At 44.3% G+C, this 144,179-nt stretch overlaps 3 protein-coding genes across 12 annotated transcripts; 1 reads left to right on the forward strand and 2 right to left on the reverse strand.

The window, feature by feature from the left end:
- Window positions 1–260: 260 nt before the first annotated feature.
- On the reverse strand, window positions 261–19,253 carry CPNE9 (copine family member 9). 2 transcript variants are annotated; one of them, XM_036878378.2, is made up of 20 exons: window positions 19,024–19,253; window positions 18,445–18,485; window positions 18,283–18,329; window positions 18,086–18,189; window positions 17,592–17,628; window positions 17,081–17,157; window positions 13,686–13,749; window positions 13,472–13,575; window positions 13,139–13,243; window positions 11,736–11,777; window positions 11,327–11,402; window positions 11,165–11,218; window positions 10,703–10,764; window positions 9,945–9,991; window positions 9,009–9,190; window positions 8,615–8,742; window positions 3,324–3,426; window positions 2,697–2,754; window positions 2,253–2,326; window positions 261–669 (listed from the first exon to the last, which is right to left on the reverse strand). In XM_036878378.2, the coding sequence occupies exons 1-20, from the start codon at window positions 19,089–19,091 to the stop codon at window positions 484–486; spliced, it is 1,659 nt and encodes a 552-aa protein (XP_036734273.2). In that variant the 5' UTR covers window positions 19,092–19,253; the 3' UTR covers window positions 261–483. The 2 variants fall into 2 exon arrangements, with proteins under 2 accessions (XP_036734273.2, XP_057362935.1); XM_057506952.1 differs by lacking the exons at window positions 18,283–18,329; window positions 18,445–18,485 and having other exon boundaries at window positions 18,086–18,220.
- Window positions 19,254–20,391: 1,138 nt separating this feature from the next.
- Window positions 20,392–63,117, reverse strand: MTMR14 (myotubularin related protein 14). Of its 9 annotated transcripts, none has more exons than XM_036877521.2 (21): window positions 62,850–63,117; window positions 60,964–61,112; window positions 55,889–55,997; window positions 50,357–50,432; window positions 49,986–50,046; window positions 48,365–48,487; window positions 47,258–47,331; window positions 43,002–43,072; window positions 42,361–42,435; window positions 37,453–37,519; window positions 36,138–36,223; window positions 35,823–35,899; window positions 35,525–35,561; window positions 33,232–33,302; window positions 32,412–32,470; window positions 32,100–32,238; window positions 31,163–31,342; window positions 24,899–24,973; window positions 24,118–24,273; window positions 21,649–21,664; window positions 20,819–21,005 (listed from the first exon to the last, which is right to left on the reverse strand). In XM_036877521.2, exons 1-21 carry the CDS (start codon window positions 63,003–63,005, stop codon window positions 20,988–20,990), a joined length of 1,875 nt encoding a protein of 624 aa, XP_036733416.2. In that variant the 5' UTR covers window positions 63,006–63,117; the 3' UTR covers window positions 20,819–20,987. The 9 variants fall into 9 exon arrangements, with proteins under 9 accessions (XP_036733414.2, XP_036733415.2, XP_036733417.2 ...); XM_036877524.2 differs by having other exon boundaries at window positions 20,899–21,005; window positions 24,118–24,232; XM_036877519.2 differs by lacking the exon at window positions 21,649–21,664 and having other exon boundaries at window positions 20,392–21,005; window positions 62,850–63,116.
- A 42,231-nt stretch (window positions 63,118–105,348) lies between these two features.
- On the forward strand, window positions 105,349–132,977 carry LHFPL4 (LHFPL tetraspan subfamily member 4). Its single transcript, XM_036877530.2, has 3 exons — window positions 105,349–105,833; window positions 128,177–128,413; window positions 130,917–132,977. The coding sequence occupies exons 1-3, from the start codon at window positions 105,428–105,430 to the stop codon at window positions 131,015–131,017; spliced, it is 744 nt and encodes a 247-aa protein (XP_036733425.1). The 5' UTR covers window positions 105,349–105,427; the 3' UTR covers window positions 131,018–132,977.
- Window positions 132,978–144,179: the final 11,202 nt, after the last annotated feature.

Consider the following 144,179-nt stretch of genomic DNA (forward strand, 5'->3'; position numbering starts at 1 on the left):
CAGCCCCTTTTGAGGTCAGGAACCCCTTTGAAAGTCTGATGAAAGCTATAGGCCTTTCTTCTCAGAAAAACTGTACACGCACACAGTTTTACTTACCGTTTCTTTAAAGTGTTTGAAGAATGTCTGAAGAAGTGATTGGATGCATGTGTATTAGCATGGGAGGGAACCATAGCTGAAGCTGTCCATTTTAGTCCTTCTCTTAGTGTGGTCCCAGGCCCTGGGTCTCTCAGTCTCCCTCTCCATGACCCATGAGACAGAGGTGGAGTACAGATCAGGTTTATTACAGTCATGAAGGCAGGGAGGTGGTGACAATGCCAGGCCCTTCTGTGGGTGAGGGGGTGGAAGATCTGACCAGCCAGCACCAATCCTCCAAGCTGGCCTCCCAGTGAGGTCCAGGGCTCCAGATACCTCTGGCTTTCAGCAGAAGCAGTGGATGTGCAGGTGGGCACACGGCTAGGCATTGGATAGGTGTAGGTGGGCTCTTCAGGGCTGCTCTGGAACTGGGGATGGGCTGGGATTGGCAGCAGGTGGGGGGCGAGGCTGGATGTCCCTAGTGCGCATATAGGACAGCAGCTGCTCTGGAATCTCAGCCAGCACGTCCTTGGCTAGTCGGGCCATACTCAGCACTTGGTTCCCCGACCGGTCGACATAGTCTCGGAATGGGACGAACTGAGACAGGTACAGACAACTGGTGTGGGTGGTGGCCAGGAGAGGGGAGAGGAGGCAGTAGGGAGCCTTCCTATTTGACCCCTAATGTCTGTTTCCAAATATCATATTATCTCTCTTCCCCTGGACAGATTTCTACATTTGCTTTCTCCCCACTCTTTTTTTCACCTTCTGTTCACCTTCAGCCCTTTCCAGTTTGGCTTCACACAGTCTACTGAACTTGCACTTGCTAATGTAGCAGCCCCATGTTCCCGTATCTGTCCAGTGGCAATAACTGTTAGTCCTGGTTTTGTTTGGTTTCTCTAGCTTTCCATTACATTTGGCCATAATGTTCTCTGACATTTCCCACTCCCAACACACCAATCTCTTCTGGGTTTTTACCTTTCTTTCTGGATGCTCCTGTCCCCCAGCCTCTGCTATTACTCTGTCTACCTGATCTCTATATCTGGTCCTTTCTCTTCTTAGTTCTCTTACTGGGTGATTTAATACACTTCCATGACTTTGAAAGCTGTTCACTGATGACTCCCAAATTTATATATCCATTACTGGTCTCTTTTTTAAGGTCCAGAGCCACATATTTAATTGCTCATATCACATCTCCATTCAGTTGTCTTAGATACCTGAAGCCCAATGTGTTCACAACTAAATTCTAGCCCTTTCTGCCAAATCTGTTCCTCCTCCAGCTTTTCCCTTCCTAGTAAATCAGACTATTCGCTCAAGCTAGATGACTGAGTCATCCTTGAAGCCACCCTCCTTCCCCATAACCATTTAATAAAAGCATCAACTCCTTTAAATTTTTCTTAACTTTTTTAACCTGCTTTTTCTCTTCATCCTCACTGCTTCTATTCTTATCCAGATCCCTATTGTCTCCCCTCTACTACTTCAAAGGATTCTTCACTAATGGGTTTACCTCTCTCCTCTCCCATCCTGCTACAAACAGTCCACCCTCCATGCAGCAGCCATCCTCTTAAAATGCAAATCTGACCATCTCACTCCTCTGTGTAAAATGCTTACAAGAACTTTCCATCTTTTAGAACAAAACCCCCAAATCTTCACCAAGGCCTTGGCTCCCTCTTTTTCTCACTCACTGTGATCCTGCCACCCTGGCCTCTTTTCCATATTTGGACTAATTCTTCTGAGGCTCAGGGCCTTCTCAGGTGCTGCTCCTCTGCTTGTAATGTTTATATCCTCCTTTAGGTTTCAGCTGAAATGTCATTTCCTCATAGAAGCCTTCATTGACTACCCTACCTAAGTCAGGTCCCTTCTGTAGGTTCTCGCAGTGGTATTTGCTGTTCCCCAGGAGCACTTATCACATCTAATGAGATATTTTAGCTGTGATTATAATTGGTTGCCTCCATTAGAGGGTGGAGTACTTGGGGGTCTCCTACACTGTGGATCCACAATAGCTGCAGCAACCTGCCTGTTTCCCAAAAGTAATTTGTCCAATGAATGCAAGAAGGCTAAAAGAGTGACAAGGAGAAAGGTAGATAATTAAGAAGGCAGTGAGGAAGAGTGACTATCCATCAAGCCTGTCCTTCCCACTAGGCCTTTAGACTCCATGACTTCCTCTCCCCTGTTCAGGTTACCTGAACGATGTCCCGCTCTGCGTAGCGTCCCCTAGAGGACACGCGCACGTCATCACCATCCAACTCTTCCATTGCTGCAGAAAAGACACCCTTCAGCTAATTGGCCTCTCCCACACCAACCCATGCTGCCCACCTCCCCTACTTCTTAGCTCCACTTCAGTCACCATGAGAATGCTTAATGGTTGTATCAAAGTCCAACAAATATTAGGCGGAGTTGTTATTTCTAGTGGAGTTATTATTATGCCTTCCCATGCATCCTCATCCTCCCAGGAACCCCAGTGGCCTCAGTTATGATGAGGAAACAGGTTCAGAGAGGGTCTGTGACTTGGCCAAGGTCCAACACAGGCATCCATCTTATATTTTCTGTGAGGCAGGCCTGGGTGCCCAGATCCTTCCCTGTTTCTCCAGTTACTGGTTCCACTCAGACACCCCTATCCTACTCACCCTCAAACATGGCTGGTCCCACACCGACAATAATGATAGACATGGGCAGTGAGGAGGCCTATGGAGGAGAAAGGGTAAATGGTTAGGGTGAGTGGCCCTAACAAGGAAAGTGACTACTGGGAGATAATTCTGTGTGTGTGTCACATTTTGGCACATTTTGTAAGCAGAGGCACTGACTCCTTGTGTTCCAGCTATCTTTTCAAGGAGGTCCACGAGTCAAACAGCCTTGAAAGATATAGAGTCTTCCTTTAGAGCAAAGGGCAGGTTTGTTTACTGTCTAGTGTAATAAAATGTCTCACACTGGAACCTTTAAAGGGAAGTATTTGGGTCCCCTATGCTCAGGGTTTCTGTCCTGTAATGCAACCCACTTTGGGTACAGATGTGATCTGGTTATATAATCCTGTAGAAATTGGGACTTAGAGAACCAGAGCAAATGCTGATACTCGTTATTGCTATTGCTAAGAATAACAAGAGTCCTTTTTCTCTGATCCAGGAGTCTTGTGTCTTCTGCCAGCATCCATGAAACTGTTAGATTAACTTGTTAGTTTGCAAGTATGGTAAAATCTCAACCCCTTCATAGTCATTAATGGTGCCCTCTCCCTGCCAACCCCTTCTCCTCAGACTCACACTGACAATGGCCTCCTTGGTTTGTGTCATGTCAGAGATGACCCCATCAGTGATGATGAGCAGGACATAGTACTGGGAACCATCAGAGATCTTGGCTGCAGCCCTGGATAAGAGGCCAAGATTAGAATCTAGCTGAAAGCCCAGAGACACCAAGGGAACATCCTACCCCTAAAGCTTCCACAGCCAGCATGTAAGCAGCAGGCAGGGACTGGGGTTTCTGAAGCTCATATACTTCTTCCCCAGACCTGGCTCCCTGCTCCTGCCTGCTCCTACCTGCCATCCCTCCAGGAACATTTATGGAGCACTTACTATGGTAGATACTGTGATAGGCATTGCAGGTACACAGTGAGAAAAAACAAATCCATCCCAGCCCTCTCAGGGGGTGACACTGATCCAAGAATCACAGAAATAGGTATAAAATTATACTTGTGACAGTGTTCTAAGAGTGTCTAATAGGAGATCCTAACATGGTCCAGGAGGTCAGTGAAGGGTTCTTTAAGATAACAATGTTTGAGGATGAAGGAGAGGCTAAGTGAAGGGAGGTCATTCCAGGAAGAGGGAACAGCATAGGCAAAGGCCCTGTGATGGGATGGAAGGATGCTCACCCTGTCTAGAGCCCAGAAAATGGGGGAAGCATTATGGACCACATAGCTGAGATGGGGCAGGGGCCAGACCATACAGGGCTTTGTTAGCCCTGGGAAAAATGTTGGTGTTTATTCAAGAGCAAGACAAAATACTGAAGACCTCATTTTCCACCTCTCACCCTTTTTCTTTTCTCTCTTTTCCTCTCTGCTGACCACATCCCATTGCCTAGACTGGTGGGTCCTCAGCCAGTCTAACAGCTGCTCCCAGAACTCCTTTTCCTTCTCTTACCATCAGTCTTTGAATCCAAGATTTTTCCATTTGAAAAGGACTTCCTGAAGTCATTAGGTCCAGTCCCCTTATTTTCCATATAAGAAAAACAAAACCTTGAGAGAGCCATTTAAGAAAAAAGAGACCTGGTCTCTTGACTTCTAGTCTCAGGCCCTGTGTGGGTTGGACAGGATGGAGCTACACTATCCAATAAGATAGCCCCTGGACACATGTGACTATTGAAATTTAAATTAAGTAAGTTAAGCTGAATTAAACATTCAATTCCTTGTTCATCCTAGCTATATTTCAAGTACTCAAAATTCCCATGTGGCTGGTGGCTACCACATTGGACAGCAGATACGGAACATATCCATCACTGCAAAATGTTCTATTAGATGGTGCTGGTATTTAAGCTTGATAACAAAAAAATCAGAGGAAAGCATGGTGAGAGTGGAGAATTCAAATAGTTATGGCTCAGTTTGCCCAGGGTCCAGGGTAGGAGCAAGCAGGTCACGATCTTACTTAGCAGCTCCTGCTCTTTTCCTGAATTCTGACCTCAGCCTCCTCACAGGCCTGTACTAGTACTTTTTCCTGTCACTCATTTTACTAAGAGTCATTGCACACCTTCTGTGTGTTAGGCACCAAGCTTGGTGCTAAGCTGTAGCACAGAATAAGATATCATGGGCATGGGGGAGATGGATGCTTACAGGCTAAGATGTACTGAGGTTAGGGGCTTGAGGACATGACATCTAACCTAAGACTTAAAAAATGAGGAGGAGTTAGCTGTGTGAAGGTGGTGGTCATGGCAGAGGGAAGGGTGGGAATGTAAAGTAAAAAATATTCCAGAGAGAGGGACTAATGAGTGTAAATTGAGAGTGTGTTCTAGGAGGTGTGTGTAAGACTAAAGAGAAGTGAGGCTGGAGCAGTGAGCTAGGCCCCATTCATGAAGGGATTTGTGAGCTGGGGCAGTAGGGGGCATGGAAGGGTTTGGGGGCATGGGAGGTACATCTTTGGCATCTTTGGTTTTAGGTACTTGGCATTCCCAAGGCTGTTTAGACCTGGAGGTATGTGACTGGCTGGGGGAGGCTAATCTGTACCCCACTTAGCAGTTAAATGGGAAACAATGAAGAGTCATCTGTGGTCATCAAAATCACAGCTGCACACTTGACATACATGATCTAATTTAATCCTCACCACCATTCTATGAGGTAGGCACATTTTTCATTCCTTTTTTAAAAATGAGAACACTGAAGTTTGGAGACATTAAGTAGCATCATCAAAGGGTGCTGAAGCTTGGATCTAAACCCATGCTTGACCAACTGAGCCTAAAGCCTGAGCTTTTGATTCCTTCACTCTCTATTCTGGGCCTGTTCTTTATATCATATATACCTCCATACAGAGCACACATTCTGATCATAGTATACTGTGTATTGTTTCCTGAGCTTGTCCCTGCACACCTCTGGGCTTTTCACATGCGATTCATTCTGCCAAGCCTACTCTGCACCTCTGATAAAGTACAGTGTGCCCTCTACACCCAGCCAAACAGTCCCCTGCCTTGGGTCTAGGTTATATCCTGCCATTCCTCTCCCTCTGCCTTCTAGGATACTGCCTGACAAATGTGTTCTCCCACCCCTGAGGTACCAGCATGTATGTCCAGAAGAACCCAAGGCCATAGGATACCTGGAACATCTATTCTACTGTATGATCTGTGGATAAGGCTAAAGGACTCTAAGTACACTTAAAACACCTCCTCCCCCCACCCAAATTAAAGCAAACAAGGACACAATGTGAGAAGAATAAAAAATTTGCATGAATTTTTAAAGTGAAATATGGGAACTTCAAAGACATTTTCAGCCTGGATGCTTTCTGCTGTGCCCCTAGATTCCCCTGAGGGAAACAGTCACTTGCCTTTGCTATCAGGCAACTTGCTGGAAAAGTCGAGGAAGCTCTGGCCTACAGAATGTAATGATTTATTTATATTTCTGTCTCCTGCACCAAGGCAGGAGCTCCCAAGGGCAGAGACTAGATCTGATTCATCTGTGAGTCTCCAGTGCCCCAGCAGAGAACTGAGTACATAGCAGATGCCCTTTGAATAATAATAATGATAATAATAGTAACAGTAATAGCTAACACCCATAGTACTTATGATATGGCAGACACTGTTCTAAGTCATCTAATTTAGTTAGTCCTCATAACAACCCTATGATGTGCATATTACTATCCCCATTTTACAATTGAAGAAACAGGCACAGAGAAGTTAAGAGTCTTGATCAAATTCACACAGCTAGTGTGGATGTACTAACTTCGCTAGTCTGGCTCCACAGCCACATTCTTGCTACATTGCCCCTTTACTGAATGTTTATTGAATGAATGAATCAATGATCTTGCCCAAGATAATATTTAAGTCCATTTAGTAATAACAAAAAAATATGCTCAGACTCCAGTATTAAGTGAAAAAACCATTAGTGAAATATTACATGTAATTTGACTGTGACTATGGATGCATAAGGAAAAGACTGTCAAGAACAATGTATGTATCCACATTCCCATGGGCTGTATTCTGGGCAGTTTCTTATTTCATTTCTCCATCCTTGAAATTTCCTATAGCAATGTTATGTTACTTTTATAATTAAACTATTACCCTCATTATGAATTAGAGAATATACACATTTTTATTAGAGAAAAAGGAAATCTATGGATATACAAATCTCCCTGAAATCCTTCCACTTTTATTCTTTTTGTTTCATCTTTTCACTTTCAACCTTTCTGAGGTGCTTTGTTTTAGCTGGGTCTTTTCTCTTCAGCAGATAGTAGGGTCCACCTTTTAAAATTCATTCAGAAAACCTTTCAATAGGTGAGCTCATCCAATTTATGTTTATCGATGTGTTTGGTTTTAGTTCTGTCATTTTATTTTACCTGTACTTTAAAAAAATTTTTGATATGTGGTCTGGGTTTTCTTTGTATATTTTTATTCTGAAAATTGGAGCTACTTTTCTATTTTCAGAAGTTACTCTTCTCTCTCTTTTTTTTTTTGAGAGGGCATCTCATATTTATTGATCAAATGATTGTTAACAACAATAAAATTCTGTATAGGGGACTCAATGCACAATCATTAATCAACCCCAAGCTTAATTCTCAACAGTCTCCAATCTTCTGAAGCATAACGAACAAGTTGTTACATGGTGAACAAGTTCTTACATAGTGAATAAGTTCTTACATGGTGAACAGTGCAAGGGCAGTCATATCACATAATCTTTTGGTTTTGATCACGCATCATGAACTATAAACAATCAAGTCAGATATGATTATTCGTTTGATTTTTATACCTAATTTATATGTGAATCCCACATTTTCCCCTTATTATTATTATTATTTTTTTTTTTAAAATAAAATGCAGAAGTGGTAGGTAGATGCAAGATAAAGGTAGAAAACATAATTTAGTGCTGTAAGAGGGCAAATGTAGATGATCAGGTCTGTGCCTATAGACTAAGTATTAATCCAAGCTAGACAAGGGCAACAAAAGATCCACAGATGCAGAAGATTTCTCTCAAAACAGGGAGGGTGAGGTTCTAAGCCTCACCTCTGTTGATCCCCGATTTCTCACCTGATGGCCCCCCTGCGACTGTGCCTGTCTTAGGTTTTTCCTCCCTTGAGGAATCTTACCCGTCTCTGGCTAACCAGTCATCTTCCGGGGCCATACAGGGAAATGTAAAGTTGGTAAGTGAGAGAGAAGCAATATTCCTTGAAAAGGTTAGCTTTTTACTTCTTTGCAGATTTATGCCCTGTGGCTTCTATGCCCAGCATTTGTCTTGAGGTATCTTTACCACTTGGAAGAATTATGATACTCGGTAATTTTCAATATGAGGCATGAATTCTACTAAAGGGTTGTAATTAGGAAGGAAGATACTCTTCTCTTTTTTAATCCGCCATCCACTGAGCACTTACTGTGCGCCACACATTGTACTAGTAAGTCTTACATTGTCATCTAATTTTAACTTCCCAGTAACACCATAAAGAAGGTGCTATTGGTATCCATTATTTACAGGGATTATTATTATCCACCCATTTACAGGGATTAAATGTAGGCTTAGAGAGGCTAAATTGCTTAAGGTCACGTGGTCAGTGAGTGGTGGAGCCAGGATCACTTCCAGGTCCCAAGCTAAAGTTTGTGCCTTAGCCATTGTGCTGTAGGCCCCTCTCTCTTTTCCCCAAACTTGAGGCCTGGGTTGTTGTTCCCAGAGAGTGGGGTTGGGGTAGTTTGTTGACACCCTCTCTATCCCAGAATAAGGCAATATATAACCTCTTTGTACTGGCCAACACTGAAATTTTCATCTTCTCCCCAGAGGCCAAGTTCACCCAACAGTGGTTGACTATCCTTGGGAAGTTGGTCCCCTGTCTGGGTCCCTTTATTCCTCCCAGCACACACCCAGTTCCCTTACCTGGCTACTTGGTTGATGACAGGAGCAAAGTAGGTGGGCCCATAGAGCTGCACTGTGCGCAGGCTCTGGAAGTAGCTCTCCAAAACCCCTTCAATTCCCGCACAGTTGGGGTCCTCATCATTGTTGTTCTGTTAGGAAAGAGGCCCTGCTAGGCTGAGCCCACACAGACTATACCCAGGAGTGCTCTGATCCCAGAGATCCTTCCTTTTTCCATCACTCTTTCATGCTCCTCTCCAAACTCCAGTCCTGCTCCCTTCCCTGCTCTTCCACCCTCCCATAACTTCCTGCTCCTAGACAGGTCTTTGACACTTAGAAGAAATGTAAATAGGAGAAATTCACCATTTGGTGGGCCAGATGCCAGGACATGGAGTATAGGTTCTGGCTCATACTATACCAGGGGAAACTGGTGGGATATCCGTCCCTCTGGTGGCAGCTTGGCTCCAAAGCCGTAGGCTGGGAAGAGCTTGTCACTGTCATAGTCCTGGATGATTTCTCCCACTGCCTTCAGGGCCATGGCATAGGCGCTGAGCTGGTAGGGACTCATGTAGTGCAGGGAAGTGGGCTGCAGGGGATTCCCTGTAGGGACACAGGAGTCCCAGCCTTATGGTCACCTTGGTCATTAATCTCATATATTCCCTCATTATTTTACCCAATCATCCATGTATTCACTTACTCATCTATCTTCCTACCTACCCACACATTCACGGACCTATCCACTGGCCATGAATCCGTCTTCAGTCTATCCATCTCTATCCATCTCTATTCTCTTATTCAGCCATCCACCCACCCAGCCATCCATCCCTATCCATTCCATTTATTCGTCTGTCTTTCCTCATATGGATCCATTCACCTGTTCACTCACCCATTCCTCCATCTACTTACCTGTTATTTCCCCAATTTAAACATCTGTCTATTTGTCCGCCCACACACCCATCTATGCATCCACTGGTTCAAACCATTGTATTCACTAACCAACCCATCTACCCGGTGTTTGTTCATCTGTCTACCCACCCAGTAATCAGTCACCACCCATTCACCTACCCATCTCTCCTGACACACATTTTCTCCCATTTAAGCATTTATTCATCTACTTCTTGAACTATTCTTTGAATTTTGATCCATTTACCCACCTGTTTTCCTGAACTCTCCGCCCACTCTTATGCCCAATAATCTCCCTCCAACACTCCTGCCCCAGTACTAGACTGGCTGGGCTTTGCCTCAAGCCTGGACTTCCTGAGTAGGTGAACTCATCCCCAAGTCAGAATCCAGGCCAATCCCTAACGACTTTCTTAGAATTCCTCCACAACCTATTCCCCCACTCATGCCTCACCATTGGAAGCTGTGAAGTCAATGGCTACTGTGAAGTTCAGCTGTGTCCTGTTGGGGAAGTAGATGGATTAAGAAGTGAGGGACTAATACTTATTATAGCAGGATTTCTTTAACGCCTGTATGCATACAAATCACCTGAGGATTGTGTTAAAATGCAGTTTCTGATTTGGATGGTCTGGGTGGAGCCTGAGATTCTACATTTCTAGTAAGCTTCCAAGTGATGCTGCTGGTCCACGGAGCACACCTTGGGTAGCAGAATTAAATGCCTACTGTGTGACAAGTGTATTTTATGTAATTTAACTTAGCCCTTACTACCCTGAAGTAGTAATTAACATCTCCATTTTACACAGGAGAAAAATGAGGTCCAGAGAAGGAAAATACCTTTCCCAAGTCTACCTTCCATCACTGAACCAAGTGAATGTCCCCTATAATCTGCCTGACTTTTCTGTCTCTCTTGGCCTTTGCCTCTTGCCTGACCATAACTTTTGTTTGGGCCCTAGTCAAGGTACTGGCACCACCTTTGAAGACTGCTGGTCTGGCATCTTCCCAGGGGGAACTGCAAGCTAGGGATGAATGAAAAGTCCATAAAGAGAACTAAGATGGGCAACACTGTGCATTTTACAGGTCACTTTATAGTTTGCCAAGTGTTTATCTCTGTGATCTCATTAGACCCTCGGCATTCATAAGTAACAACACTAAGGTTCAGAACTGGGAAGTTGCTCGTTGGGCTTTCAGCCCAGAGCTTGGTCTCTGACTCACCCTCCCTTGATGTAATCAACAAAAGTGAATTCAGAGTCCACAGAGAAGGAGAGCAGCGTCACCTGTGGGACAGAAGAGACAGCCTTGCTACTTTGGGAAGCACAGTTGGGATGGCAGACGTGAGACAGGCGCAGGATTCCACCCCATCCCACCCTGTCCAGCTTCTGAAAGGGCAAAAAAGGGAAACTGTCAGAAACATTTGGATTTCCAAAAGTATATTAAACTGGAAAATACAACTAAAGTTGTTTTAAAAAATTCTGCAGAAGAGTGAAGATAAAAAATTTCCTCAGGTGAAAACAAAACAAAAGAAAACCTTAAATGGTGCCACCTTGTACCCAATGTTACCATATTTGAGTAATCTGTGCTCACAGCCTTCTCATACCCTCAACATTTGTCATGCTATGTCAGTGAGGTTAGAGACAGAAGGATCAACGGAGGGCCAGAGCGCCAGGGAGCACTTACAGTTCCTGAGTTGACATACTTCTTCTTCTTACATTTCTTCCGAGGATTAAGTACCTAAGTAAGGAGGATAGCAGTGATGGTGGGAAACAGAGGAAGGGAGCTATGAACTGAGCACGCTGGGATGGAGAGCCTGGGAAACCTGGACAGGGCTGGAGTGCTCACCTCATAGACTGTGAACTGGTTCTGTGCCTTGCTCAGTTCTCGGTAGCTGGTGGTGAATTCACCAATGAAGTCGTGGCTGCAAGGAGGCCAGGGGTGGATGAACACCAGCTGCTGCTGGCATGAACCAGGCCTGAAACCAGTCTTTTATTCCCACAATCCCTTTCCTCTACCTGGGCTGCAGGCCACTGGATTGGGGCCAGAAGAGGGGCAAAGCTAAGGGGAAGAGAAGGGAAGAGACAGTGTGCCAGAGAGACAACTGAGGGTATCAGTTGGACCCAAGGTTCTGGCATCTGGCATCACCCTTCCGGGCTCCCAAGGTGACTGGGGTTCCTACTGGATGTTCTATACATTACAGAGAACCGTTTGGGTTAGATACAGGAGGAGGTGGTACTACGTGGGGCAGTTCTACCTTCCATCCCGGTCCCAGTCATACACATCAATCTTCACAGTTCTGAAATGCAGGAGATAAAACACAGGCTTGGTGTGTATGATAAATCCTAGAGATGTTGCCACCCACTTAACCATTCACAAATCATCCTCTTGGCCTCCCATACCTGCTGCCTTCAACCTTCCTCCCATCCATCCATCCATCCTAGCCATTCACTGGTCTGTGCATGTACATAAGCGTCTACTCCCTCTACCACTAGTGCCACTACTACTGCCACTTACTGAGTCTTATTATATTCCGGGCATGGGTCTCATTACTTTTACAGATTGTCTCATTTTATTTAATAACCATCCTATGACGCAAGTACTATTATTCTAATTTTTGGATAAGTAAACTGATACATAAAAACAGTAACTTGACTAAGGATAATAACAGTAAATGACCGAGCTGAGATTTTAATTCAGACATCCTGGTTCCAAAAACCCTGTACTTAACTACTATGCCTAAATCATCCCATATGTCTGTCCATCTACCTATGTGGCAGTCCCATCAGCCATCTGTCTATTCATCTAGCCACCCATTTACCGATACTTTCAACAATCCATTGCCTATTAATTCTTATTTTTATCCACCCATCTAACTATACATCCTGCCATTCACTTATTCACTGATGCATGCAAACATCTGTCCATTCATCTATCCAACCAAACACCCAACCATCTGATGTCTGTCCATCTGATCATTCATTCAAACCATCATCCATTTATGTGCCCACCCACCTATCTTCATACTGCCCATTTATTAGTTCATATGGTCAGACTATCCATCAACTTTGTACAAGTCTGTCAACTAATTTTATCCACTAATCCATCCACCCATCTACCATTCATTCATCTGTCCATCCATCAGTCCACCTATCACCCCACCTTTTTATCCTCCTGTTCTTCCAGTCATCCCTCTGCCTCTCCAGCCATTTGCCAATCACTCATATACCCATCCATCCACTCATTCACTTATCCATCCATTAACCCATTCATCATGTTCATCCACTAATCTCACCAGTCTACTTAACCATTCATCTGCTATCCATTCAGCAATCTCCCCTTCTACCAACTCACCAGTCCTCTTATATAGCCATACACACACCCATCAATCCATTCACCATTTTCTCTGTCCACTTGACCAGCCATCTTTGTATCTACTCATTCATTTGTTCATTTGCTCTTTCTTCTACCCATTCATCCACCTATCTGTCCATTTGGCTATTCATCTGCTTCCCCATCCACCCATGTCCAGTCCCAAAACTCTGTCTCACTGATCATGATCCTCCAACACTGTTATGACACTTCTGCCATCATTCTGGGCCCAGAAACTGCATTCTCATATGCTTGTCCCCTTACTCCTTAGCTTATGCTGAAGCAGACCTGTCATAGTCTCCATTGCATAGGGCACGCACGGGGATGCTGAAGGGCTGCCACACAGGGTTCAGTGTGTTTTTCACAACCTCTGTTTTGTGGCAGATGGTGAACCTGCAGAGAAGCAAGAGGATTGGATTCTGCCTTTTAGGTAGGACTGAGCCCAGAGATAGGACCTGATATCCTTGGAGATTCTTGGCGCCCTCCCACTTAGTAGGCGCATATTGTGTGCTGCCTTGAGTGAATTCTGAGCCCAGGTTCTGGTGGAGTCTGATATACCCCACACCCAACCTAAAAGCGACAGAGGGAGGGGAGGCATCACTGGAGAGGGCAGTGACTCACGTGCCATCCTCATTGCTCCTGTAGAACACAAGGAAGGGGTCTGATTTCCCAAAGAAGTCCTTCTTGTCCAGCTTGTTTGCACACAGCTGCATGGTGGCAATGTCCTAGGGATGAAGTTGAGCTGTTCAAATTACCCATAGGCTCAGTCAGCCCATTAAAGGGAGTTTGGGGAGAGAAGGGATCCTTGTGGGTCTAGCATGTGGCCCTTACTGACCCGACAATTGCTAAGCTCTTCTGCAGTCAGCAGTATGGTCCCACACTTCTTGCCTGGTACACCCCTGGAAACAGAAAAATCCTCTTTGTGAGGAGGGAGAGGAGGCAGCAAGGATTGGGGTTCAACCTGGGTTTCAGTGGGCCAATTTTCCATTTACTAACAGTTCCCCAAATGTGTCCCCTTCTGTCCTGGGTAGCTCCAGGTGGGGAAGTTCCTGACTCTGACTGGGGAGAGTTCTGTAGTCTGGAAAGAAGGGGGTTACCCTAGTCCTGGTAGATATCTCATAGTGGTAGCATGGGAAAGACAAGATTTAGAGTCTTGGGCAAGGTATTTCCCCTTTCCTTCGGCCCTAGTTTTCTCTATGAAATGGGAATCATGCCTACATCTCAGGGATGTGAAGAGATGTGAATGAATGCATGGAAGGAAAAGCAATTGGGAAACTTTACTGATGCGGAGGTGGCTATATTTCTCAAGGCAGACCCTGATATCTGCTTGGTGCCAGTCTTGGGGCTAGGTATGGGTTGGTCAATTGGCACTCTCTAGCTCTGCTAGACCCTGCCCTCAGGGAGCTTCCAGGGAGAGGTGGAATGTCAAAGCCAGTAGGCAAGTTGAGTGTGATGTAGCAGTCCTGAATGAGAGGAACTTTTATCCAGATCCTGAGCCAAAAACCTGTTTTATTAGATCAAAGATGCTGTGCTTCCTGAAAACTGTGAAATGAAATGGACAAAGGAAGCTTTATCCTATCCTGACCCAAGAAGGGACACTTCTGTATGCTTGAAGAGTGCATACCAGGATGTAGCAGGATACCCATTCTTAACCTGGATGTGGTAGCCCTGGGTCTCCAAGCAGTCAGGGTCTTGATGAAAGGGACTTGTAAACCCTCATCCCCAAAGGGATCCAAAGTGTAGCAGAGACAAAGCTAGATCAGGAGTGTCCTGGGTTCCAGTCCTGCCTCCAACTTGCTATGTGATTTTCCTCATCTTTAAAATGAAGATGTAAAACCATTTCTTTGGCTCCTTCGATCTCTGACTCTTTGTGCTTTGAAAAGATGGAGTGTGATGAGCACAGGGACTCTGCAGCTGCACATCCAGAACCTGTCACTGATTCTACTGCCTTCTTGCTGTTCTTTGCCTCTTTGATATTCTCCCTTATCTCCTCACCCAGTGTGAATTCCAGTCAATGATTATAATAATCACTCCCTTGCATCCTACCTCTTTTCTCTTGCCCTTCTCTCACTTCAGCATACTTACTGGCAGAAACACAGACCTAGTTAAATCCAATGCTCTGCCTAACCCATACTGCACCTGTGCAGTATTGTCACAGGAGAACATACAGTCATAATAACTGGTCTCATTTTAAATGCATGGCCACAAACCTCAAGAGGGTCCTCAATCACAGCATACATTCTGGTCCTTACATTCTTTTGTTCTGCTAGATGGCAGTTTCACTCCTCTCACATCAAACCTGAAAAGCCTCCTCCCCCATCCTTGCTCTCAGTCAATGACTTTGTTTCCTACTGCACTGACAAAATGGAAGCAACCAGAAGAGAATGTCCACAGACCAACAGCTGTACCTCCCTGGCGTCCAGGATCTTCACCTGCACTATGGTGCCTTCCTACCATTGCTATAAATGAGTATCCAGTGCCTGTTTACCCCTCCACTGTGTGCTACATTCCACACCCTCTTGCCTGCACAAGGACATCACTCAGCAATTCTCCCCTTGTTTTGTCAGTTTTCATTTTCTACTGTGTCATTTCCATTAACATATAAATGTGGTTTAGTTTTTCTCATGTTAAAAGATTGCAAGCCCATCTTGCTAAATTCAATGGCTGATAACCAATCTTCACCTTACTTGACCTGCAGCTGCATTTGACATGGCTGGTCATTCTCTCATTTGATACATGTCCTTCCCTTTGCTTCCAGGACACCTCCACCTTCTCTTGGTTCTCCTACTTCATTGATGCTTTCTCAGTGTCCTTTTCTAGTTCCAACTCATGGAGTCTTGGTCTTTGGTCTTCTCTCTCTCCTCACTTCCTTGGTGATCTCATCTAGTCTTAGGCCTTAAAGAACTTTGACATATCCTCTCAGAAGGGTAATAAAAATCATGAAATTCAATAACTTAGACTGAACCTGATTGAACAACCCTGCCTCCAACTTACTCCTCTCTCATTTATTTATTTATCTAACAATTTCAGTATGGCAAGTCTGTCTTTCCAGTTGCTCAGGCCAAAGGCCTTGGTGCATTTTCAGCTCCTCTTTTCCTCTCACATCCACATTCACTCTGTCAGGAATCTGTTGGCCTCCACTTTCAAGAGATATCCAGAATCTGACTACTTCTCTCCTTCACTGCTACCACACTGGATTACTACAATAGCTCCCTGCTTCTATCTTTGTCCATCCAAGGGTTAATCTCAATTCAGCAGCCAGCATCATCCTTTGAAAGCATCATCACATCAGGTCAGCCCTCTGCTCAGCACCCTCAAGTGGCTGCCAACTCAGAGTAAAAGCTAAAGTCCTCACAGTGTTTCCAAGGCCCTAACTGTTAATTCTCCAACTTCACCTCTTTGCTTCCCTCTTGCTTACTTGGCTACAGCCAACTAGCCTCCTTGCTTACTCTTTCAGCCTATCAGGCTTTTGCACTGGCTGTTTCCTCTGCCTGGAACATTCCTTCTTCAGATATCTGCACAGCTTACTCCCTTACTTCCCTCAGGTTGCTGCTCCCCAAGTACCTCTCCATGGAGCCTATTCAACCGCTTTATTGAATATTGCAACTTCCACCCACCCAGCATTTCCAATCCCCCTGATTTTGCTCGGCTTTTGTCTTTTTTCATAGCACTTAATGTCTCCTATTAGGTATTATGTCTCTATATTATATAATTCACTTATTTATCATGTCTTTTGTTCTCTCTCCCCTTCCTTCTATATTATAAGCTCCCTGAGGGCAGGAACCTTTGTTTTGTTCACACTAATATATCCCCTAATAATGGCTGACATAGAGTATATGCCTAGAGTATTTGTGGAATGGATAAATCCCTGGCACCAAACACAGGGTATGGCATACAAAACGTGTTAATAAATATTTAGTGAGTGAATGTAATGGGAATTCCAAACGACTTGATTTAGTGAGGGAAGCTTCCTGTAGAAGAAGAGCTTGCAAGTACACCATAAGCGTTGAATCAGACTTAGTAAAAGAGGAAAGAGATATGTTGGGCCTGAGATTGACTTGAGCAAAGCAAAGCCCTGGAAATTGGACTTCCCAACAAGGGTAATGGGAGCCATTTGAAGGCTCCGAACCAGGGTGGATCCCAGCCTCCCTGCTATTGGGTTAGCAGCATCTTTGGAAGAAGAAATTGGAGGTGCCACCCTTCCCCAGCACCCCTTCTGGTTAAGCTCACGCGAGGGGTCGCTCCACGCGGCTGCCCTGGCCTCCGATCACCTCTCCCAGGGCCAGGAACGCTTGTCCCAGGAAATCCTGCACCGGGGGGCACAGAGTCAGTGAGGACAGGAGGGGTAGGGGGTGCAGAGACCCAGTCCAACCCTGATGCTGCTGCCCCACGGACCGGGGTGTTTCCGGGCGGTGGGACATTGCAAGAACCACTGCCTGGCCTTGGTTTTAATGGAGAGGGGCGGGGTCTCCAGGCAAGCTCCGTTTTTTGGTCCTGCCATTCCCCCAAGTCCCATTCAACCTCACCTTCTGTGGGTCCCAGAGGCAGCCAAGAAGGAAGAGGAGCAGTAAATAATAGTCATAGGCTGTTAAACGAACAGGAGAGGGGGGCTGGGAGGGTGGGTTTGGGCAGGAGAAGGTAGAGTCACGGCTGAAGGGTAGGAGGATTGCGGGGGAGGGTCGTTTAACACACTGAGCACCGCTGGTGTGCCTGGCCAGCCCACGAGGGGACGCTTGCTCACCGGTTTGGAAATGTTCGTTTTGGAGTCGACATTGTACCTGGGAAGATAGTGGAATCAGTGTGGGATAGGGCAGGTGGGAGAAAGCCTGGAAAGGGGGGGTCGGGTTTCAAGTTCTGGTTAAAAACTGTGGGTGAAGGGTAGGGTCGGCCTTAGACCCGAATTCAACCTGGGTTTCCTTTGGAGCAGGAGTCAAGGTCAGAGGGAGTCAGGCCTGGGTAGAGGCCTAGTCAGCTGCCTGGTGTCGCGTGTGGGGTAATCATGTCACCGCGGGACCTAGACCGAGGTGGGGCTAAATTAGGGAGCAGTTGTGGGCAGGCCCAGGCCTGGGGAATGAACTGGATTGGATCTGAGCTAAGGGCAGGGCCAAACCAGGCTTGGGGGCGGAGCTAAGACTATCTCGGAGCCCTACGGCGTGAGACCATAGTGGTCCCGGGAGGAGGCAGGCGGGGAGGCCAGGTGGGGCGGTCCAAGCCAGAGTTCTGGGCGGGGCTCACACATCGAAGCGTAGGTTTTGCTTTTCCTCGAAGAAATAGTCGAGGACAAATTTGCGCACGAAGTCTGGGTTCAGCGTGTTGTCGATCACCTCGGTCCGTCCAAACTGGGTGGGGGGCGGAGAGTCAGCGCCGGGCCTGCAAGGGGTCAGGTGATTCCCGGGAGCGGCTTTGAGTTGGGAGAGGGCTGTCGGACTCACCTCCCGCCACTCTTGGCTGGCCCGGCTCTGCGTGTAGAGCACCACCACTGCAGGCGGGAGCGGGGGCGGGGAGGGAAGGACGTCAGGTCTGCCCCACCCTTTCCCCGCCCCTCAGTCGCACCCGGACCCCAAGTCGCCCCTCCCGGTCCTAGTGCCGCCTACTGGGGTCGGACTTGGAGAAGGTGTCGAGGTCCAGCAGGTTCCTAGAGAAAGCGACAGACAGGCGGACAGAGGGTGGGTCGTCCTGGATCCCACAGCCTTTACTCTGCTCTGAGTTGGGCACCGGGGGAGGCAAGGGGCTAAAACCGCACCTCCCCCTTTAAAACTACCAGCTTGGGGTTGGGGGTGGGGGGAGCCTGTAGATAGGCGTTGTCAGCACCCTGGACAGCACCGGAAATAGCCCAAGAACCTTGTCTCTAAAGACTGGATGCGTACGTGTCCACACTGTCTCTAAGGATTCAGGAAGGAGGGATTAGCCCCCAGAGCTTGTCCCCCGGGGGCCCAGATCCTACTAGAACTCCGAGACCCATCCCTTGCACCCGCAGGCAGAACACTCTTTTGCGGGTTGGGCTGTTCAAGTAAATCCCTTTTCCGAACCGGCCCACGACTACCGAGTCTGCATTCGCGATTTTCCGGTCCCGGATGCTTCTCCCCGCGGGGTATAGCCCCTGTGCGCGCCGAGCCCCGGAACCGCCTGGTGCTGGAGCAGTGCTTAAGCCCTCCCCAGGGTGGCCCGCTCACCGGCAGGACACGGTAATTTCAATCTTGGTAGCCGGGACGCTGCGCTCAGAGGCTCCGCTGAGAGACATGGCTGGTCGAGTGGCCGGAGCCGCGCGGGAGGCTGAGACCGGGGCTTCCGGGACTAGGGGCGGCGGCAGCCGCGGGGCCAGCCCATGTGCAGCGGCGGCGGCTGCACTCCTTCCAGCCTTCCGTGCGCTCCCGCCGCTCGCGCCCTGACTGTGGCCGCCGGCGGCTGCGGTTTCAGAAGGCAACACAGCCCCGCCCGGCCCTGCGGGTGGCCCCCGCCCCATTGGAGCAGCCTCGAGCCGGCCGGGAACCTTATCCAGACTCAACAGCAACCCACACCTTGGGAGAGCCCTCGCAGTGCACTTCTCCTGGGAGAAACCCTAGTCTCCTGAGAGGCGCAGTGTTTAAGGTTTTGGGGCGTCTGTTCTTCCTGAGGGGCCTCCCTCAACTATCTGCTTCTCCCCTTCCCATTCCTGCCATGCCCAGCTAGGTCTCTGAATAGGAAAAATTACACATTTTTCTTACTAGCTGTGTGACCTTGGGCAAGTCACTCAACATCTCTGTGGTTCAGTCTCCTCATTGGTAGAAAGGCGGTAATAGCACCTACTTGGGGTGTTGTAAAATTGTATTGAGACAATCCATGGGGAGAATTTAGCACAGGCAACTGTACACAGTAAGTACTCAAGAAATGTTCCCTAGTATTCTTTCTTTTCTCTGGGCATTCACACAGATGACCTCTTCTGTATTAAGCGTTAGAGCTCAGCGAATGGTAGCAGTTTCAGCACTGCAAAGCTCTTTGCCCAGGTCTTTGAACCTGCATGCCTTTATGGTGTTAGAGATGCAGACACATTCTGTGAGGCTGCAACCCTACTGTAGGTCACACTGTAGATGAGGATGGTGGTGAGCCAACTGTCCCAACACCAATTACTGCCTCAAAAGCCCTGGAAGGCAGTCCCTCCACCACAGAGGACTCCATAGGCAGAGGCTGCAGGTCACCTGTACCAGGACTGTGCTGCCTGCAGACTTGTTAAAAATTAAGTATCCCCACTAAATGAAGACCTCAGCAAACCCACATCTAAATTTCAGGCAGCTCTGGGAATCTGTAAGGATAAACAAGCTCCCCAGGTGACGAGGGTCCACTTAAACCTGAGGACCACTGTTCCCACCTTAACAGCCTGTAACATATCCCCATTTCACTGAGAAGACTATCACAGCTCAGGAATTAAGAGACATACCCAAGTCTCCAGTTCTCTTCCTGTTTCATCTGCCTCCCACCCTAACCCCCTTCTTCCAGCAGAAGGGCAGTGAGAACCTTTCAAATAATTCCACAAAGACAGCAACCAAATGAGAATGCAAGAGAGCAGCTGTTCAAAAAGACGGAATTTATTTTGTGGATCTGTGTCAAACTGCCTCATTCTCAGTGCAGGCGACCCCTTCCTCCCCAGGGAACAAGAATGGGAAGGGGAGGGAGGTGTCTTTCGTGAAGTCCAGGCCTCCACAAAGCCACAAGGAAAACCCCCCACCCAGTCCTTAAAGTTGATGGAAATCCCAGCAAAGACTAGGGTGGGTGGGAGGCAATGACAAGAGGGGTAGCAGTCACTTGTCAGGAAGCTGGGGTTTGGAGAGCCCTGTCCTGGGCCCTGCTTGACTCTGGGGCTGCCAGGTGCATGACGGAGAACGGGGAGTAAGGAGATTTCCCCTGGCCTTCAAGTACCCCTTGGCCAGGCATGGCTTTGATTCCACTCAGGGCTCAGGTGAGAGAGGAACAGGAAACTGTCACATCCTGGCTGCCTCATAACGTGTTGCTGCTTGTGCCCCGAAGTCCGACCCCACGGACAAACTGTTCCAGCAGGCCCCCGATGGCACCAGAGGGACTGGGGGCTGCTGCCCGAAGCCCCACTGTGCTGCTGTATGCAGCCAAGAAGACTGAGCGGACTTCCTGCAGCCGAGTCTCCCGCTCACTCAGGGCTGCAAGCCTATGGGGCGGGAGGGAGGAAGGGAGAATTATCCTGGGAAAGGATCCAACATCCTTACGCCATACTGCCTGTCCTTCTGCCTTTACCAGCACAAGGCCAGCATATGTCCTGTGGCCATACCACCCTTGTAGTTCAGGCATAAATATTTGGCCCCATTCTCTTAAATCATTCCTCTCAGCTCTCAGGCTACTGTTCCTACTTAGAAGCAGCACCTTTTATTGGGCAAAGGCCTGGCTTTTTGTTGAGAAACTGACCATTGGTGTGATGACTAGGGAGGGGACAGTTTGCCCCAACCACTGCTGGCTTCCATTCCTGAGAACAAGCTGAGGCACAAGTCTTACACCTAAGACCAAGGAGAGACCCTAAGATCAGGCATCAGGCCTTGGCCAACCAAAAGCTTCAGCCTTCTTGGCTGAAGGACCTGGAACATCCTGGGAAGAATCACTTGGCCATGCCCTGGAGAGGCCAGGGTTCTCACTAGAAACCTCTGAGGCTCTAGCTACATTTTCAGTCACCATGGTTCCCATGCAAACAGCTAGGAGGGTGCTGGCTTTTCCAGCAGGGCTGCTCTTCTCACTCTATCTGCTTTTTCTTCCCTGGCGTCTACAGGCACTGATCACAGATGGAAGAAGACAGGAAGTACCTCTTCTCTCCTTGATCTGTAATTACAAATCAAGAAGGAGAACAAGTGCATGAAAACTCAGTTTTATGAAAGAATGAATTCCACATGAGACTGACACCTTGAAGGGTCTTTAATAGAAAAGGCCTGATGTACCAGCTACACCCAACCTCTGGACTAAAAGGTATGCTTATGGACTATAAGTCTAGGGGTGGGAGGGATGTGGAATCAGAGGAAAGGTCAGGAACTCACAGTGTTCCCTCTGTTTCCTGGAGAGCCTTCTCCAGGAATCACAGTCTTACATGAGATGAGTTCTCAGATTCCCTCACTAAGAGTAGCCCTGACCACCAACCTTGCTCCAAAATTTCCCCCAGGAGACCAATCTCTGAGTAATCCCTTCTGGGAATTTGTCAGAAGCAGCAGTAATGTCCCCAACTCCCAAGCCCAAATGACTTTCACTCCAGGGCTTGGGGGAGCAGATGGAGATATGAGGATAAACGACAGTCCTGGGGTAAGTATGGGGAGAACAGACCTAGGGAAAGTAGAGTGGGGAGAGTGATGTGTGTGTGTATGAGACAGAGAGACAGAATATGAGAGGGAGAAAGTGAAGCAGCAGGTTCTAGGGCAAAAGAAAGTCAAATAGCTCTCGCAGCAGCATTAAGAAAATGAAGCTGATACTGGATTCCTGCAAGTGCCTAAATAACTCCAAAGTGTCTGTTGGCATTCAGGGAAGACCTGTGGCCTTATATCTTTACTAAGCAGGTTTCATATAGGCTGTAGGCCATGTGTACTTCTTCAGCTTTTCCTTACAGCATATAACCAGGAGGAATTCAGATTAGTGTTTTGTATTTACAGGGAACATCCATAGGTCCATGCACATGCATTCTCACTGCCCTCTATTTCTGGGAGGCAGAAGTGGGGACAGATCACAACCTATTTAAAGACAAGGAAACTGGAGCACAGAGAGGATATATGATCCACTTGAGGACACACAGCAGGCAATGGGCAAGCAGGACTAGAGCTACACTAGTACCATTCACTCCCAAGAGATGATCTAGTAGGCTTACAGAAGTCAAGGCTGACACCCAAAGACATAGCTGATGAGCAGAGCTGCTAGGGTTTGGACTACATTTCTCTGATAACAAAGCCCAAGCACTGTATCCACATACTGTGTGCCTCACCAGAAACCAACCCTGACTCCACCCCTTCCCGGCAATTTTCGAAGCCAAGAGATCACACAAAACCTAGCTGTCCTCTGGGAACTTCCCAGAACCTGAAGGTTGGGTTGGAGCTCAGACAACTGCCTAAGGTATCAACTGCAGGATCTGGGGCTTGAGTTGTCTGCTTCAGTGGCTAATGCCAGGTAAGGGAGGAGTGTTACCAAGTGGGAGCAAAGATGTCTGCTCATTCCAGAGATGGCTCTTAGGCCAGTTTGGCTTAAGTATCAAGTCCCTACAGAATGGTGCAGACAACTATTTTTTTAATCCTTCAAAAATCTAAAATTTTTTTTCCAGGCTTAAGGGCTTGGCTACTGAGACAGCTGTGCCAGGCAGTAGTGGCCTCTGGAGTCCTTAGGCCTCTCCCTAGTTGCAGGGTCAGTGACTGTTATCCTGGAATCCCAAAGTCTAGCCCCTACCTGAACTCTGCAAGGATCCTGCTCAATACCCTAGGGCAACCTGCCTCCAACCTGTCAGCACTGGTGGGTGTATGAGCTAGATTCTGGTGGTGGGGATGGATCCCCAGCACCTGAGGTTAGTTCAGCCCACAGTAGGGAGACAAAGGCTCTCAGGTAGCCACAGTTGAGAAAGAGGCCCTGCTCCCAGACCATCAGAGGGTCTCCCCTGCCTTACATACATGAAGCAACAAAGCAGGTGGGGACAGGGAGCTACCATGGAGGCAGCCACTCAAGTAGATGCACTGTAAGACTTGGAAGACCAGTATCAGAGCCTTGAAGAGAGAGAATTTTATATGCTTGGGATTTAGTATTCCCATCCAATTTTATTTCCTGACCAGAAGTAAAACAGAAGAGGGGATGGCAAGGAACCCTTGGTTCGGCTCTGGAAAAGCATAGCCCTCAGCTTAACCCAGCTCTATTCTGGCTCTGGTCTCCACTGTACACCTACCTTCACTACCCCACTGTTCTGCTTTCAAAGGATTCTCATGTCAGGCAAAGCCTTGGACAGAAATAGAATCTTCTATAGCTACAGTTCGGCCAGCTTTCCCTGAGGGCATGCCCCGAAATACCCATGGATGGGTTTTGGGAGACTGGGGAGAGTGAACACACACTCCAACGTACTTCTGGAGCAGCCCATAAGGCCTCCTTCATACCTTGGGGGTCCAGGAGCAGTGAGGTATACTTAAGTGAGACACTGGGGGTTCTCAGGCCATTTCCCTGGGGCTAGCTGCTGCCTCATTCCTAACAGCACTCTGGACTGCTCACTAGCTTTTGATACGGGCAGGGGAGCATCCTGCCTTCTCAAGCAAGACACTTACAGACAACTGTTAGGGAGCTCATCCGGGAAGCTGAAAGGGAGAGAGGAGTCTGGGTGCAGGACAGCCCGTTCCTGAATACTGCCACAGCCTGTGACCATCTGCCAGCTGCCAAAGTCTGTGGAGAGAGAGGATCCGGGCAGGGGATGGTCCACTGATCTGGGGCAGAGAAGAGAGAGAGGGCAAATGATGCACAGTCAGTCAGACGCCTGAGGAGGGGCGGAGGGACTATGGTGGCCCTGTGCCACGACCGCAGGGTTCTGTTGGTTAAGCATCTGTAAAGTCAGTCACTTTCTTCAAAAGTGCAAAAACAGCTGGACAGGTTGTGACCGAGAAAAAAGAGTGACCAGAAGGCAGGCTCAGCTGTGAGGACAATGCTTTGTGCAGAGACTTACAGGAGCAAAAGAACAAGAGCAAAGCACAGTAACAAGAGGTGAGCCAGCAACCAAAGCCTGGGGTCAGGGCATGCCTGCCCTGGTGGAGGCACACCAAGTACAATCTCAACAGCACCAAAAGGAGGGGAGCAAGGCTAGATGCCCCAGGAACCAGGGAGAAAGGACCACCTCACACTGCCCAGCATGCAGATTGGCAGGGTGGGCAACACAGAACCCAGGGGTCACTGAGGTTTAATTAGAGCAGTGGGAGAACAAGCCTCTTGGGGTTGGTGATGGGTGGGGTCCTAGATTGAAGAGTGAGGTGGTGGGAGCCCTACCACCTCCCTTCCTCTGCAGTGCCTTCCTGGAGCCATAGTTTGTATTCACAAGCATCAACTCAGCAAACTCACTGGCTATGCCCAGAGGGAAGGGATGAATCAGGTAGGCAACTTGACAGCTTCATCAGGCCTTTTTCAGATGGAGATCTGGGGAGTGCAGGGAGAAGAAAGTTGTATGGGGAATCTACTGCTGCCCAGTCCTCCCCACTCACAGTCAACCCCTATTCCTTGTTTTTGGGCAGTAGCCCAGCTGGAGGAGGGGAGGAGACAGTTAAACATCAGGCAAGATCCAGCCATCAGCTACCCCAAATCCAGTCCCCAGAGATGCATCATCTTTGATGTTGACCCTTTATTCTTTAATTCAAGAATAGCAGAAGATGCTCCTGTAGGGCCTCAGAAATGGCAGAAACATAAACAGTGGTACAGTAAGTGGGAACAGAGAAAAACATTCCATTGACCTTGGCCCACCCAGTTGGCTGGTGTTAAAGGCTCCTACTTAAGTGATAGCCTCAATGGATTGCCAGGCTAGCCATATCCTTAGGCAGCTGCCCCGAGGGCAGCTCTGGTGCTCCTTAGCCATCCCCATCTTAGAGACAGAGAAATGGCAGCCCAGACAGATGAAGAGATTTGCCCAAGGTCCCACAGCTGATGAGGGAAAGAGATTTTTAAAGCCAAATTTGATTACAGAATTTGTCTACAACAGAACCATCTTGAGACCAGGGAAAACAGATGGCTTTTTACGTTAAAGCCGCCATGAATCAGAACCCCCTGCAACACAGAGACTTGCCACATTCATCATTTCTGCTAAACTCTGGAAGGTGTGTGACAGTAGCAATAGGGATGAGAACAGGATGTAGTCAGATACTAGAGGTGGAAGCCCCTCATGCCCTGAACAAAGCAGACTTCCTTCTTTCTAGATAGAAAACTTGGTAGGACTCAGGTAGTCTGTAAATCAAGAGACAGCTGCCCAGGAGACAGCGAGCCAAAGGCCAGTCTTGTGCCTGCCCTGTGCTTCCTCCAGGTCATGTTGGAGCCTTCAGCACAATCCTTCTGAGGTTATTTAGTCTGCTCCACAAGTCTCCTCTATTGTTCAAACTTTAGGGTAGGATTTCTTTGAGCAGTTTGTGGGAAAACAACTGCTAAACTCCAGAGTGTTGAGGGAATGAATGGAGGGGATGTTCAGTAGAGGAGGCTGGGCAGGATAAGGCACTCCTGGGCTCAGGAAATTGGAGGTTTCTTATGCCTCAGCCCCACTCCCCCAGGTCTACAGACTCATATTGCCAATGGGAAAATGACAGACAGATGGAATGTGGTTATAGAGAGGTTTCCCGTGAGGATTCCTGTCGCCTAAGCTAGTCACTTCCCTTTACTTCTCCAGTGTCCACTAGGTAGCACCGCCAGGTGAAACCATGCTTGGAGCAGCCAGAAAGGGGACAGCTGTGGGTTCGAGAGGCAGCAAGACAGCGGCAGGGTGTGTGACCTCAGGGAAAAAAGCCATCTCAGTGAGCAACCATCTTTCATGTCTTTTTCAAGAGTGAGCACACAGGCTCCGGATGAATCTGCTTACTTGAGGCTTTTGTCAAAGGGCTGCAAAACAACCATTCAGCTCCAGGGTTTGACAGCAAGGGGCTGTGCTAAGCAGAGATGTTCTCGTAAGTGCCAGCCTAGATTAACTGGCTGGAGGGGATAAAAAAAGTTGAAAGGGAACAGTTACCAGAAAGCCCCTGACCTGCCTAATTAAAGAAGTAAGGAAAAGTTTCAAGTCAGTCTCAATGCATAGGTAATCCAACCAAATTTAGTAAGACCCCATACTTTTTGCCCTGTATCCTTACTCAAGCGCAAAAAGAAGAGAGAAAAAAAAAGTCTGAGCTCCACTTCCTGTAATCTCCTATCTATAAGACTGGAGAGAACATGGGGCCAAGCTACCCTAAAACTAGAGAACTATGGAGACAATGATGCTTCCAAGATCATGTGCCTATATCCCTGGGGCTCAGACCTCTGCCCAGGACGTTGGCTTCTTGGCAACACTTCACTCCCTTAGATGTATATGGCGTAGGCCCTGCTTCACAGCACCAGAAGAGCTGCAACTCCCATATTCCCCCTATCTCCTTCTAGACACCCACTGTGAGCCGACTCAGGCAGGTGTTTTTGGCTGGTCCTTTCTGGAAGGAAGTATAAGAATCCCCATATAGGCAGAGCAAGCCCAACTCACACAGCCAAGGCAAGAAGAAGCAGATCTGGCCTGAGGTGCCCAGCCTTTAACTTACCTGCCCTGAATCACAGCTAGTTTACTAAGCATTTGTGGAAAGGATGAGTATTAACTATGTGCCAAGTACTTCATTATTTCATTTAAATCCAAACTTACAGAAGTCAGAATCATTACTGCCACTTCAAATAGAATTAAAATACTGAGCTCAGAAGGGAAGTGACTTTCCCAAGTCACACAGCTAGGAGTGGCAAAGCTGAGATTGAAACCCACATCTGACCACAGCTCATGCAGCCTCACAATACACTGATCTTCCTGATAAGAGGAAGTGGAGTATAACAATGAAGCAAAACTGAAGGAACAAAATGGCAGCAGGCTCAGAGACTCCAAGGATGAACTAGTGATTACCAAAGGGGAGGGGTGTGGGAGGGCGGGTGGGGAGGGAGGGAGAAGGGGACTGAGGGGTATTATGTTTAGTATACATGGTGGGGGGGATCATGGGGAGAACAGTGTAGCACAGAGAAGGCACACAGTGGATCTGTGGCATCTTGCTGCACTGATGGACAGTGACTGCATTGGGGTATGGGTGGGGATTTGATAATATGGGTAAATGTAGTAACCACATTGTTTTTTCATGTGAAACCTTCATAAGAGTGTATATCAATCATACCTTAATAAAAAATTTAAAAAAAAAAGAGGAAGTGGAGGCCTCACAGATTGGTTCAGGGATGGGCATGCAACTTTCAAAAGGAAAAAAGCTCAGAGCTTCTAACCTATGGTTGGGAAAGAGGTCCTCATGTGATCCCTGGATGTGAGAAAGGAAGCAGGGTGTCCTAGGGGAGACCCTCAACCACTAGGTTGAGGGACACCCAGCAGCCTGGTTGAATTGTGAAGTAGCAACATAGGAACCAACCTCTGCTGCCCAGACAACTGCTTGTCCCCTATCCTTTACCTACTACTAACTGCTCATTATAAGCAAGCAGTTCTGTCCCAGGCTGTATTTAATGAGGCAGAGAAACCAGATTGCTTCTGTGACACATAAGAGTTCCTTTCCCATGTTATTGTTCCCATATATATGTCCCATGCTAGGACAGTATTTCTTACATTTGAAAAAAGACCACTGCTTTCCCCCAGTCTAGCCTTTAAGTACTAGCATGTGCATGTGAGTTAGTGACTCACGCAGGGACCTCTGCATTCCTGCAGCAGCCCAAGAAGAAATCTTTGGGGCTCCCAAGTTTTATCTTCTGGGTCTCAAGCTGGTAATGCCTTTAGGCTTCTTACCACTCATCCCTTGGTCTGGAGCTGTGGCCCCATGCAACAACACATCAAACATGGGAAAGGAACTCTTATGTGTCACAGAAAGCAATCTGGTTTCTCTGCCTCATTAAATACAGCCTGGGACAGAACTGATTGCTTATAATGAGCAGTTAGTAGTAGGTAAAGGATGGGGGACAAGCAGCTGTCTGGGCAGCAGAGGTTGGTTCCTATGTTGCTACTTCACAATTCAACCAGGCTGCTGGGTGTCCCTCAACCAAGTTCATCTGCTCTTCAGGTAGCCTGGCTTCAAGCTGGGCTCAGTGGTGGCACCATCCCTTCTCAGGCATGAACAGTGCTGTGCCAGCAAACCCCTGCCCCAACAGAGCATTGGTCCTGCCTCTTCCCAGCCCCCAGCCATGTAGCTGATGAGAGATTTAACAGTGGTCCAGAAATCTATCTCGGCCAGAAGATGCTGCAGTGGTAGCTAATGCAAAAAAGCCACCAGCCTTCCTGGTGAGGGGTATGGGGTTAGGGCTGGATAAGAATCAGCACCCCACAAAACTTTCTTCCCTACTCAACACCTTCTTCTTAACTTTGAACAAAGCTTCACCATTTCCTTGCACAGAGAAGTCCTGTTTAAAGAGATATGCTTGTGGAATCTGGGAACGTGGAGCATATGAATTCCAGAGAACTCACATTATGAGGGGAATTTCAGCTGCCATGGATAGCTTTACTTAAGGGTTTCTTTCCATACAGGTCCCCCTACTGCACTAAAAAGCTGATTGGTTATTGTCACCTAAGTGAGGCAAGGAAGCTAATGACAGGATCCCTCAGGCACTTTAAGATAAAAGAGACTAAATTAATTTTAATGTTAATGGAAATACATAATTAGAATGCTCCAAATCTGAATAATCTAGTCTTTCAAAACCTCTGGCAAACAGGCATCCAATTCAGAATCTTGTCATCTCACCAGCACAGCCAGTCTCCAAGTAGGCATTCCCAGAACAGACTGGCAGAGACATCAAATACCTCACAGTGGCCCACCCTGTGCCTCTCCAAGACCCTGTGCTCCACTTTGGTTCAGCTTCAAACCGGCCCCAACACACAGGGCTGCCAGGCCAGAGGACGGCCAACCCTCAGTCTCCTGAGGGAGGGGCTTTGGTGGCTATCCTGGACTGACCTTAATAGTCTGAGCTACCCAGTGCAGAGAGCGCCACCAGTGAGATGGAGGGAAACTATCACAAGATTGAAAAGTAGGACCTTTTGGCAGGAAGAAAGGAATAATCAAAAGCTGGGGTGTGAGAAGAGGTAATACGAGTACTGTCTCAGCGAGAGAGCCCCTAGCAGTTGGGCAGTTAAAACCGGGGCAGGACCCCAGAGGACAAGAGGAATCTTCTGGTTTCCTTCTCAGTTGTCCAACAACGCTGTACAGGCAGAAAAGGAGGCAAGGATGATGAGCAAGAGCTTCAGCCCAGAAGAGTGAGGGTCATGCAGTGCTACAGCAGCCTCAGAGCAGCCCTGAGGAAAGGTGATATTGATATACAGACAAGGGTGGCATGGCAGTGGGCACACACCAAGGCTGTGAAGGAGCGCAGGCATGTGGGCTTGTCTGCCCAGCACCATCTCTGCTCAGGCGCCTTCACCAAATCTGTGGCATCAGAGGGCTTGTGTGGTTTTTGTGTTTTTTTTTTTTTAAGAGACTCAGGTATGGCACTGGCAGATACGTCAGTGGTCCAAGTTGAAGGGCTCACCTTCAGAGATGAGCACACGGGACTCCTCTGGACAGTGCAGTCTGGAACACCTACTTGCCTAGAGCTCATCTGCTCTGCCTACATGGGGAGGGTGCTCTTCCCCATCTCCCCGCATTGCCTGCTTTTGCCCACAGAGGAAAACCAGAGGATGACAATGGGAGGAGAGTTCCAGAAGTTTTGGGTCTTTCTCTGTAATATGCTTGGGGCTCTGGAGCTCAGTTTTCTCCTTGGTAACAGGCCTAGCCCTGAGACTTCTGGAGCAGTATATGATATAGCTGGGCTCAAATCCGGGGTAGATTCCAACGCTTTCTGATAAATGCCCCTTTCTCCCTGGAATTTATTAAAAACCTCTTAAGACCCATATTGCTTTGTTTTCTCCAGAAGGGCTAGGCATTCTCAAGACTTTAGAAAACAAAGCAACTCATAGGATTCTTTCTTTCTCTGGGTATACGACATGAAAAAAGTGGTATGGGATCAGCTAGAAAATGCATTCCCCAAGTGCCACTCCATACCTCAATCCTAAACCCCTAAGAAACATCATTCCTACAGCACACTCCATCCAGCCACGCCTGTCCATCCTGGCTGAGCAGCTCCCTTTCCAGGTGTGCAGAGGTTTCTGGTTTTCCCCAGCCTCATACATCTAGGCTAACCTCCCTACTGTCTGTTCTCCTCATTGCCTCACCAATTCAGACATGGAATGTAAGAACCAGAAGGGACTCAAAGGACCTAGATCCATCTCTTTAATCAGAATGTGAGGCACACAGGGAGCAGTGACCTGACAAAGGCAACAGGTATAGGCAGCCCCACTCCCCTGCCCATTACATCAAGACCACTACACCTTCTGAGTTTCCCATCTGCCAGGGGTCTGGGAAGAAGGGTGTCTCAAACCACTCCACAAACCAGCTCTTGCTCTGTAACCAAACATTAACCCATCCTCCAAATAGTGGGTGAGCCTGAAAACCTGTCGATACCCCTGGCCTCCTGGGTACATGCCACATGCCAAGGAACCCTGTCCTAAAACATCACCTGAGTAAACAGCTCATGTGCTGGAACCCCACTATCCAGCCTTATTAAGAAGGGAGGGCTAGCTACCTCCACCAGTAGGGGTTTGGAGCTCCTCACCTGGGTTTGGGGACCTCCAGGGGACTGCTACCCATCCTGAAAAAGTTGTCAGAATGGTTTGAGGATGAGGAGCTGGAAGATTTGGCTTCCACCAGCCCCTGGTGGGAAGGCAGGCAGTCCTCCAGGGGCTGTGGCCAGTTCCAGAGCACACTCTGTGGAGAGGATGAGTGGCTCTTCCTCCTGCAGTGGAAAGAGTAGGGCTGTTGGCTAAGGGGCCACCAGAGTAAAAGCCCTCTGCCCACTTTTACTGAATCTCAGGGCCCAGTCTTTACTTCCACTGGGAAAATGCCACATGGGAGTGGGGATACGTTAGCATTCCCTTAGGTTCGGCCACCAGCAACAAGAGCTGGGTTTTCATGGAGGGACTGTAGCATCCAAATAACACTGGCCTCTTGGCCTCAGAGCATATGCTAGAAAATGTATTCACAACTAACAATTAAGTAACTGCCCCTCTCTCAAAATGTAATACAGAAGTTTGAGCCATTTTTCTACGGAAAAAGTCATCATGTTCTCAGATTTCATCAGATTCTCAAAGATAATTATCCTCAAACAAGTTCCCAATTCCCCATCATCATTTTGTACTTACCTTGGGTTTTTTTTTCTAAACTGGTCCTCCACTTCCCAGGCAAACATGCAAGGCAGCTCCCCCAGTAAGTCCCTTTAACATCAGCCTCCCCTCACCCCGCCCTGCCTGCCCAGCCTTGCAGCTTCTTCCTTAATCCCACAGGGAGCACTGGCCCTTTATGCTGGGCCACCACCAGCAGTGTCTCTCACCAACCAGATGGCTCGCCTCTGAGGCCCACTAGAGACAACAGCAGGGCATGGAGCAATGCTCTCAGCCCTACTGTTGGAGGCTCTCTTTGTTCCTGGGGCTCCCTGGAGCTGGTGGCCCTGGGCCACAGCTGTGAGTGAGCTTAGTTCCATCCTGACTCCTCACCAAGCTGCCTGAGTCTGTGCTCCTGCAGGGACCAGCTCCACGGCCTCATAGGGGAAGCTCCCAGCAGCTCCTGGGGAGCTCTCCATGACCAAAGAGAAGTCACTGCCAAGGCTGGTGGTACTGCCACGGTCCTTTCGTCCTGAAAGAAGCCAGTGCCATCAGTCAGTACGTTATCTTCTCCTATTATCAGTCCCCCGCATCTTCCACACCATACAGCCGAAAAGAGAAGTTTCTAGAATAAACAGTTTCTGTGTGGTCTATACTTAGAAAGATGCACAGAGTACAGGAAATCTGCTGGGGCCCTTAACTCACTCAGCATGCAGAGATCTTCCAGGGTGAAGCCTACATCCTGGGCTGGTAAACTCTTCCTCCTGTAAACAGAAACCCGAACAGTGAATTCCAGATTGGGCTGAGTCTCTTATGTCCCCCAAATGCTGCCTGCCATGGAAAGAGGTTCCAATGTAGTGGCAACTCATGGAAACAGGTCCTACCTAGGGTTGCAAAATGCCAAACCCACTTCTGGGAGGCCTACAAAACCTACCTCCTTCCTCAGAATTCAAGTCTGGCCCAACACACTAGGAGCTTGGATTTGGAAGGCAAATGAGCTCAGAAAAGACACCAACTCTCACAGGGGTCCTAAGCAACTGACAGGCAACATTCTTGTGTTTCCCAGGCTAGAAGCTGACTCAGCTCATGGTGGTAAGCTGCACAGTGCTGCAAACATACCTTTTTAGTAGCCCTGAGATGGCAGCAATAGGCTCAGACAGGAGAACCAGCTACCTCAGGGCGGGGGGAATTGGGAATCCACCTGTCCTTGGGCTGGCTTTTCCTGCAGCATTATGCCCTGCTCTCCTAGTCACCAAAGACCATTAATCTGTCCAAAGCCTTTCTGATAGCATGACTGCAGGCTAACCCCAGCCCTGCTTCCCTTTCAGAAAAGCTGCTTCACCTGTTGGCCTTCACCAGGAACCCCTTCCCTGGCCCCAGGGGACAGGCAGGAACAGGAAACCAGCCTTCCAGGCATTCAGGGAAGCAGGGCATGGATAAGATGGCAAGTGAGACCCTGCCTTCCCAAGAGTGGTCCTTCCCGGAGCACCTTGGCCTCAGTGGGAGAGAGCAGGCCTCTCTTTACCTCGGTGTCTTCAGAGCAGAGTACTCCTCAGAGATGATATGCTTCAAAAAATTGAAGCAGAAGAAGAAAATCTGAAGAAGAGACCAAAGAGCAGCACACATGAGAAGACAGTCTTCTCCAGGGAAAACAATCTAGGTGGCAGAACTCCCAGGAATGGGCAGCCACCTTGGTCAACCCCCTGCTAGACAGCAGCCCTGCTTTGGGGACCATGCTGGCTATTCTGGTCTATAAATGGTATGGGTGGTAGAGAGGGCTAAGTAGGCTGGGTAGATGCACTAGGGCTGGGGCAAGGAAGGAAGGGATGGGTTTCCTTCCTGGGAATGCAAGTGGGTAAGCCAGTGATTTTTCAGTCTTCAAATTCAACATGCATGTTCTCAGGCTATTGAAAAGGATGAAGAGAAGTAGCTTCTCTTCTCAGGCTCTCCAAAGAAAGCCAGGGAGAGGTTAACTAAGGACAGCTGGGAGAGAGATGATGTGGGGACAAAGAGATTAACGGACACAGGAGGAACATAAAGGAAGGGAAAGGGGCCAGGTTTTGTAGCGGTGGGGACACCCAGAAATTGTGGTTCGGGAGAACTGGGGATGAGGGGCAGCCACTGTCTGGCCCAGAGCCTGCACTGCTCAGGAGCTGTGAGGGGCCAGTCTAGATCTGAGGTGGACATAGGCAGAAGGAGACCCCTGACTTTTGGCTGCATCCCCACTGCCTTGAGCCAATTCTCTCTTCTCCATGCCAGTCAGTGCCCTAGGGGCCTCCATGAAGTGCACACAAGGCATAGTTGCTGCAGTTATTAAACTCCCCAGTGATTCTGAAAGGTGTGGTCCATCAACCCTTCACTCAGAGAAATACCCACAGTATCTTAGAGACCCATGATTTCCTTAAACAAACAAACAGAGGGTACTCAGGTCATGAAAACATTGTTTTACATAAATGGAAATAGGTGTCTTCACCGGACTTTTTTTAGTCTTTAATATGCTAATGTACCTGTGAACTTCAAAGGCAGGGGAAGGGACAGAGTGCTATTTAACAGGCCTTGGCTTTTCCTTTTTATTTTTTTAAGGAACAGTGTCTTGAGAGTCTGGTGGGGGTAAGAGAAAAGCCCACACCCTGGCGACCAGCCCTCCAAGCTGAGAAGGCACTATTGTTTATGCTGAGAGATGGCTGGGGTTTGAATCTAGACCCCACAGGGCTCAGCCTCATCTTCTGTTGAGTCTTTGAAAGCAGAATGTGGCTTGCTTTGCGGGTAGGGGGGATGCATGGAGGGCAGAATGTCCTACAGCACCAGTAAGTCTCAAGTGAGAGGCTGCAAAAGGGCTTTACGGGCAGTTTCAATACCAAAGCCACTGCCTCTGACAGAGTTCATGGAGGCCTCTGAGGAGCAGGCTTATGAGCTCTGCAGCCCTGACAGATGCGATAAGCACTCAGAAGAGATTTGGAAGGGGAGAGGAGTAGCTGAGGGGAAAGAACAAAAGAAGGAGGCATCCTAGGAGGGTGAGGAAGCTTAGGAGGGTGAAGTATCAGGAAAGGGGCAGGGGGCAGAAGAGCAGAGCTAATGCCATGTGCCAGCTGCATGCTGCGCATCTGTACTCATTCTTTTTGTGAGGCAAATCAATACCAGGAGACTCAAGGTTAATCACATTACCCAAGGTCACTAAGTAATAAGCAGGACAACTTGGGCCTGACTCTGGATCTGTGTGCAGGGTTGGGGAAAACAGGCTGGAAAACAAGCAAACCGAATGGGCAAAAGCTGTGAAAAGCAGCAAAAAGGATGGGGCATGGAGAGGCCAGAGAAGAGGAGGAAGGTACAGTGCCCAGACAGGAAGGGTACCCTGGAGCCCAGCTGGCTGTGCCTTGTCAGGGGCTGGGCTGGTGGTGAGGGACGGGACAGGACCCTGCTTGCATGGGTTGCCCTAGGGCTTAAAAGTTGCTGAGTGGGTGTGATAAGGGAAGAGCTTCTGGTTGTTAGCTGTGAGGATGAGGGCACAGAAAAGAACTTGTAAATTAATTCCAGAACTGAGTACAGGACACAAGGTCTCCCATAAGAAGGATGGCAGAAAAGAAGGGGAAGAGGTCATAGACAGCTGTGTGGTCAAGTGTTACCTCCACAAAGGGCCTGAGGCTCAGAACAGGGGCTACTATGCTGGGGCTTTTCCTGCCATGCTTTCCTTCCAGCTCGCAGTGGCAAGGAGCTGTCCCCAAGTGTGGACACCAAACAAGACTGTCACCCCGTCCCTCCTGTAGAAGAGCCCAGCCCCCGGAACCCTGGTATATGCTCACAGACTGCACAGTACCCACCTCCTCTCCTTTGCTGAGCCGATCTGCCAACATGTGTCTGAAACCAGAAGGCAAGGAGGTCAAAGTGAGCAGTATGGAGATAGGAGGGTGAAGGGGGGCTGGAGTCACAGGGACAGACCATGGCTTTGGCACCACAGCCTCAGGTGGGGCCTGACAAGCACTTTTGGTCTTCCCCAAAGGGGTGGAATTATTCTCACCTCCAACCCTGTCACAGGAGCCACCACATTCATGGATACACAGAAAACAGTTCCCAAGGTACTGTGTCCACTCCATAATCTGACGTTCCCCAAAGGCTTACCCAAAGAGGAACCAGTCATAGGCCACAGTTAGGTAGAGCATCTCAGCAGGCTTCAGGGATGTGTGGATCAGCCCATCCTGGTAGAGATGGGGGATATGTGCCAAGATCAGAAACATGCCTCCCCATGACTAAGTCCCTCCTCATCCCAGGATGTCACAGACCCAGTGACAGCCAGGCTGCCCAACAGCCCCCAGGACAGGTCCCTCACTCCAAATCTTTATTTTCTGGACAGTCTTTTAATACTCGCAAAGGGCAGTTCTTGGTAAGATCCTTTGATGGTTCCCCGACCCCATGGCCCAGCCTGTCCATACTCACAGCCCACAAGGAAAGGCGCAGGAGAGAGATGAAGAGGGGGGTCCGATCCCAGCCTGAGATACAGTGTACCAGCAGCCCGCTGTCGTCTGCTCGGGACCCACAGGACAGGCAGCCCAGAAGGGAAGCAGACATGGGCTGGTGAGGCCGCGGCATGCCTGCTCCCAGCCTGTGAGAGTGATAGGCCTGGCCACGCCTTGTCTTTCTTCCCAGCGCGCATCGCCCAGACTCTTCTCCAACCTTGTCCCAGAAAGGGGTGGTGGTGGGCACTTGTCTGTCTTCCGGCTATAGTGCTTGGCACACTTTTGGGGAAGCAGTCCCACTGGGACAGTCCACTGTGCCCATGGGGCTGACCTGCATGTCCCTATCCAACAATTCTCAGGGGAGCATTACAGGTACTTTTGGAAAAGATAGTTCTGCACTGTGCATCGCTGACCCCAGAATTGCAGGACATTTAGGAACCTTGGTTAACACCCACCAAATCCTAATGGCTATTCCCAAGTTCCTACAGCTCCCAACTCTCCAGAAGTCCCCTTGATAGGTGTTTACTGCCCAAGGTAGAGAACTGCCTAGCTCCAGAGACAAACATGTGGCATTTTTACAACCTGGCTACAGTGACTGGATCAAGGATGGGCTACTTGACCCAAACTGACCCAATAAGTGTGAGCTCTGGAACAGAGGTGGTCTCTCTCCTCTGCAGAAGTTAAGATGGCAGGAAGTAAGTCTGGAATGGTTGCCTGCCACTAAGCTAACTAGATAGAGGGTATGAGAAACAAGGAGAGATTCTTTGTGGTATTTTTTTTGGTCACCCATTCTCTGTTCTTGGGCCTGTTGGTTACATAAGCTAATGCATCTTCCCTTGTTCAAGTAAGTACAACCTCACAGAAGTCCTGATTGATATTAAGAAGTTGGTCAGCTTGCCCACCAAGCATGACAGGCCCATCCAATCTAACAGCCAAATTGGCTGGAGTACCACCCAGAGAACAGGTCCTCTACAGGCTTTTGTGTATGACAATAAAAAGCCAGGACTGACTTTTTCTCATCTTTCTGAATTAGAAGGGCCATCTGGTGTTACATAATGCTGACGCTCAAAGCTCCCAGGCGCAGAGCACCCTGTGTGTGATTCAAATGTAACAAGTTCATAATTTTGTTTTCTAGGGTTTTGAGGACATGGAATAAAGCTGCCAATGGACAAGGGAATCCTCAAATCCTTCTCACATTAAGCGAAAGGTAGGTGTGTGGCCCCAATAAACAGTCTTGGTGTGGTCTGGGAGCACCCAGATCACTGGGTTGAAGGCTCAGGCAGAGGCAGACTCACCGTCGCTGTTAATTATGGAAAGCAGCAGTTTCAGGTAGTTTTGTGTTTGTTGCACCAGGTCCCAACTCTGTTGGAGGAGGATAAAGGGTCTAAGGAATAGATACTTAACTCAGACTGGAATGTCAAGGTATTTAAAAACCAAAATGTTAAGAACTGTTCTGAGGGAACAAGTACCCAAGGCTCTGGGTCACAGGCCACAGGTCCCAAATTCCAGCTAATCTGAGATGTCACACCCCACTCCCAGAGCTCCTTCCACCTCTCCCTGCACTCTCACCCTCCAGACACCCCTGTTCATTGGGCTCTACCCTGAGGAAGGTGAGAAAGAGGGAGCCATGCAGAGGCCTGGACACCCCACAGCTCAACACCCACCACGAGCAGAGTACATCAGCCTCCTCTAAGCCCTGGGCTCCTGGCACAGCTGTCCAGGGAGTTGAAAGAGGCAAAGAGCCTTGAGCCTGTGGCCACTGTTGACAAACGGAAAGAGCCATTCCTCATCTGGTATCACTACACAGAAACCAAGGAAAACATCAACCTTCTCATTGACCATATTTCATTTGCTTTTTACTGCAATTCGCTGCATACTCTGTCTTTTGATGAATAATAAGTACAATCTGTTTGGCAGACAAAATCTTTTAAAACAGGAGGCCCATGAGGTAGGAGATGAAAAATAAGCAAAAGCTGTAAAAGAGATCTGAACTTTTGTGCTAGTCCAAGCAAAAGGCCTAAACCAGACGCTCAGAGAAATAGTCTACTCGGAATCTGGAATTCCATGGAGGGGCTTGACCCAGTTCTGTGGCCCCTTTCTCCCTAGCTGGGGGCAGCCTCAACACAACCGCTTGTCAGTGTTCTGGGGCTGTACAGGGAGAGGTGATTGTCAGCCAGAGAGCACTTCCTGTGGGGGAAGGGGGAAGACGGCACCTGTAATTGGAATGGTTTTCTCAGGAATTTAAAACAGGCTCATTTACCTGACCCTCCCATGGCCCCTGGAGAGTTCTGGCCCACTTTTAGTGGCTCCAGAGACGCCCGCTGCAACACTGTGCTAATCAAGTCATTACCTGGCACAAGCACAGGGGTCTCTCTACTCATCTGGCTCAATGTGCCAGATACACCATTGCCGTGAGATTTCCTCTGAGCTGTGATTCTCGCTGGGTGAGAAAAAGCAGGAGTGGGAGGCAGGAGCTATGCAGCATAGAGCTCAGGGCAGTCAGGCAGACTGGAGGAAAACTGCAGTAGCCAGGAGGGCAGGAACCAGCCAAGGACTGAGCCTGTGGACCTCCAACCATGGTGGTTACTCAAAGGGGTAACCAGTGACCAGACAGAGGCACCAAATTCACACTGTGCCCAGGGCTGGGGTAGGAACCACAGGTTGGGGAGCACTAGGCTAGTAGAGGCTCAAGGTCACACAGCTAAGCAGAGCTGGGGCATGAACCCAGCCCTTCCAGACTGCAAAGTTCATGTTCTTAGTCACATGCTACAAAGGGACTTTTCCTACAATACCAGAATAAGAAAGCAAAGTTTGAGACTGCAGAATATGAAGAGGACCTGGGAAATGTACTAGTAAAATCAAGGTTCATCTATGTACTCCACAAAAAAATTTCTGAGTGCAGAGCCAAGCAGCATGCTTCTGCTTATGTTTCTATGCCTGGAGTACTTTTCCCCCTGGCTGGCAAACTCCTACTTATCTTTCAAAGGCCCAGCCTCACTATCTTCTCCACAGAGTGTTCTGTGGCCCCTGGTCAACACCTCTGCTACACAGGTGATGGTTGATGTTGCTGTCACTTTTCCTACTCTGCACCCAGTGAGGACAGAGCACATTTTGGCATCTCTGCATCTATAAGGCCTAGTACTTAGAAACTAGGTGTGCTTAGGCACCTGTAGAATGCCCCTTTACTGCTTGTTCATGGCCAGGGCCCAGCCGGAGGAGCAGCAGCCAGGAAGCGGTATTAGGGCACAGAAAGAGCAAGCAGACCTCTAAGGAATTCAGTCTGGTTTCATGGAGGGCAGCATCTCCCACATGAACTGCCAGAAGGGCTCCTCCACTTGTAAACATCACTGTGCACATCACTGAGGGCTTGGCCCTAGGACACAGCAGTGAACATCATGATGACCCCAGCCTGCATGGGGCTGCAGGAGGTGGAGGGCCAAGTGAACTGTGGCAGATGTGCTGATTGAAAGGAGATCCCCAGGATGCTGTGGGACCATGTAATTGGTGAGGTGAGCCTAGCCCATCCCTGTGGACCATTAGGGAAGGCTTCTTGGAGGTGGTGACATGCATGTAGGAAAAGGGAGGGAAAGGAGACAAGTGTTTCTGGAAGAATAGCATGTGCAAACCTGGAGAGCACTCTTTCCCAAGGGGCTGAAAGAAGGCCAGTACAGCTGGAGAGAGGGGGAGGATGGCGAGTCAGTCACAAGAAGGCAGGACCGAGTGGAGCTGGGTGGGCCACATAAGGATTGCTGGGCTCTATTCTGAGGAAAATGGGAAAGTCAGGTTTTAACGAAGGGGTGACCATAATGACCTTGCTTCATCATATGGGTGTTGCTGTCAGCCAGACCTATTCAAGTCCTTTATATTCACTATTTCCAGTTACTGCTCAATGTGGCCTCACACTCAGACTTGAGATGCACTGAGATGACAGCGGTCTGGACTAGACTACTGGCATGAGAGATGGAAGCAAGATGGACTGCAGAGTTTCAGGGGCAGAGATTTAGGGAAGTGAAGGGACCTGGCAATGGATGTTGGGGAGAAAAGCACACAAGTTTCAAGTGTGAGCATCTGGGTAAATGGTGGAAAGCTCGGGGGTGCTATAGGTTGTGGCTAATTCCATTCTGGACAGCTTGAGTTTGAGATGGCAACACAAAAGGACACTTGCAAAAAGGGATGTAGACATGGACCACCAACAGAGGCCTGGCCAGAGCCCCAGGTCTGGGCAATCTGGCAGTGGGCTAGTGGAGTGAGATCACCTGGGGAGATGAGGAGGAATAAAAGGGAGTCCTAGACCCCCATGCTGAATGGGCTGGAAGAGCAGAGCTCACACCTGATTGAGGAAGAGAATGGAAGGAGGCCCAGTGCAAGCAACTGGAGAGGCAGGGATCATAGGAAGAAACCCTGTCCTCCTACTCTTGTGCCTGGAATCTTGTGTATCCACCCTTATTAGTGTACATTTAGCAGTGTAACTTGAGTTAGCAAGCTAGAAGCCTACTTCTTAATTATCATCATTAAAATTGGTCTGGCATTTTAGTTAAGAGGACACTTTCCTGCAGTGCTCATATCTGACTTGCCACAACTCTGAAACAGGTGTTAACTTCACTTTCAGAGAGAAGTGAGGTCACTTGCTCAGTGCCACAGAACATTGCAAGAGGGGCCAAGCAACCTGGGGCTAAGATCCAGAGCCTATATCTACTAGGCAGAACTCCTTACATCACAGTGCTAGAGACAACATCCTTGGCTCTGTCAACACAACTAATCCCTATAGTTGCACCTTATTTGGTGAGTAAGTAGTTCATTAGATTCAGTTTGTATCTGCATAAGGAGAAAGAATGGTGCCAGAAGGGAGAATAAGGATGGCTTGGTGTAGGGCCTACTTGAGACCTCTGCATACAATACATTAAGAAGGAAGCCTGAAGGTTCCTTTGGCCACTCAGTCTGTCTAGCTACAGCCTGGGATTTTAGTTCAAGGGACAGGGTCCTCGACCTGTTCCTTGTCCAGGTTTCTGGGGCACAACAAACTGGCCTGCTTTCCTTCCTGACACTCCCTCTCCTGTAGAAAAACCCATGTAGAGAAGACATGACACCACTCTCACTCATTCACTTAAACAGTTATGGAGCATCCACTTCGGGAGCTGGATGTACAAGATAGAACAAGATAAGGATGGCCTCTACCTTCACAGACCACGTGCTATCAGGACAAGTTTCAAGGTGTTATGGGAGCACACAGTTGCTTAACAAGCAGGCCAGACCTCCCTGAGAGAAGCAGACCTCAAGACTGGATGGGAATTATCCAGACCTTGGGATAGAAGAGAAGGAAACAGGATATTTTCTAAGTATACACTGGCTTGGTCTTTCCAGCTCTAGACTCCATGCCAGTTTCTGTTCTGGGGATGCATAAGCCATAGTTTCCCATCCTTCTGGAGCCCACTCTACCAGAGTTGGGAAGCAAGTCTCTAAATCAAGTGAGTACAGCTCAGTGGAAAATCCCACGATGGATACGCCTAGGGGTTAATAGATGCAGGCATGTGAGCTTCCAGGGACAAGGAAAAGAAGACACATCAGGGAAGTGTTCCTGGAGTGGACAGCCACATCAAATCCTGAAGGCAGGGTGTCAGCCAGACAAGAAGGGGCCGGGAGGTGGCAACCAGGCAGCAGGAACAGATAATGTGGCAGGAGGCAAGAAGAAAAAGGCTACTTGTTCTGGCTAGAGCAAGTGACAGGGAGATTGCTAAAAGCCTTTGGCTTGTGTAGTGGGCTAATCCATCCAGTAAGACTGGGGCCCCTTCCATGGCAGACTGACAGAGGAGAGGAGCACAATGGAAATAATTTTAAAGTTTCTATAATTAAATGAAGTCAGGAAGCTCATGCTTTCTCTGGCAGAACACGAATTTGAAAGGAAAAGTGAAAAACGACACTGAAGCCCAGAGCTGGAAAAGCAGACTCCATAAGGTCCTCTGGAAATACAACCCCCTGGTGGACACAAATCTTTGAGTGAGTCATGTTCCAAAGACTTCGATTTTTCTGGGCCAAGAGAAAATCAGGAGAGAATTAAAAAGATAAGCAGTTCCTTCTTTTCTAGACTGAGAAGTCAGAGGGCTTGAGCCAGGTCTTTAAGCATCTGCATGAAGGACTTGTGGGGTAAGCACGGGGTCCGCTTGGCCCCTCCCTTACCCCTGCCCCGCTGGGAGCAGGTGCCTTACCTGATACTGGCTCCAGTCAATGTTCAGAGAGCATGTCAGGAAGTTGGGGATGCTCAGGGGGGCATCAACGTAGTCCTGGCAACAGAAAGACACTTGTGAGATGCAGGCTGGCCATGGGCAGGTTGCAGCCCTGAAGCTGTGACTACCACAGGCAGGCAGGTCGTCCTCTTCCCTGGGCCAGATGCCTGTGCTACATTGGGAGTGACAGCTTAAAAATCAAAGGGACCCAATACTGCTGCCAAGTGGAGTTTTTCAGTCAGCCATCCTAGTGTTTGCTTCTGAGACAGATGTGAACAACCTGTATTCACGCTCCTGTGGTCTGTTTCCACTGACTGGAGAAGGGACAGAAAGCTGGTCCCACTCTTTACACAGATGGTAGAGCAAAGAGAAAGAACTTTTCCTATCTTATTCCCAAAAACTCCTTTAAAGAAGGAAAAAATTAGAGGAGGAGAGGAAAGTATATATGATGAGAATTTGAACATGTATATAAAAAGAGAAGAGGGAGAGAAAATAATGAGACTCAGTCTGAGAGAAAAAGGAAAAGGGTAGTTGTTTTTCCCAAAAAGTTTGCCAGTTGTTCTCCACAGTCTTTGTTTGCAAAGAAGTATTAGACCCAGGCTGATGAATGTTATTGATCATACCTGCTTCCAGTTAAAAATGAGCCCCTCAGCCATGTAATCCCGATCCTTATATTCCTTGAAAAATTCACAGCCTGAAAAAGAAGGGCAGAGTTAATGGTACCACCCTTTCCAGCCCAGTCTCCTGAGACCCCTGAGTACTGAAGGACAGAGGTGGCCCCAGGTCACTCAATTCTCTGCGTGGGTGGGCCCCTGATGAGGCCACAGTAGATATGGTTGAGGACTAGAATGGACAGGCAAGAGCCAGGGAGCATGCCTCCAGAGCTCCTCTGGCGCCCAGTTACATGCCTTTCCAGTGAGGTACTGCCTGCCTGCACACCTTTTTGTATCTCCTTCCACCTGTGCTCACTGGTTATCGGTCACTTGTCATTTCTGGTCCCTTTCACGAACCTCAAGTGCCAACAGCCAATGAACAGAAGCACAGCTAACAACTTGAGCCCTGGCAGCACTTTCTCAGCAGTTTCCCTAGTTTCAGAGGATCACTCACCCTCCTCTCTATACGTTGCAGGCTTTCAGTGAACACTGAACATCACAGCATCCTGGAGAGGGATAGACAGTGCCTGACATGTGAGAGGTGATCAAGAGACACATCCATTTCCAACAAAGCTGGCCAAAAGGTATTTTTCTCTATCATTCACTAGAAAAATTCTAAGAAACTCCACCAGGGTAAGCCCTCAGAAATACAGAGAACAGTGGAGAGAAAAGGGCTCTGGCAACATTCCCAGCTTCAAATCTCAGCTTTTCACTTAGTTCTGTAACTGTTAAGTTTAACTTCTCAGAGCCTTGGTTTTCTCATTTGCAAAGTGGTTGTTTAAAGATGAGATGAAATAATATACACAGAAATGCAGCACAGCACTGGTACCACCGGCACTTGTATGACAGCACTCTAATATTATCACCATACTGTTGAGGCACCAATAGCCACAGTACCAGCCGGGCAGCTTACAATCAGCTGCCTGGCTCAAAGTGTGAGGCTTGCCCTCAAACCACAGAATGGTGTGCATCCAGGGTTACTGGGGCTTCAAGCCACAACACCGGCAGAAGGCACTTTGAGGGCAGCTTCTTACAGTTACTCTCAGTTCCTCATCCAGGGCCAACACAAACTTTGGAGGGGACATGGCTTGGGCCACAGGTCCAGATCTGGTTAGGTCCTCAAAGGCAAAAGAACAGTTGCCCAAATTCTGTGGAAGTGGCCAAGGCCAAGATAATTCACTTGGCAATGTGGGCCAAGTTCCTGTCTGAGGCTACCACAAAGAAGACAGGAAAGGTTCCTTTGCAGAGGAAGGTCTAGAGACACAGCCTGAATGTTTTGTAGACGTGGCTCTCATCTCATACACACTTTTGCACTGTAATCCCCTGGCCCTCACTGACTGAGAAGTCAGGGAATGGTCCTCAGCTATAATACTTCAGTCTATTCTGAGGTACCTCACTGGGAGAAAGAAGAAATATAAATATCAGACAGAGGCCCTGAGCTTATGAGCCCAGGTTTAGCAGAGATAACCAATTATTTCTCAGAGCTCCTGAGAAGTGCTATTTCCCAAACTCGAGCTGCTCAAATCAACACTTGCAGGCTCTAGGCTAAGCTGTGACCAACCTATGATACAGAAGCAATTTTTGTTGAGAAACAGAATTAAAATAGACTCGGTACCCAGGGCAATGCCTGACATCCATTACTTGAACAGGATTCTGAACCCACTGAAACAGAGAGTCAAGAGAGATGGGAGTTGGGTAGAAAGAGGAAACAACTTAGACTTGTGCTGTTCAGTTTTTGGCCCACTCTATTTTGGTGCCTGAAAGTGCTCCCAGAACACTTCTCATTCTCATCCATCAGTCTGAGCTCAAGTTAGTTTCACAGCTAGAACTGATAGCACCAGAGTTCCTGTCTGGGCTTCAGAATCACTAGAGGGTCAACTCAGACCCCCGAAATGGCAGCAAAGGGCATTTCATGACTTAGTTTGGTAACAGTAATTGTTTTTTCCTTGTTATGAATACAGCCATGTAAAGAATTTCAGTAACATAAGTACAGCAAGTAAAAAGTGCTTCTCCTGTCCTTTTATCTGGGTGTGCAAAGGCATCTCCCTGAACCCCAGTTTTTTAATTTTATTGATACCACTTACCTTCCCATTAACACATACACACAACTCTCAGATGTAGTACATAAATATGTTGGGAAGAAAAGAGAAAAAAATTCATGGATCACATCACCTTCCCATTTTGGTGTATTTCCTTCTCATATTTTTATGTAAGCACTTTTTGTAATGTTACATAGTTGAGATTGTACTATATAATTTTGTATCCTGCTTAGCATCTTAAGCATTTTTCCATATCAAAAGTTTAGCCATCCTTTCTGACTTTCTACTATCATTTATATTTTCATTCTACTATCAAGGGCTATACTATAATTTTCATATTCATTATTCTGACTACTGTAAACATTTCCCATGTTTTGCTAGTGTACGTGGACATTATGACTAACATCCTTCATCCCCAAGTTAGCTGATTATGGCCTAATAAATAGCTGGGTCAAAGGGTAGTAACATTTTGGGAGTCTTGTAACAAGTTGTCACACTGCAGTAGACGGCATACTGTTTTACTGCTCTGGAGCAGTGGTGTTCAAACTTCCAGCAAAATGCATTTTTTCTAAACCAAGTCCTACTTAGAACCTAAATATACACATAGAAAGCAATGTATGGGTCCTAGACAGTGAAGATCCTTCCTGTTCAGCATAGTACCAGTCAGTGGGTCCCCAGAGCATCTCCTGGGAATAGGATCCTGGTCTGAAAACCAGTGTTAGAGCTATCCAACTGCTCCAGACACCCAGGTGGGACACTCCTGTCATGATGTGGCTCTGATGCCGTGCAGCTCATGGTGGCATCATTATGGTCTGTGACTGCTGCAAGTAGCCTAAGGGAAGAAAGAGGTGCCTTCCTGGGCCTTTCCTCCCAGGCACCCATCATTCGGCCTGGTGTTTATTGAGTGAGTACCTGTGAGGGATGGGTCTGGCACTTTACCCAGAAATAAGCACCATTATCTTCATTTTATGGAAGATGAAACTGATGCTCAGAAGTGTTAAGAGGCTTATTCAAGGACACTCGGTGCTAGGGCTGGGATTCAGGCTCATCCCTACATGGCACCAAATGCTAAGCTGCAGAGAAGAGTGGAGACAACTCTGGTGGAGGTTACCATAACAGTACGAGGCTATCAGGGGTCATCGTTCAAATACCCCCAGCTTACACTGATGAGGATACCCTTTCCCAGCTAGGCATGGATGACCCTGCAATTCTAAGGAGAAGGCCTCCTGGCTATACAGCAACCTGCTGTCACTGGCTTGCCCTTATCTTGGCCATGTGGCTCCAAGATGAAGAGACAAGGTCCAACACAGAACTGAAGGCAGATGCTGGTGCTCAGAAGCAGGAGAGAGGATTCAAGGATAAGAAGTACACTTCCTGCTATCTGTTGACAAAGTCTTGATGTTAGGATTTCTTGGCCTCCACTGCTAAGGAAGCATGTATTGCCAGAACGCTTAAATGTTACCAACTGGGCTGACACAGCTTTAGTATCCAGTGCAGAGAATACCATCCTGACCACATGTGGCACACACATCTGTGGGACAGAGACACATGCAGCTATCTCCATATATACCAAAGTGCTTTGCAACATGGTGAGGTCACCAACCATGTACAACTGGGGACAGAGCAGTTAAATTCTTCTACCAACACAAGCGCCTCACCTGGGGTAATTTCTATAAACAACTCGATCATTGCAAGATAGACATGCAAAGGTTCATATCTAAATGGGCCAACGTAGCATGATTACTTGATAAGGCAGAGTACTAATAATATCCTTTTACAGTGAAACAGGATACTTTACCTGCACAAAGCATTTTGATAAATATGATCTCATCTAATCTTCACAACAAAACCCTGAGCTAAGCCTTTCCAAGTTCCAAATGACACATGAGAAAACATGAGGCTCAGAGAGGTGAAGTAAGTCACTCAAGGTTGTAGTAATGAGTACCTGAGCCAGGACTCAATCCCTGGATCCCTGCGAGTGGAAAGCCCCTTCCAGACAGCATCATAACCTAAGTATGAAAGCCCTCGACTGGGAGACCCAGTGTCCTATTCTGACTGACACAAAGATCCTTCCAGAAAGCTCTGGGGCACATATGTACCGAAGTGTAAAGGCTTATAGATGGACTTTGAGAGCCTCCAGGCATAGGAAGCCTGTCACTTGACTAGACCCTTAAAAGAGCTCCCTACCTGGATACGGGACGGACAGGAGAGTGAAGTCGGCATAGCGCTGGGCTTTGTCCACCTTCTCAGAGGAGGTTACACTACAAGACAGGACACAATGTGTTATGGCATCCCAACTCATACACACCATTCCCCAGAGTGTTATAACAACTTAAATGACTTGCTAAAGAAACTAGTTAAAATTGATTCCCTTCAGCAGTGCTCACTTTGAACAATTTAGAAATAAAACTTCTCTGTTCCTTACCCTGACTTATCAAGGAAGAGAGGTTATTCTCCATCTAATACTGCAGCCACGACAAGCAGGACCTACAGTTGCAGAACAACCTTCCAGCTAAGCCCTGCAAATGAAGCCAGCACAGCCTGCTGACCTAGAGGCTGGGGAGAGACAGGAGCCAGATAACTGAGACAATGTCCAAAAGGAACCCTTTGGGAGACCCTCACCTCTCCTGTCTTCTCCCATTAAGGATAAGCCTGAACAGCGTAAACAAACAGCATCTGAAAAGGAAAGACTTAGGGCTATTCTGACAGGTGAAAGGAGGAAAGGATAAGGGAATATTCAGAGAGCTGAGCTGTAACTTCACCTCAGTATGCCTTCTTTTCCAAGACAACCTTACAAGTTGATATTACAAAAAATAATAAAAATTTGGAAAAATTCCTACAAATTCATCAGCTTAACCCTAAATTTTGCCTTATCATATGAAGATTTGGTTCACACATGAAGTAAAAATTGGGCATACCCTGATTTTTTGGTTCTACTTAGAAAGGGACTCTAACCTATCTCTAAAAGAGATGGTGCAGACTTGAGCCAAGGGAAGAACTTTCAAGGGTATCTAAGAGGAGGAGGCAGCAGATCACAGGCTAGAGACTTGGCTCCCTCAATTGCTACCTGGATGACCTTGAACAAGTTACTTAACCTCTCTGTGCTTCAGTTCCTTGGCTAACCTGCCTTGCAGGGCTGTTTGAAGATACAGTGAGAAGGATGCAGTGAGAAAGCCCTCAGCACCAGGCTAACTATGCAGTGAGCCCTCAGTAGCTGCCATGTAGGATCACTGACCCAACACACCTGTGAATACATCACCTCTGCCCACGGTGGGGCAGGTGCCCTGTACTTACTTCATACCAAATTTCACCTTCTTGTTCTCCACCATCAGATCACAGATGTATTTGACAGACAAGTACCGAAGCAGCTTGATGTCATAACCTCTGACCTTATCAAAAAGATGTGTGTCGGAACTTCTGAAACAAAGAACCAGAGGGAAAAGTTGCATTGTGTGTTGACTCAGGGAAGTTTGGGGGTGGGGATCATATTCAAGCAGTACAGATGTCACTGGCAAGAACTTCTGTTTCCCTTCTCCAAAGATGGAGGAAGAGCCAAGACAGGACAACTGGTTCCAGTGCAGAGAAGGTGACTTTCTAAGAGATTACCCTGCTCTCTGGGATGCATTTCAAAAAGAAGCAATCTGCAGTCAGGAATCAAGAAAGGGCTTTTGTGCATTGCTTGACATTAAGCCACAAGACTCAAGATAATCTTTTCTTTCTAAAAAGCAGCAAAGTGGTGGCTGATAAGAGTCTTTGAGCTTCCATTAGAGTTTATCTCCCTCCACCCCCTCCTCTTTCCCCTATTTTTGATTAGCCATATGACTTGTTCATAATGTAACAGATTGGAATTCTTGGGAGATGTACTTTTTAGAGCTATTTTATCAGCTGATTGTGAAATACTAGCAAGTGAATTCCCTCAACTTAGCAGGCTTATGAGGGAAGGAGAAAGATAAAATTTTCTAATCCCCAGGTTGACTTTTGATCAGTCATACAGATAAAGGCAAAAGTGGAATGAGAACATAGTCACTGTGAATTTTTAAATGCCCACTGCTTTGCTGTCCCCAGCAGTCTCCTCACCAACAACAGTGTGTGCTGTGGAAGACAGCCTGGCTGAGGCAAAGGTCACCTGATGTCGGGGGATGAGCCAAACATTCTTGAACACAAGCCAGAGTCACTACTCTCAGAATGAACAGACAGAACCCAGGCACATTGAGATGGCTTTTCATGCACTAAGCCATCCTTTTGGGCAGCTGACCTTACTAGGGTGCTTGTATGCATTCCACAGTTTGCATTCCAAGCTTGTATGCTTGACACCAGTTAAAGACTTGGTGCAATGCAAAAGAGCTTTCCAAAATATTCTATAGTGTCGTTTTCTGAAAATATCTGGAGAGGTAGGAAGTGTGAACCAGCCAATTTCTTCCCTATAAAGGGGCCTAAAATACTTCTTTGTATCAGGGCCTATTATGGAATCAGTCACACAGCTGTGGAAATTCCAGTCTCTATGTCTCCCACATGGAGACTGTAGCTCTTGTCCTGTGCCTTGGCACCAGGTATGCTGTGACACCTGGCAGGCAGGCCACCAGCACCCCAGAAACTGTGGGTCTTGAAGACACACACAGATGTCTTGGCCCTCTCTTGGACCTGAGGTACCAGGAACCCCAGGGCTGGGACCATGATGCGTAGTCATGATGGAGACAGTCATCTTAGGTATTCAAAAAAGTCAGTTTTAGTGTGAAGCTATGGGGTGAACTTAACAACCATATTTCAGGAGCATGAACTTGGCAGGAGGAGGAAGGCAGCCAATCCACTCACCTGGACCAATGATGAATATACACCATCCGTATGAAAATGGCCACTACTGGTCAGACACCCTGTCCCCAACACAAGCCCAGACCTGTAACAACTTGTCACTGACCGAAGAGCACAGTCCTCCTCTGTGATGTCCTCTGTATCTGCCCAGGCATCGTCTGCACCCCCTGCCAGAGAAAACTGCCTGTCAACACTGACGCAGTGGCACAGGCCTCCACCCTGGGCTTCCCCACCAACCTTCCCCTCCTCACCTGCCCCACATCTCCCCCCAAGTATAGCACTCATGTCTCTTTCAGCACCAGATGCCCCATATGCCCGAAGTCTTCTTCACTCCAAGCATCTCTTCAGGTGATAAAAGGCCCCCAGTTTCCCCCAAGCCTGCTCATACTGTTTACCTACACCACTGTGGCCATGGGTGGCTATTCTCTATGACTGGGGTATTGTTCTTAGCTACAGAGGATGCAGCTCAACATTCACCTGAGAAAATGTAGTTGTAGCCAGTGCGTCCATACAATTCCCCCCATCCAGCCAGTGTGGCTGATCTGCAAATGTGCTGGGAGAGAAACAGATTTTTCAGGGTCAGATTGTTTCCTGAGGTTTTATTTTTCCCAGTATAACTGACATAATATTGTGTACGTTTAAGGTGTACAACATGTTGACTTGATACACTTACATACTGCACAATCACTACCATGATAGCATTAGCTAACACATTTATCATGTCACATAATACCTTTTTTGTGATGGAAAACACTTAAGGTCATTTCTCTTTGTAACTATCAAGTATATAATACAGAATTATTAACTGTAGTCATCATGCTTTATATCAGATTCTCAGAACTTTTTCATCTTAAAATTGGAAGCTTGTACCCTTTGACCAACAGCCAGATGGTTTTCTGAAGTTTGCACAGTTAAAGGAACACCTGGGACTCCTCTGATTCTTTCAGGCCAGCAAAATGGGTCTAGGAATACTCCCCAAAGTTTTATCATCATCAAGGCCACAGTACTCAGTCTGAAGTGTGCCTATAATTTAATCTACCGCCTCTGTCAAGGAGGTATCCCTTCCTAAGTGAGTGGCACCAGAGTGTTGCTAACAGTAATGGACAGATGAGTGGTTGTCATGTGTATACTTGTGCAAGCTCTGGTGGTTGCTGCATGAGTGTATATGCTGGGCATGTTACGTTTTCCTCTCACTCAATTTTCACGAGGGGTCCATAAGGGAGATGTGGCATGTGGCAAGAACTGTTGCCACTCCACAGATGAAGAGAAGAAAGGCAGACTCAGGGAGGTGAAGTGGTGCATTAGTCCGTACAATGAGGGATAAGCTGGGATTTTATCTAGATCCATCTATCTCCAAAGACTGTGTGCTTATCGTTATTTGGAACCGTTTAGCACAGGGGCAAGCAACTTTTGAGGCAGAAGGATCAATTAAGGGAGATGTAATTTCTTTAAAAAAAAAAAAAAAGCCCCCAAACATATCTTCTCTCTCTTCCATACCAAGGAAATGTAGCAGCTGTAATTGTGCTTACATGTTCTTTTACTCTTTTCCTCATCACTCAAGGATCATTTTGAGAACTAGGATTCTAGAAACCAGGAAACTAACATGAACGTCAATATCTAATTTTAAGGATGCATCTTTAATTAAATTTTTCGATGAGACCCAGTAGGATTGGAGGATTGGGGGGACACAGGTGGTAATGGGGAAGCATACTAGCCCAGAGTTTAGCTAAAGGCTGGAGGTGGCAGTGAGGGTGTTAGGGAGATTACACTAGAGAGGGGGAAGCTACAAGGTGACAGAGTGGGTGAAATTCATTTCTGAATGGGTTACCCAGCCTGGTAATGAAAAGTGGGTCCCTGGAAGATGACAGAATAGTTCCTGAAGGCTTTTCCTTCTCTACTGGTAAGATAATGGGAAAGAAACTGTTTTGCTGCTACAGGAAAGTGGTGTGGCTGGGAACCATCAGGTCATTTCTGGCTCTCCGAGATAGTGGCAGCCTCAGGAAATGGGCAGGTAATAGAAAAACCACCTGGATACAACCTAGGGCAGAGTGGGGTGCTTTTTCAGTGCTAGGGGCAAGAATGGATTGTGGAAACATTGTCATGGAAACCTAGGAAGATAGTCTTGGCCTCAGATTCCTGCTGCCCTAAGCATGATATACTTTGGTGGGGGCTACTTAACTTTTTCTGGGTCCAAAAGCATTTTGAAAATATGATGAAAATGATAAACTGTCTCCAGAAAAAAATTTCCCACACCATAGTTTACCTACATTTCCAGGGATTCCTGAACTCTTTCAAGTTCACGGACCATTCTCCAGCACCTGTTAAAAGCCCCTGCTCTAAACACAACAGCTCAGTAATCAGGAACAGTGAAGTAGAGAGCTAAAGCAGAGAAGTGTCAACTCCCAGGCTGAGGACCCTCAAAACTCTTAATGATAACAGGGAAGTCTGATTCCTAAGAGCAAGACAATAGGGTGTGTGTGGCTTGAGTACGACTGGCCATGTGTTATCATGCCTACCTTCCCCCATCTAAGCTAAGGGGACCCAATTTCAGTCTTTTTGCATTTCTTCTATTAAATATTTTCAGAGCTGTAACACATCTGCTCTTTGGCTTTTGAGTTTTGAGCCCATTTCTTGAATTCTTTTCAAGGTTCATGCTCCCATGTCCCTTCAATCTGTCTTTGTTTTTTTGGTAATTGAGGCAGCAAGACCTGGGTCCAGAGGACTTATCAGATTGAGAAAAGGGGGGGAGTTGGCCAACTCCTGAAATGGGGCAAGAACCTCTACACAAAGGTCCCCAGCCAGCACATGGGGGAAGTTGTACCACATTGCAGTCTAACACCGGACCCCTGCCTGCTAGCCTCATGGCTCCAAGTCATAACCCATCACTTCTGCACTAGCTCTTCCCTGCAAAAGCAGCAATGTATTCTGAATGCTCTCCATTTATTTAATTAGGAGTGGCCTCTAATTCTGCATGAGGAATATCACTCTGTAGGATTTGCTCATCTAGTAATCAACTCTGGCACGAAGAATATAAGTGGCTGATCTCTGGTCCCCATCACAAAAGGGAGGAAACAGAGAGAAAAATGACTTGTCCCAACTTTGATGTCTAAGAGCTAGATACAAGTGTTGGGAGAAAAGACAGCATGAAAAGACATCTTACCCTAAATGCGTGAACTGAGTTAAAAAAAAAAATTAATAATGTATCTCATTTAATCCAATATATCCAAAATACTACAACATATAATCCCTTTAAAATTATTAACATTTTATGTTTTCTGTACTAAATGGTCAAAATCTCCTATGTACACTTACAGCACATCTCAACCAAGATGCTTTATTTTCAGCATTTAAAGGAAAAAGTAGTTCTGTCCCCAAATCATATTGTGTTCAACCAAAAGAATCTTGCCTCAGCTTTAAAATGCAAAACTGAGATGAAATAAATGTAAGCCTTTAGTTCCTCAGTTGCACTAGCCAGACTGAACTGGGTTTAGTGCTGAGGGAAGCAGGCAGTAAACACTTCTTAACATACCTCCCTACCCTAACCTGGCAGATGCAGGTGCCTCTGAAGGTGTGGCGGAGCTTATTAAAACACTGCTAGCACCACTAGTTACCAAGGGTCTGCTGTGTGCCAAATATCTGAGGATGAGACCCCCCCATTTCACAACAGAAGACATTCTTCCCAATCTCCCTCTCAATTGCTTGTTCACATGCCTGTCTTCCCCACTCACTTGCTCCACAAGGACCGGGGACTGTCTTATTCATCTCTGTGCCCCTAGAAACTAGCACACGGACCACTATTGCTTCTTCCTGCTGAACTTGCACTCACAAGTGGGGCGGGCACTCTGCTAAGGGTGGGAAAACAGAAGTAAGACAAGGCCTCTGCCCTCAGAGGGATTATAGCAGAGACGAAATGAGAGACATTCAAACACACAATTAGAATAAAGCATATATAAGGGGATATTAAGTAAGTGAACACCGACTGAGTCAGGGGAAGCTAAAGGGTATGAAATGATATCACACCGCCTGGACAAGAAGATGCAAAATAGAAGAAATCAAGATTAATGACCTCCTCAGAATAATCCCTCCAATTCACTGGCCCCCCTCTGAAGTCAGCTGGCTTAGGGCTCTTTTCCCACAGAGCTGCATAGTCTGTAACTGCTAACAATCTGTCATTCAGCAGTCCCACTAGACTGAGCTGTTCAGTGTGGCATTTCCAAAATGCATTTAGGAAAAGTTCCCTACTTATGGTCTGTGGACAAATGAGTGAGAAACACCAGATTTGAGAAAGCCACACAGGTGTCTACTACAGAGCTTCTCAAAGCCTCTACTATATCAGTGTACACACACCAATGTACTTTTATGAATCTGGAGCTTGGGGGTTAAGCCAAATCTAGTATGAAGTAATTTTCATTCTTGTTTGACAGGAAGTGCTTTCCACAAGCATATCCTTAAATTAATTTTCTATGGAATACACTTTGCAAACACTGGTATATTTCATACGTAATTTCTAGTGACAAGCGCTAGGCTTCATACAGCAGTGGTCTTTACTGGAGTTCTGGTAACTTCTAAGAATGCAAAATCTTTCCAAAGGGGAAGAGGGAACAAAAAAGTTTTAGGATGATCAATTTCTGGGACTTAACTTCCATACATACTTTTCCCCTAAAATCAACTTGCCCAAAAAAGCCTTCAGTCAAGGTTCCTTTCCTACCTCCCCTTTTGTATATGCCCTTCTCCCATTTTACAAAAGAAAGGCACAAAGGGACCAAATAAGCCTCACATGTCTCCTTCCCATGGCCTTGGCCCTTCACCACTCATTCTAGGTAATTGCAGCTGGAGTCCGTAAGCCACTGGGACCACCATGCTTGTACTCAGGTATCTGGCTAAATGAATAAACAGACTGCATCCTTGGCTTCCCTCCCCTCCTCCACGCTCTCTCTTTCAGTTCACTCCTCCTGGACTAAGCTTCCTCAATCCACTACTTTCATCCTGTTTTCCTGTTCCAGTGTTCTTCTGGTAAATGCAAACACTTGGTGGGTATGTGGCTCCCAGCATTCAATTCCTTCCATCATTTATGCACACATGTACCTTCCTCTCTGGTCAGGGAGGTCTCTTGACCTCTCTCCTTCCTGCCTCCATGCCTTCTGCCACGTTGCATCACTTACTTAGAATACCCTCCCACCCACTTCTGCTTGTCCTATGATGCTCTCCAGGCAAGTCCTGCTCACTTAATAAGGCCATCTGTCTGTCAGTCCACACTGCTGCCCCTTACAAGTTCCTCTTACACCACACTTTGTGACCCTAAATTACAGTGTGGTAGCCTGAGGGAGTTTGGGGGATACGTTCAAATCCCAGCTCTCTAGCTGTGGAAAGTAAACTTGAAGAAGTTATTTAAACACTTTGAGCCTTTGTTTCATCTCCAAAATGGGAACATCAACTACACCAGAGGATAAAAGAAAGATAAGTGAAATGAGACCACACTGGGGAGGCAAATTAACAGTAGTCATTGGAATGTAAGCTCCATGAGGGAAAGGATTTTTGTCTGTTTTACATGGCAGTGTATCCTAAGACCTGAACCAGTGCCTAGGACATAATACACATTCAGTAAATACGTGGTGAGTTATGTGATTAAAGAATGAACAAACAATAATGTATTAACTCGCTTGATCTAATCTACTCCATAAACCTTTGATGTAGGCATGATTATTATTCCCATCTCACAGAGGAAGAAACTGAAGCCTGCACAGCGAGGGAATAACACCCAGTATCTGAACCTAGGCAGTCTGGCTACAAAACACCAAGTGAGGTACTCTGGTGTGACTATCCCTTTACTAGCTAGACTCACCCTTGAAGGTGGTACCAGAACTTGTCTGCTGTCTGGCCAGCTTCCTACAGCACCCAGCCCAACACTCAGTTGGCAAATGTCAAGAACAAGATGACTTTACACTTTACTTTAAGCCAGTTACCCCAGAAGAGGACCTCAGGGAGTATAGGGCTATGGCATGGTCTTACCTTGCCCTTAAACAGGATCACTGGACAGACAAACCGTCCTCTGCATCTGGCCATCTTGCTGCGGTTGACGAGGTCTTGCAACTTGCTCACTTGCACGGTGCTTTGAAACCTAAGGCATGGGCAGGAGAGGTAGATCAGGCTGGCTTCTTAAGTAGGCATTTTGAGGGTATGTGCATGTGTTCACACAGACTCCATGCAAGGTCTATATACATGTATGTGAATACTCATTTAAATTTAATAAATGCTCTAGTTCCTAAATTCTAGATCATGGATATATTAAATTTCTCAGCAGAAGGAAAAAGTGTTATATTATAGGTATTAAAATTTAAGTCATCCTGATTTCAGAACCTTTAAGATAAAAAAAGGTAAACTACTCTGAAGACATGGTATACAAAATACAAAAATATACATAGCAAGCTGAAAGTTGATTATGTCTAGGGTTTTCAGGTTTTTACTCCCGCAGGTAGACATGAGGTGCCCTGGGGACACTCTGGAAATCTTAGGGCCATTTTTGCAATGAGGGCAGGATAAGAAGGTGGTTCACGTTCCATATGGCTATTAGCCTCTGATATCTCAACATTCCAACTATCTTTAACAGTCCAAATAGCCAACAGAGCAGAGAATGCTGGAGCAAAGAAGGTGAAAGAGAAGCTTTTTGTGGCATTGAAGCATAGTAGTTAAAGCACCAGGTTTGGCAAGGGAGCTTCTAGAACATGAAAGAGGTTTAGTAATAAGTTCCAACAAGTCACAACCATATCAGATTGTATCAAATCAGTAGATCCCTAAAATAAGGGGTCTACTTTCACAGATTCACTTGCCGATCCTTAGCAAAAGGCTCCAAAATCAGCCAGTCAGATTTTTGGTTGCAAGAGAAATAAAAGGTAGGAAAGTTAAAAAGGTCTGGGGTTACTCTACTATGCAGAGTAACAAAGTAGAAGGGAGAGAAAACACTCATATTCCTTCCTTATAAGGGCTGAGCTTCCAGGTCAAGTTCTAGCGGGCATTTAATTCCTTCTGCATCCCAATCATTCCAGGGATCCCTGTTATTACATGGCACATGCACACAAATAATCATTTTAGAATAAGTTTAGCAACTCCCACATATATGTGGTACCTTTTTAAGCATATCTGGATGCTGTTGGCACTAATAAGAATACAAAGTCTTCTAAAAACACTGTTGATTTCTTAGCAGCATTCACCGATATATTCTCAAGCTACAGTTACTAAACTAAAAATATAACCAAGTGGGGATCTGAAACTGAAGTTAGAAAGGGGGCTTTAAATAAAAATCTGGGGCAACAGTCTGATGACCTTGGAAAGAAAACAAGAGGGTAAAGGAAGAGGACTTATAGTTTCCGTGGTGTATTTTTCTGTAAGGTCTGATTTAAGATGTTACTTTTGAAATGAATATTTTTTTCTTTTTTATAGGAAGAAAGGGAGAATGGCAAACTTGAAGGTTAACACCTCTTCAAGGTGCCTATGGGACGGCACAGACCAACCAGCCAGACCCTAGAAAACATAGGGTTCACTGAAAGAGGGGTTCTGCCTCTATCCCCTCACTCAGTTTCTCTATGAAATAAAAGGCATCTCAGTACAAAACAATCCCATACTTAAACCCAGACACCTTGAGAATATAAAACAGCACATACAATACTGCTCACAGCTGTCTTCCTCCCACCTTTGGTGAACCCATGCCATTTTAACAGATCTGGTCAGCACCACCTGGTATTAAATGCCTTACTCAGCTCACACCAGCTCCCTCTGAGCTCTGAAAGCTTTAAAACCGCATTTGATTCTCCCAGGTTGTCTTTCCATTCAGCAAACTCTCCACCAAACCAAGGCAGAGAACATGCCAGTATTTCCCTCTTAGGGGCTCTGGGAAGTTTTTAACGTAGAGGCATGCACATGTTCCCTTGTTAGGCTAGCTGGTGGTTTATTTTCCTGATCCCCCCCGTCAAAGAAGCAATTTAGTTTCTGTTCTCAGTAGTTCCTGTTTGTATTTTTATTACTCCTTGGCCTTAGGATCTTTTTCTTACAGTGCTAAGCACTGCACTGTATCTGGCACATGATATTCACATTTGCATGAATAAATGTAGGCTTGCATATTTATATTTCTCTAGTGGGCCTGAGCCCTTAACTTGAATCTGATGCTATCTGCAAGTAGAGAGTGTCAGAATAGAGTTGAATTGTAGGACACCCAGATGGTGTCCAAAAATTGGGGGTGCAGGGGGCACTACCACAACATACACACATTATAAGTGCGTGCAGAACTTTAACCCTGATCTCAGAAAGCCTCGTTTTACTTCCCCTAATTCTGACTCTTGTTAACAGTGTCTTTACTTATTAGTGGTGTATCTCACTACACCTAACTATAGAGCCTTCATCTACCTGGTAGGGCTTCCAACTGGATCCCAGGAATCTGCCACATGGCAGTAGCTCAATGAACAATTGTCGACAAACACATCTTGGCTGTTGAGAGATCCCCGTCCAGGTTTCTATTTCCAGATGGTGGGCTAAACTGGGGAGGTGAATTAACAGGACCAAACCACTTCTTGAATCCAGTTCTACCTGTGTAACTCAGTCTAATTAATGTCATATCAACACCAAAGCCAGGTATGTAAAAGGAGCAAAAAGTTCTTTCCACCTAAACAGGCATGTACTCCCTTCTCCTCTACAAACAGGCATCACCAACTCAGGATTACTTCAAGGCCTTGCAAGGGGTGAGAAGTAAAAATGAACTCCCATAACTCCTCTAGGACTAGGGATATACTTCAGTGGCCCTGGCCTGGGAGTGGAAGAACCATGGTGGTGACAGAAAAAAAAGGCAGACAGATGGACAAAGCAGAGTAAGGGAGACCTGGCTTTTAATCACCTTCTGCTTACTACTTCTGTGATCTTGGGCAAAGGTAAGTTACCTCTCTGGGTTGCAACTTCCTCTTCTGTACAATGGGGGTGATATGACCTTCTCCACTGGGTGGCTGTGGGACTTGAGTGAGCTAGTGTGTGAAACCCTAACACCTGCCAAACAGTGGCACTCAACAAATGTTAGTTTCCTTCTCTTTAAGGGCTAGACTAAATTAGTACTGAACTTGTTTCCTTTCAGAAATAGCTTCTGTGAGGCAACCAAAACCAGGTTCCTTAATGTACTGCTACTACAGCCTGATTTGGCTTCTGGGAGCCTACTAGAAAATGAAGCTCAGGCCCCACTCCAGATAGACTGAGTCAGAATCTGCATTGTAACTAGAGCCCTAAGTGATTCACTCATGAAGTCAAGTTGGAGAAGAACCACCTTGACTATAGCTGGGCTTACTATCAGAATGCCATCAGGGAACTGAGATAAAACCACCAGCGAGCACTGAAGAGGGTGGAAAGGAGGGCAAGGCCAAGGGAAAAGAGCTATTTTTCAGAAACTTCAGCTTAAAGACTTTGTAGAAGGTGAATTCACCAAACTCTGGAAGAAGTCAGGAAGAAACAGGAACTGTAAATAACAGGGCCATACAAAGCCCAATTCTTCAGGCTCGGGATCCCTCAAGTTCTGTTGTTATACAACTGAGGAATGTTGCAATTTCTATGATCTACATATATTTTGTTTTTCTAATACATTCATATCAGGGAAGCTCACCACAACCTTGAGACTGCACACTTAATATCCCATTTTACAGATGAGGCAACTAAGACTTAGTCCTTAAACTCTTCTGAGCTGGTCGTTCTTCTGCCCAAAAGCCTTCTCTGGCTCCCAGAGGCCACGGAAGCAGCTCTCAGGCTATAGCACATGTAAGATTCATTTAGGGAGATTTCTGAGAGTGAAGATTCTGGAAATTGTGATTCAGGGGCCCTAGAATCAGTGATTTTAATGAGTGCTCAGGGAATACTAGTACAATAAAACCACTAACACCTACAAGTCCACACTCAAGACCCTACACAAATCAGTCCCTAACAACACTTTAGGGTAACTCCAACTCATCTTTCCAATACCAGCTGAAAAGGAGCTCTACAAGGGATCTTCCCAAAACACAGACACACTAGGCAGAATTAACTGTTATCCCCAGTCTGCCAGTGGCAGCGCTCCTCAAACTATAATGTGCACACAAATCACTGGGGCATCTTGTTATGCTGTGGTTTTGATTCAGTGGCTCTGGAACCTAAGTCAGAGTCTCTGGCCAGTTCCTGGATGCTCCAAAGGGCATGCTTTGAATAGCAGGGGGCCTGCTGCACTTAGTAGCATGTCTCTCCTCTAGGACTCATAAAATCGCACACATGGGACCAAGCTTTCACAAATATTGTTAACAACAGCTCCTGGAATTCCCTTAATATCAGCAGCAAGCAAGAAAACTAGGGGAACAAACTTTGAGATCAACATAAAACCTTTCTTGGAGCCTCAGTGCTGTGTTATTTATTAGTGCCAAACAACATTTACTACCTACGGGCTGCATCCCATGTCAAGTGCTTTAGGTCTACTCTAGCATGAACTGTTACCACCCAGAAAGCACTCAGGCTATGGTAGGCCCTCCATAAATGGTAGCTCTTATTTTTAATTCTAAGAACAAACACATCAGGCTCATAATAGCCCCATTTATCATCAAGGATTGCACTAGTCACTTTTCTACATAGAAGTACAGACTTAACGATGAGCAAACTAAGAGACAAAGAGGTTAAATAACTTGTCCAAGTCAGTTACACACCTAGCAAGTGGGGCAGCCAGCATGTAAACTGGCTTCAGAACTCTGACTTCAGAACTCAAGCTCTTAAGCATGTCAACAAAGCATACCTCTCACCCACACCTCTTAAAAAAGGACACTGAGGTTCTGAGAGGTGAGGTGTGTGGTCAGCCATCTTGGGATAATGAACCCTAAGGGGGGAGTGAAGTAGAAATACAGGGCTGTGACTCCCAACCCCTCATTCTGTATCACATTACCTTGCAATCTTAGTTATCAAACCCTGAAATAAACAAAGATGCCAATATGGCTTAACATCTAGGGAAAGTGAGTCTGCGCCGCCCAGCTGCAAGCTTCCTGACCCTGGGATGAGCTGTCAAGACCTCCTAGACAGGCACACTCTGGTCACATCATGCTTACGTGTCTTTCTCCTTCTCAGCACTTTCATACTCCAGGAACACGATGTGCTGTGGGTAGTGGCCGCAGATATCCCCGTTCACATTTTGGATCACACTGTAACAGTAGTCTCGGCCAAACAGCTCCAGACATCTCTTCTCAATGCGTTCAACCTGCACAGTAGAGGAGGCCTAAGCATAATGATTCTGGGGTTCTAAGTGTGAGAATTAGGCGGTTCATGACCTGGAGATGTCACAAGCAATGACATATGCCTCTGATAATCATTGAATGCCAGGAGAGACATGTTGCTGGGTCACAGGGCCTCAACAAACAGTTCATTAATCCTCATGTGGTACACTTTGGGTGGGACTCTGTACCCCTTAAAGTTGCAGTGAAATTGTGTCTGTTAAACATCTGAAAGAGGATTACAGCTTTCATTAGATTCTCAAAGGGGTCCATAATCCATAAAATATGTAGAACTCTTGCTTTAGTTACTGTAACTGGAACTAATCCATTGTCTTCTCGTGGCTCCAGGTTCTTCCCCATTCTCCAGCCACAGATCAGTACCTAGAAGCTCTACTTAATGAATAAAAGCCGCAGATAAAGCTGTCTCCTTACAACACCACTTGCTTACCAAATGCAAGGATTTGTTCACAGTTTAAGGGGAGGCCCACTAGAAAAAAAAGCATTAACACCATCTCAAGAAGTCTGCAAGAGATGAGGAGGCTCAGAGAGGCTTTAAGGCCAGCTGCAGTGAAAGTCAGGTGTAACTTAGGACAGCCCTAATCTTCAGGGGTACGTAAGATTGAAAAAGGGCCCAGCAAAACCATTGCCTCTTCACAGCCAAAGACTAAAAAGACCAACCAAGAGGAAAAAACTAGGAATCCTCAAATTTTAAGGTGCATGAGTATCATTAAGAAGTCTGTTAAAAAACAGAGATTTCATGTTCCCACCCTCCAAAACATGACTCTGTTGGACTGGGTGGGACCAAGGAATCTTTCTTTTTAACAAGTACCTCAGATGATGCTGAAACAGATGGTCTTCAGGCTAAGCTATGAAAAATACTTGGCGGTTTGGAGAGTGGGGAAGTACCACCCAATACTGAAGTCTTCCCTGGGTTACTACAGAGACTAGCAGATGCTAACTGCAGTTTGTCCTAGCACAGGTAACCTCTGGAGCCAAACCAGAGTTTCGTGGCCCATGATGGAACAGAATCCCACTGGAAAACCTGATGCTAAATCTGCCAAAACCACGTGGGGGAATAAAAGATGCCAGGGTCAGCAAGATTTCCATCAGACTGCCAGACAGTGTCTAGGATGGGAATGGTCTGACCACAATAGAAGACTTCCAGGTCTGGCAATAAGGAGACTAAGGGAATCCCAAGGGTAGAAAAATGAGGGACTGAGACCTGCTTTTAAAGGAACAGTGTGCGGGCTATCTTCCTGTTCTACAGGGGAAGAAAAGGGATGAGCCTAGGTCTAAAATCATACTTAAACTGTACAGGAAAGAACACCCTCCGTTCATCTCCCAGCTCCATTCCAATACTCCAGACTCTTCGTGCTGACCTGTGATCTGGAGGAATCCTCTAGACTTTGTTTTCTTAGACTTGGGGGCCTTTGCCGCACACCTGATGCAGGGGAATATCATCCTCATCTATTCCTCTCTAATCTCTGAACATGGCCCCTCAGCTCTGATCCTTGACTTCTAAACCCTTTGCCTCAAACGTAAAGGCCATCCTTCCTTGGCTCATTCTGACCCCAGTTCCTCTTTTTTGGGTTTTAAACCCGACCCTTACTCCCCGGGGCCAGACCCTGGGAATTTCGCTCTCTCCCTTTCCTCTGACCCCTGACAGCCTTTCTCCGTAGCTTCTCGAGCAATGAACCTTCTTCTGCCCATAAGCCCGGACTCACCTTAGAGCCGCCCGTCCCGCCGCAGTCCTTGGCCCGGTACTGAGTCCGGGAAAACTCCTCCAGCAGCTCCCCGAGCCCCGGCTCCTGCGGAGGTGGGCTGTTCGAAGAAGCCGTGGGCCCTGCCGACGCGGCGGCGGCGGCCCGAGAGCCGGCCATGACCCACCCCGCGTCCCCTTAGCACACCCCAGCCCGGCCCATGGCACCAGGAGCCCTGACTCCGAGCCCGGAACCTCCCGAACACCCTCAGCCACCGCCTTCTCCTTCCACTTCCGGCCCCGCCCCACCTTGCCGGATGTTTTCTTCGGCCCCGGCCAATCGGAGTTTGGACTCGCGCCCTGCCCCTTGATTACCGGCTCAAGCGGAGCGGTCCAAGTGGCCTCGGGAGAGGGAGCCGCGGCCACTCGCAGATAACTTGTGCTCCGCCCCAGGGGTTTCCCTTAGGGAAATCGGGCTATACCACTGAGGATACAGGGGCCCCGGCAGTGAGGCCACTGGGAGGAAGGAATCTTGGGAAAGAACCAGAGAAGAGTGGGATAAACCATTACAGGGAGGGGAGGAGGGAACTCTTGTAGGCAGGTAAGTAGTGTTGGCAACCATAATAGCAATCGTAAGACAGCATTTCATAAGGCGCTTTGCTTGCACTGCTCCTCACAATGTTCCTGTGATTATAGTGTTCCTGTAGTCAACCCATTTTATGGAAGTAGAAACCGGGAGTCGTGACTGGCCTGAAATTCTATGATTCTCTCTCTTAATGGAATATTCCAAACATTCAGAAGTGGAGGGAAAAGTGTGATGAACCCTCATGTATCTATTATCCATTTTCAACAATAATCAGCATAGACCCATCTATCTTGTTTAATCAATCTTTCCACATCCGCTAAGAATATCCTTCTCAGGCCTCTGCCAGTTTTCCCAGGATCCCATTGTAGACTCCAGAGCAAGTGGGGTTTAGAGTAGTCCCAGTAGCTGCCAGAATTTGGCAAGGATTCCATTAATATTAATTTTAGTTTCTCCTTGGCTTTTTAAGGGAATAAATGGTAGTAGTTCACCAGAGAATCCCTCAGAATCACATCAATCCTGGGAGAAGTCCATTTGGGGGTCTCTTTCGAGGGTAGATATGGGGGGGAGTCAAGTTGGTGTGTAAAGATTTGACAAAACCTTCAAAGACGATCTATTTTCCCCACGTCCTGGTTGACTGCCAATGAGACACTGCATGCTGGGCCGGTGTTTTGATGATGGACCTCTCAGATGGACACCTAAGAGAGTGCAATGGGGGAGGCTAGTTGTTTAGGTTTCTGGCCTTGGAGCTGTTTCAGCTGGGCCACTAATAGGTTTATTGATGGTCTTCTAGTCTCTTCCGAGCGGAAAGACAATCAGGTAGAGGATTAGTGGACTGTGAGTACTCAGGTGAAGGAGGATAGAGGAGCAGTAGGAGTCCAAGGGTCTTCGAGTCTTTTGTTTTAAGGTACCTCTTGTGCGTTTAAATTTTTACTGCTCTTTTGCAGTGAATCTTTCAATAAGACTGTTTTGGAATCTTGAAGTCTTTTGAAGTACCAATTAAATCTCATACTAGTTGTTGATTTGGGAATCATTACTTTGAAGTACACTTCTTAAACAAACAATTTTGTCTAATTAGAACATACCCCATAAGGGCCATTATTATTCTAGGCTGTCTTGGTAAGATCTTTCCATTTTTGTAGCTATCTCCAACTTCCAGGACCATAGTTCTTAGACATATAATAAGCAGTTGTGCTGGAAGGAGGTGTGCTCAATTCTTTGAAACTTGAATATCCCGTATCTTTAACTTGGGTCTCTTAGAGCCAAACTAATATCTGAGAGGGATGTGTCGCTGGGACTGGGTTTTTTTTTTCATTTTATTATCATTAATCTACAATTACATGAAGAACATTATGTGGAACTCCAGACTAAACCAGCAGAATGCAACAAATCAAGACTGTGGGCTAACCGAGGACTAGGGACTCAGTTCAGGGTGGAACCAGCTCAGGGTGACCCACTAAGCCCTAGACTGGAACCACAGACTAGCCAAGGACTAAGGACTAGTACTTTGTTAGAGCTGCCCATCAGTCTGGACCCACAGCCAATTAGATCTAGAGCTCAGTGCAAAGAGAGAGGGGCTGGGTTCCCAGAGGAACTTACACACAAGCCCTTGGAAACAGCAAGAAAAAGAACTCAAAGGTTTTACCAGGTATTAACACCTGTGTTTCTTGTTGCAGGAACCATCAGCAGCCTCAGATCCCATCACTACCACCAAAACTGTTAAAAAACAAAATTCAACTGAGTACATTTTAAGTATCTTACTGGCTTTATTCAGTGATTCATGAATCACGCAGCATCCAATCTAGCAGACAGAAAGGAGCTCCAAGGAGCTGTACAAAATGAAAGACTTCTGTAGGTAGAAGGGAGTGCGAACAAGAAAGTTACAGTAGGCAAAATAACCAGATAGGTCATGGAAGGTCACTTTCCTTTAGGGGATGGCAGAAGTCTATCTGGCAGATTACCAACTGGTGCTGATCAAGTGATTCCTGAATGACTAGTTTAAGATTTCATTTATAGGGCAGCTGAAACTGTAATTAAGTCTTTGTTTGGTGACATGGGTGCTTATCATAGGCCACTCCATTTTGGGGCTGTTGTCTTGTTTTTAACAGTACTAAAATAACAATACCAAGATTATTACTAATAATATGATTACTGAGTTCAGCTTTTATTTGCTTTGTAGTTCTTTTTCCTTAAGATACATTTGAGGATTTCTCATTAAATCTGTTTTAAAGTCATTTAAACTATGTTTGACATGAGTTAAGTTTATTTGCTTAATTTTATTTTGTACATTTAGACACTTGAAAAACCTGGTGGGCCTCCCCAGTAGGAACTGTAGATGATTTGGGCAGAAGACATGTGGTCCTCCAGCACAGAAGTTCTCAGCCTTGAATTTGTATCAGAACTCAGTGAGACACCTAAAGGGCTTGTTAATACAAAGAGTGCTGGAATACACCCTCAGAGTTTCTGGTTTTGTTGGTTTGGGATGGGGCCCCAAAATTTGCATTTCTAAGTTTTCATTGATGCTGCTACTGATCCAAGAATCCCACTTTGGAAACTGCTGTTGCAGAATGGCCCATGCGGAACTTTTCTAGCTCCATCAACATGTAACTATGGGCAAAGTATTGCCCTTGAGTCTGTTTCCTCACTGGCAAATAGGCACAGTAATTTCTGCCTCATAGGGTTAGTAGAATGGGATGTGATAATTTATGTGAAGCATTTATCAGGGTGCCTGAAACATAATTTGTGTCCAATATATGGTGGCTGCTGAAACTACCAAAAGAGTAATCATCATGCTAACAGCTTACACTTGTATCTAGAACATACTTATGTGTCAGGCATTATTTGTAATGTTTTTATATGGTACCTCATTTGCTCCTAAGTTTAACTGACTCGATTTTGCATTTGAGGAAACAAAGGCACGGAGAAGGTGAAGTAAGGGCCTGTGACCAAGGCAGCAGAACTCTTCAGTCAGACAGACTGCATCTGAGCCCACACTCTTCCCCTTGGTGCCCACTCTGCAGTGTTAGGGCTGAGTGGGGACGGTGACTCATTTACTCATCAAACATTCTCTAGGAGTCCTGCTGTGTGACAAGTCTTGTTTTGGCCAGAATACAGGGATTAATAAAACCCTCTCCTTCCTATCAATAAGCTTACTATGGGAAGAATCTTGGGCCACCATAGGTTCTTAATGCATAATTCATAAGTGAAAACCAATTTTCTCAGAAACAGGAATGCTTGTATCACACTGATGGGCAAGTTTGTTTAAATTATAGATTCCTGGATCCCACCGTGGGTCAACAAATCAGACCCCTGGGGGTGGGGCCCAAGACCCTGTACTTTACCAGGCTCTCAGGATGATTCTAATGCAACTGATATTGGAGAAGTGCCCATGCACACCTGCACTGGAGATTGCCTAGCTCATTCAGGATTTAGTGGGCTAAAAATAGTGCTATTGTAGAAAAAATAGCAAGCCAGGATTATTGGGTTTTCCAGGCACAGGACTATGCCAACCATACCCAGAATCATTTGAATTTCAATGATTGTAGCTCAAATAGGGACATACTTTCTCCTGACAGGTGCTCAGAGTTCTGTTTGCATTTTCTAAGCCATTCTCTCCTTCAATTACTCTTCACTCAACCCGTTCCTACAAACTCTTTCTATGTTCTCACCACAGAGTCTATGTTCCCGGTTGTTTTTGTCATTATGATGAAACCCCTTAAGAAATTGGTTAGGCCACAGACTACCCTGTTCAAAGTATTTAGGGCAGCAGTGGCCAAGTTTGTAGAGATAACTATTAGTGGAAAACAAAGCTCACTACAGTGATCAACAAAACAAGAACCAAGATTATTTATTAAGATTAGTAGGGAAGCCTCAACACCCAAAAAGCAAATAACCTGATTAAAAAATGGGCAGAGGATATGAACAGACAATTTTCCAAAGAAGAAATTCAGATGGCCAACAGGCATGTGAAAAGATGCACTACATTGCTAATTATCAGGGAAATGCAAATTAAAACCACAATGAGATATCACCTCACACCAGTTAGAATGGCCAACATCTAAAAGTCTAGGAATATCAAATGCTGGTGAGGATGCGGAAAAAGGGGAACCCTTCTACACTGCTGGTGGGAATGTAAACTAGTTCAATCGCTATGGAAAGCAATATGGAGGTTCCTCAAAAAACTAAAAATAGAAATACCATTTGACCTGAGAATTCCACTCCTAGGAAATTACCCAAAGAAAACAACTTCTCAGATTCAAAAAGACATATGCACCCGTATGTTTGCATCACTATTTACAATAGGCAAGATATGGAAGCAACCTAAGTGTCCATCAGTAGATGAATGGATAAAGAAGAAGTGGTACATATTCACAATGGAATACTATTCAGCCTTAAGAAAGAAACAAATCTTATCACTTGCAACAACATGGATGGAGCTAGAGGGTATTATGCTCAGTGAAATAAGTGAGGCAGAGAAAGACAAATACCAAATGATTTCCCTCATTTGTGGAGTATAACAATGAAGCAAAATTGAAGGAATAAAACAGCAGCAGACTCACATACTCCAAGAAGGGACTAGCAGTTACCAAAGGGGAAGGGTGGGGGAGGGCTGATGGGGAGAGAGGGAGAAGGGGATTGAGGGGTATTATGATTAGTACACATGGTGGGGGGGGATCATGGGGAAGACAGTGTAGCACAGAGAGTGTAGCACAAGTAGTGACTCCGTGGCATCTTACTACACTGACAGACAGTGACTGCAATGGGGTATGGGGGGTGAATAATATGGGTGAATGTAGTAACCACATTGTTTTTCTTTTTTTTAAGTAAAAATTTAATTGCTCTTTATTGCATCCACTTGATGAAATGTGATTTAAAAAATTTTTTTAAATTAAGGTATGATTGATATACACTCTTACGAAGGTTTCACATGAAAAAACAATGTGGTTACTACATTTACCCATATTATCAAGTCACCACCCATACCCCAGTGGAGTCACTGTGTAGCAAGTTGCCAGAGATCCACTATGTCCCTTCTCTGTGATACACTGTTCTCCCCATGATCCCCCACACCATGTGTACTAAACATAATACCCCTCAATCCCCCTCTCCCTCCCTCCTCACCTGCCGTCCCACACCCCTCCCCTTTGGTAATCACTAGTTCATTCTTGGAGTCTCTGAGTCTGCTGCCATTTTTGTAACCACATTGTTTTTCATGTGAAACCTTTGTAAGAGGATATCAATGATACCTTAATAAAAAACAAAAACAAAAAAATACAAAAGACAAAAATAACAAACAAAAAGATTAGTAGGGAAGTGCTACCCAGTGAAGATAATTCACTGAGTACTCCCTGGAGGGGTGAACTCAGCAATCTTATGTGTTAGAAAGGGAGGGGAGTCAACATAATTATGTTCATTATGTATTGATCTTGCACTCTGGATTGCACAGAATGAGTCTAGAAATACGTCAGCAATTGATTAAAACAATCCTTGTTCATCTGTTGGGATGGATTCTTCAATGAGGTCTGGTAAGGGTCTCGCCTAGGGCTCACAGTCCTTAGCTTTGCCTTTGGTTAGATCAGGAATTCTCAAACTTGAATGTGCATGAATCACCTGGGAAATCTTGCTAAAATGCAGATTTTGATTCAGAAGGTCTGGGGTAGGGTCTGAGCTTCTTCATTTCTTGTAACTCCCGAGTAAAGCACTTGCTCTTGGTTCATGGATCACATTTGGAGTAGCAGGGGGGTGAAACAAGCTTTTATAAAACATAACATCTAGTTTTGATACCTTTTCAGCAAGTGCTGCTGCAAATAGTTCTTGTTTTTTAGTTGAAGAGCAAGATCTATGTTCTCAAAGAAATCACTAATTTCTGTAAAAGCTCCCATGCTAATACACAGATGAAATTCAATCTCTTTCAGTTCAGGACTCCTGCCCCCAATTCTCCTTTACCTAGGGTTGTGTCAGAGGCCTTAAACCAGAATGCCAAAGCATGTGTGTGGGTGGAGTGATAGCCACCCACTGTGGCATCTCACGAGCCATGCTCATTCGTTTTGGTCTTCAGCCTCTGGCCCATGTTACCTGTGCTAGGCCCTTCTCTCATCATCTCCAGGTCTCCCTGGATTGGCTGGATCTGTCAGCTCCACCTCCACACATACCCTGAGACATGTGGGGTGTCCCAAGAAGACCACTCATAGAGACTGAGTTGCTGTCAAGAAGGGGAGAGAGCATCTCCTTCCTCATTGGACATGTTCTTATGTAGCAAACTTGCTGATTTGTTCTCTGGCCTATTTTAACAGAGAAGAAAAACAGAAACGAGGGGAGATTGTAGGGGCAGTGGGGTACCTTGTCAATATTGCAAAATATTCCTAATTTACCATGTGCAATTCTTGTGAATACAGAAGTAATTTGCGAGCATTTCTGGAACCAGAGATTGGAACATGGAGAGCAGCAAAATATTAGAGACTCAGCACTACTGGGAAACAATGTTTCACTGTGCAAGAATCTATTGCATTCATGAGATCTGAAGGAAAGGATTTGACAAACTAATTAATTTATCTTTTATCTGATTCCACTGCTTGAATCCTTCCCACATTCTGAAACAGTGTCTGTCTTGCATGTAAGCAGTGGCACAAGTGACTGAAAACCATTTGGATGTAGCTGTCTTTTCTGTAGAGATGAGGATAAGCATGCCTTGAGTTGTGAGAGTGGATGTTTACGGTTATAGGCTAAATAGTGACAGGACTGAGTGCCAGATCCTCAGGGATGGAAACGTCTGTGTTCTTTACCAAAATATTTTGTTTGTGATATATGGAGATTTCTAAAGCATGGGCCAAGAGCAAGGGCCTGTCTTTCCTGGTTCTAAGGAGGTACTGCCTTCTAGGAGGCTTTTGTGGTCACCCGGGGGAGAGGCAGGAGGAAAGAAGCCTGAAGTCTAGCATAAGGGAACAATGATTGAACCATAACATCAGCTCCAGGGCACAGGAAGTACGTAGGAGCAGCAGTGATCGCTCCTGGAGAGACTGCAAAGACCAGCAGGTGCCACTGACGTAGATCCCCTCAATAGCTCTAAACTGACCATTGGGAGTTTTGCAAACCCTGAGCACAAACAGTTCAACTTAATTTAGGCACAACTGAGTGCTAGTATTTTCAATGGTTTGTTAATCAATCAACTAATTAAACAAGCTTGTATAAAGTACTACTGTAAGTCAGGTACTGCACAGGGTCTAAAGTCAGTGGTGAGCAAGTTTGGGGAGGTCCTTGAGCTTCCTGTTCACCATCGTGCAGGGAAGGCAGAGGGTGAACAACAATCCCAGTGAGTTGGGATTGTTACATGAGCAACATTGTGGTTACTAAATTCCCCCCATTATCACGTCTTCACCACATACCCCATTACAGTCACTGTCCATCAGCGTAGTAAGATACTATAGAGTCACTACTAGTCTTCTCTGTGCTCTACTGCATTCCCCATGCACCTCCCCTACAATTATGTGTGCTAATCGTAATGCCCCTTATTCCCCTTCTCCCTCCCTCCCTTCCAGCCCCTGCCCCCAGTCCCTTTTCCTTAGTAACTGTTAGTCCATTCTTGGGTTCTGTAAGTCTGCTGCTGTTTTGTTCCTTCAGTTTTTGCTTTGTTCTTAAGCTCCATAGATGAGTGAAATCATTTGGTACTTGTCTTTCTCTGCCTGGCTTATTTCACTGAGCATAATACCCTCTAGCTCCATCCATGTTGTTGCAAATGGGAGGATTTGTTTTCTTCTTATGGCTGAATAATATTCCATTGTGTAATGGACCACCTCTTCTTTATCCATTCATCTACTGATGGACACTTAGGTTGCTTCCATATCTTGGTTATTGTAAATAGTGCTGCGATAAACATAGGGGTGCATCTGTCTTTTTCAAACTGGGCTGCTGCATTCTAGGGTAAATTCCTAGGAGTGGAATTCCTGGGTCAAATGGTATTCCTTTTTGTACTTTTTAAAGGAACCTCCATACTGCTTTCCACAATGATTGAACTAATTTACATTCCACCAGCAGTGTAGGAGGGTTCCCCTTTCTCCACATACTCGCCCACATTTGTTGTTGTTTGTCTTCTGGATGGTGGTGATCCTTACTGGTGTGAGGTAATATCTCATTGTGGTTTTAATTTGCGTTTCTCTGATGATTAGCGATGTGGAGCATCTTTTCATGTGCCTGTTGGTCATCTGAATTTCTTCTTTGGAGAAGTGTCTGTTCAGCTCCTCTGCCCATTTTTTAATTGGATTATTTGCTTTTTGTTTGTTGAGGTGCATGAGCTCTTTATGCATTTTGGATGTCAACCTTTTATCAGATCTGTCATTTATGAATATATTCTCCCATACAGTAGGATGTCTTTTTGTTCTATTGATGGTGTCCTTTTCTGTACAGAAGCTTTTCAGCTTGACATAGTCCCACTTGTTCATTTTTGCATTTGTTTCTATTGCCGGGGGAGATATATTCATGAAGAAGTTGCTCATGTTTATGTCCATGAGATTTTTGCCTATGTTTTTTTCTAAGAGTTTTATGGTTTCATGACTTACATTCAGGTCTTTGATCCATGTCGAATTTACTTTCGTGTATGGGGTTAGACAGTGATCCAGTTTCATTCTCTTACATGTAGCTGTCCAGTTTTGCTAGCACCATCTGTTGAAGAGACTGTCATTTCCCCATTGTATGTCCATGGCTCCTTTATCATATATTAATTGGCCATATATGTTTGGGTTAATGTTTGGAGTCTCTATTCTGTTCCACTGGTCTGTGGCTCTGTTCTTGTGCCAATACCAAATTGTCTTGATTGCTGTGGCTTTGTAGTAGAGCTTGAAGTTGGGGAGTGAGATCCCCCCCACTTTATTCTTCCTTCTTAGGATTGCTTTGGCTATTCGGGGTCTTTGGTGTTTCCATATGAATTTTTGAACTATTTGTTCCAGTTCATTGAGGAATGCTATTGGTAATTTGATAAGGATTGCATGGAATCTGTAGATTGCTTTAGGCAGGATGGCCATTTTGACAATATTAATTCTTCCTAGCCAGGAGCATGGGATGAGTTTCCATTTGTTAGTATCCTCTTTAATTTCTCTTAGGAGTGTATTGTAGTTTTCAGGGTATAGGTCTTTCACTACCTTGGTTAGGTTTATTCCTAGGTATTTTATTCTTTTTGATGCAATTGTGAATGGAATTGTTTTCCTGATTTCTCTTTCTGTTAGCTCATTGTTAGTGCATAGGAAAGCAACAAGCAATTGATTTTTTATGTGCTGATTTTATATCCTGAAAGTTTACTGAATTTATTAGCTCTAACATTTTTTTGGTGGAGTCTTTAGGACTTTTTTATATATGAGGACATGTTATCAGCAAACAGAGATGATTTTATTAATTCCTTTTCTGTTTGGATGCCTTTTATTTATTTTTCTTGTTTAATTGCTCTGGCTAGGACTTCCAGTGGTATGTTCAATAGGAGTAGTGAGAGTAGATGCACTTGTATTGTTTTTGATCTTAGAGGGAAAGCTTTTAGTCTTTCACTAGTGAGTGTGATGTTAGCTATGTGTTGTCATAAATGGCTTTTATTTGCCCAATTTGTTGAGATATATTATCATGAAGGGTACTGAATTTTGTCAAGTGCTTTTCATACATCCAAGTTTTTTATCTTTCATTCTATTAAGGTGGTGTATCATTTATTGATTTGCATATTTTGAGCCATCCTTATATCTCATGTGATTATGATGTAAGACAAATCTCATGCAATTGTGATCTATGATAATTTTAATGTATTGTTGAATTCAGTTTGCTAGTGTTTAGTTTAGTTTGTTTATATTTACCTGCCTTTGGTATCAGCATAGTGCTGGTTTAATAAAATGAGTTTGGGGGTGTTCCCTCCTCTTCAATATCTTGGGTGATTTTGAGAAGCATTGGCATTAATTCTTCTTTAAATATTTGGTAGAATTTACCCATGAAGCCATTTGGCTTTTCTTTGTTGGGATACATTTTGATACTGATTCAATCTCCTTACTCATTACTGGTCTGTTCAGATTTTCTGTTTCTTCATGATTCAGTCTTGGCAAGTTGTATGTTTCTGAAAATTTGTCTACCTCTGGGTTGTCAAATTTGTTGGTATATAATTGTTCATACTAGTCTTTTATGATCCTTTTTATTTATTTGAGTCCTCTCTTTTGTTTCCTGGTAAGTCTAACGAAAGTTTTGTCAGATTTTTTTTTTAAAAACCTCTCAAGTATAGCACAGAGTAGACAAGTAGTGATTCTATAGCATCTTATTATGCTGATGGACAGTGACTGTAATGGGGTATGTGGTGGGGACTTGATAATGGGGGGAATCTAGTAACCACAGTGTTGCTCATGTGATTGTATAATAATGATATAAAAAACACAACCTCTTAAGTTTGTTGATTTTTTTCTATTTTCTATTTAATTTATTTCTGGTCTGACATTTATTTCCTTCCTTCTGCTGACTTTGGGCTTAGTTTGTCCTTTCTAGTTCCTTGAGGTATGAAGTTAGGTTATTTAAGATTTTTATTTTTATTTTTTTTTCTTTTGCAAGTAATTATTTTTTATTTATCACATTTACATTCCTTTTCATTCCATTCTTCATACATGTTTCCATCTGGGATTATTTTCCTTCTGATTGCAAACTGTTTGGTATTGTTTTTACTTCTATGTTGTTGATTATCTCATTTTATTATGAAAATTTCCTCATTTCACACTAATTTTTATAGGAATATTTTGTAAGGCATAGAATTCTAGATTTGTGGTTGTTTTCTTTCACAACTTTGAAGATAGTCATTCCATTTCCTTCTGTCTTGTGTTGTGTGTTAAGGAAGCCAAAGTCAGTTTTAATGTTCCTCTTTGAAAATTTTTCTGTCTGCTGTTAATATTTTTATTTGTTTTGGTTTTCACAAGTTATATTCTCATAAGTTTGAGGTAGGGTTTTTTTGCATTTATTCAGAAGCTATGACTTCCTATTTCTGAAAAATTTTCATTAATTATCTCTTCAAATATAACTTATATAAAATTCTTTCTCTTTAGATTTCCAGTATACATATACCAGAAACTTTCACCATATCATATATATTTCCTACAACTTACCTATACTTGTCACTTCTTTCTTAATTTTATAGTTGGAATTTTCTTCTGTCCTGTCTTCCAATTAATTTATTTTCCTTTAGATTTTTCTATACTTTTATGAAAATGAGATTTCAATTCTTAATTTTATTCATGGTATGTTTCAGTTCTAGAATTTTCACTGGATACTTTTTGTATACTTTCCATCTAAAATTGTGTTGCCTAATGTCTTGAACTTACTAGTCACAAGTCAGTTGCAAGTTGTTTGATAAATTCAAACCTGTATCTTCTGAGTGTCTCTTTTATTATCCATTTTCAATATGGCTGATGTCATGAATTTTGTCTCTTGGCAGTTCTGGAAATTTTAATTAATTGTTATACATGTTGAATGAAAAGTAATAGAGATAATTTGTACCTCTGTTTGATATTATACTGCTCCAGAGAAGATTTTCTTTTACTGATATTAGGATTCCAGATCCCAGTTCATTGGTCATTTTGCCCTCTTTCAAATGTGTTCTGTCTTGGTATCTGTGATTCAGAGGAGTGCTTCAGCCTAACTCCTGTGTTCTTAGATTCTCTCAATGGTGTCTTTTCCATTGATAGCTGTTAGTTGTTCTCCTTCTGATGGGAGTGAAGTCAGGAATGACCTATTTTGCCCACATCTTAGTGACATCTGATCTTTCTTTATTTTTAATATAGGCATTTATTCAATGATATCTTAATTTTAAAAAATACCTTAAAAAAGATATTACATTGGGAGACACTGGAACTTTAGCTTTATGAATCACCTTTAACTCTTAACTTTGTGATGAGATGTATGGTAAAATTCCTAAAAGAGTTAAAGGAGCAAAATTCCTAAAGTTTCAAAACTTTGGAGATTATGAAGAATTTTTTTGCTCATGTACAATTTTGTTATTCAGGGTGGCAGGAGGGCTATTTATATATCTTTAATTTCCTTAACTTTCTCATTTCTTAAAAAGACAGACAATGTAAGCTTCAAATTGGAGCTCAGCTATGTGTGACACAGAGCTTTCAGTAAACCAAAACTAATTGTATGTGGTTTGGGTAAATGTGAGTTGACTACAGAGGCTGGGTTCAATACTTGTGATCAGAGTTTTGGTGTACATCCTATGATGAGTTGGAGAATATATATAGCAGTAATAACAAATTCATAAGTTTACAGGGGCTGGCAGGTAATGAAAAATGAATGGAGCTATCTGGTGTAAGAATAAATATCCTGAAGCAGGAAAAAATATATAGGCATTTATTACTATTACCTCCTTCTTAGGATTCCTTTTGTTGTATCCCACAAGTTTTGGTATGTTGTAATTTCATTTTTATTTGTTTTAATATATTTTTCAATTTCCCTTTTGATTTTTGACTCTTGGTTGTTGAAATCCTAATAAATCTACAAAAAAGCTACAAGAACTGATGTGCAATTTATCAAGGTCAGTGGATGCATGGTCAATATATACAAATCAGTTGTCGAGTTGTATTTCTATATAATAGCAATGAAATAAAAATGTAAAACACAGTAACATAATAAATAGCACACTCACACACACACAAACCCATGAAATAGGTATAAGTCTAACAAAAGTTGCATAAGATTTGTATGCTGAAAACTACAAAACACTGATAAAAGAAATCAAAGGAAACTGACACAAATGACAAGATATACCTTATTCATGAATTAGAAGACTCAGTATTGTTAAGATGTCAGTTCTCCCTAAATAGATTTATAGATTCAATCCAATCCATTACAAAATTCTAGCAGGAATTTTGGTAGACAACAACAACTTGATTCTAAGAATTAGGTTGAAAATAAAGGAACTAGAATAGTCAAAATAAGTTTGAAAAAGAAGAATAAAGTTGGAGAATTCATACTATCTTATTTCAAGTCTTACTAAAAAGCTACCATAGTCAAAGTATAAACAGGTACTGGTGAAAGGATAGGCACAAATCAATGAAACAAAATAGAGCCCAGAAAAAGAGCCAAATGTAGATGACCAATTAATTTTTTAAGCATCTCTATTGAGATATAATTCACATATCATAAAATGCACCCATTTAAGGTGTAAAATTCAATGGCTGTAGTATATTCACAGAGTTATGAAACATCACAAAAATCTAAGTTTAGAACATTTTCATCATCTCAAAAAGAAACTCCCTACCCATTAGCAGTCACTCCTCACTCTCTCACTTCTCTATACTTTGGCAATCACTAATCAACCTACTTTCTGTCTCTGTAGATTTGCCTATTCTGGAAATTTCATATAAATGGAGTCCTACAATATGCAGTCTTTTGTGACTGGCTTCTTTCACTTAGGATATTGTTTTCAAGATCCATCCATGTTGTAGCATGTTATTAGTAGTCCTTTCCTTTTTATGGCTGAATAATATTCCACTGTATGGCTATATTACACTTTATGTATCTAGTCATCAGTTGATGGATATTTGGGTTGTCTACATTTTTTTTTTGAGAGGGCATCTCTCATATTTATTGATCAAATGGTTGTTAACAACAATAAAATTCTGTATAGGGGACTCAATGCACAATCATTAATCAACCCCAAGCCTAATTCTCAACAGTCTCCAATCTTCTGAAGCATAACAAACAAATTCTTACATGGTGAACAAATTCTTACATAGTGAATATGTTCTTACATGGTGAACAGTGCAAGAGCAGTCATCACAGAAACTTTAGGTTTTGATCACGCATTATGAACTATAAACAATCAGGTCAAATATGAATATTCGTTTGATTTTTATACTTGATTTATATGTGGATCCCACATTTCTCCCTTATTATTATTATTTTTAATAAAATGCTGAAGTGGTAGGTAGATGTAAGATAAAGGTAGAAAACTTAGTTTAGTGTTGTAAGAGAGCAAATGTAGATGATTAGGTGTGTGCCTGTAGACTATGTGTTAATCCAAGCTAGACAAGGGCAATTAAACATCCACAGATGCAGAAGATTTCTCTCAAAACAGGGGGGGGTGAGGTTCTAAGCCTCACCTCTGCTGCTCCCCATTTTCTCACCTGATGGCCCCCCTGTGACTGTGCCTGTCTTAGGTTGTTCCTCCCTTGAGGAATCTTACCCGTCTCTGGCTAACCAGTCATCTTCCGGGGCCATACAGGGAAATGTAAAGTTGGTAAGTGAGAGAGAAGCAATATTGTTTGAAAAGGTTAGCTTTTTACTTCTTTGCAGATTTATGCCCTGTGGCTTTTATGCCCAGCATTTGTTTTGAGGTATCTTTACCACTTGGAAGAATTATGATACTCGGTAAATTTGATATGAGGCACAAATTCTATTTAAGGGTTATAATTAGGAAGGAAGAAGAAAAGCTATAGAAGTAGCAGACGGAAGAAAACATGGGAAGATTGATTATTTCTTTGACATATCTTCTTGTAGAGAAACATAAATGTGTATAGGTTTTAAACTACTAATTAAATTGCGCACACACATTATTTGATTATGAAAAATTCTGTGTCTTGCCAACGAGTTTCAGCCCTGGGCAAGTTCACTATGGATTCACTGTGACCAAAGAAATTGACAGCAAAACGTTCTTTGGGGTGAAAGGGTTTATTACCCGGCTTGTTCTCCCAGTGGTAGGTCGAGCACTAGCGTCTCTGCCTCCACCCAGAGCACTGGGCCGAGCTCTCTATATAGCGCAATAATAGCTTATTGCCTAAAGGTGTGGAAGTGGTAGCCTAGCAACAAGCCAGTTACATCATCAGGTGGTTTAAGTTCAGTGAGGATCCCGGCCATAGGAACCCCAACTTCCCCACACTCCACCCCTCCAGGATTCTTGCCTTACATTCTACATGCCTTCAATCTTCCACAATGGGCCCTGTGCAAGAAGGCTGGAGCACTGTAACCAGATTCCACAACAGCAACAGATGATAACAACAACTTAAAATAATAACAAAAATTAAGATACAACAACAACAAAATTAAGATACAACAAGATTTTGATACAGGTAATAAAAATTATAATAATCCTCAAGCCAGAGGAGGTTCCTAATTATCTATAATTGCTTCTGGTGTAACTTTGGTCTTACTTGACCAGACGACCCCCAAGAATTTGACAGACAAACCAGGTCCCTGAACCTTGGTACTGTTCACAGCCCGTCCTTTCTCCTGTAGATGTTGCAGCAGTCTAGGTTGCCGGAGTCCAGCTCCAGCGGGGGTGTGTGAAGCCCAAAAGGATGAGACGGAGTCGGTGTATGGAGAGACAGGACATAGAGTCAGATGGAGGTGGTCTCTCGACAAAGTGTCGATGACAGCTTTATTTATACCATTTTGCACAAGGATATGATTATTTTTTATTGTTCTGATGATTCATCAGTATAGGCAGTTGGTTAATAAGTATAGGCAAGCTTTTTTCTTTCTTTTCCTTTCTAATCTATTCACGGTTGGTCAAGCGTTAGACAGGTGATTGTTTTTCTGTTCTTTGACCGAAACTTTTGTTTCGGTCAAAGAACAGAACTATCAACATGTACTCTACTGTGTTTTACGTTTCTATGCAACGCAGTTTCTAAGTAGTGCATGTGACCGTAGGAGTGTGCAGTATGTAGCAGCGACTATGGAGTCTATCAGCTCAGGGTGAAATACAGGTCACCTAGTGCCACAGTTAGCTAGAATTCTTTCCCACAAAAATATTCTTAGAGGCTTTAATAAATTTATAATCAATCTAAAATCATAAACTCATATCTTCACCTTATACCCCTTTATAGGGCACAGTAGGCAGCAAACTAAATTTCCCCTTCTTATCTACATTTCTCTTTCTTCTGTGTGGATATCAAAATTTCCCTTACATATGCTACACAGGTCTTCATGACTCTACTATTGCAAGGACTAAACAAGTTCTTACATGGTGAACAATGAAAGAGCATTCATATCATAGAAACTCTTTCTGTTTTAACTACAAACCTTAAACTATAAACAATCACGTCAAATATAATGTATGATTATTCATTTGATTTTTATACTTTATATGTGAATCTAATAAAATGTTAATGTAGTAGGTAAATGCAAGATATAGATAGAAAGCATGATTTAGAACTGTAAGAAGGCAGGTGTAGATGATCAGGTTTGTGCCTACAGACCAGGTCTTAATTCAAGCTGAACAAGGGCAACAAAACATCCACAGGTGTAGAAGATTTCTCTCAAAACTGGGGGGGTGAGGTTCTAAGCCTCACCTCTGTTGGCCCCCTTTTTCTCACCTGATGGCCCCCCTGCGTCTGTGCCTGTCTTAGGTTGTCCCTCCCTTGAGGAATCTTACCCGTCTCTGGCTAACCAGCCATCTTACAGGGCCATACAGGGAGATGTAAAGCTGGTAAGTGAGAGAGAAGTAATATTCTTTGAAAAGGTTAGTTTTTCACTTTGCAGATTTATGCTCCATGGCTTCTGTGCCCAGCACTTGTTTTTGAGGTATCTTTACTTCCTGGAATATGGTACTTGGTAATTTCACGTATGAAGCACAAATTCTAGTAAAGGGCTGTGATTAGGAAAGAAGAAAAACAAACTGTAGAAGTAGTAGAGGGAAGAAAACATAAGATGATTAAGTGTCAACAGGGTTATTCTATTCAATATTCTCTCCTAACTCTATTTCTATAAAACTTTCCATCACTAGTTTCACTAGCATTGTAAACAAGGGGGGCTTTCTCTGTGGAAATGGGGTGGTCAATGTTTGACTAACTAACAGCAGGTTTCGGTACTTTATGCCAGATCGCCATTTGGTCCATGTGTGTTCTATTCTTCAGGAGCACTGTCCTGAAAAGCTTTTGGGAAGTTTATGTTCTCATCTTTTTCACACTGCTCAGCAAAGGTTAGCTTAGCCCTTGGAAACAATGCAAGCAAAGACAAAACCAATAGTATAATGGAGAAAAACAAAATCAAGGTGGGTAATAGAGGGAGCCAGCTGCGAAGGCCCCTGCTTTGCGGGAGTCTTCCTCCAGCCTGAGCTTTGCTACACAGCTTGAGTAGCATGGCTCCCGGCACTAGGTGCTGCACCTTCTAAATCTGAAAGAGAATTGGATGCAAGCATGACGTCATCAATATAATGGTACAGCTGCACTGTTGGTGGTTTCTCCCAGGTAGCCAAGTCCTGGGGTATCCCTGTGGAAGGACAGTGAAAGTCCATTGCCATCCTTCCCAGGTGAAGGCAAACTGTTTCTGATTTTCCTGCTCAATAACAATGGAAAAGAAGACGTTAGCAAGAACTATCACATAATAGTATGTTGCAAGTTCATGGCTGAGGGTATCCAACAGACCTGCACTAAAGGGGACAGTAGCATGCATAGGAGGTATGACTTTATTCAGTTCTCTGTAATCCACAGTCTTATGCCAGGAGCCATCTGGCTTTTTTACTGGCCACACTGGGGAATTAAAAGGACTATGGGTGGACTTTATAATACCTACCTTTTCCAGCTCCTAGAGAGTTTCTCCAATCTCTTTATGCCCTCCAGGCAGTTTGTATTGGTTGGTATTAGTCACCCACAGAGAGAGGCACAGGCAAAGCTATGGGCGGGTGCCTAGCATGTCTCCTCAGAACTGTCTTCACCACACGTACTCTCAGTCTGAATTCACCTACAGTGGTCTGCAACCATAGACCCTGTAGGATATCAATCCCCAAAATATACTCAGGAATAGGAGATATATACACAGTATACTCTTTAGCGGGTAGATGCCCTATTCCCAAATGGATTTGGGCTTGTTTAACTCTGATAGCCTTACCCCCATATCCATCTATGATAGTGGGGGTCCCAGGGAACCACTCAGGGTTACCACAAATCAGTGAATCATTCAACCCGTGTCCACCAGAGCCAGGATACGTTGAATGTTCACTGGAGACCAATGGATAGCTATTTCAACGTGTGGCCCCCAGTCCCCCCGGTCACTCAGGGCAGATACCTTGACCTTCCCCTCAGTCAAACCATGTTCCCCAATCATCTTCCTGTGTGGGCTCAAGTGAGGTTGGCTCACTCTCCAGCAGTAAATCTTGCAAACACACAGACCAGACTTGTGGCTCTGTCTCTGACCTCTGCTTCTTTGGTCTTAATGGCTGGAACTGCTGCTTTGGTTTCAGTTGTTGCCATAGCTCTAGTAAGATCCTATTTGACTTCCCATCTAATTTCCTTCCATCTGCTCCTGCCTGTATTAAATCAACCCACACCTGGGTCCCTGTAACCTTCATGGGGCCATTTAAATTCTTCTTGTGAGTAGCAGACCTTACATCTTTTCATGTTCTCATTGCTTCAGCCTCTCCTAAGTCTGCTAATGTATGTGTCACCTTGCTTATGGGCTGCCCTAAGTGAGGGGAAAGAATGGCCACTAGAGACCCAAAGAAGGATGTGGGAGCCATTTGAAGCACAATATTTCTCATCCCAGTAGTAAAAATCTCTTCATCTGGGCCATAATTCTCTGGACTATAGATGGCATTTCTTATGCCTAGCTCTTGTAACACCTGTTGGAGCTCAGCATAAGTCTGCCGTCTAACAGGAGAGGATGGTAGATCACCCTGATTGGGCCACACAGCACAAACTGCAGCCATAAGCCAATCGAGAAGGGAGTGACTCCCTGGGGTCTGATGTGCATTTTGTAATCGCTGCCTCAAGGCGGGCTGCACTGTCAGGGAAGCCAGCTTTCCCATCTCTGATTCTGACAGAACAATTCTATCCATCCATAAGTCCAACAGACGCAGGAGCCAAGATGATATTGACTCCGAGGGCTTCTGCCTAAACCAGGAGCCCAAATTCACCAGCTCAGCCTGAGTATAGGGGTGGACCATAGAGTGCTCCATGACCTGGGGAGGGGGCTGCACCTCTCCTTGGGGAACTTTCAGCTGCTGGGCCTTTATTTCTTTACAACCACTGGGCATGATTTTAATACAGGAGAGGTCAGTGCCTCCAGCACCACCCCTTTATCCTTCCCCAGCAACTCCATTTCCGGGGCTGATGGCACCTTTCTCTCCCCTCCCCCAAGTGCTTCCTCTACTACAACCTTTACCTTTTCTACTGTGCCTCACAGGAATGCTAGCTCAGTCTTCAGCAGCTCTCTTACCCTCACCTCAATGCTTCATAGCTGGTGTTCTCATGCCACCTCCACCTGTGCTTCCCTCAGAAGTTCATCTTTTTCCTTGATGGCCTTTTCCTTCAGAGCACCTGGCAGTGCTGCCATCTCATTCTGTAAGGAATCTTTTACCTCTTCAATGGCACCTTGCTGCCAGTGTTCTCATGCTGCCTCCTCTTGCATCAATGCCATTTTCTTCTTCAGGGAATCCACAGAAGTTTGCAGCTTGCATTCTCATGCTGCCATTTCTTGGGTCTTTTTCAGGGGCATGTCTTTCTCTTCTGTAGTCTGGTTTAATACTGTGAGAAGCAGCCAGCCCACAGTCCCTGCTGCCTCACGGGCACTCTGTCTCTCAAAACACCTACTTACTATACCAAGGGCTACTCCTACTGCCTCAGGTATCACCTCCACTTGCCTCCAATCCTGGGGTGGGGCCCAGTCCTCAAGGAGGCAAGCCACCTCAGACCACAAACCCATTGGGGGACAATCCACTCTCTCCCCATTCACAGGGGCAGCCCACTGAAGCACCCCGCCCATAAGGGCAGCCTGTCTTTTTCCTTGGTCAACAATGAACCATGCCGACTTCAACAACTGTCTTGCCAATGGGTTTCAGCCCCAGACAAGTTCGCTATGGATTCACTGTGACCACAGAAATTGACAGCAAAACGCTCTTTGGGGTGAAGGGGTTTATTACCTGACTTGTTCTCCTGGTGGTAGGTTGAACACTAGTGTCTCTGCCTCCGCCCAGAGCACTGGGCCGTGTTCTCTATATAGCGCAATAATAGCTTATTGCCTAAAGGTGTGGAAGTGGTAGCCTAGCAACAGGCCAGTTACATCATCAGGTGGTTTAAGTTCAGTGAGAATCCTGGCCATAGGAACCCCAACTTCCCCACATGCTGCTATGAACATTTATGCACAAGTTTTTGTGTATACAAGTATTTTCACTTCTCTGGGGAAGACCTTATGCTTGGAACAAATGGAGAGGAACCAGTTGCTCCCAAATTAAGTTGGACTGTGCGTGCTTAGGATGTGTAGAGCTCCAGATGGTCAGTTTAGTACCAATGTTAGAATATGTTTCTATGACATCTGCTAGTCTTCGAAAGTTTCCAAAAAACAGTCACTTCTGCCTCTTATATTCTTTCTGAGCCCCAGATCTGAGGTTGTGGCCTAGTCACTATTTTATGCTAGAAGTAGGATTGCTGGGTCATATGGTAATACTATGTTTAATATTTTGAAAAACTTCCAAATTGCTTTCCAAGATAGCTACTCTTTTTTTTCATTCCCACCATCAATGTATGAGGGTTCTAATTTTTCTACATTCTTATCAACACTTGTTGTTATCCAACTTTTCAATGTTAGCAGCCCTAGTGAGAGTGAAGAGGTTATCCAAATGTGATTTGATTGATTTTTGACAAAGATGTAAAAGCTATTCAAAGGAGAAAAGATAGTCTTTTCAACAAATAGTGCCAGGACAACTGGATATCCATATGCAAAAACGAACCTCAACCCTAACCTCTCAAAAACAAAAATTAACTAAAATTGGATTAATACTTGCATATAAAGGCTAAAACTATAAAACTTTGGGAAGGAAACATAGAGGAAAATTTTTTATTATTTAGATCAGGCAGAAGTTTCTTAGATATTATATTTTTAAAATTCCATTTGAAAAATGTGATAAATTGGCCTTCATCAAAATTAAGAACTTTTGCTCTCAAAAGATGCTCTTGAAAATATGAGCCACAAATTATGAGAAAATATTTGCAAAACACATATCTAAAACAGGATTTTTATCCATAATCTATAAAGAACTCTCAAAACTTTATAATGAGGTAACCAAAGGCCGAATAGAAAATGGGCAAAAGATTTGAACAGATGTTTCACCAATAAATCAAATAAGCACTTGAAAAGAAGCTCAATGTCATTAGTCATTAGGAAGATGTAAATTAAAACCACAAAAAAATACCCACTCAAATAGCTCAAATTAAAAACAAAAGAAAACAAAAGACCAAGTCCTAGGGGAGATGTGGACCAATTGGAACATTTGTACATTGCAAAATGGCACAGCCAAACTGAAAAACTGGTGGTTTCTTATAAAGTTAAATATATACTTACCAGTGTCACTCCTAGGTGATACTGGTACTCTAGAGAAATGACAACGTGTAATCATACAAAAACCTATACATGAATATTTATAGTCACCTTATTTATAATTTTTAAGATGTGGTAAGAATTCAAATGACCCAAATTATGCTTAACTGGTGAATAGATAAGCAAACTATGGTTCATTTATACAATGGACCACTATGCAGGATTAAAAGGAACCAACTACTGATACGCAACCACATGTTTGAATAGCAAATGCACTAAGACAAGTTAAAGAAGTCAGACTCAAAAGGGTACTGAGGGGAAAACAGAAGTTTCTATGGCCAGGATCCTCACCTGACCCTAACAACTTGATGATGTGATTGGCCTACTACTTGGCTAATGCTTCCACAGCCATTAGCAATGGGCTATTATTTACTGAGTCACTGTATAAAGAGCTCCACCCAGTGCTCTGAGCAGAGTCAAAGACAGAGGTGGATTACAGACCTGCACACTGCCCAATGCAGACATGATTCTAATGCTGACCTACTGCTGTGAGAATAAAGCTGGGTATAAACCCTTTTACCCCAAGAACGTTCTGTTGTAATTTCTAGATTTCACTGAATGTATAGTGAACTTACCCAGGGCTGAAACCCTCAGGAAAGACAGGTACTTACTATATGACTCCATTTATGTGACACTGTTAAAAAGGGAAAACCCACAGGGATATGAAACAAAAGTTCAGGGTGTGATGAGGAGCCAACATCAAAGGGACAGGAGGGAATCTGGAGGGGCAATGGAACTGTTCTGTATCTTAACTACAGTAGTGATTACATGACTGTACATGTTTGTAAATACTGAAAAGAGTGAATTTTAATGTATGTAAATTATGCCTCAACAAATATAATTTTTAAAAATTATACTTTGTGGGGCTTTAACTCAAAGATGGAACTAAAAATACATAGACAGTGATGATAATGAAGATGGAAGAATATGGCTCTATGTTAAAACATCTTCAGATCCATTTCTGCCTAGCAGGCGTATAGAGATCTTTATTTACTTTACATATAATGTTAAGTGTACATATTTAAATATGCAATAAAGGGTAGAAATAAAACACAGGATAAAATAAAAATAACAAATAAAGGGTAGAAATAAAATACAGGAATATCTTATTTAACAGCAGTAATCTGTTAGAAATCAGATGCTCTTTATGAAAACACAGTGGAAGGAAGCCTGGTTCCCATGATTTTTCCAAGTGGGAAAAATGATAATGCATCACATGTCAACACCAAACCCCAATTTCCTAAAACATAAATAAAATACAGCAAAACACCTGAAAATAAGCAAAAATTTATCATTTTAAGATTTACTATGATTAAAATCATTGCTTCCTTCAAAACAGTGTAGTACTTTCAGAAGGATAAACATAAAGACCAAATAAATAGAATAGAGAACCCAGAAAAAAGCCCCCACACCTTCACATAGATGGTCTGTTGATTTTTAAGAGTGCAAAACCCATTCAGTGGGGAAAGGACAGTCTTTTTAATAAATGCTGCTGGTACAACTGGATAGCCATATGGAAAAGAATGAAATTGGACCCTTACCTTACACAAAATACAAAAATTAACTCAAATAGATCAAAGACCTAAACATAAGAGCTAAAAAAACTTAGAAGAAAACATAGGTGAAAAACTTTATGACACTGAATTTGGCAATGATTTCTTGGGTAACATCAAAAGTATAGGCAACAAAAGAAAAACTGATAAAATGTATTTCATGAAAATTTAAACCTTTTGTGCATCAAAGGCACTATCAAGAAAATAAAAAGACAACCCCCTGAATGGGAGAAAACATTTTCAAATTATATATCTGATAAAGGGCTTAATATTATGAAAATTTAAAGAACTACAATTCAACAACAAACAACTAGCCCAATCCAAATGTAAGAAAAGGATGAGACTAGACATTTCTGCAAAGAAGATATATGAATGGTCAATAAACACATGAAAAGATGTTAGGGATATGCAAATTAAAACCATAAGATATCACTTCATGCCAAGTGGTATGATTATTATTTGGTTTTGTTTCTCTGGAGAACCTTGACTAATTACACCATTTAAGCAAATCACATAGTGAGGGCTGTGTCTGACAAAATAACTTTTCAACCTGCTTAATGTGATTAGAACAATCAATTTGGGTTTTAATTCTTAAATAATGTATTGAGTTTCAAAATAGAATAATGAAAAACTTGGTTTTAAAAAATTCACTTGGAAGCCACAGTAATCAAGACAATTTGGTACTGGCACAAGAACAGAACCATAGAGCAGTGGAACAGACTAGAGAGCCCAGATATAAACACAAGCATAGATGGTCAATTAATCTATGATAAAGGAGCCATGGACATACAATGGGGAAATGACAGCCTCTTCAACAACTGGTGTTGGCAAAACTGGACAGCTACATGTAAGAGAATAAAACTGGATTCTTGTATAACTCCATACACAAAAGTAAACTAGAAATGGATCAAAGACCTGAATGTAAGTCATGAAACCATAAAACTCTTATAAGACAACATAAGGGAAAATTCCCTGAATATAAACATGAGCAACTTTTTCTTGAATGCATGTCCTCGAGCAAGGGAAACAAAAGCAAAAATGAACACATGGGACTACATCAAACTAAAAACCTTCTGTACACCAAAGGACACCATCAACAGAACAAAAACACATCCTACAGTATGAGAGAGTATATTTGTACACAGCATATCCGATGGTGGGTTGGAGTCCAGAATATATAAAGAATTCACACACCTCAACACCCGAAAAGCAAATTACCCAATTAAAAAATGGGCAGAGGATATGAACAGACAATTCTCCAAAGAAGAAATTAAGATGGCCAACAGGTACATGAAAAGATGCTCCACGTCACGAATTATCAGGGAAATGCAAATGGGAACTGTGGTGAGATATCACCTCACACCAATTAGGATGGCCAACATCTAAAAGGCTAGGAATAACAAATGCTGGTGAGGATGTGGAGAAAGGGGAACCCTCCTACACTGCTGGTGGGAATGTAAACTAGTTCAACCATTGTAGAAAGCAATATGGAGGTTCCTCAAAAAACTAAAAATAGAAATACCATTTGACCCGGGAATTCCACTCCTTGGAATTTAACCAAAGAATACAAGTTCTCAGATCCAAAAAGACATATGTACCCGTATGTTTATTGCAGCACTATTTACAATAGCCAAGATATGGAAGCAACCTAAGTGTCCATCAGTAGATGAATGGATAAAGAAGAAGTGGTACATACACACACAATGGAATACTATTCAGCCATAAGAAAGAAACAAATCCTACCATTTGCAATAACATGGATGGAGCTGGAGGATATTATGCTCAGTGAAATAAGCCAGGTGGAGAAAGACAAGTACCAAATGATTTCCCTCATTTGTGGAAAATAACAATGAAGCAAAACTGAAGGAACAAAACAGCAGCAGATTCACATACTCCAAGAATGAACTAGAGGTTACCAAAGGGGAGGGGTGGAAGAGGGCAGGTGGGGACGGAGGGAGAAGGGGACTGAGGGGTATTATGATTAGCACCCATGGTGTCGAGGGGATCATGTGGAAGACAGTGTAGCACAGAGAAGGCAAGTAGTGACTCTGTGGCATCTTACTATACTGATGGACAGTGACTACAATGGGGTATGGGGGGGAACTCGATAATATGGGTGAATGTAGTAACCACATTGTTTTTCATGTCAAACCTTCATAAGAGTGTATATCAATAATACATTAATTAAAAAATTCACTTGTAAAAAAAACCAGAAAATAACAAGTGTTACCAAGGATGTGGAGAAACATCTTGTGCATTGGTGGTAAGAATGTAAAATGGCACAGCTGCTGTGGAAAACAGTTTGGTGGTTTCTCAAAAAGTTAAAACATAACACATTAACAAAAAGAAGGATAAAAAAATCACATGATCATCTCAACATATGCCCAAAAAGCATTTACAAAATTCAACATCCACTCATGATAAAAACTCTCAACAAAATGGATTAGAGTGTATGTACCTCAACATAATAAAGGCCATATTCAACAAACCCCAACTAACATCATACTCAGTTGTAAAAAGCTGAAAGCTTTTCCTCTAAGATTAGGAACAAGACAAGGATGTCCACTCTCACCACTTTTATTCAGCATAGTACTGGAGGTCCTAGCCATGGTAATCAGACAAGATAAAGAGATAAAAGGCATGCAGGGGGGCGGAGCCAAGATGGCGGCATGAGTAGAGCAGTGGAAATCTCCTCCCAAAACCACATCTATTTTTGAAAATACAACAAATACAACTCTCCCTAAAAGAGAGACCAGAAGACACAGGAAAACAGCCAGACTACATCCACACCTGCGAGAACCCAGCACCTCGCGAAGGGGGTAAGATACAAGCTGCGGCCCAGCGGGACCCGAGTGCCCCTCACCCCAGCGGGGAGGGAGAGGGAGCCCAGGACTGCTAAACACCTAGCCCTAGCCATCCGCACCAGAGCACAGACACAGTGCGTGCGTGGGAAACTAGGGAAACAGGACAGTAAGACCTGTGAGCGGGTCCCCGCAGCCGGCGCCCCGGGGACAAAGAAAAGCAAGTGCTTTTTGAAAGTCTTAAAGGGACAGGGACCCCACTGCTGGACGGAAGCATCCTGGGACACTTAGCCCAGTGGCTGGGAATCCTGGGGAACTCTGGGCACCCTAACCCCCTGTGCAGCAGGGTGGCTCGGAGGCCCCTCACAGGGATAAACAGCCTCCCGGCCATTTCCGCTCTGACGCGGCTCCGCCATATCAGAGCAGCAGCCTGAGGCAGGCCACGCCCACAGCAAAAGTGGAGCTAAACTCCATAGTGGCCAGGCAAGATCAGAGGCCCCATCTGCACGCAGCTGCCCAGCACAAGCCGCTAGAGGTCACTGTTCTCCCAGGAGAGGAAGGCCACAAACCATCAAGAAGGGACGTTCTCCCAGCCATCACTTGCGCCAGCTCTGCAAACTATCTCTATCGCCATGAAAAGGCAGAATTTGAGGCAGACCAAGATCACAGAGTCAACACCTGAGAAGGAGATAGACCTAACCAGTCTTCCTGAAAAAGAATTCAAAATAAAAATCATAAACATGCTGATGGAGATGCAGAGAAATATACAAGAGCTAAGGGATGATGTCCAGAGGGAGATTACAGAAGTGAAACAAACTCTGGAAGCATTTATAAGCAGAATGGATAAGATGCAAGAGGCCATTGATGGAATAGAAACCAGAGAACAGGAACGCATAGAAGCGGACACAGAGAGAGATAAAAGGATCTTCAGGAATGAAACAATATTAAGAGAACTGTGTGACCAATCCAAAAGGAACAATATCCACATTATAGGGGTACCAGAAGAAGAAGAGAGAGAAAAAGGGATAGAAAGTGTCTTTGAAGAAATAATTGCTGAGAACTTCCCCAAACTGTGGGAGGAAATAGTTGCTCAGACTACAGAAGTACACAGAACTCCCAACAGAAAGGACTCAAAGAGGACAACATCAAGACACATAATAATTAAAATGGCAAAGATCAAGGACAGGACAGAGTATTAAAGGCAGCGAGAGAGAGAAAAAAGGTCACCTACAAAGGAAAACCCATCAGGCTATCATCAGACTTCTCAACAGAAACCCTACAGGCCAGAAGAGAATGGCATGGTATATTTAATGCAATGAAACAGAAGGGCCTTGAACCAAGGATACTGTATCCAGCATGATTATCATTTAAATATGAAGGAGGGATTAAACAAGTCCCAGACAAGCAAAAGTTGAGGGAATTTGCCTCCCACAAACCACCTTACAGGGTATCTTAGAGAGACTGCTCTAGATGGGAGCACTCCTAAAAAGAGCACAGAACAAAACACCCAACATATGAAGAATGGAGAAGGAGGAATAAAAAGGGAGAGAAATAATCATCAGGCTGCATATATAATAATTCAATAAGAGAGTTAAGTTAGACAGTAAGGTAGTAAAGAAGCTAACCTTGAACCTTTGGTAACCACGAATCTAAAGCCTGCAATGGCAATAAGTACATATCTTTCAATAATCACCCTAAATGTAAATGGACTGAATGCACCAATCAAAAGACACAGAGTAATCGAATGGATAAAAAAGCAAGACCCATCTATATGCTGCTTACAAGAGACTCACCTCAAACCCAAAGACATGTACAGATTAAAAGTCAAGGGATGGAAAAAGATATTTCATGCAAACAATAGGGAGAAAAAAGCAGGTGTTGCAATACTAGTATCAGACAAAATAGACTTCAAAACAAAGAAAGTAACAAGAGATAAAGAAGGACACTACATAATGATAAAGGGCTCAGTCCAACAAGAGGATATAACCATTATAAACATATGTGCACCCAATACAGGAGCACCAATATATGTGAAACGAATACTAACAGAATTAAAGGAGGAAATAGAATGGAGACTTTAACACACCACTCACTCCAAAGGACAGAAAATAAGTAAGGACACAGAGGCACTGAACAACACAATAGAACAGATGGACCTAATAGCCATCTATAAAACTCTACATCCAAGAGCAACAGGATACAAATTCTTCTCAAGTGCACATAGAACATTCTCCAGAATGGACCACATACTAGGCCACAAAAAGGACCTCAGTAAATTCCAAAAGACTGAAATCCTACCAACCAACTTTTCAGATCACAAAGGTATAAAACTAGAAATAAATTGTACAAAGAAAGCAAAAAGGCTCACAAATACATGGAGGCTTAACAACATGCTCCTAAATAATCAATGGATCAACAACCAAATTAAAATGGAGATTGAGCAATATATGGAAACAAATGACAACAACACAAAGCCCCAACTTCTGTGGGACACAGCAAATGCAGTCTTAAGAGGAAAGTATATAGCAATCCAGGCATGTTTAAAGAAGGAAGAACAATCCCAAATGAATAGTCTAATGTCACAATTATTGAAATTGCAAAAAGAAGAACAAATGAGGCCTAAGGTCAGCAGACAGAGGGACATAATAAAGATCAGAGAAGAAATAAATAAAATTGAGAAGAATAAAACAATAGAAAAAAATCAATGAAACCAAGAGCTGGTTCTTTGAGAAAATAAACAAAATAGGTAAGCCTGTAGCCAGACTTATTAAGAGAAAAAGAGTCAACACACATTAACAGAATCAGAAATGAGAAAGGAAAAATCACGATGGACCCCACAGAAATACAAAGAATTATTAGAGAATACTATGAAAACCTATATGCTAACAAGCTGGAAAACCTAGGATAAATGGACAACTTCCTAGAAAAATACAACCTTCTAAGACTGATCCAAAAAGAAACAGAAAATCTAAACAGACCAATTACCAGCAAAGAAATTGAAGCAGTAATCAAAAAACTACCCAAGAACAAAACCCCAGGGCCAGATGGATTTACCTCCAAATTTTATCAGACATACAGAGAAGACATAACACCCATTCTCCTTAAAGTTTTCCAAAAAATAGAAGAGGAGGAATACTCCCAAACTCATTCTATGAAGCCAATATCACCCTGATACCAAAACCAGGCAAAGACCCCACCAAAAAAGAAAACTACAGACCAATATCCCTGATGAACGTAGATGCAAAAATATTCAACAAAATATTAGCAAACCGAATTCAAAAATACATCAAAAGGATCATACACCCTGACCAAGTGGGATTCATCCCAGGGATGCAAGGATGGTACAACATTTGAAAATCCATCAACATCATCCACCACATCAACAAAGAGAAGGACAAAAACCACATGGTCATCTCCATAGATCCTGAAAAAGCATTCGAAAAAATTCAACATCCATTCATGATAAAAACTCTCAACAAAATGGGCATAGAGGGCAAGTACCTCAACATAATAAAGGCCATCTATGATAAACCCACAGCTAACATTATACTTAACAGCGAGAGGCTCAAAGCTTTTCCTCTGAGATCAGGAACAAGATGGGGATGCCCACTCTCCCCACTGTTATTTAACATAGTACTGGAGGTCCTAGCCACGGCAATTAGACAAAACAGAGTAATACAAGGAATCCAGATTGATAAAGAAGAAGTCAAACTGTCACTATTTGCAGATGACATGATATTGTACATAAAAAACCCTAAAGACTCCACTCCAAAACTACTAGAACTGATATTGGAATTCAGCAAAGTTGCAGGATACAAAATTAACACACAGAAATCTGTGGCTTTCCTATACACCAACAATGAACTAATAGAAAGAGAAATAAGGAAAACAATTCCATTCACAATTGCATCAAAAAGAATAAAATACCTCGGAATAAACCTAACCAAGGAAGTGAAAGACCTATACCCTGAAAACTATAAGACACTCTTAAGAGAAATTAAAGAGGACACTAACAAATGGAAACTCATCCCATGCTCCTGGCTAGGAAGAATTAATATCATCAAAATGGCCATCCTGCCCAAAGCAATATACAGATTCGATGCAATCCCTATCAAATTACCAACAGCATTCTTCAATGAACTGGAACAAATAGTTCAAAAATTCATATGGAAACACCAAAGACCCCGAATAGCCAAAGCAATCCTAAGAAGGAAGAAAAAAGTGGGGGGGATCTCGCTCCCCAACTTCAAGTTCTACTACAAAGCCACAGCAATCAAGACAATTTGGTATTGGCACAAGAACAGAGCCACAGACCAGTGGAATAGAATAGAGACTCCAAACATTAACCCAAACATATATGGCCAATTAATATATGATAAAGGAGCCATGGACATACAATGGGGAAATGACAGTCTCTTCAATAGATGGTGCTGGCAAAACTGGACAGCTACATGTAAGAGAATGAAACTCGATCACTGTCTAACCCCATACATGAAAGTAAATTCGACATGGATCAAAGACCTGAATGTAAGTCATGAAACCATAAAACTCTTAGAAAAAAACATAGGCAAAAATCTCATGGACATAAACATGAGCAACTTCTTCATGAACATATCTCCTCGGGCAAGGGAAACAAAAGCAAAAATGAACTAGTGGGACTATGTCAAGCTAAAAAGCTTCTGTACAGCAAAGGACACCATCAATAGAACAAAAAGACATCCTACAGTATGGGAGAATATATTAATAAATGACAGATCTGATAAAGGGCTGATATCCAAAATATATAAAGAGCTCACACACCTCAACAAACAAAAAGCAAATAATCCAATTAAAAAATGGGCAGAGGAGCTGAAAAGACAGTTCTCTAAAGAAGAAATTCAGATGGCCAACAGACACATGAAAAGATACTCCAGATCGCTTGTCATCAGAGAAATGCAAAATAAAACCACAATGAGATATCACCTCACACCAGTAAGGATCGCTACCATCCAAAAGACAAACAACAACAAATGTTGGCAAGGATGTGGAGAAAGGGGAACCCTCCTACAGTGCTGGTGGGAATGTAAATTAGTTCAACCATTGTGGAAAGCAGTATGGAGGTTCCTCAGAATGCTCAAAATAGAAATACCATTTGACCCAGGAATTCCACTTCTAGGAATTTACCCTAAGAATACAGCACTCCAGTTTGAAAAAGACAGATGCACCCCTATGTTTATCGCTGCATTATTTACAATAGCCAAGAAATGGAAGCAACCTAAATGTCCATTGGTAGATGAATGGATAAAGAAGATGTAGTACGTATACACAATGGAATATTACTCAGCCATAAGAAAAAAACAGATTCTACCATTTGCAACAACATGGATGGAGCAAGAGGGTATTATGCTCAGTGAAGTAAGCCAGGCGGAGAAAGACAAGTACCAAATGATTTCACTCATATGTGGAGTATAAGAACAAAGGAAAACTGAAGGAACAAAACAGCAGCAGAATCACAGAACCCAAGAACGGACTAATAGTTACCAAAGGGAAAGGAACTGGGGAGGATGTGGGGAAGGGAGGGACAAGGGCAGGGAAAAAGATAGGGGGCATTATGATTAGCATGTATAGTGTGTGGGGGGCATGAGGAAGGCTGTACAACACAGAGAAGACAAGTAGTGATTTTACATCATCTTACTATGCTGATGAACTGTGACTGTGAAGGGGTATGTGGGGGGTCTTGGTGAAGGGGGGGCTAGTAAACATAATGTTCTTCATGTAATTGTAGATTAATGATACCAAAAAAAAAAGGCATGCAGATTGGTAAGGAAGAAGTTAAACTGTCACTATTTGCAGATGACATGATATTATATGTAGAAAACCCTGAAGACTCCACCAAAAAACTATTAGAATTCAGTAAAGTTGTAGGATACAAAATTAATAGACATAAATATGTTGTGTTCCTATATATTAACAATGAACTAGCAGAAAGAGAAATCAGGAAAACAACTCCATTTACAATTGCATCAAAAATAATAAAATATCTAGGAATAAACCTAACCAAGGAAGTGAAAGACCTATACTTTGAAAATTATAAGACACTCATGAGGGAATTAAAGAAGACACAAATAAATGTGCACATGGATAGGAAGAATTAATATTATCAGACTGGCCATCCTGCCCAAAGCAATTTACAGATTTGATGCAATCCCTACCAAAATACCTATTGCACTTTTCAATGAACTAGAGCAAATAGTTCTAAAATTCATATGGAGCCACAAAAGACCCCAAATAGCCAAAGCAATCCTGAGAAAGAAGAATAAAGCAGGCAGGGGTTATGCTCTCTGACTTTAAGCTCTACTACAGCTACAGTAATCAGAACAGTATGGTAGTGGCACAAGAGCAGAACCAAAGATCAATGGAACAGAATAGGGAGCCCAGATATAAGCCCATGCATATATGGTCAATAAATATATACTAAAGGAACCATGAATACACAATGGGGAAAAGAGAGCCTCCTCAATAACTGGTGTTGGGAAAACTGAATAGCTACGTGCAAGAGAATGAAACTGGATTACCATCTAACTCCATATGCAAAAGTAAACTCGAAATGGATCAAAGGACTGAATGTAAGTCATGAAACCATAAAACTCTTTAGAAGAAAACATAGGCAAAAATCTCTTGAATTTAAGCATGAATAACTTTCTCTGGGACACATCTCCTTGGGCAAGGGAAACAAAATAAAAAAAGAACAAGTGGGACTACATCAAAGTAAAAAGCTTTTGTACAGCAAAGAACACCATTAGCAGACCAAAAAGGCACCCTATAGTATGGGAGAAAATATTCATAAATGACTCATCTGATAAGGGTTTAACATCCAACATATATAAAGAATTCATATGCCTCAATACCCAAAAAACAAGTAACCCAATTAAGAAATGGGTGGAGGACCTGAACAGACACTTCTCTAAAGAAGAAATACAAATGGCCAACAGGGACATGAAAAAATGCTCCACATCACAAATCATCAGGGAAATGCAAATTAAAACCACAATGAGATATCGCCTCAAACCAGTTAGGTTGGCCATTATCCAAGTGACAAGAAATAACAAATGCTGGTGAGGGTGCGGAGAAATAGGAACCCTCCTACACTGTTGGTGGGAATGTAAATTGGTGCAACTGTTGGGGAAAGCAATATGGAGGTTCCTCCAAAAACTAAAATAGGAATACCATTTGACCCAGTAATTCTGCTCCTAGGAATTTACCCAAAAAAAAACCAAGTCCCAAATTCAAAAAGGTCTATGCAGTCCTATATTTTTTGCCACATTATTCACAATAGCCAAGATATGAAGCAACCTAAGTGTCCATCGATAAATGAATGGATAAGCAAGATGTGGTACATAAACACAACAGAATACTATTCAGCCATAAAAAAGAAACCCTGCCATTTGCAACAACATGGATGGACCTAGAGGGTATTAACTAAGTGAAATAAGCCAAGCAGAGAAAGACAAATACCATATCATTTCACTTATTTGTGGAATATAAAAACAAAACAAAGCAAAATGAATAAAATAGCAGTAGATTCATAGACACTGAGAAGTGACTGATGGTTTTACTATGAGGGAGGGTGAGGAGGTTAAAGGGGCACAAACATTCTCAACCATAATACAAGCTGGTCACAGGGATAGTAGTACAGCATGGAGAATACAGTCAGCATGGAGAATACAGCATGGAGAATTCTGTAACACCTTCGTATGTTGACAGGTAGTAACTGCTCTAGTGGGGGTGACGATTTAACAATATGAGTAATAGTTGACCACTCTGTTGTATACTTGAAACCAATATAACATTGTATATCAATGACACTTCAATAAAAAAAAGTTAAACATGGAATTACCATATGATCTAGCATTCTACTTCTAGGTATATACCCCAAAATATTGAAAGCAGGGACTCAGAAAGATACTTGTATGCCAACGTTTATGGCAGCATTATTCCTAATAGCTAAATATGGACACAACAAAAATGTTCATCAACAGATTATTGGATTAACAAAATGCAATAGAATATTAGCCTTAAAAAGGAATGACATTTTGTTACATGCTCAACATGGATGAACCTTGAAAACATTATGGTAAGTAAATAAGCCAGACACAAAAGGACAATATTATATGTTCCACTTAGATAAGATACCTAGAACAGGCCAATTCATGGAGACAGAAAGTAGAGTAGAGCTGGGGGACCTAGGAGAATTAGGAAATTTTTTGTTCAATGGTATAGATTTTCTGTTTTGGGAAGATGAAAAAGTTCTGGAGATGGAAATAGTGATGGTTGTACAATACTGTCAATGTACTTAATGAATGGGGAACTTTAGGCAGGGATAAGGATTTGGTGTCCTATTGCTCAAGTGACAGAGGGATGCTGTATTAGTTTCCCAACTAAGTGCAGGCATACACTGGAGATATTGTGGGTATAAAGAACATTGCAATAAAGCAATTCAAATGGATCTTTTTGGTTTCCCATTGCATATAAAAGTTATATTTACACTACTCTATAGTCTGTTAGGTCTGTTAATTAAAAAAATACTGTGCTGCTAAAAAATGCTAACCATTATCTGAGCTTTCAGTGAGCCATAATCTGTTTGCTAGTGGAGGGTTTTGGCTCGATGTGGACAGCTCGATGTGGTTGGGTTGGCTATAGCAATTTCTTAAAATAAGACAATGAAGTTTGCCACATTGATTGACTCCTCCTTTCACAAAATGATTTCTCTATAGCATTTTACCCGCTATAGAATTTCTTTCACTTTTTCAGTTAAGTTTATGTAATATTCTAAATCTGTTATTGTAATGTCAACAATCTTTATAACATCTTCATTAGGATTATATTCCATCTCAAGAAACCACTTTTTTTGTTCATCCATAAGAAGCAATACCTCATCTCTTAAAGTTGTTATCATGAAATGGCAGCAATTCAGTCACATCTTCAGGCTCTACTTCTAATTATAGTTCTTTTGTGGTTTCCACCACATCTGCAGTTACTTCCTGCACTGAAGTCTTGATCCCCCCTGAGTCATCCAAGAGGACTGGAATAAACTTTTTCCAAACTCTTGTGAATTGCTGATATGTTGACCTCTTCCCACGAATCATGAATGTTCTTAATGTCATCTAGAATGGTAAATCCTTTCCAGAAGGTTCTCAATTTATTTTGCCCAATTCCTTCAGAGGAATCACTATCTATGGCAGCTATACAGCTGTAGGCTTACAAAATGTATTTCTTAAGTATTAAGACTTGAAAGTTGAAATGATTCCTTGATTCACGGTTCTTAAAATCTCTGAGGACCCTCTGTCATTCCATTTACACTCCATCTGTTCCCTTATTCTTTCACTACACACAGCTCCTCAAGGGCAAGGACTGGGTCTTCTTTGTCTTTGTGTCCCCACTGCCTGGTATAGGGCCTGTTAAATATGAGGTGCCACGGAAAATTATTGGCTGAGTGGTTGAAGGAATGAGTGACTTAATTCTCAGTCAAAGAAAGAGCAAATGTGAGACTGAGGAAGAGAAAGATATGGTATTCACTAGGATTCTTTCAGGAACATGGGACAGAAAACTAATTCAAACCATTGAAAACAAAAAGGGGGGATTTAAGAGAACCATGGAAAGACAAATATAGCTTTGACCATAGGGTCTTAAACAGTGTTAAGAATCTCTCCATCTTTAAACTCATCTTCTGAGCACATGTTGGCCTTATTCTCTCAGGCTCTTCTATGGGATGGTAAATATGATCATCTACATCCTAAATGTAGCATCCTTACAGTATAAACTGTCCAAGGAATGAAGATCCAAGGAATGGAAATTGAGCCTTTCTCTTTGCCCTCCTACCTCTATTCCCCCAGGGAACACCATTGACCAGGGTGGGCTCAGTTGCTCATCCTGAGGTCAAATTATTAAGGACAGTACGTGGGGCAGTGTTATGCACTGCATATCTACGTCCCTGCCCAAATTTGGATGATGAAAACCTAACTTGCAGTAAAATGGTATTAGGAGGTGGGGCCTTTAGGAGGTAATTAGGTTTAGATGAGGTCTTGAGGATGGAGCCTCTATGATGGGATTAGTGTCCTTGTGAAAAGAGGAAGAGCCTACAGCTGTGTCTCTCTCTCTGCCGCATGAGGATACTGCAAGAAGGTGGCCATGTGTTAATGAGGAAGAGCTCTCACCAGAATCCGAGCACACTGACCCCTAGATTCCAGAACTGAGAAAGAAATGTTTAAGCCACACAGTCTATGCTATCTTGTAATAGAAGCCTGCACTGACTAACAGTATGATTGGCTGTCCTGGAATCCATGTCTACTCCTGCCCAGAAAGGAACAGGAAGCTGGATACTATTATCAGCAGAAAACCAAAAGGAATGCTGGAAAGACTAAGCCCACAGATTTTCCATTACAGTTTCTGATACATGTTTAAGGATTGAATCCTTAAGAGGTGACTATGCTATTTATTTTAACCCTCACAAGCACAAATCAATCTATTTTGTGTGTTAATGTTTTGGAGACTATAGATAAGAGTAGATTCAGCAGGCAATTAAATATGAATCCTTTAGAATTTTCCATCTATCCTTAAGTTTTAAAGGATTAATATTTCAAAGGCAGAATGGTTTGAAAGTCTTAACATTTGAAATGTTTTTCTTTTTGTTTGAAAATGACTTTGTTTCTTTCTTTTGTCTATCAGTTTTCTCAAATTTTAATGCCTAAGAACTATAGAATGGGTTGATATTCATGAAACCTTGCTTATTGTCCTTTTATGGATAATTAAGGGATTTTTAAAAGGGTAATTTACACCCCATTCCCTCCCAACTGCATTTGTCTTTAGAACCTAACTTCCTACAAAAGATGAAATCCTCTTTACTAATATTTACTGATCATCTACTGTATGACCAACACCTTATATATTTTGCCTCATTTAAACTATGTGAGGTTAAGGAGTTAGTTCAATCTTATAGATAATAAAAATGAGATTCAGAGAATTAAAACAACTTACTCAAACTTACACAACTATTGAGTATTAGGGTTAGGATACAAATCCCCATTTGTCTGACTCTTTAGCTTCCATGCCTCTTTGTAGGGGCTCAGAAACTCTGGACAGTTCAACATAATGGTTATGTGTACCTGTCCCACTTTCTAGCTATGTGACAATTATGACAAGTAGCTTCTGAATGTTTTCCAGGTGCTCAGCACTGTATGTGCACAATATCTCATTCAACTGTCCTGAAAACTCTGAGAGAGAAATACTATCAACATTCCTACTTCACAGATGGGGAAACTGAGGCTTGTGAGCCATCAGTGATTTTCAGAAATGAGACCTGAAACCAGATGGTCTGACACCAGTGCATATGTTCATAACCAAATGATATGGGCATAAAAAGAAAACAAAGGTAGTTGAGAAGAATTGAATCTACTCTATAGAATGATCTAGACGGCATGGTAATTAAGAATGTGGGCTCTGGAGCCGGCTACCTGGGCATAAATCCCAGCTCTTGTGCTTGCTAGAGATGTGACTTTGGGCAAGTCATTTAACCTCAGAGTCTTCATCTATAAAATGGGCATATGGTAATAGCTACCTGTATTAGATTGCTAGGGCTACCATAATACAATACTACACACTGGGTGGCTTAAACAAAAGAAATTAATTTTCTCATAGTTCTGGAGGCTAGACGTCCAAGACCAAGGTGTTGGCAAGTTTGGTTTCTTCTCAGCCTCTCCCCTCAGCTTGTCTGTGACTTTCACACTGTGTCCTCGATGGTTGTCCCCTGGTCTTTTTGTTGTTTGTACGCTAGTCTCCTCTTCTTAAAAGGACACCAGCAATATTAGATTAAGCCCACCCATATCACCTCATTTTAATTTAATTACCTCTTTAAAGACTCTTTCTCCAAATATAGTCTCATTCTGAGGTACCAGAAGTTAGGACTTCAATGTATGAATGGGGCAGGGTGAGATCTGATTCAGCCCATAACACTATATCATAGGTTTATTGTGAAGATTAAATGGATTAAATGAGACAATGCACGTAAAGCAAAGATCAGGGGACCTAGGATGTTGTAAGAGGTTATTAACTGTTCAAGGTAACTAAACACTTAACTCAGGCATAAGGGTATTTGGCAAGTTACACATCTTTCTTCACTTGGACACTGGCTGGGAGTGCCCTGCCGGTTTCTCTTCTCAGCCAGGAGCTCGGGCCAGCATCATCCTAGCCTTACAGTCTGTAGTCCCTGTCTTGATCCCATGACTGTTCCCTTCTGGTCTGGCCCCTCCTTGGGCTCAATGAGAAACTCTTCCTGTAAAGAGTTCTCAAACTTTTTTTTTTTCTGTAACTCCTCCAAAGTTAGCCTTTAAAGTGAGGAGACATTCTGTCCCATACTTACAGCTCAGGAAATGCCTTTCCAATACTACTGCCATTTCTACTCTATGGGCAAGCCACTTATTAAATTTTAATTACATTTATAAGGCCATTTTCAGTATACAAAGCTCTTCCATCCATTATCTCTTTTAATCCTTACAACATCTATGGGAAGGAAATAGTTTTTCTCCCTTTTTTAAATGAAGAAACAAGGCTCTGAGGAGTAGCATCATCATCCTGGGTCACACAGTCAGTGGGAGAGTTGGGCCTCAATTTCTGGTCTTTTGGTTCCAATATGTTAGGAGTAGCTCACCTACTCAGGCATTCTTCTATAATATAAATAATCCAGTATACCAGTCCTGCTGTCTTTTGGGAGGTGGGTATAGGTTAAGTTATTTAGGACTATTTTGGTTGCAAGGGACAAAAACCCAACTCAAAGTGGCTTACACAAAAACTGAATTTATTGGCTCACCTAACAATACTCCAGAAGCAGTTTGGAGTCTTCAGACGTGGGTGGGTCCAGGTGCTCAAACTATGTCATCAGGACTGTTTCTCTCCATTTCTTAGCTTCCCTGTTTTCATCTTATTCTTAGAAAAATGCTCTGCCTGGGGAGTCAAAGATGGCCCCCAGTGGCTAACAATTCCTCCAGATCAACAAACTCCATAGAAAGAGAATACCTATTGCTTGTAAACTGCAACAAATGACCTGATACCATTCTGAATTATTTGGGTTGGCTTATGGGCCCAACTCCGGAACCAATCACTGTGTCTAGAACAATGGAATATTTTCATTATCCAGGCCTGATCATTTTCCTCCTCTGGTCAAGAGTATGGTGGCGGTGGTAGTGTGAGTTTCACCAAACCCAGGGACAGGGTGAGGGGGAATGGTGCTTCTTTAAAGAAAAAGTACTGACGTCAGAAGTGGTATGAGTAGTGGGGCAGGTCTCTACAAGGTGCCTCTGCTCTGCAGAGCTAGAATAGAGAAACCAGTGAAGAACTGAGGGCCCATCTTAGCATGAATTCTGAGTTCTTGCTTTCAGAGAGAGTAGTAGTAAGCGGATTTCTGTGATTTTTTTTCCTGGACTGTCTAGGTGGACTCAGCAGGACACAGAAAAAGGCAGTAATTCATGGCAGAGTAAGGAGAAATGATGGAGCTTCTGGCTCCAGTAACTTGTTGAGAGTGGTACCCAAACCAGGAGCATCCACAGAGAGACTGAATTCTTTTAAGATGATCACTTCCGTGCTCCCTCCCTCCAGCACCTTCTATCTCCCTGTGAAGCTGTGAGTTGCAGGATGGCAGGAACCACATCTATTTTATACACCATCTTCTCCCAGAGCTAGCATAATGCTGTGCAAGATATCGCAAGAACCTATCACATATTTACTGCATGGATAATGAATCAGGTTGATCAGTCTAATAGAAGCATCAATCTACTTCTTTGTACAAGGCAAGTCCCATCTTTAGCCTCTGTTCTCCAACTGTTAAGTGGGAGAAGGTGTAGAATGAGATTCTCTCCACAGCCCCTTGCAGCTCATGATTCCAGGATCTTAGGGTTCTCAGGAGACAGCTAGGATGCCCTCTGCAAGGAACCAATGGAAAGCATCAAATTTATTGAGCACTCTGTGATCAGGTGAGATGACTTCACATAGTCTGAGTCCCCAAACTGTGGTGTCCATTTCATGGACCCATAATTTTTTTAAATTTGGGATGGAAATAACACTGCCTATTTTTTAATTTTGCTAAGTAAGGACATTTAAAAAACTTCTATTAACTATCATCACCATTAACTATAACCACCAATAAAAAAGGGAATTTTGATACTGAGAAAGCAGGAAGTACATAATCTCAGAAAAAAAGAACAATCTCTTTCCCCCTGGAAAAAAGACAGTTAGCAGCCTTATATAAGTATCTTCTTTTCTGCGGAAAGATGTAAATTTCGTCGGTGTGACCTCTGTTTGGGGTCCAATATTTAGAACCCACTAAAGGTTTATTTTTCAACCTTTGCCTCCCCCCTGTTGCCACCAACATATCTGTAAAGTTAGGCAGAATCTGCCCACCTTACAGATAGCAAAACCGGTTCAGCAAGCACAAGTGCAAGGTCACAAAGATAGTAACAGAGTTTGGGTGCCAACGCAGATCATCTTGGCAAATCCTAAACCAAAAGCTATTTTCCAACAGGAAAAGAAATGACCCACAATGGCTCCCTTGTAGTGTGGGTGTTCTCAGGCTTAACCCCCAACCTGGACTTCTTCCTGAACACATCTTAATGATGTGGCCACTTCATGCCAGGCACTGGGGAGAGTGCAGCAAGGGGAAACCAACACGTTCCCAGCCTCCTTCTCTCCTGTCCCCCATACTTACCCTGGGTCCCGTTCTCCAGGCCCAGCTCCTTGTCCTGGAGGCTAACACATTCCAACCGCAGTGGGCTGCTAAACAGCTTAGTGGGTTTTCTCTCCCAGGGCTGTTGACAGTTTCCTAGGAGACTCTGGGAACTTTCAACGCCTCTAAGACCCAAAGGACTGGAAGCGTAACGGTGCAAGGAGAGGCACTGTGATAGGCTGTAGGGGAGGTAATCTGGGCGTAAGAGATTAGGTCAAACCCTGTTAAAGAATACCCCATTCGATCCCTCCCCCATTCCCATAGGCTTTGAAGGGACCCATAGTCCCACAGCTCAGGCTGGAAGAAACGGGGTCCCCCAAGTCAGAGAGCCCTTACTGTGGAAGGAGCTCGTTGCCCCCAGGGGCCGAGCCTACCCCTCCTCCTGACCACCAGAACCAGGCACGCCCCTCCCCCGTTCCGCTCCGCCGCGCCCCGCACGCCCGCGGCGGGAGCGCGTCTCCGCCGGGCCGCGCCTGTGCACGAGAAAGCGCGCCTCGGCGCGGGGGCGCGCGCCGGGGAGAACCCGAGCAAGATGGAGGCCGCGCCGAGGCCGCCTCCTGGGCCGAGGCAGCCGCTCCTGGGAGCGTCGGGCCGCGGCGCCTAGGCCGTGCCAGTCCCGGACCCGCTGCCCCGAACCGGGCCCAGGTTGGTCTCCCCGCACCTGCTTCCCGTGGCTGCAGTCTCCGCGTGCGTCTGGCCTGGGCGCGGGGCAGCCGCCCCCCCAATCCCAGGCCTTACCTGGGCCCGGCCGCTCCCCAGCGCCCGGGGGAAAGCCCCTGCCTAGCGTCTGCTCCTCGCGGCCCCGGCTGCCTGCTGGCCCTGGTCCCTCGTTCCTTTGGCCTGGAAAATCTCTCTCCCCAGCCCCGGCCCGCCAGTCCGAGGCTCCCCTCAGCCTACATCCAACCCTGTGTTCTGAGGGACCCCCCAACACCCTACCCCGTGTTCTGACCCTGCAGTCCCAGCCCCCGACTTCCCTCGAGCCTCATCCTGATTCCTTCGCTTTGCCCTCCCTGTCACAGCCCCCATATCACCTTCCCAGTCCATTTCCAGTCCCTTATAGCCCCTTCTTACTTCCTCATAGAAGCGCCCACCGCCTCTCTACAGCCCCTTTGTAGACGCCCAATACCAGACCTTTTCCCCCTAATACCAGCCCCAAAATTCCTTTCCAGGCTCCCTATATTCAGCCACTTTGCTAATCCTCCAATACTGTTCCCTAGCCTTCATCCCATCTCCTGATGCTTCCCCTCCTACTTCCCCAGTACCAGCCCTCAAGCCTCCTCCTCAAGTCTCCCATGACCACTTCCTAGTCTCTTCCCCACTGTCAGCTCGCGTATTCTCATCCCAGCCCCCTCATCCCAGCCCCCCAACTTTCACATGGCCTCCTCCTAGGTCCCCCCATTGGAGATCTTTGCCAGTCCCCCCCAGACACCACCCAGCACTCTCATGAACCCCTCCTAGTTCTTCCAATACCAGCCCTCAGGGCTCTCCAGGCCCTGCCTTCGAGAGTTCCTTGGCTCAGGGCCCCTTCTCCCCTGGCAGCCCGGCGGTCGGTCCTGGGCCGGCGGCCCCCGCCAGCCACAGCCGCCGCCGCCGGCCCCGCCCCCGGGCACCATGCTGCCCTCGCAGGAGGCCTCCAAGCTCTACCACGAGCACTACATGCGGAACTCGCGGGCCATCGGCGTGCTATGGGCCATCTTCACCATCTGCTTCGCCATCATCAACGTCGTGGTCTTCATCCAGCCCTACTGGGTGGGCGACAGCGTGAGCACCCCCAAGCCTGGCTACTTCGGCCTCTTCCACTACTGTGTGGGCAGCGGGCTGGCGGGCCGCGAGCTCACCTGCCGCGGCTCGTTCACCGACTTCAGCACCATCCCGTCCGGCGCCTTCAAGGCGGCCGCGTTCTTCGTGCTGCTCTCCATGGTGCTGATACTCGGCTGCATCACCTGCTTTGCGCTTTTCTTCTTCTGCAACACGGCCACCGTCTACAAAATCTGCGCCTGGATGCAGCTCTTGGCAGGTAGGGGAGGGGTGGGAGTGGGACCCCTAAAGCGGGCGCCAGAGACGGGATCTCCTTTCCAGGACCCTTTCTTGGAGGTGTCAGAGTTAGATTCTGTTCCTCTGTCTAAGGACACACCTCCTTGGCTGTTCCTCAACAGCCACTGGGGAGGGGATTCTGTTAGAGAGAGAGAAAGACGCCTTGAGACAGGGGCCAGAGCCTTAGAACTGGGTCTTTGGGTCTGTGTAACTGGATATGAGCAGACTGCATTTGTTGATGAATTAGCATTCTGTTAGATCCTGTGAGGGTCTCTTGAGAGTATCTGTTGGCAGTCTTAGGGGAAATAATTATCTGACTGAGGAGTTACTCTTAGTGTGAACAGTTTCTGTTGTATTGAAAAAAGGGTGAAGTGAGGAATAAAGAGAGCTGACTTTAACCTTTAACGTGCAGACATTATCAACTTGAATGTTTTGCTTTACTTCTCTGAAGCTCAGTTTTCTCATCTGCCAAACAGTGGAGAGGATTCCAAGAACAAATGAAAGAGTACCTTGTAAACTTTAAAGTGCATTGATAAGATAAAGAAAGGTAGAAAGAGGTTGTCTATAGTGTCTAACCAATGTTTGAAATGTGGGTGGATAGCACCTGCCAACAGGAGTCTGTTTAGGGCAGGTCTCCATCCCTACCAGTGCAGGAAGGGATCTGGTAATATGTCCAATGGGAATTAGTCCTGGGGCCTTCTGAAATGTTTGGCTAAGATGGACATCTTTCCCTGAGAACCATAGAAGAACCTGGGCAATGAGAACAGCTGAAATAGTTTTCCATGATGTATTGGAGTCCCCCATCCTCGCCTGCTTTTTGAGCAAAGACAAATTTTGCAGATTCAGCAACTTGGGCATTTGCTTAATTGCAGTCGGGAAGAGAGTTGGCCTGGGGAAAGTGGGGCCAGGGCGTGGCAGCTATAGGGGAGGAGGGTTGGTGAAGGTTAGGAGAAAGTTCGGAGGCCTCCAGGGATGAGAAAGAGAAGGGAAAATGTGATGATCATCAGCAGAAATAGTTTTTTAAATAAGCATCTCAGGGCAATTCAGGTGTTATAGCACTTGCTGATAATTCCACTTCTAAAAATATTGTAGGGAATTCTTTTTGGAGTGTGGAGTATATTTTCTTGAACATCATTATTGAGGGGAACCCCCATCTTTTAAAGGAGGAATATGATTTTTGGAGATGGCTGGAGGTCACTTGGCCACATGTAGAAAATATGATGAATGATTAAATTGAGAATTGTCACTTAGGATGAAAGCAAAGATTTGAGGGCAAAATCATGAGGCTGGTTTGCTTAGCCAAGAGGACTTTTACAGATGCAGAGAGGAATTACTGCCCAAACTCCCAAAAGTGCTACTTTGAAGAAGGCAGTGTTCATTCATATGCAGACATTCTAATGGGCTTGTTTCAAATCCATCTCACTTAAATCAACTTATATGTGGATATTTTAGGATCTTTGAAGAAGAGAAAGAAGAATTGTAGGATGTGGGGGGTATCTCTCCATATCTCTCAGTGGTACCTAGAAGGTGATTTTATGTATTTCCATTCTATTCTTCCAAAGGCAAGCTGGAAAGAATACATGCTCAGCTGGAATCCCTAATTTGTCAACCTTAATTTAAAGTCTGCAAATGGTAGTAGACCTCTTGGTCTTCCAATTCTCTATAATCCTGGTGGGTTTAATCTTGTGGATTTGATGACCTGTCCAAAAACCCCCATGGAATTATAGAATTTCAGGGATCTTAGAGATCAGCTCCTTCAAATCTCACCTTCCCCTCCCCCATTTTAGAGAGAGGAGACAGAGAGTAGAGAAAAGGCCTTACCCCAAGTCGCACAGCCAGTAAGGGAGTAAACTCCATCTTGAGTCCTGGCCCAGTGCTCTTTCCCTTGTGTTATTGCCTTACCCCTGAAGGCTGAGGGGGACAGTTCGCAGACTTGAGCAGTTCCATTTTGCTTAGGGATTTCTGAGTTCTCTGGATAAGTGACTGATTCACTCTGCTTAATAAAGTGACACCAGAACAGAGGCCAGAGAATGGGATGGGGGCCCTGGCTGACTCTACCTGTGACTCACCATGCAGTGATAAGCAATTCTTTCTAGCTTATATCTCAGTTTTCTCATCTTTATAGTGGGAAACTAATCAATTACATTAGTGGATTGAAAGTATCTCTTTCAACCGTAGGGCTCTTTGAACAACTCTTTCACCAAGGTCATTTCATTCAGAAAGTGAGAAATAAGTCTTTATCAGAGGAATTACAGAGATACACAGAACATTGTTTATATCAGATAAGAATTAAAATGTCTGTTGTATGGTTCTTGATCAAGTGATCTTTTAGTCAAGTATTTCTGAATCTTTAAGTGCAAAGAACTGGACCATTGGGAAAATACAAAGAGATACTTATTCCTTTGTTTATCCCTCACCTGCTCTGTGATCATCCCTATGCTTGGTGCTATAATACTGGATCACCCTTGTTCCCAAGGATCTTAGGTCTATAAAATGCCATCCCTGCTCTCAGGAAGTTTACCATTTAATTGAGTCACTTTATTGGTCAGCAGTCTTTTAGAGGCAAGTAACAGACATCCAACTCAAACTGACTTAAATAAAATAAGCTAAGAGGGTAGACTTTCACATACCTTGAAAATCAAGAGTATCTTGCTTCAGGCAACATGATGGATCCAGATGCTGGAATAATGCTATTAAGAATAGGTCTCTCTCCATTTCTTGATTGCTCTGTGTTGGCTCATTTTAGGTCCACTTCTCTCTTGAAGGTGACAAGTAAGGCTTCAGCTTAGCAATGACTGTGGGAAAAGAACACCTGTGACTCAATGGTTCCAGCAAAAGTTCTCAGGCTGATTCTCTTTGGATCAGTTTTGGTCAAGTGTCCTCCTCTTAATTAATCTGAGGCCTCGGCTCCATGCCCATCCCAGGAACACATGGACTGATAGTAGAGAAAGGTCAATTCCCATAAAGGGAAATCAAGTGTGATTACTGGAAGAAGGGAGTAGTAGTTAAGACAGGTGCAGACAGAGGCCTCACCCTGGACAGTCCGAGCACCAGTATGTGCTGTGCTGTGGAAACCCAGGGCAATGGACGAGGCTGCCAGCTTAGTTGGGCAGTGAGGCTTGAGTGGGAGGTGAGGGTCCACACCTCCCAGGTGGGAGACATGGAAGAGCTTTCTGAGTGGAGAGGAAGACCATGCACAGAGACATAGTAGTGAGAAGGCCACATCTGGCTTTAGTGTGGATCCGCATAGGGCAGCTGAGGGAGGAGAAGATAGGAAGAAATTATGGGGCCAAAATATGCAAGGCTTTGAATACTGGGACAAGGAATTTGGACTTTAATCAGCAAGCAGTTCAAAGGTACTACTACTGTTATTATTATTCAGCAAAAATGGTTAACATTTTCTGAGCCTTTACTATATGCTCAACCATGTGCTAAACATTTACATGCATACTATTATTTAATCCTCACAACAATCCTATGGAAGGGGCACCATTAATGGAGTACCACGAGAAGACTGAGCCTCAAAGAAGAGAGAGCCATTTGTTCAAGGCCACACAGGTGGCAGGTGGTAGAGCCAAGACTGTAACTTGGTCTGTCTGACTCTAAAGCCCAAGGATTTATGAAGGGTTTCTAAAGGGGCATTAACGATGGGGATAGTGGCAGGATGTTTTGTCAGAAGAGCTGAATGCTAAGTAGAGAGGCTGGAAGATCCAGGTGGCTCCTTAGGGAGTTAGTTTCTGGGCTTCTTGGGATATTCCTGCTACTGTTTCCCTGGTTGTTTCCATTTAGTGAGAACACACAATGGGCCAGCTTCTGTGCTAGACATTCTTCAATTCATTGTGTCATTTAATTATCTGTTAAAGTGGCTTGCCCAAAGATCACACAAAGTAGAAGGTGGAGGTGAAACTTACTGTAAGTCTAAGTGAATCTAGAACCTATTCTTACCACTGAACTGGAACTCAGGACATGAATACACAAATTACAAGTTATGGCTGTAAGCTCCGTGTACTCAATGTTTACCTGTGGGTGAGGTTAGCCAAGGGAGGATGCTGCTGGAGTAGAGACTCAGGCTGGAAACTCAGAATGCCCTCCATGCCACTTCCCAACTGCATGGTCTTGGATAAGTGGGTTTTCCTTCTGGAGTCTCAGTTTCCCTATCTGTAAAATGGGGATTATTATTGTACTTCCTCATAAGTGGTAGAAAGAAATGATGGGTGTAAAATGCTGAGTATGGTCCCTAGTGTACAGTAAGCCCTAAATAAATGGCCACTCTTTTTCTGTTATATCCTGTTAGTCTGAATAAAAAGCAGCTTGTGAGGAGTCCTCAGTGCTCAGGTGGAAGAGTTTTGACTTTCTAGAATGATTGAAGGCTTTGAGAAGTCATAAACTGTCAGCTGGATAGGGTCTTTCCAATCAGTTGGCCCAACTCCCTCATTTTGCAGGTGAAAAGAGTGAATCCTAGAGAGAAGAGACAAGTTCATGGTTACAAAGTGGAACTCCTCCAGCCACAGAAGGGAGATGATTCTGACCACAATTCATTCAATACTGAGTGCCTCCTATGTGCCCTGGTGCTGAAGTCATAGCAGAGAACAGAATGTGGGAGATGGAGTGGGCACTGGGGAGAGTGAAGGGAGCAGAAGGGGGTTGGTTGGTGATCCAGAGGTGAGCATCATCCAGCCTTCCTGATGTGTGTCCTTGAATCAGCAGGGATCTCTGGGCTAAGAGCAGCAATGATCCTATAGCGTAGAATATGCATCCACATTCCTTCCCATTTCCTTGGGGGTTTGTGTCACGTTTGGGTTGGAATTTTATTCCCCCTGTAAGTCTTTGTTGTGTATATGACGCTGCTGAGCACAGTGGGGGGATTTCTTTCTTCCCTTCCTCATTTTCCTTCTTCTGCCAACTCTCCCTTCCTTCTTTCATTTTTGCCTTCCTTCTCTCTCCCTACTCCCTTCCTTTCGGTCTCACGTCAGTCCTTTACTGATGGCTTCCTCTGGTTATCAGGCACTGTGGATCCTGAGTAAGAGCCCTCCCTGGCTCCCAGGGAACTTGTAATGTGAGCGAGATCATCACACTGTGTAGACACAGGAAATGACTGAATCACACATAGTGTATCCTGGGGGCATGAAGGGGTACTTCTGGGCTATAAAGACAGCCAGGGAAGTCTTCCAAAAAGTAACAGTATTTAAGCTGAGTCTTAAAGGATGGGAGGGAAGAAGGGCAACCAGGCAGCAGAGACAGGGTGATCAAAGGCATGGAGGTGGGAAATAGCCTGGTGTGTTTTGGGGACCATAAGCACTTAGAGTAAGGAGAGGTGAGGGTTCAGACAGGGGAGCTGGATTGTGGAGAACTTCTAAGCTATGGTAGAGTTTAGACTTTATCTGTAGGCAGCAGGTGGTTGTTGAAGTTTTTATTTAATTGTTTAAAATTTGTCATGCTTTTATTTACTTTTAGAAAAGTTAATAAATGCACGTTACAAAATTAAAAAGGTATACAATCAGATGTAAGCCTCCTTCCCACCCTCACCTGCCAATGACCAGAGTGCTCCATTCAGAGGCAACCACTAGTACCAGTTGCTTAAGTCTCCTTTCCAAGAAATCCCATCAATATACAAGCAAATGCAAACAATGTTTTTTTTAATATAAATGGTATATCATCTATTACTGTGTAATAAATTACCCCAAAATTTAGTGGCTTAAAGCAACAAGCACTTCTTATCTTTGTTTCTATAAGTCACAGGTATTTGGGAACAGCTTAGATACATAGTATCTCATGAAGTTCCAACCAAGACATTGGCAGGGGCTGTGGTCATGTGAAGGTTGCCTGGGGCTTGAGGATCCACTTCTAAGTGCACTCATGTATTGGCAGGAAACCTCAGAATGAGTGATCTGAGAGAGAAAAAAGTTATACCTCCTTTTTTGAGGTATAACTCATAAGCCATGTAATTCATCCATATAAAGTGTACCATTCAGTGTTTTTTTTTAGCACATTCGCAGAGTTGTGCAACCATCAGCACAATCAATTTTAGGAGATTTTTCATCACTTCAAGAAGAAACCTTATGCCCCTTAGCTATCACACCCTAAATCTGCTCCCCTCAATCTCCCTAGCGTCTAAGCAACCACTAATCTACTTAATGTCTCTCAATATTAGCCTGCTTTGACATTCCATACAAATGGAATCACATAATGTGTGGTCTTTGTGTCTGTTTCTTTTGCTTAGGATGTTTTCTAGGTTCATTCATGTCGTAGCATGTATTGATAGTTCATTCCTTTATATGGCTGAATAATACCCCATTGAATGGATATACCACATTTTGTTTATTCATTTATCAGTTGATGGAAATTTGGATTGTTTTGACCTTTTGGCTATTATGAATAATGATGTTTGGACATTTGTGAATGAGTTTTTGTGTGGACACATGTTTTCATTGACCTTTGGGTGTATACTTAGAAATGGAATTGATGGCTCAAATGGCAACTCTATATTTAACATTTTCACGAACAGCCAGATTGTTTTCCAAAGTGGCAGCTTTGGAAAAAAGTGTTTGAGGGTCCTTATTTCTTCATATCCTCATCAGTACTTGTTATTATCTGACTTTTTTTTATCTGACTTGTTATTATCCTACTGGGTAGGAAAAGGTATCTCATTGTAGTTTTTGATTTGCATTTCCCTAATGATTAGTGATGAGAATCTTTTCCTGTGCTTTCATTGGCTATTTGTGTGTCCTCTTTGGGGAGATATCTATTCAAATCCTTTGCCCATTTTTAAGTGGGTTATTTTTCTTTTTATTATTGAGGTATAAGACTTCTTTATTTACTTTAGATACAAGTCCTTTATCAGATATCTGATTTGCAAATATTTTCTTCCATTCTGTGGCTGTCTTTTCACTTTCTTGATTTTGTTCTTTGAAGTGCAAAAGTTTCTAATTTGTACAAAGTCCAATTTTCTATTTTTCTTTTGTTACTTGTGCTTTAGTGTCTTATCTAAAAATCCATTGCAAACCCAAGATAACAAAAATTTACCTCTGTGTCTTCATCTAACAGTTTTATATTTTTAGCTCTTACATTTAGGTTTCTAATCTATTTGAATTAATTTTTCTATATGGTATAAGGTAAGGGTCTACCTTCATTCTTTTGTGTGTGGCTGTGCAGTTGTCCCAGCCCCATTATTGAAAAAATTATTCTCTCAATTGTATAGTTTTAATATCCATGTCAAAAGTCAATTGACCTTAGATACATGGGTACACTTCTGTACTCTCTGTTTTATTTCATTGATCTGTATGTCTGTCGTTATGCCAGTACCAGACTCTCCTGATTACTGTTGCTTTGTAGTGAGTTTTCAAACTAGGAAGTGTGAGGGTGTCAACTTTGTTCTTCTTTTTCAACATTGTCTTGGCTGTCACACTGCCTTTTAGGTATATTCTCAGATATTACACACCATCACTTCTGCCTTACTCTTTTGTTAGAAGTGAGTTACTATATCCAGCCCACATTCAAGGGGTGGATAATTCAACTCCTCCATTTAAAGAGAAGAATATCAAAGAATTTGTGGACATATTTAAAAACAATCACAAAGGGTGGCCCACTAAACACTTGGTTTATCTTCCTTTTTTCCTTCAACAGTACATCTTGAAGATTGTCCCATATTGGTATATGAAGAGCTACTTTTTTCTTAAGAGCTGCATAATACACTTTTGTGTAGATGTGTCATCATTTATTTAATGAATATTTAAGTTTGCAATATTTTGCTATAACAGTATTTCAATGGATAACATTGTATATAAATAATTTGACATACATGTAAGTAAGAGGATAAAATAAAGACCTAGAGCAGAATTGCTGGATTAAATGTTCTATATATTTCAATTTTGACAGCTCCAACCATAGTCTCCTCTAAGGAGGATGTAGAAAGTTACACTCCCAGCAGCGATGTATGAAAATACCGATTTCCTTACATTCTTGCCAACTGAGTGTGTTATCAAATATTTTATATTTGCCAACCTGATGGGTAAAAAATACTGTCTTATAGTAGTGATTTCCCCTTCCCTTATCATAAATGAGGTCAAACACCCTTTATATACTCTTTTCTGTAAGCTGTCAGTTCATTTACATCTTTCAACAAGTTAATGGTAGTTTTCTGCTTACATATGTAACACCTCTTTATTATGTTAGAAAGTTAGCTCTTTGTATGAGTTACAAATATTGTTTTGTAGTCTTTATCTTTTGATTTTGTCTATGGATGCTTACCCCATGATAAAATTTGTTTTTTCTCGCCATAAGTAAATTATCAGTTCCCTCATTTATGGCTTCTGGGTTTAAGGTAATACCCAGAAAGGCCTTGAAATATTTTGAGCAGGGAGAAACACATCAGATCTGATTATTGGTGGTGAGGATGGATTGGAGTTGTCAAGAGCACAAGGACTATGCTGTTTTTATTCTGAAAGTGTCTTATTTTTTGTCTTTTTCTTTTCATTCCCATTTCATATTAAGAGACAGTGTCAACCTTAGTTTAATCCCAAAGCAGTTTTCACATGACATACTTAGATCCCTGGATCAGGAGTCTGTGCCTAGTACATAGTAGGTGCTTAATAAGTGGCTTTTGAATGAATGAATGATGATACTTGAATTAGGTCTTAGCTCTACCACTTACTCCTTTGGAGGTGGTCAGCCAACCCGAATTTGAATCCCGAGTGTGGCATTGCCAACTAAGTGTCCTTAGGAGGGTTATGTGATTTCTGAGTCTCAGTTTCCTCATTAATGAAATGGGTATGATAACAGTAACTACCTCATGTTGAAGGATTGTCTGTAAATATGTGTGTAGACCCTAGCACAGAGGATACCGTCAAGCACAAAGGAAACTGTCAATGACTGTAAGCAGTGATTATTAGCTGGTGTGTGACTGGGCTCAAAACACTTTGGCTTCAACATTCTATGTTAGAACAAGGAAGGGAAGTTGAGAAGTGGGAAGAATGAGAGATTAGCCTGGAAAATCACTATGGAGAGCTTTGAAAGTTGGGCCTTGGAATGTGGGTCTTATCCCTAGGCGGTGGGCAATCACTTTGAGGCATGGGAGTTACCAGGCCAGATGTGGGTTTAGAAAGATGACATGGGAAGTTGCCACATGGAAAAGACCAGATGGAGGCTTGATAGGAGGCAGAGAGCTAAGGGAGAAGTCAGTGGCAGTGGTCCAGGTGATGGGCGCTGAGGCTGTGGGAGGGAGAGAAGAAAGGCTAGAGATCCGTTTAGACCAGGAGGTGTGCAGTGGCTGAGGACAAGGCAGGTGTTTCAGGTTTCCTCCTTGGATGACGGGGACTCAGGAGTGACTTTCCCAAAGATGCAGAAGAAAGATCAGGTCAGTTTGGGCAATGTCAAATCTGTGGACCCTGTGGATGTACAAGAGAAAAGGCCTAACAAGCAATTGGATATTCAGGCCTGGAGCCAAGGGGAGAGGTCTCAGCTAGAGACATAGGTGTGAGGCATCATTGTACCAGTCTGGATGTGGGTGAAATTGCCCAGGGAGAATGTGTGGAGGGAGGAAAGGAGATAGCCTAGAAACACAAACCTTTAGGAGGCAGGTGTAGGAGGGGCCAGAAAGGGCGGTGTAAAGAGAGGAGCCAGAACAGTGACTGCAATGGGGTATGTGGTGGGGACTTGATAATAGGGGGGAGTGTTGTAACCACAGTGTGGTCATGTGAAACCTGAGCACAAGATTGTGTATCGATGATATAGAAAAGAGAGAGAGAGAGAGAGAGAGAGAGAGAGAGAGAGAGAGAGAGAGGAGCCAGAGTAGTTGCTAGAATTAGCAACCAAGAAACTGAGAAGGTTGGCCTAGAGAAAGGACACCTACCTTGGATGAACCAGAGAGGGAGTGGGGAGGGAATGAGCCCCCTGGAGGGCCTGGTCCAGAGCTGGAGGAGTGGGGCAGGCTGTGGGAGAGCAGTAGGAGGTTTCTGATGAACATGGCAGAGTTGAGCCATGCAGTCTGGGCCTAGGGAGTAAATACTGTTCCCAAATAATTTCCACACAAGGCGAGGTGTCCTGTCTCTCCATAACAGCATCTGTACACCAGATACAATTAAAATTAACCCTTCAACAACACAGGTTTGAACTGCATTGAACCACTTATATGTAGATTTGTTAAAATAAATAAAACTGTAAAGTTTTTTGGAAATTTGCAACAATTTGAAAAAACATTTTCTTTTCTCTAGCTTACTTTATTGTAAGAATACAGTATTTAATATATAACGTACAAAATGTCTGTTGATTGACTTTTATGTAATTGGTAAGGCTTTCTGTCAGCAGGAGGTTATTAGTAGTTAAGTTTTGGGGGAGTCAAAAGTTAAACTCCAATTCTGAACTACTTGGTGGGGGGTACCCCTATGTTGGTGCCCCTAATCCAGTGTTTTTCACGGGTCAGTTGTATTTGGGTACTTAACAGCCCCCTTCTAAACTGTAGTCTCCTTAAGATCAGGAACTGAATGGCTTAGAGGAGGTGTCCCAGGGAGAGAGAATGCTCAGTGCAAAGGCCTCCAAGTGGGACAGCTTGACATGTTTCAAGGGACAGAAGGGAGGCCAGTGTGCCTGGAGGGTAGGGAGCAAGAGGCCCAATGGCTTGGGAGGGGAAGGTGGAGATAGGCTGTGGGCCTCCTATGCCTGGACCAGGTATCAGGGATTTACTCTGAGTGCAATGGGGAGCTCTTTGAGGGCTCTAAGCAGGGGACTGGTACAATGTTTTTGTTTCAGCCTGGATGCTGTGTGGAGACTGGATGATGATGAGGCAGGGGTGGCAGCAGAGAAGCTAGTTAGGAGGCCACTGTGGTCATCCATCCCAGAGGTCACAGCAGTTTGGACAGATGGTGACAGTAGAGTGGGCAAGAAAAGGTCAGATTCTGGATATTTTGGAGGTTGGGCCAGTCGTCCTTGGGAATAAGTGGGTGAGGGAAAGGGAGGAGTCAGGGTACCTTGTAGTGTCTGGGTGCTGGATGGGGGGTGGGGAGCCCAGGCACAGGATCCTCAGCATCCCAGGTTGATGGAGGAACTAAGATTGGGCCCGGATCTGCAAATCCAGTGAGTCTCAGTTGACAGTTGGGAGAGGCCCAGTCTCTCTTGTAAAATAAGTCCCTGCCCCGGGGGTGAAGGGAGGGGTAGGATCTGGGCAGTGCTCAGACCTGGCTGAGGGGCATGTGGGCAACCTCCTTCCCCTGGTGGGTTTCCCAGTCAGAAGTTCTTCCTACATCCTCCAAGTGCCCTGGGCCCTAGGGGAAGCATTCCTTTGGAAAGGTGTGGTCCCAGTGCAGACACAAACCCTTCACTGGGCTCCTCTTAGCCCCGGTCAGCCTGGTCCTTTCCTAAACTTCGAGGGAGGGACTCAACAGAGGATTCAAGCACCGATCACACACTCTGTACTTCCTCTCTGTATATCTCACCTTTTCTAAGACTTCTGCTGCTTTGTGAAATTATCATTGTAGAAAAGTTGGAGAATATAGATGAGCAAAATTACATTCATTATCTCACTCTCCCAGAAACAGTCATTCTTAACTGCTTGGTCTATACTCACAACAGCACAGAATACTAGGTATGAGCAGGTTCCAGGACCAGACCATCTGGGTTCAAACTTACCAGCTAGTTTTGCAATTTACCAGCTGTGTGACCTTGGATAACTTAGATGACCTCTTTGTACCTCAATCTCCTCATCTGTAAAAAGAGATAATAACAATACCTACTCCACAGAATGTTGTGAGAATTAATTGAACTGATGTAGGTAAAGTACTTATTATTAACACCTGGCATGGCAAATTCTATATAACTATTTACTGTAACTATGTAAGTATTTTTTCCCAAAGTGAAATTATATTTTATGTTAATTTTTACAGGCTTTTGAAACCTAACACATCATGACTATTTCCAATATCTTTAAATCTTCCTCAATAGCAAGTTGAGGAAATATACATTAGGTTTTAATAGCTGAGTACTGTTCTATGGTATAAAAGAGCTATGTTCCCATATTGTTGGATATTAAGTTGTTTCCTTCCTTTATTATTTCTCCCCCTCCTTCTTTCTCCTCCTCCTCCTCCTCCTCTTCTCTCTCTCATGAATAACAGTGTGATAAGACATCCTTGTAGCTAAATCTTAGAGCATCCATGGGTGCTTTCTTAGGAGAAATTCCTAGAAATTGGCAAGCTCGGTCAAAAGGGGTTTAGAGATTTTCATTTTTAAGTTTCTGTGATTAAATCATTATTTCTGTGAGTTACGTTTGGCTTATGCCTTGCCATTCTTTCTTGCTTTAATTGTTTCATTCCAAGTGAGTGAAAATCTCTGGCAAGAATCACTCATTAGTGGTCAACTCCCATCCACCTTCGGTGGTTTCAATAGGTAACTTACTCACATGGTTCTGAATTCAAAAGGTGCAGCAGGCTTGTCATTGCAAGTGTCCCTCCCACCACTATCCTCCAGCCACTCAGCTCCCCCTTTAGAAGTAATCTGAGTTATCAGTGTCTTGGAAATCCCGCCGGACACATTTTATGTACATGCAAGCACGCACGCACACACACACACCCCTTATTACCCCACATGTTGCAGAATGCTAGCCTTTCACTGCACATATTGCTCTGGACCTCACCTTTTACTTAGCAGCATATCCATTCGCCATTGCACATCAGCACGTAGAGTTTTCTTCCCCTCTGATTGCTAGCGTGCCCCTGCATGGGTGGACTCTAATCAGTGACCTATTAGTGGGCATTTAGGTTGTTTCCAGTGTTATTACATACAATGGTATGTAGCCTTTTTTTTCCAGCCAACTTTTATTGAAGCATAACTTGCTTAGAAAAAAGTATGAAATTATCATGCCTCAGCTCAGACTGTGCCTATGCAAACACCATCCAGATCAAGAACCTAACATCCCCTCCCAGTTACTACCCGCAAAGGCAGCCACTCCCCTGTTAATCCTGTAGATTAGATTTGCCTGTTTTTGGATTTTAATGAAATCACACGTTTTTCTCAACATTATAACTCTAAGATGCCTCTGGGTTGTTGCGTATAATAGTTTGTTCATCCTCATAGCACAATGAGGTTCGGGTGAGAGTGCTGTTACTGGCTTGTAGCCTTCTCACTATGAGCTCACATGGCAGGGTTAAAGAGAGCCAGTGCTCTGGACTCCTTTCTTACAAGGGCACTAATCTTTCCTCACCTAACCTGGGTCACCTCCCCCAGGGCTGTGGGTTTGGGCTTCAACATATGAATTTTGTGGGGATACAGTTCAGTCTATAGCAAGCCTCTGAGGAATCTGCTCAGGGGCAGAAAGCCCTGGGGGTGTCTAGTCTGATCCCCAGTAATGGGTGGCAGCTGTGCATGTCAGGCATGGAGGGGACATCAGCAGATGTCCCTTGAGGATGGTGTTATAATATTATAATGAAACTCTATTAAAATAGCTAAGCATAAATGCATCATTTTAGAGGCACATTTATAGCCCAAGCTTTAAAGAAAACAAACACCTTAGTATATCATATATTTTCTTTTATTAATTTTTTGCCACTTCCCAGTCTCATCCCAGTTTTATTCCCCAAACTCAAGTATAGTTCTTCCTTTTAACTCTCCTTTAGTTTCTTGGCTATTTTTAATTTTTTTATTTTGCTATCATTAATCTACAATTACATGAGGAACATTATGTTTACTAGACTCCCCCCTTCACCAAGTCCCCCCCACAAACCCATTACAGTCACTGTCCATCAGTGTAGTAAGGTGCTGTAGAGTCACTACTTGTCTTCTCTGTATTGCACAACCCTCCCCATGCCTCCCCCCACATTATACATGCTAATCTTAATGGCCCCTTTCTTTTTCCCTGCCCTTAATCCCTCCCTTCCCACCCATCCTCCCCAGTCCCTTTCCCTTTGGTAACTGTTAGTCCATTCTTGGGTTCTGTGAGTCTGCTGCTGTTTTGTTCCTTCAGTTTTTTCTTTGTTCTTATACTCCACATATGAGTGAAATCATTTGGTACTTGTCTTTCTCCGCCTGGCTTTTTTCACTGAGCATAATACCCTCTAGCTCCATCCATGTTGTTGCAAATGGTAGGATTTGTTTTCTTCTTATGGCTGAATAATATTCCATTGTGTATATGTACCACATCTTCTTTATCCATTCATTTACTAATGGACATTTAGGTTGCTTCCATATCTTGGCTATTGTAAATAGTGCTGTGATAAACATAGGGGTGCATCTGTCTTTTTCAAACTGGGCTGCTGTATTCTTAGGGTAAATTCCTAGAAGTGGAATTCCTGGGTCAAATGGTATTTCTATTTTGAGCTTTTTGAGGAACCTCCATACTGCTTTCCACAATGGTTGAACTAGTTTACATTCCCACCAGCAGTGTAGGAGGGTTCCCCTTTCTCCACAACCTCGCCAACATTTGTTGTTTGTCTTTTGGATGGTGGCCATCCTTACTGGTGTGAGGTGATATCTCATTGTGGTTTTAATTTGCATTTCTCTGGTGACTAGCGATGTGGAGCATCTTTTCATGTGTCTGTTGGCCATCTGAATTTCTTCTTTGGAGACGTGTCTGTTCAGCTCCTCTGCCCATTTTTTAATTAGATTATTTGCTTTTTGTTTGTTGAGGTGTGTGAGCTCTTTATATATTTTGGATGTCAACCCTTTATCGGATCTGTCATTTATGAATATATTCTCTCATACTGTAGGGTACCTTTTTGTTCTATTGATGGTGTCCTTTGCTGTACAGAAGCTTTTCAGCTTGATATAGTCCCACTTGTTCATTTTTGCTTTTGTTTCCCTTGCCCGGGGAGATATGTTCATGAAGAAGTTGCTCATGTTTATGTCCAAGAGGTTTTTGCCTATGTTTTTTTCCAAGAGTTTTCTGGTTTCATGACTTACATTCAGGTCTTTGATCCATTTCGAATTTACTTTTGTGTATGGGGTTAGACAATGATCCAGTCTTAGCTATTTTTGTTTGTTTCTTAAGTATTTTTTAAAAGCCTAAGAGGATTTCATGGCCTGACATAGGTGCAAAAGGATTGGATATAATAATAATGTTTTTGTTATAAAAGTAATATATGCAGATGTTAGAAACTTTCAGTGGTGCAGGAGGGCATTGAATGAAAAGTAAGCATCCCCCTTCCTCCCTCTCTTTCTTCCCACCCACCAGTCCAGGTCTCATTAATTGCTTCTGTATCCTTCTCAAAATGTTTATAGGTACACAAGCTTATTTATGTATATATGTGTATTCTTTGAAAAATCATTATCTTAAATTACATTTTAAAAATTTCCTCAGTAATATATGAATACATTCACTCTGAATAGCTGAAATATTACAAAAGAGCTGAAATCTGTACCCTCTCCCTGCTCTGAGGCCACCACTTTTTTCTTTTTTAATTTAATTTTTTAAATTTTGGTATTATTAATATACAATTACATGAGCAACATTATGGTTACTAGACTCCCTCTATTATCTCCCCCACACACACCCCATTACAGTCACTGTCCATCAGTGTAGTAAGATGCTGTAGAATCACTACTTGTCTTCTCTGTCTTATACTGCCTTCCCTGTGTCCCCCACCGCTACATTATGTCTGCTAATCATAATACCCCTTTTTCCCCTTATCCCTCCCTTCCCACCCATCCTCCCCAGTCCCTTTCCCTTTGGTAACTGTTAGTCCTCTCTTGGGTTCTGTGAGTCTGCTGCTGTTTTGTTCCTTCAGTTTTTTCTTTGTTCTTATACTCCACAGATGAGTGGAATCACTTAATACTTGCACTCTTTTAAATTTAATTTCCACTTTTCCTGATCTTTTTTCCTGTGAATTTACATGCACGTCCATTAGGCAAACATATCATGTAATTTTCTGTGTACTCCTATGTACTGTCTTCTTTTCTTTCTCTCCCCTGCCCTCTGTCTCTCCTTTTCTTTCTTGTGGTAAAATAAACATAATATAAAATTTACCATTTCAACCAGTCTTGATGGTTACAATAACAGTTCTGTGGCATTAAGTACATTCACATTCTTGTGCAACCATCCCCACCATCCATGTCTGGAACTTCTTCATCTTGCAGAACTGAAACTCTGTCTCCATTAAACACAGTCTCCCCATTCCCTCTCTCCTAGTCATTGTCAGCCCCCATTTTGCTTTCTGTCTCTATGAATCTGATGACTCTTAGGGATCTCATGTAAGTGGAATCATATAATAAGTATTTCTCCCTAAGTAACTGACTTATTTCACTAAGCATAATGTCCTCAGGTTTATGCATGTTGTAGTGTATGTCTGAATTTCCTTCCTTTTTAAGGCAGAATAACACCTTATTGTATGTATTGACTACCTGCTACTTTTTGAAACAAAAGGAATAATGCCAGTGTATGGTCTTCCTATCTGCTTATTATGTCCAAGAGGAGAGGTGGTTCAGAGCATGGGCTCTAGCCCTAGGCAGGCTGGGTCTGACCCCTGGCTCTGTTATCTCTAGCTGTGTGACCATAGCCACATCACTTAACTCTTCTGGGCCTGTTACTTCATCTGTAAAATGTGGATAACAATAAATTAATAGACATAAAACTTAGAATTGGTAGAATAGTACCCAGCACATAGGGAACACTAGCACTACATGTTTGATTTTCTAAAAATTATGAATCCTATTTGCAGCAGACATCATCTCAGAGAGCTTTCTGTGTCAGTCTGCATAGAGCTTCCCATTCTTTCATTGCAGTATATTCCATAGTATGTACATTGTTTTTAAAAATGATAGATGAGATCATACTATATATAGTTTTCTGTACCATTTTTAAATTTCTTGATGTATCTAGAAGAGTTTCCATGACGACATAAATAATTGTTCTCCATTTGTTTTAATGGCTTTGTAGTTTCCATGGTCCTGATACACCATAGATTTATTTATTTATTTAACTAGTTTATTTAATTAGTTCCCTTTTAATAAAGAGTTCAGTCCTTTGTTATACAGATGATGGTGCAGTGAACATGCTGTATACACTCCTTGTGTACCTGGACGAACTTGGCCATAGGATATATTTCTAATCAAGTTGGATAAGTGTGTTTATGACTTTTATAGATACCATCGTGTTGTTCTTCAGGCACATGCCACCCTCACACCCTACAAACAATGAGGCCATCATAGTGATGGTGACTACCCAATCTACTTTGCATCCCTGAGAAGGAAATATCACTATTCCTGTGTTGACAAAACTGAGGTTCAGAGAGGTAAAGAGACTTGCCCAAGGGCACACAGTTCAGTGTTTTCTTCCCAATACATATACCATGGTACAAAATTCAAAAGGAATAACATACTATTATATCAATTAGGATTGTGTTTAACTGTATGTGATAGGAAAGCCCCAAATAATTGTGGTCTAATGACCCCAGGTTCCAGTATCTTATATGAAACAAATGCCCAGAATTCTTATGGTAGCTCCTGAAGTCATTAGCTTCTTCCAGAGCTCTGTTCTACCACTCCTGGAGTAAGGCCCTTGTCCTCATTGTTGAAGATGGCTGCTAGAGCCCTAGCCATCACATCTGCATTCCAGGCAGCAGGATGGAAAAATGGATGAAAGGAAAGGGGGCAAAGAGCACACATTATAGCATCCTTTTAAATCTGTTTATATAAACTTGTTTCCTTGAAGACACATAACATATCTGCATGCATTTTACTTAGTCATACAGCCTAGTCATCTAGCTGCAAGGGATGTTGAAAATGCAGTCTTCATTTTCAACAGTCAAGTTCTCAGCTAAAAATTGGGGGTTGTACTATTAAGGAAGAGGAATGAACAGACATTATAGTACAGTACTGATTTCTGTCATGGTTGTGTGTAAAGGCTAAGTTAATTTTCTTCCCAAGGCACTCACTGTCAACATTTCTTGACTATCTGGAAAAAGGCCAGATGTTTTTGTCCAGATTTTTTTCTACTGTGCCATGAGTTGGCACGACCTGCCCTCACTTCACCCTTTCTCCCTGGTCATTTGATTCTCACAAAAGTTCTATGAAATCAGTAGGGCAGATGTCATGACCCCTGTTTTACAGATGCAGAAACGGAGGCCCAGACATTGCTGAAAGTCACATGGTAAAGAATGGAGTTGAACTTCCTTTTGAGGCGGTACAAGGTGGCCACTGTTTCGTAGCTTAAAGGAAAAAGTCTCAATTTGGTGCTGATGTGTCTTGAACATCAATAAGAGTAAGGAGCAGCAGCCCTCAGGTTCAGCATTTGGCTGGCAAAAGTGTCTAGGTAGAACAGAAGAATAGTGTTTTGGTTTCATTGTACTTACATTTAGTTTCCTTCTATTTATGGCTAATGATCTTGGTTTCCTGTTCTTTGACAGTGGAATAAAGCTTACTTTTTTAAGTAAATGCTTCTAAGTTAAAAAGGTGAATTTATTCACAGAGAATAACATTAAGTAAAGACCCTTCTGGGTTTGAACACAGATCCCACCACTGACCTGCTGTGTGACATACAATACTTGGTTCCTCTAAACCTCATTTTCCTTATCTGTAAAATGAGGATGATAATTTTTTCCTACCTCACAGATTTGTTGTAGGATTAAATGAGATAACGAATGTCAGGAGCTTAGCACCCTGACACATAATTAAGCATTCAATACTATTTGTTCACATTATTATCACATTATTAATAATACTAATATTGTCAATCTTAATTTTGTCAAAACCCATCCTGGCTGCTTAGAACAGGGTAAGTCAGTGGACTGTAGGGTAATTGGATAAAGATGTCCCATCGCATGCTCCTTGCCCTATACCAGTGGTTCTTAACTAGGAACAACTTTTCCCACCTGTCCCCTTCCCTAACAGGGACATTTGTCAATGACATTTTTTATTATTGTGACTGGGGATGGTGGTGCCATTGGCATGTGGTATAGAGGCCAGGGATGACGTGCAACATCCTGCACTACAGAGGACAGTCCCCCATCAAAGAGAATCATCAGGTCAAGAGTTAGAAATGCTGTGGTTGAGAGGTCATACCCCACACTGCACCCTGCACCTGTGTCTTGAGCCTTGAAGCAGCCAGCTCATTATTTCTGAGAGAGACTTGAGCATGGACTCTAAAGTCCTCAGTTTCTTCATCCAGCAAATGGGGATGCTGAAGCCTGCCCTGCCTGGAGTCACTCCATCTCCCAATGGTTGAGCCTCTTTATCATTTCCCTGGGCTGGGCTGTCCCTTGTGGTTTCTTCCTCTCTTCCTCCAGGTCCAGGGAAACCTATCTGATTGGCTTTTCCTCATTTGCTTGACTTCTGGGTGTTTTCTAGTCCCAGAGAAGCCTCTGGGGCCCCATAGCCATCACCTAAAACATTGCAGAGCAAAGGAGGCAGAGAGAGGGAGTGAAGATGGAGAGAGAAGCCTGACTCCTGCCCTTTCTGAGTGCCTTGTTATTCTGGGTCTCAGTCTTAGTTTTTCCTTGCAAGCACTCCTTGGCATGTATTACTATTCTGTGCATGTTGACTTCAGTTTATTCCTTCACACACACCTCTGCTCCCAAGGACAGAAACCATGCCTGCCAATGTCCCCAGCTCCCTGCACAGTGCCTGGCACACATTAGACATTGAGAATTTATATGTAGAATGTAGGGAGAGCCAGAGAGAAGAAAGGGAGAGGGGACCAGTATAGAGAAGGAAGAGAAGTGAGAAAAGGAAGAGAGAAGAGGGGTGTTAAAGGAATGTAAAATGCAGAGAGAATTAAAGGGAAAAGGGAAGAGGGAGGGTTGAGCCTGAGATTTGAGCATGATGGAGAGCAGCCTGAGAAGGGGGAAGGACGTGAAAAGACAGAAGCAAAGAAAGAAAGATGAAAAGGATGAAGAGAAAGTAATGGAGACATGTGACTTAGATCGAGACAGGTAAGTAGTGAGGCAGAGAGTGTGTGCAGGCACAGGGCCTGGGGAAGAAAACCTTGGGGGCTGAGCTCAGGGTTGCAGAGGGGAGCGGACCACCCACAGGAGCCTCCGCTGTGTGGCTGGGAGCTCGGGATGGTACAGTTTCCATGGAGACAGGAATGCTCCAGCCAGGAAAGGAGAGGAGGCAGATGGGTTGGGTGGGTTTGCCCCCTCCACAGGCTCTGTCCTAACCCCTATCTCTGGCTGGAGATTTAGAGCCTGGAGCAGGTGGGAGCGCACTGCCTGGGGAGGGGCCCTGGGGACACCAAGGGCAGAGTTGTTGCTTCTCTCCTATTCCCAAGTCCCTGGCCGTTGACTATCCTCTCCTTTCTGATAGGGGCCTGGAGGATCTTGGAAGTGTTAGTGATATATATGGGGAGATGACTGGGTCAAGCCTTCTCCATAAGCTCCTCTTTTTCTTCCCGCCTTGTAACTGCTAGGTCACCCCAGGGCTCAGTCCTGGGCCTTCTCTTTAGTTTCCATAATGTCTGATCCCAGGGATCTGTGTGCCCACAGCTCCCAAATTTATATCCCCAGCACTGATTCTCCCCTGAGCTTTCCTTTCCTTTTGGGTTTCTAACAGGCATCTTCAAATGTGAATTATTTGACTCACTACACTAGGCTCATTTTCCCCCAGGGCTTTCTGCATTTCCTTTCCCTTTGCCCGGAACTCTCCCGACCCTAAAGCAGGGGACTGGCAGCACTGAGAGGGGAGGGAGCCCTGCCTCCCCTGCCAGCGTGTGTGTGTGTGTGTGTGTGTGTGTGTGTGTGTGTGTGTGATCGTGGTGCTGTGGGGGAGCCCTACATCAGGAGGAGGAGCACAGCCTAGGGGAGTGGGGGCCCTGTCCGTGGTGGCACTGGAGGTGGGAAGGCAAGGCCAGAGGCCAAACGCTAGGGAAGGACAGGAGCCACCACACCAGCAGGCCGGTCTGGGGCCTTCAGAGCACCACATCAGATGGTAGATGGCGGAGGGAGCTGGCAAAGCTGAGGGCCTCTACCCGCCCTGGGGACTAGGTAGGCCTGGTGGACAGTGGGAAGGACTGACTACCACCCCCACTTTGTCCCTGCTGTCATCTAAAACCCAGGTTAGGTACCCCGTGGGTCTGGTGTGCGGCCTGTGAGTCTTAGAGTAGCCCAGTTGCTGGGTGGATTGTGAGATGCTAAGAGGACAACACCAAGCCACACGTCACAGGTCAGCCAGCTGCCAGCACTGCAAGGCGGGGGCAGAAGGTCACGGCCACAGAGGCTTACTGAGCATAGTTGGTTCTGACTGGCTGTGTGGGGCATGGGGCCTCTGAGTCTATCACAGCTATAAGAGTTGGCAGAGCAATGCAGTGCGCTGACTGGCTCAGTCTTGGGTCCCACCCACTAGGTTCAGGGCTGGAAAGAGCCCACTGAACACAGAAGGGAACCAGCAAAGGCCTATTTCGGGGTTTGTCTTGGCCTTACCCATTCCCCTTCCCCTGTCTTCTCCCACAGTGTTTCCTTATTTGTGTGATATTTATTTTTATTGTTATGACTGGTTTTGACAATAACACCTAACATTTATCTGGGACTTACTCTGTCAAGCACTTTACATTTGCTACTTCCTTTATAATCGTTACAATTTCTGGATACCGTCCTTATCCCCATTTTATAGATGAGGGAACCGAGGCTCGAAGGAACTGGCTCTAGGTCATACATCAAGACAATAGCTGAGGTAGGATGTGAGCCCCAGCCCCCTTAATGACTTTGCTCCAATGGCCCTCTCGCCTGCCACACTGCAAGCTCCATGCGGCTGGCATCAAGGCCCCCTGCCGCCCGTCCGCCAGTGCCCGGCCCAGAGCAGGCCCCAGTAGAGTGAGTGAGTGAGCCAGGCACAGCTTCCATGCATTACTTCACGAAATCCTCACAACCGGCCGGTGAGGTAAGTACTGTGGTTTCCACTACACAGACGGAAGAGGCGGCACCCCCAAAGTCCTACACTAAGTGAAAGAACTAGGCTCAAGCCCTGCGGTTCTTGTCCCGATCTGTTCTCTGAGCGCAGTGCTCAGCTGTGAGAATGAGAACGTTCAAGCATCCTGAAGGAAAGGGGAATGAATGACCAAAATTAAAAATAAAGACAGTGAGGATGGGAGCGGGTAAGTAAGCATGGCCAAGATGCTAAAGGGAGCTGAAGGAGGTGACCTGGTTTGCTATTTTATTTTTCCAGGAAAGCTTCATGGAGGAGTTGATTTGGCGGGGGCGGGAGAGGCCATTATTGCTTCAGGAATGTTTCTGCCCCCAGAGGTTTCTGGCACCCACAGGAAGCGTCACCAGGCTGCAGGGTTGATGGGTGGAGTGGGAGCACGGGGCCCAGCCTGATAGGAGGTGTCGGTCTCTGGTAGTCCTCGGGCTCTGGGGAGTAATCATCCCCCTCTTTCCCCCTTCCTGACCGCGGCGGTGGGCCCGGCCTGCGACCCCCCAGCTCTGTGCCTCGTGCTGGGCTGCATGATCTTCCCCGACGGCTGGGATGCAGAGACTATCCGGGACATGTGCGGGGCCAAGACCGGGAAGTACTCCCTGGGGGACTGTTCCGTGCGCTGGGCGTACATCCTGGCCATCATCGGCATCCTCAACGCCCTCATCCTCTCCTTCCTCGCCTTTGTGCTGGGGAACCGGCAAACAGACCTGCTGCAGGAGGAGCTCAAACAGGAGAACAAAGGTGAGCGCACGCTTGTGGGGTGGGGCAGCCGCACTCGTGAAAACGCGGCTCTACAAAAGACTCGGCAGTAGGACCACCTTGAAAACAGTTTGACATTACCACCCAGATGCCCACAGATCTTTGTTACAGTAGGCGTTATACCTAGTGCTGTATATTACACGTAAACTTTTGTGAATGTCAAGTAACATTAAAATACAATAAAGAAAAAGTGTACACATAGGCCAGATAGAGCCTCAGGAGTAATACTTTCCTGTTACCTTTGCAAACATTATGTCCCTTTATTAAATATACGGTGGTGTTAGATGCTCACACAACATAGGACATTATCTGAAGCAAATATTTGGTATCATTAATCTACAAAGATTGAGTTTTGTGCTCAACTTTACTTATTACTTTTTGGAGAATAATCATGCTCTTTTTATCCAGTGATTAGCATTATGGAAGAGGAAGGCACAATAGTTTCATAACCATTCTCCTTTTAGGAGCTTTTAGTTTTCCACATTTTTACTATTACTGATAATGCTACAGTGAACATCTTTGTGCCTTCTTGTTCATGTAAGTGTTTTTTTGTTGTCTGCCCCTGGAACAAGGTGGAGGGGGTGGAGGGGGTGCTCTCTGCCATGAGAAACAGGAGTAGTCATTTTTTTTTTTTATTAAGGTATCATTGATATACAGTCTTACACTCAGGTTTTACATGAACAGCATTGTGGTTACTACATTCCCCCCTATTACCAAGCCCCTCCCACATGCCCCATTACAGTCACTGTCCATCAGCGTAGTAAGATGCCACAGAGTCACTACTTGTCTTCTCTGTGCTATACTGCCTTCTCTGTGCCCCCACATCTTATGTGTGCTAATCATAATACCCCTTAATCCCCTTATCCCTCCCTTCCCACCCACCCTCACCAACCCCTTTTCCTTTGGTAACTGCTAGTCCATTCTTGGAGCCTGTTAGTCTGTTGTTGTTTTGTTCCTTCAGTTTTTGCTTTGTTGTTATACTCCACAGATGAGTGAAATCATTTGGTACTTGTCTTTCTCCACCTGGCTTATTTCACTGAGCATAATACCCTCTAGCTTCATCCATGTTGTTGCAAATGGTAGGATTTGTTTTCTTCTTATGGCTGAATAATATTCCATTGTGTATATGTACCACATCTTCTTTATCCATTCATCTACTGATGGACACTTAGGTTGCTTCTATGTCTTGGCTATTGTAGATAGTGCTGCGATAAACATAGGGATGCACATCTCTTTTTGAAACTGGGACCTTGTTTTCTTTGGGTAAATTCCAAAGAGTGGAATTCCTGGGGAGTAGTCATTTTTATAGCCATACCCTCCTCTGAGCTGTTAGCATGTGCTGGGTCTATGTTTAGCACAGTCTGCTAATTGCAGTCATCTCTGGGAGTTTCATCTATGGAATGAGGATAATGGGAGTGGGCGTTCTTACCTCATGTGGCAGGAGGCCTGTCACCCTGTGGTGGAACTCCTGGACTGTGGAGGCAGACTGATTTGGAAGCAGGTTGGGCAAAGAAATGACCTCATCTCCTGGAGCCTCAGTGTCCTGCACTTTGTAACATGAGGTGGTGGGAACTGTACCACCTTCCAGACCTGTCCTGTGAGGAAGGAAAAACGAGTAAGCCTGTAAAAGTGCTCATGGCACATGCTCAAAGCTCTCACTCCTCATGACTCCCTGTCAGGAAGGCATCATGGCCTCTGCTCTTCAAACAAGAAAGCCCAGGCCCAAGAGCTCTGGTGATGTGCTCAGTGTCACCTAAGTCTGGATTTGAACCCAGGTCGAAGTTTCCCAGCTGCTTGCCCCTTTTTCGAGGCCCTCCTAGGATGCTGGACTGCTCACCTGTCTGTCCTCAAGGCCCCAGGTGGGCTCTGTGGTTCTCCGTGTGAGGTCAGGGGCTGCCCTCTGGTGGCAGATTCTAGAAGTATGAGACTAAGACGGCCGCCTGGCCTTTCTGAGGGGCTTGGGGACTAGACTAGTGTGAGGTGGGCCGCACAGTGTCCTCTCCTCCCTCCCCAAAATGCCCTAACAGCTCAGTGTTATAAGTGGCATAAAAGGACCCCGGTTTGCCCTCCTTCAGCGTCTGGGGATCTCCATTTCTCATTGGGAGCTCAAGATGAGTGAGCCTCATAATTTAGTTCTGAGCCATTGGCCTCTGGAACAAAAGTGAAAAATAAGAGAAATTGCTCTCATTTCCAGCACTCACTATATGCCAAACACTGAAAATTCCTTGACTGGATCTGTTTGTCTTTTTGACTCCTCAGAATCACCCCGTGAAGTAGATTATTATGACAATTTTACAGATGAGGAAATTGGGGCTCAGAAAGGTGGAACGGTCTGTTCAAGGCTGTCCAGCTAGTCAGAGGCCTGGTTAGGATTTCAGAACCTACGCAGCCCAGCCCTCTGCCCAGCTTAGCCCTGAGGGGTGGCTGAGGGGAGCCCTCCAGTGCCCCGGCAGCATCTGACTTTCTCCAATTCTCTCTCTCTCAGATTTTGTGGGCACCACGGTAAGCTCTGTGTTGCGGCCGGGGGGCGAAGTCTCCGGATGGGGAGTCCTCCCGTGTCCTGTCCCTCACTCGCAGGGACCCTGAAGGCCAGGATCACAAGCCCAGGAATGGACCTCCCTCAGCCTGTCTGTTCCCTGCCCTCTCATCCCTCCGTCAAGCTCCGAGGGAAGACTTCGCACGTGCTACCCGCCTGGGGGCTCCAGGCTTTGAAGAGGTTGGAGCCGGGATGCAGCCTTTGGGGGGTGGCCTGCGGACGCAGGGAGGGTCTGACTCTACTCTTCCCTCAACTGACCTAAGGGACCTGGACCCCCAGGCCCTTGGGCTGCTTCTCTCCTCTCCAGCCTGGCAGGAGGCACTGTGGTTCTGGTGTTCCAGGCTCCCTCTGTTTGGAGGGCGGCCACCTGGCTGAATCCTCACCTCTGGCCCCTGCCTTCTGCAGAAACTCATTCAAGACACTGCCCAGGGTGGTCTGGACTCTTTCCTACTTTTGTTTTTCTGGGGGCCAGTGGTGGTTCCATCACCTTGTCACATAGCTCCAGGCACCACCAGCCTCCCCGGGGCCTCTCTACCCGACTCCAGCCTGCTCCCAACTCTCCCAAAGGAGTCTGAGCTGCCCCAAGGGAGAAAGCACAGGGCCTCCCAGCCAACTGCTGACTGGGGCCTTGTTCAGCCCAGAGTCTTAGAAAAGACACACAGGCTCTGGCGGCAGCAGGAGGAGGCACTCTGACTCCTGTCTTGGTGGTGCCTGACATGGTAGCTGGGGTTGGAGGCTGCTCAGCCTGGGGCTAGCCTGGCCTCCAACCTGTTGGGAGGTCTCACCAGTGACTGGACCCTTGACCCTGGCCTGTTTTGTATAGCACAGACGTCTTGGCCCTGTTGTCAGGGCTGGGGGTTGGGGGTGAGTGGGGAGTTTGGGGATGTATCACCCCTCTACCCTTCTCACGCTCCCTGACCCTGGGCATCTGCCAAGGGCAGAGACTGTCTTGCCTCTTTGATACTTTTCTGTATAACTTGAACTTGCAGGTCACCTCTGAACAGGGTACCCCCTGTCCCCATCCCCAGGCCTTGTAACCCTGTCCCCACCTCTTCTCCCTCATGCCGGCCTCTCACCTTGTGATATGCCCAGGTCTGCAGTCCAATGGGCAGTGCTTGGAGCCGAGGCATGTGTGTGTGTGTGTGTGTATGTGTATGTGTGTGTGTGTGTGTGAGTGTGCATGTGTGTGTGTGTAATTATTTGTGTGTGGGGCAGATGAGGTGTCACCTCCCTCCTCCTCCTACTTTGGGGCATCTCTGTCCCCCTTGGCAGGGAGCAAATAAGGGAGACTCCAGGTATTTCTGAATTCCCCTCACTGCCTCGTGGACCTGACGGGGAGCTATCTGGCCTGGGGTGTGGATGGCCCCTTTCAGCTCCCGTTTCAGGCAGCAGGTGGGCTTCAGCTAGTGTGCCTCCTTCTGTCTTGGGTACCGGCTGCCTGGCCCACGGTGGAGCATGAGGTCCCTGAGCCTCAGCAGGGCAGCGTGTCTCACCATTTCATTAAGTCAGCCTCAGCCAAAGGTGGAAGAAAAGCAGCGAGTGCCATGTATTTGCCAACCTGTGTTAATTTCCACAGGACTTGGGCTTGAAAGTTAGGGTCTCCAAGACAGACCTAGAAATCCTCTGCCTGAGTCCACCCTCTGGACCCTAACTGGAATCAGATGCTGGGTCCCGATAGGATTCCCGAAACCTGGAACTTACCAAATCCTGACACCAACCCCTCCTCCCCTGACCCACCCTCTCAACCCTTCTCTTTGGCAAACCCTCCCCCCAGTGCGCTGGCCCCACACCATGCCTCATCATACCTGTTCCCACCAGGCCCCACACTGCAGCCCCATGGTGTGGGGTGGATACCGGGGTCCTGTGCTGATTGGGAGGGACAGAGGGACGGGGCAAAAGTGAGTTCCTCAAAGATTCGAACCAAAGCCCCATGTTGGAAGGCTGCGGGAGTGGGGCTGGAAGCTAGTGATGAAGAATGGGGGGAGGACTGCGGGAGAGGGAGCTAGGGAGGGGCAGAGAGAGAGGAGGAGGGCCCGGGAGGAGCAGAAACGGAGGGGAGGTGAAGAGTGAGGGGGGCCGCAGGGGTGAGCCCTGGGTGGGGGAAAGGGGCAGGGAGGAAGCAGCTGGAGAGCAGGACGTGAGAGGCCAAACTGGGATGAGGGGACAAAGGAGGGGAAGGAGAGGCGGATCAGGGAGATGGGACCTGAGGAATGGGGAGCAGCTGCTGTGCATGGTGCGAGGGGCAGCTCATTCCCCAAAGATGTCTTCTGCCCGAGGGGGGCACCAGGCCCTGGTGCCTGGGTGGAGGTTACAACCCACCGCCAGAGGCCCAGGCAGCCAGTGCCCCATCCCTTTGGGAGCAGGTTTGCCACATCAGGGCATTAGCAGTGGAAAGGGAGATTGATTCGGGGTGGCCTGACAGTGTGTCCATGTCACCATGCGCCCAGCTAGCCGCTGTCCCCACTGAGGGGACAGCCGGGATGCACCCAGGGGCTTGGGATTAGGAACATGGGGTTGGGTGGGCTGAAGGACCACCAGTGTAACACAGGGAAGGAAGGAGCTGGCAGTGGGGACCAAACCGTAGCCCTGTCCGTGAGGCTTCAGCAGAGGTGGGACAGACGCTTCAGTCGGGGCCCCAGATGGCTCTCCTGGGGCAAGGGAACCCAGGCAAGTGGCTTGGCTTTACCTTTAGGAGGAGACTGGAGCAGAGAGCATGGTCTCTCCTCACCCTGGCTGTCTCTTGGACTTTTGGCCCCAGACAGGAGCTGAGCTTTCAGTGGCCCACCAAGGCATGCCTCAGTTTTCTCTGTCCTGGTCTGGGGATAGGCCAAAGCAGCCACAGCCTAGAGGTGGCTCAGGCTGCTGGGTGGTCAGGTCCTTCTGGGTCTCTAGGTTGTGAACACTTTCCTCTTTGGGGCTCAGTACCCTGGAAGAAAACCCTTTTCCTGAGGGGGTGAATACCATGGGTAGAATCAGGGTCCTTTTCAGGCCCAGAATAGTCAAGTTGAGAGCTTCTGGACAAGGCTGTGGGGAAAATTCCTTGGCCTTCTTTTGAGATTCCTGCTAGAGCACAGAGGAGTCAGCCTTCTCCAGCTTCCAGTGTGAACTGATGAAAGGGAACCTCTCTTTGGAGAGGCTGGGATCTTCCCAGCACAAGAAACTCCCTCAGGGCCCTGCCTGGCTCAGGGCTGGCCTCTGGGGTAGGACTGGAGTTTCCTGAGAAGAGAACAAGGAAGCCATAGGCCTTCTCAGAGCTCTGACCAGCAGACCTCAGCGGGCCTGTGCTGTGTCATTAGGATAAGTTGGTGTTGTCTACACCCCTTTAGTAAGTTCTGTCTGAATGTGTCCTTGCTGTTCATCGTCCAGTTTGGTAACATTTATTTTGGTCCTGACCCTTCTGCTGCTGCTGGATTTGAGCTTCAGTGCAGGTGGAATGATGTTCAAATAAAGAAACACTTTATATCACCCATGCTGGCTTCTCCGTCTCTGCGTCCATCCCCAGGGGATCAAGAGGAATGAGATTCAACCTGACCCTTTGTACCAGGTTTGGCTGCATATTAACGGAGCTCTACTACTGTGACTTTGTAAGTTAGTTTTCCCACCACATTAAGTCTGGAGGTAGCCAGACCGTGACCAGTATGGCCCACAGTGTTACCGAATCCAGGCTCCCACCTTTCTGCACTGCTAACTTTAAATGCTGGCTTCCATCCTCAAGGACACCTTATGGCCCAAGATGGTTGCTGGGGCTCCAGTCACTTGGTCTACCTTTCATTGGAAGGAGACTTCTGAAAATCCCATATGACTGAGTCACATAGCATAGCTATCTTAAATGTAGTCTTTTAACTGGGCACATCGCCTCCCCAAATAAAATTGGGGTTTTGTCACCAAGGAAAAAAGGAAAGAGTGCATGAAGTGCACAGCTGGTCGTTTGCACACTCCTGATTGCATAGGCTTGACTTTGGGCTTACGACACCGACAAGCAGAAAAAAGGCTCCACTTTTTTCTGCCTGTGTGGCCTTGGATAAGTTCCTTCACCTCTGTAACTTCCTGTTGAATAAATGGGATGATGATAGTGACTCAAGGAACAAGTAAGGCAATGTATGTGAATTGCTTCACAGTGTCTAGCACATCGTAATGTGCACTAGATGGCAGCTATGTTGATAATAAATTTTGCACTTAGGAATTGAGTCTTCACTGAACCCACTTTGAGCACTGGTATAGGCTAAGCACTGAAACTAAAACAGTGACCCTTTGATAAGGGTCAGTCTGGTTGGGGAGATGACCATGTAAAAGTAATGTAAGATTTGCTAGGTTCTGGGTATTACTGGAGTTCTGAGCAGGGACACCTTACATAGCTTTTGGCGGGGTGGGTAGAGCAGGGGGCATTACTGTAGGATGAAAAGGAGTCTGACAGGTAAGGGTCAGGAAAGCTGTTCATGAATGAGAAGGCAGCTTGAGGAGAGACCAAGGAAACAGAAGGGCACAGGTGGAGAACTAAAAGCAACTGAGTAATGCTGAGCTAGAACAGCAGTTAATGAGCAGGGAGGGCCCGAGATTAGTCTGAGGAGACAGGCAAAGGCCAGATGATGAGAAAGCTCAGAGGCTCTGGACAGGAGTTTGGACTTAAAAGCGATAGGGGAACATGGAAGGGTTGGGAGCAGGAGAGGGACACAATTTGCATTTCAGACAGATCACTCTAGTTAACAGTGTTAGTGGACTGAATTAGAGAGAGACCATTTTTATCAAAGAGAAATCAGAAGTCTGATCTGAAGCAAAGTGGTTGGTGGCAGTGGGCCTGAGAGAGTTAAGAAATTCTGTATTTAGAAAGTAGAGTTGAGAACCCTTGGTAACCAAATGATCATGGGGCTAAGGGATAGAGAGTGGCATCCAGGAGGATGGTTAAATTTTTGGAGTGGGGGACAAGAAAGATTTACCAGTACAGCAGGGTAGTAAGATGCTCAGGTCAGCTGGAGACATGCTGGGTTGAAGACGCACGAGGGACGTCCTGGTGGAATTGTCCAGTAGTCAGTTGAAAGGGGTTTGGGAGCTCAAGAAAAAGATGTGGGCCAGAAACATGAACATACAGGTAATGGTTGAAACGCAAAGCGGAGGTGAGCTTGCTCAGGTGACTGCAGAGTATGAAAAGAGTACAGGGCTGAGGAACACTGGAAAAAGCAACATACAAAGGTCAGAGGAATGGATGTCTAAAAGGAGAGGCCAATGGAAGCATCAGAGCTATGAGGAGATCCTGGAGCATGTGGTGTAATGAACCAAGGGCTGGGAAGTCCAGGGGAAGGTCAGCTGGTCAGATGCAGCAGAGAATTAGGGACTGAAAAGTGTGTCCATTGGATATGGGAATGGGGAGGCCACTGCTGAATTTGAGAATGTGGAGTCTCACTTTATAAATGAAGAGTTTTGAATGTTCACTGGTCATGGCCACTAAAAGTGTAAAGAGAGAATGGCTAATGGAAGAGTCAAGGAAACCTCTATTTTGGTGGGTAGAAGGAAGTGCAAGATTCAGGGAGCTCTTGCCTGGTGGCATCCATTATCTCAGTGAAGCAGAAACAAGGCTGTCTGCTTGGAGAGAAGGGAACGAGCAGGGGATTTGCAACAGCAGTTCAAGGAGCTGCTGAAGGACAGATAAAAGGATTGCGGACAACATGAATTTGTGGTGGGGCCAACGGAACTGGCAGGCCAGAGGAGGCTGACTTCAGATTGAGGGGTAGGTGCAAGGTAAGCCAAGTGTCCTGCAAGAGTGTTTCAGACCCACTGTGCAATCTAGGATGTGTACAGAAAAAGAAGAATCTGGAATGGGACAGATGGACAAAATGGAAGAATTGAGGGGCTAAAGCATAAGTGAAAGAGTTGGAAGGATAGGAGATGGTGGTTAGAAACAGGGTGTTTTTAACCTGAATACTGAGTAATTCTTAAAGACTGAGATGTGAAGCACCTTGGTCAGGATGTCCACCCAAAAGGAGAGGATAATGGCAGCAACTGGGGTAGAGAAGATGAGTTAAAATTTTCCAAGAATCAGAGAACCAGAGAATGGCTGCCAAGTTAAAAGAGAGAGCAACAAAGAGGGCTAAAAGGGAAATGACCTGCGGAGCAGGAATTTCTGTTTGAGGAATAAGGTGTGGTGATCTGAAAATATTTGGGGAGAAGCTCTGTGCACCAGGATGTGCGAAGAACTGCCTCCACTTAGCAGGGCTGCACGGCAGGTGTGTCCTGAGATGCGAGCCATGTCCAAGGGAGGGCTGACAGACGTGACGGAGGACGCAGGGGTTTGTCCACCAAAGAAAAGAGTCGCCCAGAGAGCACAGCAGAAAGGTCAGGAGAGAAGGATGGGACAGAGAAAGAGAGTAAAAGAGCACTGGCGAGCCAGAGGACACAGAGGGCTCTCATTTTGGCAAATGATGAAGGGTCACGTGAATGTGAAGTTGGTGTTACCCACTGGACTCAGAGCTCTAGCGTGGAACTCCGTGCAAGTCCACTTAGTAAGAACAAAAGTATGGGTGATGTGGGCTGCTGGCACCCCAACAGATCTGGAGGTGCTGGAAAGCTCATTTAGGTGGCAAAGCAGATGGAGCAATTCAATCTGAGTGGATCAGAGGCTTCTTCAGCTGCATTTTACTCATTCAACAAAACACTGAATACCTATTCTGGTTAGGCACTGCCTAGAAATACAGAAGTAAATCAGATACAGGCCCTGGGCTCAGATCATCTCAGGCCAGTTGGTAGCAGGGTTACCTGCTGGTTTAAAGTGGCTAGTCTTGTGAGATTCTGCTGTTTTGTTAAACATGCTGCAGTGTAAAACAAATGTACAGGTAGGTGAATTATTGTAAAATACCCTTCTAACCACTACCAAAGAGGGCACCTTGCTAGCCACCACAGAAACCCTTCCTGTGCTCCCCAACATTATCCCCTTCCCTCCTAAGAGTAACAGTCTTGATTTTTGTGGTAATTACTTCCTAACTTTTATTTATAATTTTTTCACACAAGTGAGCATTTTAAAATAAAATCGGTTACCTTTTACTTTTGGTATCTTTCTCCACTTCGTTTTTTTATCCCTCCTTGCAATTTGTTGAAGGAATGGGACCATTTGTTATGTAGCATTCCACAGCTGAAATTTTGCTGGCTTCATTCTTGTGGTGTAGCTGAACAAATCCCACTGTCCTCTATTTCCAGATTGGTAATTGGATCTTACTCAGATTTGGGTGTGAGTTTGCTCAATTTAATGACTGCTTCATAATTGCTTTTATCAAGAGATAGATCCTGTCTAGCTGTTTTTGTTGCTAGGGGTTGCAAAGTAGTGATGATCTATTTCTATCATTCTCTCTTCAGTTATTTGTGAGAACGCATCTATAAAGGGGAATACCATCATTTACAATCCAGTTAGTCAGCAGTACAATTTGTAACTTGTACAGGAAAAGCCAGAGAAATGCTGGAATCCTCCCTTATACCATTTTTCAAAGACTGAGTTGGTTCCCTAACACTATTCAGAGGTTAATGATTATTATATTATGAATTCATGGATTTAAACATGTTTGATATACTTGATTCTGTTACATTTATTAACCTAATTAATGCTTACGATGTCCCATTGTTGGTCATCGGAAGCCTCTTTTGGTTGGTGTGAATCTTTTTAAATCTAACCCTCATTATCATCGATAGTGTCCTTGCTTTCTGGTGTGCCGGACGTTCCAGGCTGACCTTGGACATTTCCTCCCTCAGACCAAACCCGGCCATTTCTCTAAGAAGTCCTGTCTCTAAGCCTTTCCAGTTGACAAAGGTAAGACATGGACACACAAAATTTCCATGTATAGATGTAATTATGTAATTCTATCTAATCTAAAATATCTCACGAATTTAATACTGATACTTGCAAGATTTTGACTTAATATCTATCTTAACACCTCTAACTCCTTTTATCCTTACACTGAGAATCCTGGGTCTCAAAGACACTGAATTCATTTGCTTTATCTCACATCAAAAGCCTCAGATACACTACCACCGGTATCATCACCAAAAACATACTCGTTTTTACTCATTTTTTATAGTTGCTCCCTATCTATATTGCCTAGGTCACATAGACCATTTTATATTACACTCTCTCCTTGTATCCTTCATTTAGTCTTAGTTGTACATATAGCTAACTGTATATAATTAACTCACTACCAGATTTTTATGATGTTTCTCAAGACATTTGGGTGTCTGAAGCTCAGTTTCTAACATATTCCTAAGAAAGAGTCAACAAACAAAATTCCCCGAGTTCCTGCCTGCTGGTGAGTTTGCTCTATTACCCTTGAAAGGCCGTTGACTTAGTATGAAACTCCTAGCTCATAGTCTAAGTATTTTAAGTACATTATTCCATTTTCTTTTGCTATAAAGTGTTGCTGTGAAACAAGTGATATAGTTTTGTTGTCTTTCCATTATAAGCAGCTTTTTGGGGGGCCTGGATACCCAAGATCTTTTCCTTTTCTTTAAACTCCAACAATTTTACTAGATTGCTTTGATTATTCTCTGTTGAATTAGCTAGTATGCAATATGCTCTTTCAATATACTTTAAAATAATTCATGAAAATTTTCTTGAATTATAATTTTCTGTATGTTGTTCCCTTACTTTTTTTTTGGTCTTGGAGAACCCTATAATACTCATGTTGTGCCTTTTTTTTTGCTTGATCTCTATACTTGTCACTTTTTAGAGCTGTTTTGGGTTCACAGCAAAATTGAGCAGAAGGCACAGAGATTTCCCATACACTTCCTGGCCCCACATACTAGCTTTCCCACATTATTAACACTGCTCACCAGAGTCATACATTTCTTACAAATGATGAACAAACCTACATTGACACATCATTTTTACCCAAAGTCCATAGTTTACATTAAGGGTCACTCCTGGTGTTGTACATTATATGGATTTAGGTAAATGTGTAATGACATGTATTTGCTACTACAGCATCATGCAAAATTATTTCATTACCCTAAAAATCCTGTACTCTGCACATCCATTCTTCCCTGCCCCCACCCCCTGGCAGCCTATGATCTTTTACTGTCTCCAGAGTTTTGAATTTTCTAGAATGTCATATAATTGGGATCATACAGTACATAGCCTTTTCAGACTGGCTTCTTTTGCTACCAGTAATATATATTAAATGTTCCTTATTGTTTTGCCATTGCTTTGGTAGCTCCGTTTCATTTTAGCACTAAAGGATATTCCCTCTTCTGGATGCACCTATTTATTTATTCATTCACCCACTGAAGGATACCTTGGTTGCTTCCAAGTCTTGGCAATTATCAATAAAACGGCTGTAAGCATCCATGTGCAGGTTTTTGGGTGGACATATGTTTTCAACTCCTTTGGATAAATATCAAGGAGCATAACTGCTATATTGTATTGTAAGAGTATGTTTACTTTTGTAAGAAACTGCCAAATTATCTTCCAAAGTGGCTGTGCCATTTTGCATTTCAACCAGCAATGAACAAAGGTTCCTGCTGGTCCACATCCTCATCACATTTGGTATTGTAGTGTTTTGGACTTTGGCCATGTAGTGAATCTCATTTTTGTTTTAATTTGCAATTCCCTAATGACATGTGAATTAGAGCATATTTTTATATGTTTATTTGACATCAGTATATGAAGTGTCTGTTCAGATCTCCTGTCCATTTTTTAAACAGGTTGTTTTCTTTTCCCTTTTTGCCAAGGATATGATATGAACACATCCTACACTAACTACAACTGAAGCTTTTATTTGAACTGAAGAGCTCTAGTAGGCTCTATACCTTCCAGTGGAGCCTACCATTAGACCTTAAAATGTATGCATATCTTTAGGTAGAGCCTTTAAAAACCCTTTTGATTTGCTAAACTTTTCATTAGTAAATTAAACACTACTACTTTTCCACACCACCATTTCTGTTTTCTAAGTTTCTTCAGGTAGAAATTTTCCTTAACTTGTACTTTATGACCTCAATGTTATTGGATCTTCTAAAAAATTAGGAAAATCCTTTTATTTTTCCAAAAGGTTCTCTCTTCTCATCTCCCTTTTATTAATTTCTCAAAGAATTAAGCACATCCTCTATTTAAGAATCTGTGGAGAACAATAAAATCCTGACTTTTAGGAAATTATAGTCACACTGGCTGACATAATAGATTTAAAAAGAGGGAAAAAAGCTAGAAGTGTAGGTTGGACCTAAAACATGAAGGCTATGTATGTCTGTTGTTACATTGTTCCCCTCAGTGGTTTTTAAAAAACTGATATAATGGACATATAACATTATGTTAATTTCAGGTGTATGATTCAATATGTTTTGTGAAATGATCACAGTGTCTAGTTAACATCCATCACCACACATTTAAACATTTTTTCTTGTAATGAGAACTTTTACGAGTTACTCATTTAGCAACTTGCAAATATACAATATGCAGTATTGTTAACTATAGTTACCATGCTGTACATTATATCCCTAGGAATTCTAACTGCAAGTTTGACCCTCTGATCACCTTCACCAATTTGCTCACCCGTCCTCCCATCTCCGACAACCTCCCACCTGACAACTACCAATCTGTCCTCTGTATCCATGAGTTTGGTTTTTCTTTTTTAATTCCACTTATTAGTGAGAATATGGTATTTGTCTTTCTCTTACTTATTTCACTTAGTATAATGCCCTCAAGGTCTCTCCATTGTTACAAATGGCAGGATTTCCTTCTTTATGTCTGATTAGTGTTTATTCCACTGTATGAGTGTGTGTGTGTGTACACACACACACACACACACACACACACTCCCCCCCATTCCATTCATCTATCAACGGACACTTTGGTTGCTTCTATTTCTTGGCAACTGTAAATAATACTGCCATGAACATGGGAGTGCATATATTTTGTTGTGTTTTTGTTTCCTTCAGGTAAATACCCAGAAGTGAAATTGCTTGATCATATTAGTAGTTCTAGTTTTAATTTTTTGAGGAACCTCCATACTGTTTTCCATAGTGGCTGCACCAGTTTACATTTCTGCTAAGAGTGCATTAAACTTCCTTTTTTCTCTACATCCTCACCAACAGTGTTGCCTTCTGGATACTGGCCATTTTGACGGTGTGAGGTGGTGTATCATTGTGGTTTTGATTTAATTTCCCTGATGATTAGTGATGTTGAGGACCTTCTCATGTGCCCATTTGGCCATGTGTATGTCTTCTTTGGAAAATGTCTATTCAGGTCTGCTGCCCATTTTTAAATTTGTTTTTGCTATTGACTTGTAGCAGTTGTTTTTGTATTTTGGATATTAACCCACTATCAGATAAATGATTTGCAAACATTTATTTCCATTCCATAGGTTGCCTTTTCATTTTGTTGGTTTCCTTTGCTGTGCAGAAGCTTTTCTTTTTGATGGAGTTGTACTTGTTTATGTTCACTGCTGTTGCCTTTGGTTTTGATGTCAAATCCAAAAAACTGCCCCTGAGACCAATGTCAAGATGCTTATTGTCTATGTTTTCTTCTACAAGTTTTATGGTTTCAGGTCCACTTTGAAACCTTTAATTCATGTTAAGTTTTGTGTATTGTGAAAGATATTGGTCCAGTTTCATTCTTTGGTATGTCACTGTCCAGTTTTCCCAACACCATTTATTGAAGAGAAAATCCTTTGCCCAATATATATTCTTGGTTCCTCTATTCTAAATTAGTTGAGCATATATGCATGGGGTTACTTCTGGGCTCTCTGTTCCATTGATGTATATGTGTTTTTTATGCCAATACCATACTGTTTTAATTACTCTAGCTTTGTAATATAGTATGAAACCAGAAGTGTGATGCCTTCAGCTTATCTCAAGATTGCTTTGGCTCTCTGGGGTGTTTTGTGGTTCCATACAAATTTTTGGATTTTTTTTCTATTTCTGAAAAATGCCAGTAGAATATTTTTCATGAGGATTTCACTGAATCTGTAGAGTGCTTTACGTTGTTTTCTTATGGTTGAGTTTTAAGAGTTCTTATTAACAGTCCTTTATCAGATGTCTTTTGCAAGTATTTTCTAGTCTGTGGCTTGTCTTCTTATTCTCTTGATAATTAATGTCTTTTGAAGAGCAGAAGTTAATTTTAAATCAAGTCCAGCTTACCAATTATTTCTTTAGTGGATGGTGGCTTTGGTGTTGTATCTAAGAAGTCACTGTCAAACCTAAGGTTTTCTACATTTTCTCCTACATTGTTTAAAAGTTTTGCGTTTATATTAGGTTCCTGATCCATTTTGTGTGTGTGTGTGTGTGTGTGTGTGTGTGTGTGCGCGCGTGAAAGGTGTAGGGTCTGTGTCTTAAGTTTTTCTTTTTTGCATGGAAATGCCCAGTTGTCCAGTACCATTTGTTGAAAAGATCACCTTTTCTCCACTGGATGGCTATGCTTGTCAAATATACTTCTGTGGATCTATTTCTGTGTGTTTTGTTCTAGTCCATTGATATATTTGTCTATTTTTATTTCAATACCACTGTATCTTTATAGTAAGTCTTGAACTCAGATGGTGTTAGTCCTCTGACTTGGTTCTTTTCTTTCAATTGTGTTGGCTCTCTTGGGGGCTTTTGCCTCTCCACATAAATTTAGAATCAGTTTGCTGATACCCACAAAATAACTTGCTGGGATTTTGGTTGGGATTACATATCTATAGATTAAGCTGAGAACTGACATCCTAACATTAAGTCTTCCTATCCATGACATGGAATAAATATCCCTCTATTTAGTTCTTTGATTTCTTTCATCAGAATTTTGTAATTTTTCCCATATTTGATCTTATACATATTGTTAGGTTTATACCTACTTCAATTTTGGGGCTAATCTGTTATCATGTTTTAATTTTTATATTCCAATTGTTTGCTGTTGCTATACAGGAAAGCAACTGACATTTTATGTTGTTTTGTATCCTTCAACCTTTCTATATAATCGTTTCTTAGTGCGACAAGTTTTTTTTGCTGAGGGGAGGGGTTTCAAGTCTTTCATATTTGCTGCAATCATGACACCCTTGAACAGTTTTATTTTATCCTCCACAATTTGTATACCTTTTGTTTCCTTTTCTTGTTCCATTGCATTAGCTAGGACTTCCAGTACAGTGTGAGAGTGGTGAGTGGGCATCCTTGCACTTGGTTCCTGATCTTAGTGGGCAAGCTTCTATCATTACTATGATGTTAATCATTAGGTTTTTCATGGCTTTTCTGTGCGGATTTTTAGAAAGTTACCCTCTA

Source organism: Manis pentadactyla, chromosome 1, assembly GCF_030020395.1.
Source record: "Manis pentadactyla isolate mManPen7 chromosome 1, mManPen7.hap1, whole genome shotgun sequence".
In the NCBI taxonomy this organism is placed as follows: domain Eukaryota; kingdom Metazoa; phylum Chordata; class Mammalia; order Pholidota; family Manidae; genus Manis; species Manis pentadactyla.

Bases quoted from the DNA above. Each gene is read 5' to 3' on its own strand.
- MTMR14 (XM_036877519.2), bottom strand. From the start codon at position 63,005: ATGGCCGGCTCTCGGGCCGCCGCCGCCGCGTCGGCAGGGCCCACGGCT. The intron at 61,113-62,849 runs GTGAGTCCGGGC...TCTACTGTGCAG, and splicing joins GCGGGACGGGCGGCTCTAAG to GTTGAACGCATTGAGAAGAG. The intron at 35,900-36,137 runs GTGAGTATGGAC...CATCTCTACCAG, and splicing joins TGCGCCTTTCCTTGTGGGCT to GATGGGCTGATCCACACATC.
- CPNE9 (XM_036878378.2), bottom strand. From the start codon at position 19,091: ATGTCTCTCAGCGGAGCCTCTGAGCGCAGCGTCCCGGCTACCAAGATT. The intron at 17,158-17,591 runs GTGAGCAAGCGT...CCCCCGGTGCAG, and splicing joins AAACGAACATTTCCAAACCG to GATTTCCTGGGACAAGCGTT. The intron at 10,765-11,164 runs GTAAGTGCTCCC...TCTGTCCCACAG, and splicing joins AGTATGTCAACTCAGGAACT to GTGACGCTGCTCTCCTTCTC.
- LHFPL4 (XM_036877530.2), top strand. From the start codon at position 105,428: ATGCTGCCCTCGCAGGAGGCCTCCAAGCTCTACCACGAGCACTACATG. The intron at 105,834-128,176 runs GTAGGGGAGGGG...GCGACCCCCCAG, and splicing joins CTGGATGCAGCTCTTGGCAG to CTCTGTGCCTCGTGCTGGGC. The intron at 128,414-130,916 runs GTGAGCGCACGC...TCTCTCTCTCAG, and splicing joins GCTCAAACAGGAGAACAAAG to ATTTTGTGGGCACCACGGTA.